Here is a 144179-nt window from a genome sequence, read left to right on the forward strand (position 1 = left end):
AGATCAGATAGACCCTCCCAGGTGGTAGATCAGATAGACCCTCCCAGGTGGTAGATCAATTAGACCCTCCCAGGTGGTAGATCAATTAGAACCTCTCAGGTGGTAGATCAATTAGAACCTCTCAGGTGGTAGATCAGATAGACCCTCCCAGGTGGTAGATCAATTAGACCCTCCCAGGTGGTAGATCAGATAGACCCTCCCAGGTGGTAGATCAATTAGACCCTCCCAGGTGGTAGATCAATTAGAACCTCTCAGGTGGTAGATCAGATAGACCCTCCCAGGTGGTAGATCAGATAGACCCTCCCAGGTGGTAGATCAATTAGACCCTCCCAGGTGGTAGATCAATTAGACCCTCCCAGGTGGTAGATCAGATGGACCCTCCCAGGTGGTAGATCAATTAGACCCTCCCAGGTGGTAGATCAATTTGAACCTCTCAGGTGGTAGATCAATTAGAACCTCTCAGGTGGTAGATCAATTAGAACCTCTCAGGTGGTAGATCAATTAGACCCTCCCAGGTGGTAGATCAATTAGAACCTCTCAGGTGGTAGATCAATTAGAACCTCTCAGGTGGTAGATCAGATAGACCCTCCCAGGTGGTAGATCAATTAGAACCTCCCAGGTGGTAGATCAATTAGACCCTCCCAGGTGGTAGATCAGATAGACCCTCCCAGGTGGTAGATCAGATAGACCCTCCCAGGTGGTAGATCAATTAGACCCTCCCAGGTGGTAGATCAGAGAGACCCTCCCAGGTGGTAGATCAATTAGACCCTCCCAGGTGGTAGATCAATTAGACCCTCCCAGGTGGTAGATCAATTAGACCCTCCCAGGTGGTAGATCAATTAGACCCTCCCAGGTGGTAGATCAATTAGACCCTCCCAGGTGGTAGATCAATTAGACCCTCCCAGGTGGTAGATCAATTAGACCCTCCCAGGTGGTAGATCAGATAGACCCTCCCAGGTGGTAGATCAATTAGACCCTCCCAGGTGGTAGATCAATTAGACCCTCCCAGGTGGTAGATCAATTAGACCCTCCCAGGTGGTAGATCCATTAGACCCTCCCAGGTGGTAGATCCATTAGACCCTCCCAGGTGGTAGATCAGATAGACCCTCCCAGGTGGTAGATCAATTAGACCCTCCCAGGTGGTAGATCAATTAGAACCTCTCAGGTGGTAGATCAATTAGACCCTCCCAGGTGGTAGATCAGATAGACCCTTCCAGGTGGTAGATCAATTAGAACCTCTCAGGTGGTAGATCAATTAGAACCTCTCAGGTGGTAGATCAATTAGACCCTCCCAGGTGGTAGACCAATTAGACCCTCCCAGGTGGTAGATCAGATAGACCCTCCCAGGTGGTAGATCAATTAGACCCTCCCAGGTGGTAGATCAATTAGACCCTCCCAGGTGGTAGATCAGAGAGACCCTCCCAGGTGGTAGATCAATTAGACCCTCCCAGGTGGTAGACCAATTAGACCCTCCCAGGTGGTAGACCAATTAGACCCTCCCAGGTGGTAGACCAATTAGACCCTCCCAGGTGGTAGACCAATTAGACCCTCCCAGGTGGTAGATCAGAGAGACCCTTCCAGGTGGTAGATCAATTAGACCCTCCCAGGTGGTAGACCAATTAGACCCTCCCAGGTGGTAGATCAGATAGACCCTTCCAGGTGGTAGATCAATTAGACCCTCCCAGGTGGTAGATCAGATAGACCCTTCCAGGTGGTAGATCAATTAGACACTTCCAGGTGGTAGATCAATTAGACCCTCTCAGGTGGTAGATCAATTAGAACCTCTCAGGTGGTAGATCAATTAGACCCTCCCAGGTGGTAGATCAATTAGACCCTCCCAGGTGGTAGATCAATTAGAACCTCTCAGGTGGTAGATCAATTAGAACCTCTCAGGTGGTAGATCAATTAGAACCTCTCAGGTGGTAGATCAATTAGAACCTCTCAGGTGGTAGATCAATTAGACCCTCCCAGGTGGTAGATCAGATAGACCCTCCCAGGTGGTAGATCAGATAGACCCTCCCAGGTGGTAGATCAGATAGACCCTCCCAGGTGGTAGATCAGACAGACCCTCCCAGGTGGTAGATCAGATAGACCCTCCCAGGTGGTAGATCAGATAGACCCTCCCAGGTGGTAGATCAGATAGACCCTCCCAGGTGGTAGTTCAGATAGACCCTCCCAGGTGGTAGATCAATTAGACCCTCCCAGGTGGTAGATCAGATAGACCCTCCCAGGTGGTAGATCAATTAGACCCTCCCAGGTGGTAGATCAGATAGACCCTCCCAGGTGGTAGATCAATTAGACCCTCCCAGGTGGTAGATCAATTAGACCCTCCCAGGTGGTAGATCAATTAGACCCTCCCAGGTGGTAGATCAATTAGACCCTCCCAGGTGGTAGATCAGATGGACCCTCCCAGGTGGTAGATCAATTAGACCCTCCCAGGTGGTAGATCAATTTGAACCTCTCAGGTGGTAGATCAATTAGAACCTCTCAGGTGGTAGATCAATTAGAACCTCTCAGGTGGTAGATCAATTAGACCCTCCCAGGTGGTAGATCAATTAGAACCTCTCAGGTGGTAGATCAATTAGACCCTCCCAGGTGGTAGATCAGATAGACCCTCCCAGGTGGTAGATCAATTAGAACCTCTCAGGTGGTAGATCAATTAGAACCTCTCAGGTGGTAGATCAGATAGACCCTCCCAGGTGGTAGATCAATTAGAACCTCCCAGGTGGTAGATCAATTAGACCCTCCCAGGTGGTAGATCAGATAGACCCTCCCAGGTGGTAGATCAATTAGACCCTCCCAGGTGGTAGATCAGAGAGACCCTCCCAGGTGGTAGATCAATTAGACCCTCCCAGGTGGTAGATCAATTAGACCCTCCCAGGTGGTAGATCAATTAGACCCTCCCAGGTGGTAGATCAATTAGACCCTCCCAGGTGGTAGATCAATTAGACCCTCCCAGGTGGTAGATCAGATAGACCCTCCCAGGTGGTAGATCAATTAGACCCTCCCAGGTGATAGATCAATTAGAACCTCTCAGGTGGTAGATCAATTAGACCCTCCCAGGTGGTAGATCAGATAGACCCTCCCAGGTGGTAGATCAATTAGAACCTCTCAGGTGGTAGATCAATTAGAACCTCTCAGGTGGTAGATCAATTAGAACCTCTCAGATGGTAGATCAATTAGACCCTCCCAGGTGGTAGATCAGATAGACCCTCCCAGATGGTAGATCAATTAGAACCTCCCAGGTGGTAGATCAATTAGACCCTCCCAGGTGGTAGATCAATTAGAAACTCTCAGGTGGTAGATCAATTAGAACCTCTCAGGTGGTAGATCAGAGAGACCCTCCCAGGTGGTAGATCAGATAGACCCTTCCAGGTGGTAGATCAATTAGACACTTCCAGGTGGTAGATCAATTAGACCCTCCCAGGTGGTAGATCAATTAGACCCTCCCAGGTGGTAGATCAGAGAGACCCTCCCAGGTGGTAGATCAATTAGACCCTCTCAGGTGGTAGATCAATTAGAACCTCTCAGGTGGTAGATCAATTAGACCCTCCCAGGTGGTAGATCAATTAGACCCTCCCAGGTGGTAGATCAATTAGAACCTCTCAGGTGGTAGATCAATTAGAACCTCTCAGGTGGTAGATCAATTAGAACCTCTCAGGTGGTAGATCAATTAGAACCTCTCAGGTGGTAGATCAATTAGACCCTCCCAGGTGGTAGATCAGATAGACCCTCCCAGGTGGTAGATCAGATAGACCCTCCCAGGTGGTAGATCAGATAGACCCTCCCAGGTGGTAGATCAGATAGACCCTCCCAGGTGGTAGATCAGATAGACCCTCCCAGGTGGTAGATCAGATAGACCCTCCCAGGTGGTAGTTCAGATAGACCCTCCCAGGTGGTAGATCAATTAGACCCTCCCAGGTGGTAGATCAGATAGACCCTCCCAGGTGGTAGATCAATTAGACCCTCCCAGGTGGTAGATCAGATAGACCCTCCCAGGTGGTAGATCAATTAGACCCTCCCAGGTGGTAGATCAATTAGAACCTCTCAGGTGGTAGATCAATTAGAACCTCTCAGGTGGTAGATCAGATAGACCCTCCCAGGTGGTAGATCAATTAGACCCTCCCAGGTGGTAGATCAGATAGACCCTCCCAGGTGGTAGATCAATTAGACCCTCCCAGGTGGTAGATCAATTAGAACCTCTCAGGTGGTAGATCAGATAGACCCTCCCAGGTGGTAGATCAGATAGACCCTCCCAGGTGGTAGATCAATTAGACCCTCCCAGGTGGTAGATCAATTAGACCCTCCCAGGTGGTAGATCAGATGGACCCTCCCAGGTGGTAGATCAATTAGACCCTCCCAGGTGGTAGATCAATTTGAACCTCTCAGGTGGTAGATCAATTAGAACCACTCAGGTGGTAGATCAATTAGAACCTCTCAGGTGGTAGATCAATTAGACCCTCCCAGGTGGTAGATCAATTAGAACCTCTCAGGTGGTAGATCAATTAGACCCTCCCAGGTGGTAGATCAGATAGACCCTCCCAGGTGGTAGATCAATTAGAACCTCTCAGGTGGTAGATCAATTAGAACCTCTCAGGTGGTAGATCAGATAGACCCTCCCAGGTGGTAGATCAATTAGAACCTCCCAGGTGGTAGATCAATTAGACCCTCCCAGGTGGTAGATCAGATAGACCCTCCCAGGTGGTAGATCAATTAGACCCTCCCAGGTGGTAGATCAGAGAGACCCTCCCAGGTGGTAGATCAATTAGACCCTCCCAGGTGGTAGATCAATTAGACCCTCCCAGGTGGTAGATCAATTAGACCCTCCCAGGTGGTAGATCAATTAGACCCTCCCAGGTGGTAGATCAATTAGACCCTCCCAGGTGGTAGATCAATTAGACCCTCCCAGGTGGTAGATCAGATAGACCCTCCCAGGTGGTAGATCAATTAGACCCTCCCAGGTGGTAGATCAATTAGAACCTCTCAGGTGGTAGATCAATTAGACCCTCCCAGGTGGTAGATCAGATAGACCCTCCCAGGTGGTAGATCAATTAGAACCTCTCAGGTGGTAGATCAATTAGAACCTCTCAGGTGGTAGATCAATTAGAACCTCTCAGGTGGTAGATCAATTAGACCCTCCCAGGTGGTAGATCAGATAGACCCTCCCAGATGGTAGATCAATTAGAACCTCCCAGGTGGTAGATCAATTAGACCCTCCCAGGTGGTAGATCAATTAGAACCTCTCAGGTGGTAGATCAATTAGAACCTCTCAGGTGGTAGATCAGAGAGACCCTCCCAGGTGGTAGATCAATTAGACCCTCCCAGGTGGTAGATCAATTAGACCCTCCCAGGTGGTAGATCAGATAGACCCTCCCAGGTGGTAGATCAGATAGACCCTCCCAGGTGGTAGATCAGAGAGACCCTCCCAGGTGGTAGATTAATTAGACCCTCCCAGGTGGTAGATCAACTAGAACCTCTCAGGTGGTAGATCAATTAGACCCTCCCAGGTGGTAGATCAATTAGAACCTCTCAGGTGGTAGATCAATTAGACCCTCCCAGGTGGTAGATCAGATGGACCCTCCCAGGTGGTAGATCAGATAGACCCTCCCAGGTGGTAGATCAATTAGACCCTCCCAGGTGGTAGATCAGATAGACCCTCCCAGGTGGTAGATCAGATAGACCCTCCCAGGTGGTAGATCAGATAGACCCTCCCAGGTGGTAGATCAATTAGACCCTCCCAGGTGGTAGATCAATTAGACCCTCCCAGGTGGTAGATCAATTAGACCCTCCCAGGTGGTAGATCAATTAGACCCTCCCAGGTGGTAGATCAGATAGACCCTCCCAGGTGGTAGATCAATTAGACCCTCCCAGGTGGTAGATCAATTAGACCCTCCCAGGTGGTAGATCAATTAGACCCTCCCAGGTGGTAGATCAATTAGACCCTCCCAGGTGGTAGATCAATTAGACCCTCCCAGGTGGTAGATCAATTAGACCCTCCCAGGTGGTAGATCAATTAGACCCTCCCAGGTGGTAGATCAATTAGACCCTCCCAGGTGGTAGATCAATTAGACCCTCCCGGGTGGTAGATCAATTAGACCCTCCCGGGTGGTAGATCAGTTAGACCCTCCCGGGTGGTAGATCAGAGAGACCCTCCCAGGTGGTAGATCAGAGAGACCCTCCCAGGTGGGAGATCAGATAGACCCTCCCAGGTGGTAGATCAGATGGACCCTCCCAGGTGGTAGATCAGATGGACCCTCCCAGGTGGTAGATCAGATGGACCCTCCCAGGTGGTAGATCAGATGGACCCTCCCAGGTGGTAGATCAGATGGACCCTCCCAGGTGGTAGATCAATTAGACCCTCCCAGGTGGTAGATCAGATGGACCCTCCCAGGTGGTAGATCAGATGGACCCTCCCAGGTGGTAGATCAGATAGACCCTCCCAGGTGGTAGATCAGAGAGACCCTCCCAGGTGGTAGATCAGAGAGACCCTCCCAGGTGGTAGATCAGAGAGACCCTCCCAGGTGGTAGATCAGAGAGACCCTCCCAGGTGGTAGATCAGAGAGACCCTCCCAGGTGGTAGATCAGAGAGACCCTCCCAGGTGGTAGATCAGAGAGACCCTCCCAGGTGGTAGATCAGAGAGACCCTCCCAGGTGGTAGATCAGAGAGACCCTCCCAGGTGGTAGATCAGAGAGATCCTCCCAGGTGGTAGATCAGAGAGACCCTCCCAGGTGGTAGATCAGATGGACCCTCCCAGGTGGTAGATCAATTAGACCCTCCCAGGTGGTAGATCAGATGGACCCTCCCAGGTGGTAGATCAATTAGACCCTCCCAGGTGGTAGATCAATTAGACCCTCCCAGGTGGTAGATCAATTAGACCCTCCCAGGTGGTAGATCAATTAGACCCTCCCAGGTGGTAGATCAATTAGACCCTCCCAGGTGGTAGATCAATTAGAACCTCTCAGGTGGTAGATCAATTAGAACCTCTCAGGTGGTAGATCAATTAGACCCTCCCAGGTGGTAGATCAATTAGACCCTCCCAGGTGGTAGATCAATTAGACCCTCCCAGGTGGTAGATCAATTAGAACCTCTCAGGTGGTAGATCAATTAGAACCTCTCAGGTGGTAGATCAATTAGAACCTCTCGGGTGGTAGATCAATTAGACCCTCCCGGGTGGTAGATCAATTAGAACCTCTCCCGGGTGGTAGATCAATTAGAACCTCTCAGGTGGTAGATCAATTAGACCCTCCCGGGTGGTAGATCAATTAGACTCTCCCGGGTGGTAGATCAATTAGAACCTCCCGGGTGGTAGATCAATTAGAACCTCCCGGGTGGTAGATCAATTAGACCCTCCCGGGTGGTAGATCAATTAGACTCTCCCGGGTGGTAGATCAATTAGACCCTCCCGGGTGGTAGATCAGATGGACCCTCCCAGGTGGTAGATCAATTAGACCCTCCCAGGTGGTAGATCAGATGGACCCTCCCAGGTGGTAGATCAGATGGACCCTCCCAGGTGGTAGATCAATTAGACCCTCCCAGGTGGTAGATCAATTAGACCCTCCCAGGTGGTAGATCAATTAGAACCTCTCAGGTGGTAGATCAATTAGAACCTCTCAGGTGGTAGATCAATTAGAACCTCTCGGGTGGTAGATCAAGTAGACCCTCCCGGGTGGTAGATCAATTAGAACCTCTCCCGGGTGGTAGATCAATTAGAACCTCTCAGGTGGTAGATCAATTAGACCCTCCCGGGTGGTAGATCAATTAGACTCTCCCGGGTGGTAGATCAATTAGAACCTCCCGGGTGGTAGATCAATTAGAACCTCCCGGGTGGTAGATCAATTAGACCCTCCCAGGTGGTAGATCAATTAGACTCTCCCGGGTGGTAGATCAATTAGACCCTCCCGGGTGGTAGATCAGATGGACCCTCCCAGGTGGTAGATCAATTAGACCCTCCCAGGTGGTAGATCAGATGGACCCTCCCAGGTGGTAGATCAGATGGACCCTCCCAGGTGGTAGATCAATTAGACCCTCCCAGGTGGTAGATCAGATGGACCCTCCCAGGTGGTAGATCAGATGGACCCTCCCAGGTGGTAGATCAGAGAGACCCTCCCAGGTGGTAGATCAGAGAGACCCTCCCAGGTGGTAGATCAGAGAGACCCTCCCAGGTGGTAGATCAGAGAGACCCTCCCAGGTGGTAGATCAGAGAGACCCTCCCAGGTGGTAGATCAGAGAGATCCTCCCAGGTGGTAGATCAGAGAGACCCTCCCAGGTGGTAGATCAGATGGACCCTCCCAGGTGGTAGATCAATTAGACCCTCCCAGGTGGTAGATCAGATGGACCCTCCCAGGTGGTAGATCAGATGGACCCTCCCAGGTGGTAGATCAATTAGACCCTCCCAGGTGGTAGATCAATTAGACCCTCCCAGGTGGTAGATCAATTAGACCCTCCCAGGTGGTAGATCAATTAGACCCTCCCAGGTGGTAGATCAATTAGAACCTCTCAGGTGGTAGATCAATTAGACCCTCCCAGGTGGTAGATCAATTAGACCCTCCCAGGTGGTAGATCAATTAGAACCTCTCAGGTGGTAGATCAATTAGAACCTCTCAGGTGGTAGATCAATTAGACCCTCCCAGGTGGTAGATCAATTAGACCCTCCCAGGTGGTAGATCAATTAGACCCTCCCAGGTGGTAGATCAATTAGAACCTCTCAGGTGGTAGATCAATTAGAACCTCTCAGGTGGTAGATCAATTAGAACCTCTCGGGTGGTAGATCAATTAGACCCTCCCGGGTGGTAGATCAATTAGAACCTCTCCCGGGTGGTAGATCAATTAGAACCTCTCAGGTGGTAGATCAATTAGACCCTCCCGGGTGGTAGATCAATTAGACTCTCCCGGGTGGTAGATCAATTAGAACCTCCCGGGTGGTAGATCAATTAGAACCTCCCGGGTGGTAGATCAATTAGACCCTCCCGGGTGGTAGATCAATTAGACTCTCCCGGGTGGTAGATCAATTAGACCCTCCCGGGTGGTAGATCAGATGGACCCTCCCAGGTGGTAGATCAATTAGACCCTCCCAGGTGGTAGATCAGATGGACCCTCCCAGGTGGTAGATCAGATGGACCCTCCCAGGTGGTAGATCAATTAGACCCTCCCAGGTGGTAGATCAATTAGACCCTCCCAGGTGGTAGATCAATTAGAACCTCTCAGGTGGTAGATCAATTAGAACCTCTCAGGTGGTAGATCAATTAGAACCTCTCGGGTGGTAGATCAAGTAGACCCTCCCGGGTGGTAGATCAATTAGAACCTCTCCCGGGTGGTAGATCAATTAGAACCTCTCAGGTGGTAGATCAATTAGACCCTCCCGGGTGGTAGATCAATTAGACTCTCCCGGGTGGTAGATCAATTAGAACCTCCCGGGTGGTAGATCAATTAGAACCTCCCGGGTGGTAGATCAATTAGACCCTCCCAGGTGGTAGATCAATTAGACTCTCCCGGGTGGTAGATCAATTAGACCCTCCCGGGTGGTAGATCAGATGGACCCTCCCAGGTGGTAGATCAATTAGACCCTCCCAGGTGGTAGATCAGATGGACCCTCCCAGGTGGTAGATCAGATGGACCCTCCCAGGTGGTAGATCAATTAGACCCTCCCAGGTGGTAGATCAGATGGACCCTCCCAGGTGGTAGATCAGATGGACCCTCCCAGGTGGTAGATCAGAGAGACCCTCCCAGGTGGTAGATCAGAGAGACCCTCCCAGGTGGTAGATCAGAGAGACCCTCCCAGGTGGTAGATCAGAGAGACCCTCCCAGGTGGTAGATCAGAGAGACCCTCCCAGGTGGTAGATCAGAGAGATCCTCCCAGGTGGTAGATCAGAGAGACCCTCCCAGGTGGTAGATCAGATGGACCCTCCCAGGTGGTAGATCAATTAGACCCTCCCAGGTGGTAGATCAGATGGACCCTCCCAGGTGGTAGATCAGATGGACCCTCCCAGGTGGTAGATCAATTAGACCCTCCCAGGTGGTAGATCAATTAGACCCTCCCAGGTGGTAGATCAATTAGACCCTCCCAGGTGGTAGATCAATTAGACCCTCCCAGGTGGTAGATCAATTAGAACCTCTCAGGTGGTAGATCAATTAGAACCTCTCAGGTGGTAGATCAATTAGACCCTCCCAGGTGGTAGATCAATTAGAACCTCTCAGGTGGTAGATCAATTAGAACCTCTCAGGTGGTAGATCAATTAGACCCTCCCAGGTGGTAGATCAATTAGACCCTCCCAGGTGGTAGATCAATTAGACCCTCCCAGGTGGTAGATCAATTAGAACCTCTCAGGTGGTAGATCAATTAGAACCTCTCAGGTGGTAGATCAATTAGAACCTCTCAGGTGGTAGATCAATTAGAACCTCTCGGGTGGTAGATCAATTAGACCCTCCCGGGTGGTAGATCAATTAGACTCTCCCGGGTGGTAGATCAATTAGAACCTCTCCCGGGTGGTAGATCAATTAGAACCTCTCAGGTGGTAGATCAATTAGACCCTCCCAGGTGGTAGATCAATTAGACTCTCCCGGGTGGTAGATCAATTAGAACCTCCCGGGTGGTAGATCAATTAGAACCTCCCAGGTGGTAGATCAATTAGACCCTCCCAGGTGGTAGATCAATTAGAACCTCTCAGGTGGTAGATCAATTAGACTCTCCCGGGTGGTAGATCAATTAGACCCTCCCAGGTGGTAGATCAGATGGACCCTCCCAGGTGGTAGATCAATTAGACCCTCCCAGGTGGTAGATCAGATGGACCCTCCCAGGTGGTAGATCAGATGGACCCTCCCAGGTGGTAGATCAATTAGACCCTCCCAGGTGGTAGATCAGATGGACCCTCCCAGGTGGTAGATCAGATGGACCCTCCCAGGTGGTAGATCAGATGGACCCTCCCAGGTGGTAGATCAATTAGACCCTCCCAGGTGGTAGATCAATTAGACCCTCCCAGGTGGTAGATCAATTAGACCCTCCCAGGTGGTAGATCAATTAGACCCTCTCAGGTGGTAGATCAATTAGACCCTCCCAGGTGGTAGATCAATTAGACCCTCCCAGGTGGTAGATCAATTAGACCCTCCCGGGTGGTAGATCAATTAGACCCTCCCAGGTGGTAGATCAGATGGACCCTCCCAGGTGGTAGATCAGATGGACCCTCCCAGGTGGTAGATCAATTAGACCCTCCCAGGTGGTAGATCAATTAGACCCTCCCAGGTGGTAGATCAATTAGACCCTCCCAGGTGGTAGATCAATTAGACCCTCTCAGGTGGTAGATCAATTAGACCCTCCCAGGTGGTAGATCAGATGGACCCTCCCAGGTGGTAGATCAATTAGACCCTCCCAGGTGGTAGATCAATTAGACCCTCTCAGGTGGTAGATCAATTAGACCCTCTCAGGTGGTAGATCAATTAGACCCTCTCAGGTGGTAGATCAGATGGACCCTCCCAGGTGGTAGATCAATTAGACCCTCCCAGGTGGTAGATCAATTAGACCCTCCCAGGTGGTAGATCAATTAGACCCTCCCAGGTGGTAGATCAATTAGACCCTCTCAGGTGGTAGATCAATTAGACCCTCCCAGGTGGTAGATCAATTAGACCCTCCCAGGTGGTAGATCAATTAGACCCTCCCAGGTGGTAGATCAATTAGACCCTCTCAGGTGGTAGATCAATTAGAACCTCTCAGGTGGTAGATCAGATAGACCCTCTCAGGTGGTAGATCAATTAGAACCTCTCAGGTGGTAGATCAGATAGACCCTCCCAGGTGGTAGATCAATTAGACCCTCCCAGGTGGTAGATCAGATAGACCCTCCCAGGTGGTAGATCAATTAGACCCTCCCAGGTGGTAGATCAATTAGAACCTCTCAGGTGGTAGATCAGATAGACCCTCCCAGGTGGTAGATCAGATAGACCCTCCCAGGTGGTAGATCAATTAGACCCTCCCAGGTGGTAGATCAATTAGACCCTCCCAGGTGGTAGATCAGATGGACCCTCCCAGGTGGTAGATCAATTAGACCCTCCCAGGTGGTAGATCAATTTGAACCTCTCAGGTGGTAGATCAATTAGAACCTCTCAGGTGGTAGATCAATTAGAACCTCTCAGGTGGTAGATCAATTAGACCCTCCCAGGTGGTAGATCAATTAGAACCTCTCAGGTGGTAGATCAATTAGACCCTCCCAGGTGGTAGATCAGATAGACCCTCCCAGGTGGTAGATCAATTAGAACCTCTCAGGTGGTAGATCAATTAGAACCTCTCAGGTGGTAGATCAGATAGACCCTCCCAGGTGGTAGATCAATTAGAACCTCCCAGGTGGTAGATCAATTAGACCCTCCCAGGTGGTAGATCAGATAGACCCTCCCAGGTGGTAGATCAATTAGACCCTCCCAGGTGGTAGATCAGAGAGACCCTCCCAGGTGGTAGATCAATTAGACCCTCCCAGGTGGTAGATCAATTAGACCCTCCCAGGTGGTAGATCAATTAGACCCTCCCAGGTGGTAGATCAATTAGACCCTCCCAGGTGGTAGATCAATTAGACCCTCCCAGGTGGTAGATCAATTAGACCCTCCCAGGTGGTAGATCAGATAGACCCTCCCAGGTGGTAGATCAATTAGACCCTCCCAGGTGGTAGATCAATTAGAACCTCTCAGGTGGTAGATCAATTAGACCCTCCCAGGTGGTAGATCAGATAGACCCTCCCAGGTGGTAGATCAATTAGAACCTCTCAGGTGGTAGATCAATTAGAACCTCTCAGGTGGTAGATCAATTAGAACCTCTCAGGTGGTAGATCAATTAGACCCTCCCAGGTGGTAGATCAGATAGACCCTCCCAGATGGTAGATCAATTAGAACCTCCCAGGTGGTAGATCAATTAGACCCTCCCAGGTGGTAGATCAATTAGAACCTCTCAGGTGGTAGATCAATTAGAACCTCTCAGGTGGTAGATCAGAGAGACCCTCCCAGGTGGTAGATCAGATAGACCCTTCCAGGTGGTAGATCAATTAGACACTTCCAGGTGGTAGATCAATTAGACCCTCCCAGGTGGTAGATCAATTAGACCCTCCCAGGTGGTAGATCAGAGAGACCCTCCCAGGTGGTAGATCAGAGAGACCCTCCCAGGTGGTAGATCAATTAGAACCTCTCAGGTGGTAGATCAATTAGACCCTCCCAGGTGGTAGATCAATTAGACCCTCCCAGGTGGTAGATCAATTAGAACCTCTCAGGTGGTAGATCAATTAGAACCTCTCAGGTGGTAGATCAATTAGAACCTCTCAGGTGGTAGATCAATTAGAACCTCTCAGGTGGTAGATCAATTAGACCCTCCCAGGTGGTAGATCAGATAGACCCTCCCAGGTGGTAGATCAGATAGACCCTCCCAGGTGGTAGATCAGATAGACCCTCCCAGGTGGTAGTTCAGATAGACCCTCCCAGGTGGTAGATCAATTAGACCCTCCCAGGTGGTAGATCAATTAGAACCTCTCAGGTGGTAGATCAATTAGAACCTCTCAGGTGGTAGATCAGAGAGACCCTCCCAGGTGGTAGATCAGATAGACCCTTCCAGGTGGTAGATCAATTAGACACTTCCAGGTGGTAGATCAATTAGACCCTCCCAGGTGGTAGATCAATTAGACCCTCCCAGGTGGTAGATCAGAGAGACCCTCCCAGGTGGTAGATCAATTAGACCCTCTCAGGTGGTAGATCAATTAGAACCTCTCAGGTGGTAGATCAATTAGACCCTCCCAGGTGGTAGATCAATTAGACCCTCCCAGGTGGTAGATCAATTAGAACCTCTCAGGTGGTAGATCAATTAGAACCTCTCAGGTGGTAGATCAATTAGAACCTCTCAGGTGGTAGATCAATTAGAACCTCTCAGGTGGTAGATCAATTAGACCCTCCCAGGTGGTAGATCAGATAGACCCTCCCAGGTGGTAGATCAGATAGACCCTCCCAGGTGGTAGATCAGATAGACCCTCCCAGGTGGTAGTTCAGATAGACCCTCCCAGGTGGTAGATCAATTAGACCCTCCTAGGTGGTAGATCAGATAGACCCTCCCAGGTGGTAGATCAATTAGACCCTCCCAGGTGGTAGATCAGATAGACCCTCCCAGGTGGTAGATCAATTAGACCCTCCCAGGTGGTAGATCAATTAGAACCTCTCAGGTGGTAGATCAATTAGAACCTCTCAGGTGGTAGATCAGATAGACCCTCCCAGGTGGTAGATCAATTAGACCCTCCCAGGTGGTAGATCAGATAGACCCTCCCAGGTGGTAGATCAATTAGACCCTCCCAGGTGGTAGATCAGATAGACCCTCCCAGGTGGTAGATCAATTAGACCCTCCCAGGTGGTAGATCAATTAGACCCTCCCAGGTGGTAGATCAGATGGACCCTCCCAGGTGGTAGATCAATTAGACCCTCCCAGGTGGTAGATCAATTTGAACCTCTCAGGTGGTAGATCAATTAGAACCTCTCAGGTGGTAGATCAATTAGAACCTCTCAGGTGGTAGATCAATTAGACCCTCCCAGGTGGTAGATCAATTAGAACCTCTCAGGTGGTAGATCAATTAGACCCTCCCAGGTGGTAGATCAGATAGACCCTCCCAGGTGGTAGATCAATTAGAACCTCTCAGGTGGTAGATCAATTAGAACCTCTCAGGTGGTAGATCAGATAGACCCTCCCAGGTGGTAGATCAATTAGAACCTCCCAGGTGGTAGATCAATTAGACCCTCCCAGGTGGTAGATCAGATAGACCCTCCCAGGTGGTAGATCAATTAGACCCTCCCAGGTGGTAGATCAGAGAGACCCTCCCAGGTGGTAGATCAATTAGACCCTCCCAGGTGGTAGATCAATTAGACCCTCCCAGGTGGTAGATCAATTAGACCCTCCCAGGTGGTAGATCAATTAGACCCTCCCAGGTGGTAGATCAATTAGACCCTCCCAGGTGGTAGATCAGATAGACCCTCCCAGGTGGTAGATCAATTAGACCCTCCCAGGTGGTAGATCAATTAGAACCTCTCAGGTGGTAGATCAATTAGACCCTCCCAGGTGGTAGATCAGATAGACCCTCCCAGGTGGTAGATCAATTAGAACCTCTCAGGTGGTAGATCAATTAGAACCTCTCAGGTGGTAGATCAATTAGAACCTCTCAGGTGGTAGATCAATTAGACCCTCCCAGGTGGTAGATCAGATAGACCCTCCCAGATGGTAGATCAATTAGAACCTCCCAGGTGGTAGATCAATTAGACCCTCCCAGGTGGTAGATCAATTAGAACCTCTCAGGTGGTAGATCAATTAGAACCTCTCAGGTGGTAGATCAGAGAGACCCTCCCAGGTGGTAGATCAATTAGACCCTCCCAGGTGGTAGATCAATTAGACCCTCCCAGGTGGTAGATCAGATAGACCCTCCCAGGTGGTAGATCAGAGAGACCCTCCCAGGTGGTAGATTAATTAGACCCTCCCAGGTGGTAGATCAATTAGAACCTCTCAGGTGGTAGATCAACTAGAACCTCTCAGGTGGTAGATCAATTAGACCCTCCCAGGTGGTAGATCAATTAGAACCTCTCAGGTGGTAGATCAATTAGAACCTCTCAGGTGGTAGATCAATTAGACCCTCCCAGGTGGTAGATCAGATAGACCCTCCCAGGTGGTAGATCAATTAGACCCTCCCAGGTGGTAGATCAGATAGACCCTCCCAGGTGGTAGATCAGATAGACCCTCCCAGGTGGTAGATCAGATAGACCCTCCCAGGTGGTAGATCAGATAGACCCTCCCAGGTGGTAGATCAATTAGACCCTCCCAGGTGGTAGATCAATTAGACCCTCCCAGGTGGTAGATCAATTAGACCCTCCCAGGTGGTAGATCAGATAGACCCTCCCAGGTGGTAGATCAATTAGACCCTCCCAGGTGGTAGATCAATTAGACCCTCCCAGGTGGTAGATCAATTAGACCCTCCCAGGTGGTAGATCAATTAGACCCTCCCAGGTGGTAGATCAATTAGACCCTCCCAGGTGGTAGATCAATTAGACCCTCCCAGGTGGTAGATCAATTAGACCCTCCCAGGTGGTAGATCAATTAGACCCTCCCAGGTGGTAGATCAATTAGACCCTCCCAGGTGGTAGATCAATTAGACCCTCCCGGGTGGTAGATCAATTAGACCCTCCCGGGTGGTAGATCAGTTAGACCCTCCCGGGTGGTAGATCAGAGAGACCCTCCCAGGTGGTAGATCAGAGAGACCCTCCCAGGTGGGAGATCAGATAGACCCTCCCAGGTGGTAGATCAGAGAAACCCTCCCAGGTGGTAGATCAGATGGACCCTCCCAGGTGGTAGATCAGATGGACCCTCCCAGGTGGTAGATCAGATGGACCCTCCCAGGTGGTAGATCAGATGGACCCTCCCAGGTGGTAGATCAGATGGACCCTCCCAGGTGGTAGATCAATTAGACCCTCCCAGGTGGTAGATCAGATGGACCCTCCCAGGTGGTAGATCAGATGGACCCTCCCAGGTGGTAGATCAGATAGACCCTCCCAGGTGGTAGATCAGAGAGACCCTCCCAGGTGGTAGATCAGAGAGACCCTCCCAGGTGGTAGATCAGAGAGACCCTCCCAGGTGGTAGATCAGAGAGACCCTCCCAGGTGGTAGATCAGAGAGACCCTCCCAGGTGGTAGATCAGAGAGACCCTCCCAGGTGGTAGATCAGAGAGACCCTCCCAGGTGGTAGATCAGAGAGACCCTCCCAGGTGGTAGATCAGAGAGACCCTCCCAGGTGGTAGATCAGAGAGACCCTCCCAGGTGGTAGATCAGAGAGACCCTCCCAGGTGGTAGATCAGAGAGACCCTCCCAGGTGGTAGATCAGAGAGACCCTCCCAGGTGGTAGATCAGAGAGATCCTCCCAGGTGGTAGATCAGAGAGACCCTCCCAGGTGGTAGATCAGATGGACCCTCCCAGGTGGTAGATCAATTAGACCCTCCCAGGTGGTAGATCAGATGGACCCTCCCAGGTGGTAGATCAATTAGACCCTCCCAGGTGGTAGATCAATTAGACCCTCCCAGGTGGTAGATCAATTAGACCCTCCCAGGTGGTAGATCAATTAGACCCTCCCAGGTGGTAGATCAATTAGACCCTCCCAGGTGGTAGATCAATTAGAACCTCTCAGGTGGTAGATCAATTAGAACCTCTCAGGTGGTAGATCAATTAGACCCTCCCAGGTGGTAGATCAATTAGAACCTCTCAGGTGGTAGATCAATTAGAACCTCTCAGGTGGTAGATCAATTAGACCCTCCCAGGTGGTAGATCAATTAGACCCTCCCAGGTGGTAGATCAATTAGACCCTCCCAGGTGGTAGATCAATTAGAACCTCTCAGGTGGTAGATCAATTAGAACCTCTCAGGTGGTAGATCAATTAGAACCTCTCGGGTGGTAGATCAATTAGACCCTCCCGGGTGGTAGATCAATTAGAACCTCTCCCGGGTGGTAGATCAATTAGAACCTCTCAGGTGGTAGATCAATTAGACCCTCCCGGGTGGTAGATCAATTAGACTCTCCCGGGTGGTAGATCAATTAGAACCTCCCGGGTGGTAGATCAATTAGAACCTCCCGGGTGGTAGATCAATTAGACCCTCCCAGGTGGTAGATCAATTAGACTCTCCCGGGTGGTAGATCAATTAGACCCTCCCGGGTGGTAGATCAGATGGACCCTCCCAGGTGGTAGATCAATTAGACCCTCCCAGGTGGTAGATCAGATGGACCCTCCCAGGTGGTAGATCAGATGGACCCTCCCAGGTGGTAGATCAATTAGACCCTCCCAGGTGGTAGATCAGATGGACCCTCCCAGGTGGTAGATCAGATGGACCCTCCCAGGTGGTAGATCAGAGAGACCCTCCCAGGTGGTAGATCAGAGAGACCCTCCCAGGTGGTAGATCAGAGAGACCCTCCCAGGTGGTAGATCAGAGAGACCCTCCCAGGTGGTAGATCAGAGAGACCCTCCCAGGTGGTAGATCAGAGAGATCCTCCCAGGTGGTAGATCAGAGAGACCCTCCCAGGTGGTAGATCAGATGGACCCTCCCAGGTGGTAGATCAATTAGACCCTCCCAGGTGGTAGATCAGATGGACCCTCCCAGGTGGTAGATCAGATGGACCCTCCCAGGTGGTAGATCAATTAGACCCTCCCAGGTGGTAGATCAATTAGACCCTCCCAGGTGGTAGATCAATTAGACCCTCCCAGGTGGTAGATCAATTAGACCCTCCCAGGTGGTAGATCAATTAGAACCTCTCAGGTGGTAGATCAATTAGAACCTCTCAGGTGGTAGATCAATTAGACCCTCCCAGGTGGTAGATCAATTAGAACCTCTCAGGTGGTAGATCAATTAGAACCTCTCAGGTGGTAGATCAATTAGACCCTCCCAGGTGGTAGATCAATTAGACCCTCCCAGGTGGTAGATCAATTAGACCCTCCCAGGTGGTAGATCAATTAGAACCTCTCAGGTGGTAGATCAATTAGAACCTCTCAGGTGGTAGATCAATTAGAACCTCTCGGGTGGTAGATCAATTAGAACCTCTCGGGTGGTAGATCAATTAGACCCTCCCGGGTGGTAGATCAATTAGACTCTCCCGGGTGGTAGATCAATTAGAACCTCTCCCGGGTGGTAGATCAATTAGAACCTCTCAGGTGGTAGATCAATTAGACCCTCCCAGGTGGTAGATCAATTAGACTCTCCCGGGTGGTAGATCAATTAGAACCTCCCGGGTGGTAGATCAATTAGAACCTCCCAGGTGGTAGATCAATTAGACCCTCCCAGGTGGTAGATCAATTAGAACCTCTCAGGTGGTAGATCAATTAGACTCTCCCGGGTGGTAGATCAATTAGACCCTCCCAGGTGGTAGATCAGATGGACCCTCCCAGGTGGTAGATCAATTAGACCCTCCCAGGTGGTAGATCAGATGGACCCTCCCAGGTGGTAGATCAGATGGACCCTCCCAGGTGGTAGATCAATTAGACCCTCCCAGGTGGTAGATCAGATGGACCCTCCCAGGTGGTAGATCAGATGGACCCTCCCAGGTGGTAGATCAGATGGACCCTCCCAGGTGGTAGATCAATTAGACCCTCCCAGGTGGTAGATCAATTAGACCCTCCCAGGTGGTAGATCAATTAGACCCTCCCGGGTGGTAGATCAATTAGAACCTCTCGGGTGGTAGATCAATTAGACCCTCCCGGGTGGTAGATCAATTAGAACCTCTCCCGGGTGGTAGATCAATTAGAACCTCCCAGGTGGTAGATCAGATAGACCCTCCCAGGTGGTAGATCAGATAGACCCTCCCAGGTGGTAGATCAGATAGACCCTCCCAGGTGGTAGTTCAGATAGACCCTCCCAGGTGGTAGATCAATTAGACCCTCCCAGGTGGTAGATCAATTAGAACCTCTCAGGTGGTAGATCAATTAGAACCTCTCAGGTGGTAGATCAGAGAGACCCTCCCAGGTGGTAGATCAGATAGACCCTTCCAGGTGGTAGATCAATTAGACACTTCCAGGTGGTAGATCAATTAGACCCTCCCAGGTGGTAGATCAATTAGACCCTCCCAGGTGGTAGATCAGAGAGACCCTCCCAGGTGGTAGATCAATTAGACCCTCTCAGGTGGTAGATCAATTAGAACCTCTCAGGTGGTAGATCAATTAGACCCTCCCAGGTGGTAGATCAATTAGACCCTCCCAGGTGGTAGATCAATTAGAACCTCTCAGGTGGTAGATCAATTAGAACCTCTCAGGTGGTAGATCAATTAGAACCTCTCAGGTGGTAGATCAATTAGAACCTCTCAGGTGGTAGATCAATTAGACCCTCCCAGGTGGTAGATCAGATAGACCCTCCCAGGTGGTAGATCAGATAGACCCTCCCAGGTGGTAGATCAGATAGACCCTCCCAGGTGGTAGTTCAGATAGACCCTCCCAGGTGGTAGATCAATTAGACCCTCCCAGGTGGTAGATCAGATAGACCCTCCCAGGTGGTAGATCAATTAGACCCTCCCAGGTGGTAGATCAGATAGACCCTCCCAGGTGGTAGATCAATTAGACCCTCCCAGGTGGTAGATCAATTAGAACCTCTCAGGTGGTAGATCAATTAGAACCTCTCAGGTGGTAGATCAGATAGACCCTCCCAGGTGGTAGATCAATTAGACCCTCCCAGGTGGTAGATCAGATAGACCCTCCCAGGTGGTAGATCAATTAGACCCTCCCAGGTGGTAGATCAGATAGACCCTCCCAGGTGGTAGATCAATTAGACCCTCCCAGGTGGTAGATCAATTAGACCCTCCCAGGTGGTAGATCAGATGGACCCTCCCAGGTGGTAGATCAATTAGACCCTCCCAGGTGGTAGATCAATTTGAACCTCTCAGGTGGTAGATCAATTAGAACCTCTCAGGTGGTAGATCAATTAGAACCTCTCAGGTGGTAGATCAATTAGACCCTCCCAGGTGGTAGATCAATTAGAACCTCTCAGGTGGTAGATCAATTAGACCCTCCCAGGTGGTAGATCAGATAGACCCTCCCAGGTGGTAGATCAATTAGAACCTCTCAGGTGGTAGATCAATTAGAACCTCTCAGGTGGTAGATCAGATAGACCCTCCCAGGTGGTAGATCAATTAGAACCTCCCAGGTGGTAGATCAATTAGACCCTCCCAGGTGGTAGATCAGATAGACCCTCCCAGGTGGTAGATCAATTAGACCCTCCCAGGTGGTAGATCAGAGAGACCCTCCCAGGTGGTAGATCAATTAGACCCTCCCAGGTGGTAGATCAATTAGACCCTCCCAGGTGGTAGATCAATTAGACCCTCCCAGGTGGTAGATCAATTAGACCCTCCCAGGTGGTAGATCAATTAGACCCTCCCAGGTGGTAGATCAGATAGACCCTCCCAGGTGGTAGATCAATTAGACCCTCCCAGGTGGTAGATCAATTAGAACCTCTCAGGTGGTAGATCAATTAGACCCTCCCAGGTGGTAGATCAGATAGACCCTCCCAGGTGGTAGATCAATTAGAACCTCTCAGGTGGTAGATCAATTAGAACCTCTCAGGTGGTAGATCAATTAGAACCTCTCAGGTGGTAGATCAATTAGACCCTCCCAGGTGGTAGATCAGATAGACCCTCCCAGATGGTAGATCAATTAGAACCTCCCAGGTGGTAGATCAATTAGACCCTCCCAGGTGGTAGATCAATTAGAACCTCTCAGGTGGTAGATCAATTAGAACCTCTCAGGTGGTAGATCAGAGAGACCCTCCCAGGTGGTAGATCAATTAGACCCTCCCAGGTGGTAGATCAATTAGACCCTCCCAGGTGGTAGATCAGATAGACCCTCCCAGGTGGTAGATCAGAGAGACCCTCCCAGGTGGTAGATTAATTAGACCCTCCCAGGTGGTAGATCAATTAGAACCTCTCAGGTGGTAGATCAACTAGAACCTCTCAGGTGGTAGATCAATTAGACCCTCCCAGGTGGTAGATCAATTAGAACCTCTCAGGTGGTAGATCAATTAGAACCTCTCAGGTGGTAGATCAATTAGACCCTCCCAGGTGGTAGATCAGATAGACCCTCCCAGGTGGTAGATCAATTAGACCCTCCCAGGTGGTAGATCAGATAGACCCTCCCAGGTGGTAGATCAGATAGACCCTCCCAGGTGGTAGATCAGATAGACCCTCCCAGGTGGTAGATCAGATAGACCCTCCCAGGTGGTAGATCAATTAGACCCTCCCAGGTGGTAGATCAATTAGACCCTCCCAGGTGGTAGATCAATTAGACCCTCCCAGGTGGTAGATCAGATAGACCCTCCCAGGTGGTAGATCAATTAGACCCTCCCAGGTGGTAGATCAATTAGACCCTCCCAGGTGGTAGATCAATTAGACCCTCCCAGGTGGTAGATCAATTAGACCCTCCCAGGTGGTAGATCAATTAGACCCTCCCAGGTGGTAGATCAATTAGACCCTCCCAGGTGGTAGATCAATTAGACCCTCCCAGGTGGTAGATCAATTAGACCCTCCCAGGTGGTAGATCAATTAGACCCTCCCAGGTGGTAGATCAATTAGACCCTCCCGGGTGGTAGATCAATTAGACCCTCCCGGGTGGTAGATCAGTTAGACCTTCCCGGGTGGTAGATCAGAGAGACCCTCCCAGGTGGTAGATCAGAGAGACCCTCCCAGGTGGGAGATCAGATAGACCCTCCCAGGTGGTAGATCAGAGAAACCCTCCCAGGTGGTAGATCAGATGGACCCTCCCAGGTGGTAGATCAGATGGACCCTCCCAGGTGGTAGATCAGATGGACCCTCCCAGGTGGTAGATCAGATGGACCCTCCCAGGTGGTAGATCAGATGGACCCTCCCAGGTGGTAGATCAATTAGACCCTCCCAGGTGGTAGATCAGATGGACCCTCCCAGGTGGTAGATCAGATGGACCCTCCCAGGTGGTAGATCAGATAGACCCTCCCAGGTGGTAGATCAGAGAGACCCTCCCAGGTGGTAGATCAGAGAGACCCTCCCAGGTGGTAGATCAGAGAGACCCTCCCAGGTGGTAGATCAGAGAGACCCTCCCAGGTGGTAGATCAGAGAGACCCTCCCAGGTGGTAGATCAGAGAGACCCTCCCAGGTGGTAGATCAGAGAGACCCTCCCAGGTGGTAGATCAGAGAGACCCTCCCAGGTGGTAGATCAGAGAGACCCTCCCAGGTGGTAGATCAGAGAGACCCTCCCAGGTGGTAGATCAGAGAGACCCTCCCAGGTGGTAGATCAGAGAGACCCTCCCAGGTGGTAGATCAGAGAGACCCTCCCAGGTGGTAGATCAGAGAGATCCTCCCAGGTGGTAGATCAGAGAGACCCTCCCAGGTGGTAGATCAGATGGACCCTCCCAGGTGGTAGATCAATTAGACCCTCCCAGGTGGTAGATCAGATGGACCCTCCCAGGTGGTAGATCAATTAGACCCTCCCAGGTGGTAGATCAATTAGACCCTCCCAGGTGGTAGATCAATTAGACCCTCCCAGGTGGTAGATCAATTAGACCCTCCCAGGTGGTAGATCAATTAGACCCTCCCAGGTGGTAGATCAATTAGAACCTCTCAGGTGGTAGATCAATTAGAACCTCTCAGGTGGTAGATCAATTAGACCCTCCCAGGTGGTAGATCAATTAGAACCTCTCAGGTGGTAGATCAATTAGAACCTCTCAGGTGGTAGATCAATTAGACCCTCCCAGGTGGTAGATCAATTAGACCCTCCCAGGTGGTAGATCAATTAGACCCTCCCAGGTGGTAGATCAATTAGAACCTCTCAGGTGGTAGATCAATTAGAACCTCTCAGGTGGTAGATCAATTAGAACCTCTCGGGTGGTAGATCAATTAGACCCTCCCGGGTGGTAGATCAATTAGAACCTCTCCCGGGTGGTAGATCAATTAGAACCTCTCAGGTGGTAGATCAATTAGACCCTCCCGGGTGGTAGATCAATTAGACTCTCCCGGGTGGTAGATCAATTAGAACCTCCCGGGTGGTAGATCAATTAGAACCTCCCGGGTGGTAGATCAATTAGACCCTCCCAGGTGGTAGATCAATTAGACTCTCCCGGGTGGTAGATCAATTAGACCCTCCCGGGTGGTAGATCAGATGGACCCTCCCAGGTGGTAGATCAATTAGACCCTCCCAGGTGGTAGATCAGATGGACCCTCCCAGGTGGTAGATCAGATGGACCCTCCCAGGTGGTAGATCAATTAGACCCTCCCAGGTGGTAGATCAGATGGACCCTCCCAGGTGGTAGATCAGATGGACCCTCCCAGGTGGTAGATCAGAGAGACCCTCCCAGGTGGTAGATCAGAGAGACCCTCCCAGGTGGTAGATCAGAGAGACCCTCCCAGGTGGTAGATCAGAGAGACCCTCCCAGGTGGTAGATCAGAGAGACCCTCCCAGGTGGTAGATCAGAGAGATCCTCCCAGGTGGTAGATCAGAGAGACCCTCCCAGGTGGTAGATCAGATGGACCCTCCCAGGTGGTAGATCAATTAGACCCTCCCAGGTGGTAGATCAGATGGACCCTCCCAGGTGGTAGATCAGATGGACCCTCCCAGGTGGTAGATCAATTAGACCCTCCCAGGTGGTAGATCAATTAGACCCTCCCAGGTGGTAGATCAATTAGACCCTCCCAGGTGGTAGATCAATTAGACCCTCCCAGGTGGTAGATCAATTAGAACCTCTCAGGTGGTAGATCAATTAGAACCTCTCAGGTGGTAGATCAATTAGACCCTCCCAGGTGGTAGATCAATTAGAACCTCTCAGGTGGTAGATCAATTAGAACCTCTCAGGTGGTAGATCAATTAGACCCTCCCAGGTGGTAGATCAATTAGACCCTCCCAGGTGGTAGATCAATTAGACCCTCCCAGGTGGTAGATCAATTAGAACCTCTCAGGTGGTAGATCAATTAGAACCTCTCAGGTGGTAGATCAATTAGAACCTCTCAGGTGGTAGATCAATTAGAACCTCTCGGGTGGTAGATCAATTAGACCCTCCCGGGTGGTAGATCAATTAGACTCTCCCGGGTGGTAGATCAATTAGAACCTCTCCCGGGTGGTAGATCAATTAGAACCTCTCAGGTGGTAGATCAATTAGACCCTCCCAGGTGGTAGATCAATTAGACTCTCCCGGGTGGTAGATCAATTAGAACCTCCCGGGTGGTAGATCAATTAGAACCTCCCAGGTGGTAGATCAATTAGACCCTCCCAGGTGGTAGATCAATTAGAACCTCTCAGGTGGTAGATCAATTAGACTCTCCCGGGTGGTAGATCAATTAGACCCTCCCAGGTGGTAGATCAGATGGACCCTCCCAGGTGGTAGATCAATTAGACCCTCCCAGGTGGTAGATCAGATGGACCCTCCCAGGTGGTAGATCAGATGGACCCTCCCAGGTGGTAGATCAATTAGACCCTCCCAGGTGGTAGATCAGATGGACCCTCCCAGGTGGTAGATCAGATGGACCCTCCCAGGTGGTAGATCAGATGGACCCTCCCAGGTGGTAGATCAATTAGACCCTCCCAGGTGGTAGATCAATTAGACCCTCCCAGGTGGTAGATCAATTAGACCCTCCCAGGTGGTAGATCAATTAGAACCTCTCGGGTGGTAGATCAATTAGACCCTCCCGGGTGGTAGATCAATTAGAACCTCTCCCGGGTGGTAGATCAATTAGAACCTCTCAGGTGGTAGATCAATTAGACCCTCCCGGGTGGTAGATCAATTAGACTCTCCCGGGTGGTAGATCAATTAGAACCTCCCGGGTGGTAGATCAATTAGAACCTCCCGGGTGGTAGATCAATTAGACCCTCCCAGGTGGTAGATCAATTAGACTCTCCCGGGTGGTAGATCAATTAGACCCTCCCGGGTGGTAGATCAGATGGACCCTCCCAGGTGGTAGATCAATTAGACCCTCCCAGGTGGTAGATCAGATGGACCCTCCCAGGTGGTAGATCAGATGGACCCTCCCAGGTGGTAGATCAGAGAGACCCTCCCAGGTGGTAGATCAGAGAGACCCTCCCAGGTGGTAGATCAGAGAGACCCTCCCAGGTGGTAGATCAGAGAGACCCTCCCAGGTGGTAGATCAGAGAGACCCTCCCAGGTGGTAGATCAGAGAGATCCTCCCAGGTGGTAGATCAGAGAGACCCTCCCAGGTGGTAGATCAGATGGACCCTCCCAGGTGGTAGATCAATTAGACCCTCCCAGGTGGTAGATCAGATGGACCCTCCCAGGTGGTAGATCAGATGGACCCTCCCAGGTGGTAGATCAATTAGACCCTCCCAGGTGGTAGATCAATTAGACCCTCCCAGGTGGTAGATCAATTAGACCCTCCCAGGTGGTAGATCAATTAGACCCTCCCAGGTGGTAGATCAATTAGAACCTCTCAGGTGGTAGATCAATTAGAACCTCTCAGGTGGTAGATCAATTAGACCCTCCCAGGTGGTAGATCAATTAGAACCTCTCAGGTGGTAGATCAATTAGAACCTCTCAGGTGGTAGATCAATTAGACCCTCCCAGGTGGTAGATCAATTAGACCCTCCCAGGTGGTAGATCAATTAGACTCTCCCAGGTGGTAGATCAATTAGAACCTCTCAGGTGGTAGATCAATTAGAACCTCTCAGGTGGTAGATCAATTAGAACCTCTCAGGTGGTAGATCAATTAGAACCTCTCGGGTGGTAGATCAATTAGACCCTCCCGGGTGGTAGATCAATTAGACTCTCCCGGGTGGTAGATCAATTAGAACCTCTCAGGTGGTAGATCAATTAGACCCTCCCAGGTGGTAGATCAATTAGACTCTCCCGGGTGGTAGATCAATTAGAACCTCCCGGGTGGTAGATCAATTAGAACCTCCCAGGTGGTAGATCAATTAGACCCTCCCAGGTGGTAGATCAATTAGAACCTCTCAGGTGGTAGATCAATTAGACTCTCCCGGGTGGTAGATCAATTAGACCCTCCCAGGTGGTAGATCAGATGGACCCTCCCAGGTGGTAGATCAATTAGACCCTCCCAGGTGGTAGATCAGATGGACCCTCCCAGGTGGTAGATCAATTAGACCCTCCCAGGTGGTAGATCAATTAGACCCTCCCAGGTGGTAGATCAATTAGACCCTCCCAGGTGGTAGATCAATTAGACCCTCTCAGGTGGTAGATCAATTAGACCCTCCCAGGTGGTAGATCAATTAGACCCTCCCAGGTGGTAGATCAATTAGACCCTCCCGGGTGGTAGATCAATTAGACCCTCCCAGGTGGTAGATCAGATGGACCCTCCCAGGTGGTAGATCAGATGGACCCTCCCAGGTGGTAGATCAATTAGACCCTCCCAGGTGGTAGATCAATTAGACCCTCCCAGGTGGTAGATCAATTAGACCCTCCCAGGTGGTAGATCAATTAGACCCTCTCAGGTGGTAGATCAATTAGACCCTCCCAGGTGGTAGATCAGATGGACCCTCCCAGGTGGTAGATCAATTAGACCCTCCCAGGTGGTAGATCAATTAGACCCTCTCAGGTGGTAGATCAATTAGACCCTCTCAGGTGGTAGATCAATTAGACCCTCTCAGGTGGTAGATCAGATGGACCCTCCCAGGTGGTAGATCAATTAGACCCTCCCAGGTGGTAGATCAATTAGACCCTCCCAGGTGGTAGATCAATTAGACCCTCCCAGGTGGTAGATCAATTAGACCCTCTCAGGTGGTAGATCAATTAGACCCTCCCAGGTGGTAGATCAATTAGACCCTCCCAGGTGGTAGATCAATTAGACCCTCCCAGGTGGTAGATCAATTAGACCCTCTCAGGTGGTAGATCAATTAGACCCTCTCAGGTGGTAGATCAGATGGACCCTCCCAGGTGGTAGATCAATTAGACCCTCCCAGGTGGTAGATCAATTAGACCCTCCCAGGTGGTAGATCAATTAGATTCTCTAGTGATTGAAATTCTACATAACTGTGATGTCATGAAATAGATCAGAAAAACAGTCTTGCAGCAAAGAAACATCTAAGCACTTTATAAACGATATTAAAATAATAATCTGATAAATTAATCCATGATTGGATTTTTAAAAAGATGTATATAATCTATTGTCAAATATGATCCTGTATAATATATGAATGGTTATGATTTTAATTGAACAGCTCTTTCAAATTGATTGCCAATACAATTAATTCCTGGGTTAGTTTAATCTCATATTCCATAATATACGCTGCATGACCAAATGTATGTGGACACCTGCTCGTCCAACATCTCATTCCAAAATCATGGGCATTATTATGGAGTTGGTCCTCCTCATTGCTGCTATAACAGCCTACACTCTTACCGGAAGACTTTCCACTAGATGTTGGAACATTGCTGCAGGGACTTGCTTCCTTTCAGCTAAAATAGCATTAGTGAGGTCAGACACTGATGTCGGGCGATTAGGCCTGGCTCACAGTCTGTGTTCTAATTCATCTCAAAGGTGTTCGATGGGGTTCAGGTCAGTTCTCTGTGCGGGCCAGTCAAGTTCTTCCACACCGATCTCGACAAACCATTTCTGTATGGACCTCGCTTTGTGCACGGGGGTATTGTCATGCTGAAACAGGAAAGGGCCTTCCCCAAACTGTTGCCACTAAGTTGAAAGCACAGAATCATCTAGAATGTCATTGTATGCTGTAGCGTTAAGAGTTCCCTTCACTGGAACTAAGGGGCCCAGACCATTATTCCCGATGTTGATTCCAGAGGCAGTTTGTAACCGATGACAGATCATTTAAACGCGCTACGCGCTTCAGCACTCGCCGTTCTGTGAGCTTGTGTGGCCTACCACTTCGCGGCTGAGCCGTTGTTGCTCCTAGAAGTTTCCACTTCACAGGAACACCACTTAGTGTTGACCAGGAGAGCTCTAGCAGGGCAGGAAATTTGACGAACTGACTCGTTGGAAAGGTGGCATCCTATGATGGTGCCACGTTGAAAGTCACTGAGCTCTTCAGTACGGGCCATTCTACTGAAAATGTTTGTCTGTGGAGATTGCATGGCTGTGCGCTCGATTTTATACACTTGTCAGTAACGGGTGTGGCTGAAATAGTCTAATCCACTATTTTGAAGGAGTGTCCATATACTGTTGTATATATAGTGTGTATACAGTCAGATGTCTTCTCAGAATATCATAATGTATCTGAAGGCTCCTCCATTCCGTCCTCTTAAATTGAATGCTATAATCTGTCAAATTATGTGTTATACTTCTACGGAGTCAGTAGATGCCCTTCATTTGGTTACGGAAGTTATTCACTAACTTTGGGATCTTTGGGATTGAATGGTTGTCAGTAAAAGGTGGTAATTGGGGGGCATTAATGAACTTCTCCCATGATCCATCATGGTAAATCAAACTGTATAGGTTAAACTCACCAAACCGTATTGCAGTCGTCCATCAATATGAGGTTCAGACAGTGTATATATATATACATATACACTAAATATAAAGGGGCAGTGCGTTAGGAATGGACACAGTGAACAAAACATTAGGAACACCTTCCTAATATTGAGTTGCTCCCTCTTTTGCCCTCAGAACAGCCTCAATTCGTCAGTGCATGGACTCTACAAGGTGTCGAAAGCGTTCCACAGGGATGCTGGTCCATGTTGACTCCAATGCTTCCCACAGTTGTGTCAAGTTGGCTGGATGTTCTTTGGGTGGTGGACCATTCTTGATGCACATAGGAAACTGTTGAGCATGAAAAACCCAGCAGCGTTGCAGTTCTTGACACAAACCGGTGCGCCTGGCACCTGCTACCATACCCCGTTCAAAGGCACTTAAATATTTTGTCTTGCCCTTTCACCCTCTGAATGGAACACACTCAATTCATGTCTCAAGGCTTAAAAATCGCTCTTTAACCCGTCCCCTCCCCTTCATCTACACTGAATGAAGTGGATTTAACCAGTGATATGACTCTAGACCTGGTCCGTCTATAGCGTTGAAAGAGCAAGTGTTCCTAATGTTTTGTTGACTCCGTGCAGAACACAACCATAACCAGTAACAAATAATCATTTTTTTTATTTTAAAGTAAAAGACAAAGACTTCATAAAAAAAAAAGGGGGGAATTTTTCTTTAAATACAAACATTTCAACAAACTGTAAACTGCCTTACCCGCTTCCCTCTAGAAAACTTCTCCGTTAAAACCGAAAGATAAAACATCCTGGATTCATAGCATCATCCAACCCTTCCTTTCCAAATGCTCCGGAGTGAAGTGCTCCCTGTGTACAGATCTAAGATCAGCTTCCCCACTCCAAATATAAACCATTAGTAGAAAAAAAAATGCTAAACTGACCCAAGCATCTTAGGGGCCCTACACTCCACCCCCCCTCTGACCCCACCGCAATAACCTCTGATGTCATAGATTGGCCACGTTCCAGGCAGCCTACATTGCAGATGTTGCATCCACCAATGATTGGGCAACGGATTGCTATATCATAAGATGTGCTTAGCAGACATGTTAAAACACCTATCCAGGTTGTTGTGAGATCAGGCGTCTGCAGTGTAGTCGTTCTGGAACTAAGGGCTGTAAGTCTCATTTCCCAGCCTGTTGGGCCTGGCGTCGTAGCAGCACGTAAATCTTCTCCTTGATCCAGTCCTTGTTGTACGGCTGGTACGTCTGGGAGTCCGCACGGTACCTAGGAGGAGACAGACGGAAAGATATTAAAACATGGGCTGGTACGTCTGTGTGTCCGCACGGTACCTAGGAGGAGACAGACGGAAAGATATATTAAAACATGGGCTGGTACGTCTGTGTGTCCGCACGGTACCTAGGAGGAGACAGACGGAAAGATATATTAAAACATGGGCTGGTACGTCTGTGTGTCCGCACGGTACCTAGGAGGAGACAGACGGAAAGATATATTAAAACATGGGCTGGTACGTCTGTGTGTCCGCACGGTACCTAGGAGGAGACAGACGGAAAGATATATTAAAACATGGGCTGGTACGTCTGGGAGTCCGCACGGTACCTAGGAGGAGACAGACGGAAAGATATATTAAAACATGGGCTGGTACGTCTGTGTGTCCGCACGGTACCTAGGAGGAGACAGACGGAAAGATATATTAAAACATGGGCTGGTACGTCTGTGTGTCCGCACGGTACCTAGAGGAGACAGACGGAAAGATATTAAAACATGGGCTGGTACGTCTGTGAGTCCGCACGGTACCTAGGAGGAGACAGACGGAAAGATATATTAAAACATGGGCTGGTACGTCTGTGTGTCCGCACGGTACCTAGGAGGAGACAGACGGAAAGATATATTAAAACATGGGCTGGTACGTCTGTGAGTCCGCACGGTACCTAGAGGAGACAGACGGAAAGATATATTAAAACATGGGCTGGTACGTCTGGGAGTCCGCACGGTACCTAGAGGAGACAGACGGAAAGATATATTAAAACATGGGCTGGTACGTCTGTGAGTCCGCACGGTACCTAGGAGGAGACAGACGGAAAGATATTAAAACATGGGCTGGTACGTCTGTGTGTCCGCACGGTACCTAGGAGGAGACAGACGGAAAGATATATTAAAACATGGGCTGGTACGTCTGTGTGTCCGCACGGTACCTAGGAGGAGACAGACGGAAAGATATATTAAAACATGGGCTGGTACGTCTGTGTGTCCGCACGGTACCTAGGAGGAGACAGACGGAAAGATATATTAAAACATGGGCTGGTACGTCTGTGTGTCCGCACGGTACCTAGGAGGAGACAGACGGAAAGATATATTAAAACATGGGCTGGTACGTCTGGGAGTCCGCACGGTACCTAGGAGGAGACAGACGGAAAGATATATTAAAACATGGGCTGGTACGTCTGTGTGTCCGCACGGTACCTAGGAGGAGACAGACGGAAAGATATATTAAAACATGGGCTGGTACGTCTGTGTGTCCGCACGGTACCTAGAGGAGACAGACGGAAAGATATTAAAACATGGGCTGGTACGTCTGTGAGTCCGCACGGTACCTAGGAGGAGACAGACGGAAAGATATATTAAAATATGGGCTGGTACGTCTGTGTGTCCGCACGGTACCTAGGAGGAGACAGACGGAAAGATATATTAAAACATGGGCTGGTACGTCTGTGAGTCCGCACGGTACCTAGAGGAGACAGACGGAAAGATATATTAAAACATGGGCTGGTACGTCTGGGAGTCCGCACGGTACCTAGAGGAGACAGACGGAAAGATATATTAAAACATGGGCTGGTACGTCTGTGAGTCCGCACGGTACCTAGGAGGAGACAGACGGAAAGATATTAACACATGGGCTGGTACGTCTGTGAGTCCGCACGGTACCTAGAGGAGACAGACGGAAAGATATATTAAAACATGGGCTGGTACGTCCGTGTGTCCGCACGGTACCTAGAGGAGACAGACGGAAAGATATTAAAACATGGGCTGGTACGTCTGTGAGTCCGCACGGTACCTAGGAGGAGACAGACGGAAAGATATATTAAAACATGGGCTGGTACGTCTGTGTGTCCGCACGGTACCTAGGAGGAGACAGACGGAAAGATATATTAAAACATGGGCTGGTACGTCTGTGAGTCCGCACGGTACCTAGAGGAGACAGACGGAAAGATATATTAAAACATGGGCTGGTACGTCTGGGAGTCCGCACGGTACCTAGAGGAGACAGACGGAAAGATATATTAAAACATGGGCTGGTACGTCTGTGAGTCCGCACGGTACCTAGGAGGAGACAGACGGAAAGATATTAAAACATGGGCTGGTACGTCTGTGTGTCCGCACGGTACCTAGGAGGAGACAGACGGAAAGATATATTAAAACATGGGCTGGTACGTCTGTGTGTCCGCACGGTACCTAGGAGGAGACAGACGGAAAGATATATTAAAACATGGGCTGGTACGTCTGTGTGTCCGCACGGTACCTAGGAGGAGACAGACGGAAAGATATATTAAAACATGGGCTGGTACGTCTGTGTGTCCGCACGGTACCTAGGAGGAGACAGACGGAAAGATATATTAAAACATGGGCTGGTACGTCTGGGTGTCCGCACGGTACCTAGGAGGAGACAGACGGAAAGATATATTAAAACATGGGCTGGTACGTCTGTGTGTCCGCACGGTACCTAGGAGGAGACAGACGGAAAGATATATTAAAACATGGGCTGGTACGTCTGTGTGTCCGCACGGTACCTAGAGGAGACAGACGGAAAGATATTAAAACATGGGCTGGTACGTCTGTGAGTCCGCACGGTACCTAGGAGGAGACAGACGGAAAGATATATTAAAACATGGGCTGGTACGTCTGTGTGTCCGCACGGTACCTAGGAGGAGACAGACGGAAAGATATATTAAAACATGGGCTGGTACGTCTGGGAGTCCGCACGGTACCTAGAGGAGACAGACGGAAAGATATATTAAAACATGGGCTGGTACGTCTGGGAGTCCGCACGGTACCTAGAGGAGACAGACGGAAAGATATATTAAAACATGGGCTGGTACGTCTGTGAGTCCGCACGGTACCTAGGAGGAGACAGACGGAAAGATATTAAAACATGGGCTGGTACGTCTGTGAGTCCGCACGGTACCTAGAGGAGACAGACGGAAAGATATATTAAAACATGGGCTGGTACGTCCGTGAGTCCGCACGGTACCAGCCGAGAAAGCACTAGCCTATGTCAATCACCCATAGTACAAAAGTTGATCTATTCTGTGCGAGAAATAAATATTCCAAACATAGTCTGGGACAGTTGTGGGATGTGATAGATCCCCAAAATAATACGACCACTAGCATCAACCACCAGCATCAACCACCAGCATCAACCACCAGCATCAAAACCCCTGCTTTAACCAATGAGCCTAACGCAACAGATGAGAACGTTTAGCTTAAATAGTAGCATTATAGTTATAGTAGTGGTAGTGACTGGTTATAGTAGTGGTAGTGACTGGTTATAGTAGTGGTAGTGACTGGTTATAGTAGTGGTAGTGACTGGTTATAGTAGTGGTAGTGACTGGTTATAGTAGTGGTAGTGACTGGTTATAGTAGTGGTAGTGACTGGTTATAGTAGTGGCAGTGACTGGTTATAATAGTGGTAGTGACTGGTTATAGTAGTGGTAGTGGTAGTGACTGGTTATAGTAGTGGTAGTGACTGGTTATAGTAGTGGTAGTGACTGGTTATAGTAGTGGTAGTGACTGGTTATAGTAGTGGTAGTGACTGGTTATAGTAGTGGTAGTGACTGGTTATAGTAGTGGTAGTGACTGGTTATAGTAGTGGTAGTGACTGGTTATAGTAGTGGTAGTGACTGGTTATAGTGGTGGTAGTGACTGGTTATAGTAGTGGTAGTGACTGGTTATAGTTATAGTAGTGGTAGTGACTGGTTATAGTTATAGTAGTGGTAGTGACTGGTTATAGTAGTGGTAGTGACTGGTTATAGTAGTGGTAGTGACTGGTTATAGTAGTGGTAGTGACTGGTTATAGTTATAGTAGTGGTAGTGACTGGTTATAGTTATAGTAGTGGTAGTGACTGGTTATAGTAGTGGTAGTGACTGGTTATAGTAGTGGTAGTGACTGGTTATAGTAGTGGTAGTGACTGGTTATAGTAGTGGTAGTGACTGGTTATAGTAGTGGTAGTGACTGGTTATAGTAGTGGTAGTGACTGGTTATAGTAGTGGTAGTGACTGGTTATAGTAGTGGTAGTGACTGGTTATAGTAGTGGTAGTGACTGGTTATAGTAGTGGTAGTGACTGGTTATAGTAGTGGTAGTGACTGGTTATAGTAGTGGTAGTGACTGGTTATAGTAGTGGTAGTGACTGGTTATAGTAGTGGTAGTGACTGGTTATAGTAGTGGTAGTGACTGGTTATAGTAGTGGTAGTGACTGGTTATAGTAGTGGTAGAGACTGGTTATAGTAGTGGTAGTGACTGGTTATAGTAGTGGTAGTGACTGGTTATAGTAGTGGTAGTGACTGGTTATAGTAGTGGTAGTGACTGGTTATAGTAGTGGTAGTGACTGGTTATAGTAGTGGCAGTGACTGGTTATAGTAGTGGTAGTGACTGGTTATAGTAGTGGTAGTGACTGGTTATAGTAGTGGCAGTGACTGGTTATAGTAGTGGCAGTGACTGGTTATAGTAGTGGTAGTGACTGGTTATAGTAGTGGTAGTGTCTGGTTATAGTAGTGGCGGTAGTGACTGGTTATAGTAGTGGCGGTAGTGACTGGTTATAGTAGTGGCGGTAGTGACTGGTTATGGTAGTGGTAGTGACTGGTTATGGTAGTGGTAGTGACTGGTTATGGTAGTGGTAGTGACTGGTTATAGTAGTGGTAGTGACTGGTTATAGTAGTGGCAGTGACTGGTTATAGTAGTGGCAGTGACAGGTTATAGTAGTGGTAGTGACTGGTTATAGTAGTGGTAGTGACTGGTTATAGTAGTGGTAGTGACTGGTTATAGTAGTGGTAGTGACTGGTTATAGTAGTGGTAGTGACTGGTTATAGTAGTGGTAGTGACTGGTTATAGTAGTGGTAGTGACTGGTTATAGTAGTGGTAGTGACTGGTTATAGTAGTGGTAGTGACTGGTTATAGTAGTGGTAGTGACTGGTTATAGTAGTGGTAGTGACTGGTTATAGTAGTGGTAGTGACTGGTTATAGTAGTGGTAGTGACTGGTTATAGTAGTGGTAGTGACTGGTTATAGTAGTGGTAGTGACTGGTTATAGTAGTGGTAGTGACTGGTTATAGTAGTGGTAGTGACTGGTTATAGTAGTGGTAGTGACTGGTTATAGTAGTGGTAGTGTCTGGTTATAGTAGTGGTAGTGTCTGGTTATAGTTATAGTGGTGGTAGTGACTGGTTATAGTAGTGGTAGTGACTAGTTATAGTAGTGGTAGTGTCTGGTTATAGTAGTGGTAGTGTCTGGTTATAGTAGTGGTAGTGACTGGTTATAGTAGTGGTAGTGACTGGTTATAGTTATAGTGGTGGTAGTGACTGGTTATAGTAGTGGTAGTGACTAGTTATAGTAGTGGTAGTGACTGGTTATAGTAGTGGTAGTGACTGGTTATAGTAGTGGTAGTGACTGGTTATAGTAGTGGTAGTGACTGGTTATAGTAGTGGTAGTGACTGGTTATAGTGGTGGTAGTGACTGGTTATAGTGGTGGTAGTGACTGGTTATAGTGGTGGTAGTGACTGGTTATAGTGGTGGTAGTGACTGGTTATAGTTATAGTGGTGGTAGTGACTGGTTATAGTAGTGGTAGTGACTGGTTATAGTAGTGGTAGTGACTGGTTATAGTAGTGGTAGTGACTTGTTATAGTAGTGGTAGTGACTTGTTATAGTAGTGGTAGTGACTGGTTATAGTAGTGGTAGTGACTGGTTATAGTAGTGGTAGTGACTGGTTATAGTAGTGGTAGTGACTAGTTATAGTAGTGGTAGTGACTAGTTATAGTAGTGGTAGTGACTGGTTATAGTAGTGGTAGTGACTGGTTATAGTTATAGTAGTGGTAGTGACTGGTTATAGTAGTGGTAGTGACTGGTTATAGTAGTGGTAGTGACTGGTTATAGTTATAGTAGTGGTAGTGACTGGTTATAGTTATAGTAGTGGTAGTGACTGGTTATAGTTATAGTAGTGGTAGTGACTGGTTATAGTAGTGGTAGTGACTGGTTATAGTAGTGGTAGTGACTGGTTATAGTAGTGGTAGTGACTGGTTATAGTAGTGGCAGTGACTGGTTATAGTAGTGGCAGTGACTGGTTATAGTAGTGGTAGGGACTGGTTATAGTAGTGGTAGTGACTGGTTATAGTAGTAGTGGTAGTGACTGGTTATAGTAGTGGTAGGGACTGGTTATAGTAGTGGTAGGGACTGGTTATAGTAGTGGTAGTGACTGGTTATAGTAGTAGTAGTGACTGGTTATAGTAGTGGTAGTGACTGGTTATAGTAGTGGTAGTGACTGGTTATAGTAGTGGTAGTGACTGGTTATAGTAGTGGTAGTGACTGGTTATAGTAGTGGTAGTGACTGGTTATAGTAGTGGTAGTGACTGGTTATAGTAGTGGTAGTGACTGGTTATAGTAGTGGTAGTGACTGGTTATAGTAGTGGTAGTGACTGGTTATAGTAGTGGTAGTGACTGGTTATAGTAGTGGTAGTGACTGGTTATAGTAGTGGTAGTGACTGGTTATAGTAGTGGTAGTGACTGGTTATAGTAGTGGTAGTGACTGGTTATAGTAGTGGTAGTGACTGGTTATAGTAGTGGTAGTGACTGGTTATAGTAGTGGTAGGGACTGGTTATAGTAGTGGTAGTGACTGGTTATAGTAGTGGTAGTGACTGGTTATAGTTATAGTAGTGGCAGTGACTGGTTATAGTAGTGGTAGTGACTGGTTATAGTAGTGGTAGTGACTGGTTATAGTTATAGTGGTGGTAGTGACTGGTTATAGTAGTGGTAGTGACTGGTTATAGTAGTGGTAGGGACTGGTTATAGTAGTGGTAGTGACTGGTTATAGTAGTAGTAGTGACTGGTTATAGTAGTGGTAGTGACTGGTTATAGTAGTGGTAGTGACTGGTTATAGTAGTGGTAGTGACTGGTTATAGTAGTGGTAGTGACTAGTTATAGTAGTGGTAGTGACTAGTTATAGTAGTGGTAGTGACTGGTTATAGTAGTGGTAGTGACTGGTTATAGTTATAGTAGTGGTAGTGACTGGTTATAGTAGTGGTAGTGACTGGTTATAGTAGTAGTAGTGACTGGTTATAGTAGTGGTAGTGACTGGTTATAGTTATAGTAGTGGTAGTGACTGGTTATAGTTATAGTAGTGGTAGTGACTGGTTATAGTAGTGGTAGCGACTGGTTATAGTAGTGGTAGCGACTGGTTATAGTAGTGGTAGCGACTGGTTATAGTAGTGGTAGTGACTGGTTATATAGTAGTGGTAGTGACTAGTTATAGTAGTGGTAGTGGTAGTGACTGGTTATAGTAGTGGTAGTGACTGGTTATAGTAGTGGTAGTGACTGGTTATAGTAGTGGTAGTGACTGGTTATGGTAGTGGTAGTGACTGGTTATAGTAGTGGTAGTGACTGGTTATATAGTAGTGGTAGTGACTGGTTATAGTAGTGGTAGTGACTGGTTATGGTAGTGGTAGTGACTGGTTATAGTAGTGGTAGTGACTGGTTATAGTAGTGGTAGTGACTGGTTATAGTAGTGGTAGTGACTGGTTAAAGTAGTGGTAGTGACTGGTTATAGTAGTGGTAGTGACTGGTTATAGTAGTGGTAGTGACTGGTTATAGTAGTGGTAGTGACTGGTTATAGTAGTGGTAGTGACTGGTTATAGTAGTGGTAGTGACTGGTTATAGTAGTGGTAGTGACTGGTTATAGTAGTGGTAGTGACTGGTTATAGTAGTGGTAGTGACTGGTTATAGTAGTGGTAGTGACTGGTTATAGTAGTGGTAGTGACTGGTTATAGTAGTGGTAGTGACTGGTTATAGTAGTGGTAGTGACTGGTTATAGTAGTGGTAGTGACTGGTTATAGTAGTGGTAGTGACTGGTTATAGTAGTGGTAGTGACTGGTTATAGTAGTGGTAGGGACTGGTTATAGTAGTGGTAGTGACTGGTTATAGTAGTGGTAGTGACTGGTTATAGTTATAGTAGTGGCAGTGACTGGTTATAGTAGTGGTAGTGACTGGTTATAGTAGTGGTAGTGACTGGTTATAGTTATAGTGGTGGTAGTGACTGGTTATAGTAGTGGTAGTGACTGGTTATAGTAGTGGTAGGGACTGGTTATAGTAGTGGTAGTGACTGGTTATAGTAGTAGTAGTGACTGGTTATAGTAGTGGTAGTGACTGGTTATAGTAGTGGTAGTGACTGGTTATAGTAGTGGTAGTGACTGGTTATAGTAGTGGTAGTGACTAGTTATAGTAGTGGTAGTGACTAGTTATAGTAGTGGTAGTGACTGGTTATAGTAGTGGTAGTGACTGGTTATAGTTATAGTAGTGGTAGTGACTGGTTATAGTAGTGGTAGTGGTAGTGACTGGTTATAGTAGTGGTAGTGACTGGTTATAGTAGTGGTAGTGACTGGTTATAGTAGTAGTAGTGACTGGTTATAGTAGTGGTAGTGACTGGTTATAGTTATAGTAGTGGTAGTGACTGGTTATAGTTATAGTAGTGGTAGTGACTGGTTATAGTAGTGGTAGCGACTGGTTATAGTAGTGGTAGCGACTGGTTATAGTAGTGGTAGCGACTGGTTATAGTAGTGGTAGCGACTGGTTATATAGTAGTGGTAGTGACTAGTTATAGTAGTGGTAGTGGTAGTGACTGGTTATAGTAGTGGTAGTGACTGGTTATAGTAGTGGTAGTGACTGGTTATAGTAGTGGTAGTGACTGGTTATGGTAGTGGTAGTGACTGGTTATAGTAGTGGTAGTGACTGGTTATATAGTAGTGGTAGTGACTGGTTATAGTAGTGGTAGTGACTGGTTATGGTAGTGGTAGTGACTGGTTATAGTAGTGGTAGTGACTGGTTATATAGTAGTGGTAGTGACTGGTTATAGTAGTGGTAGTGACTGGTTAAAGTAGTGGTAGTGACTGGTTATAGTAGTGGTAGTGACTGGTTATAGTAGTGGTAGTGACTGGTTATAGTAGTGGTAGTGACTGGTTATAGTAGTGGTAGTGACTGGTTAAAGTAGTGGTAGTGACTGGTTATAGTAGTGGTAGTGACTGGTTATAGTAGTGGTAGTGACTGGTTATAGTAGTGGTAGTGACTGGTTATAGTAGTGGTAGTGACTGGTTATAGTAGTGGTAGTGACTGGTTATAGTAGTGGTAGTGACTGGTTATAGTAGTGGTAGTGACTGGTTATAGTAGTGGTAGTGACTGGTTATAGTAGTGGTAGTGACTGGTTATAGTAGTGGTAGTGACTGGTTATAGTAGTGGTAGTGACTGGTTATAGTAGTGGTAGTGACTGGTTATAGTAGTGGTAGTGACTGGTTATAGTAGTGGTAGGGACTGGTTATAGTAGTGGTAGTGACTGGTTATAGTAGTGGTAGTGACTGGTTATAGTTATAGTAGTGGCAGTGACTGGTTATAGTAGTGGTAGTGACTGGTTATAGTAGTGGTAGTGACTGGTTATAGTTATAGTGGTGGTAGTGACTGGTTATAGTAGTGGTAGGGACTGGTTATAGTAGTGGTAGGGACTGGTTATAGTAGTGGTAGTGACTGGTTATAGTAGTAGTAGTGACTGGTTATAGTAGTGGTAGTGACTGGTTATAGTAGTGGTAGTGACTGGTTATAGTAGTGGTAGTGACTGGTTATAGTAGTGGTAGTGACTAGTTATAGTAGTGGTAGTGACTAGTTATAGTAGTGGTAGTGACTAGTTATAGTAGTGGTAGTGACTGGTTATAGTAGTGGTAGTGACTGGTTATAGTTATAGTAGTGGTAGTGACTGGTTATAGTAGTGGTAGTGGTAGTGACTGGTTATAGTAGTGGTAGTGACTGGTTATAGTAGTGGTAGTGACTGGTTATAGTAGTAGTAGTGACTGGTTATAGTAGTGGTAGTGACTGGTTATAGTTATAGTAGTGGTAGTGACTGGTTATAGTTATAGTAGTGGTAGTGACTGGTTATAGTAGTGGTAGCGACTGGTTATAGTAGTGGTAGCGACTGGTTATAGTAGTGGTAGCGACTGGTTATAGTAGTGGTAGTGACTGGTTATATAGTAGTGGTAGTGACTAGTTATAGTAGTGGTAGTGGTAGTGACTGGTTATAGTAGTGGTAGTGACTGGTTATAGTAGTGGTAGTGACTGGTTATAGTAGTGGTAGTGACTGGTTATGGTAGTGGTAGTGACTGGTTATAGTAGTGGTAGTGACTGGTTATATAGTAGTGGTAGTGACTGGTTATAGTAGTGGTAGTGACTGGTTATGGTAGTGGTAGTGACTGGTTATAGTAGTGGTAGTGACTGGTTATATAGTAGTGGTAGTGACTGGTTATAGTAGTGGTAGTGACTGGTTAAAGTAGTGGTAGTGACTGGTTATAGTAGTGGTAGTGACTGGTTATAGTAGTGGTAGTGACTGGTTATAGTAGTGGTAGTGACTGGTTATAGTAGTGGTAGTGACTGGTTATAGTAGTGGTAGTGACTGGTTATAGTAGTGGTAGTGACTGGTTATAGTAGTGGTAGTGACTGGTTATAGTAGTGGTAGTGACTGGTTATAGTAGTGGTAGTGACTGGTTATAGTAGTGGTAGTGACTGGTTATAGTAGTGGTAGTGACTGGTTATAGTAGTGGTAGTGACTGGTTATAGTAGTGGTAGTGACTGGTTATAGTAGTGGTAGTGACTGGTTATAGTAGTGGTAGTGACTGGTTATAGTAGTGGTAGTGACTGGTTATAGTAGTGGTAGTGACTGGTTATAGTAGTGGTAGTGACTGGTTATAGTAGTGGTAGTGACTGGTTATAGTAGTGGTAGTGACTGGTTATAGTAGTGGTAGTGACTGGTTATAGTAGTGGTAGTGACTGGTTATAGTAGTGGTAGTGACTGGTTATAGTAGTGGTAGTGACTGGTTATAGTAGTGGTAGTGACTGGTTATAGTAGTGGTAGTGACTGGTTATAGTAGTGGTAGTGACTGGTTATAGTAGTGGTAGTGACTGGTTATAGTAGTGGTAGTGACTGGTTATAGTAGTGGTAGTGACTGGTTATAGTAGTGGTAGTGACTGGTTATAGTAGTGGTAGTGACTGGTTATAGTAGTGGTAGTGACTGGTTATAGTAGTGGTAGTGACTGGTTATAGTAGTGGTAGTGACTGGTTATAGTAGTGGTAGTGACTGGTTATAGTAGTGGTAGTGACTGGTTATAGTAGTGGTAGTGACTGGTTATAGTAGTGGTAGTGACTGGTTATAGTAGTGGTAGTGACTGGTTATAGTAGTGGTAGTGACTGGTTATAGTAGTGGTAGTGACTGGTTATAGTAGTGGTAGTGACTGGTTATAGTTATAGTAGTGGTAGTGACTGGTTATAGTAGTGGTAGTGACTGGTTATAGTTATAGTAGTGGTAGTGACTGGTTATAGTAGTGGTAGTGACTGGTTATAGTAGTGGTAGTGGTAGTGACTGGTTATAGTTATAGTAGTGGTAGTGACTGGTTATAGTAGTGGTAGTGACTGGTTATAGTAGTGGTAGTGACTGGTTATAGTAGTGGTAGTGACTGGTTATAGTAGTGGTAGTGACTGGTTATAGTAGTGGTAGTGACTGGTTATAGTAGTGGTAGTGACTGGTTATAGTAGTGGTAGTGACTGGTTATAGTAGTGGTAGTGACTGGTTATAGTAGTGGTAGTGACTGGTTATAGTAGTGGTAGTGACTGGTTATAGTAGTGGTAGTGACTGGTTATAGTAGTGGTAGTGACTGGTTATAGTAGTGGTAGTGACTGGTTATGGTAGTGGTAGTGACTGGTTATGGTAGTGGTAGTGACTGGTTATAGTAGTGGTAGTGACTGGTTATAGTAGTGGTAGTGACTGGTTATAGTAGTGGTAGTGACTGGTTATAGTAGTGGTAGTGACTGGTTATAGTAGTGGCAGTGACTGGTTATAGTAGTGGTAGTGACTGGTTATAGTAGTGGCAGTGACTGGTTATAGTAGTGGTAGTGGTAGTGACTGGTTATAGTTATAGTAGTGGTAGTGACTGGTTATAGTGGTGGTAGTGTCTGGTTATAGTAGTGGTAGTGACTGGTTATAGTTATAGTAGTGGTAGTGACTGGTTATAGTAGTGGTAGTGACTGGTTATAGTTATAGTGGTGGTAGTGACTGGTTATAGTAGTGGTAGTGACTGGTTATAGTAGTGGTAGTGACTGGTTATAGTTATAGTAGTGGTAGTGACTGGTTATAGTAGTGGTAGTGACTGGTTATAGTAGTGGTAGTGACTGGTTATAGTTATAGTAGTGGTAGTGACTGGTTATAGTTATAGTAGTGGTAGTGACTGGTTATAGTAGTGGTAGTGACTGGTTATAGTTATAGTGGTGGTAGTGACTGGTTATAGTAGTGGTAGTGACTGGTTATAGTAGTGGTAGTGACTGGTTATAGTTATAGTAGTGGTAGTGACTGGTTATAGTAGTGGTAGTGACTGGTTATAGTAGTGGTAGTGACTGGTTATAGTAGTGGTAGTGACAGGTTATAGTAGTGGTAGTGACTGGTTATAGTGGTGGTAGTGACTGGTTATAGTAGTGGTAGTGACTGGTTATAGTAGTGGTAGTGACTGGTTATAGTAGTGGTAGTGACTGGTTATAGTAGTGGTAGTTTGAACACACAAGTCACATTTTCACTTGAATACATCCAGTTGTGTAACTGACTAGGTAATCCCCCTTTCTCTTTACAATAAAAATGAAATGATTTACCTTCCCTTTCTATTGGGCATAAAAATCATCTGAAACCACCAAAACAAACTGCAAATGCATCCAACAAGTTTGTAGAGTCACCAGCTTGATGTCACTGTGCACCAATTTACGCTTTAAAATCTTTGACAGGGATTGTCTCCTTCAGGAAAAAGGTTGTTAAATTCAGACACAGAGAAATCCGTGTGAAAAACTGTACTGCGGTTCGACTTACACCAAGCAGCTGAGGTCAGCCAGGTCATGGATGAAGTCAAACAGTTGACTGATGTCATAGGTGATGGACGGTGTGTTTGGGTTCATTCTCTTCAGGTGTTCCTCGTACATCTTACACACACCTGGAAGGAGAGTCATACATTAAGGTCACTCGCTGCAATCTGTCACAGGCATCAAAACAGGCCCTAGGCATAATTGAGAAAATGATCAGGTCCTTTTATGAATTGCGCAGAGCCATTAAAAAGAGGATTGGTAGCCTTTTGGTTACCCCACGGTGCACAATAAGGAAGTCTATTACAGCTGAAATAGTAAACCGCTCCTTTAAGATGAAACCTCCCCCTAAGCATTCAATTGGGACAAGGACTGGGTATTTAGCCTATGGGGCGGAGCTCTCAACCCTGTTCCCGGAGAGCTCCCGCCCTATAGGTTCACTCCAACCCTGTTCCCAGAGAGCTACCGCCCTATAGGTTCACTCCAACCCTGTTCCCAGAGAGCTACCCTCCTATAGGTTCACTCCAACCCTGTTCCCAGAGAGCTCTCGTCCTATAGGTTCACTCCAACCCTGTTCCCAGAGAGCTACCGCCCTATAGGTTCACTCCAACCCTGTTCCCAGAGAGCTACCCTCCTATAGGTTCACTCCAACCCTGTTCCCAGAGAGCTACCGCCCTATAGGTTCACTCCAACCCTGTTCCCAGAGAGCTACCCTCCTATAGGTTCACTCCAACCCTGTTCCCAGAGAGCTACCCTCCTATAGGTTCACTCCAACCCTGTTCCCAGAGCTACCCTCCTATAGGTTCACTCCAACCCTGTTCCCAGAGAGCTACCGCCCTATAGGTTCACTCCAACCCTGTTCCCAGAGAGCTACCCTCCTATAGGTTCACTCCAACCCTGTTCCCAGAGAGCTACCGCCCTATAGGTTCACTCCAACCCTGTTCCCAGAGAGCTACCGCCCTATAGGTTCACTCCAACCCTGTTCCCAGAGAGCTACCGCCCAATAGGTTCACTCCAACCCTGTTCCCAGAGAGCTACCCTCCTATAGGTTCACTCCAACCCTGTTCCCAGAGAGCTACCGCCCTATAGGTTCACTCCAACCCTGTTCCCAGAGAGCTACCACCCTATAGGTTCACTCCAACCCTGTTCCCAGAGAGCTACCGCCCAATAGGTTCACTCCAACCCTGTTCCCAGAGAGCTACCCTCCTATAGGTTCACTCCAACCCTGTTCCCAGAGAGCTACCGCCCTATAGGTTCACTCCAACCCTGTTCCCAGAGAGCTACCGCCCTATAGGTTCACTCCAACCCTGTTCCCAGAGAGCTACCGCCCAATAGGTTCACTCCAACCCTGTTCCCAGAGAGCTACCGCCCTATAGGTTCACTCCAACCCTGTTCCCAGAGAGCTACCGCCCAATAGGTTCACTCCAACCCTGTTCCCAGAGAGCTACCGCCCTATAGGTTCACTCCAACCCTGTTCCCAGAGAGCTACCGCCCTATAGGTTCACTCCAACCCTGTTCCCAGAGAGCTACCGCCCTATAGGTTCACTCCAACCCTGTTCCCAGAGAGCTACCGCCCTATAGGTTCACTCCAACCCTGTTCCCAGAGAGCTACCGCCCAATAGGTTCACTCCAACCCTGTTCCCAGAGAGCTACCGCCCAATAGGTTCACTCCAACCCTGTTCCCAGAGAGCTACCGCCCAATAGGTTCACTCCAACCCTGTTCCCAGAGAGCTACCGCCCAATAGGTTCACTCCAACCCTGTTCCCAGAGAGCTACCGCCCTATAGGTTCACTCCAACCCTGTTCCCAGAGAGCTACCGCCCTATAGGTTCACTCCAACCCTGTTCCCAGAGAGCTACCGCCCTATAGGTTCACTCCAACCCTGTTCCCAGAGAGCTACCGCCCTATAGGTTCACTCCAACCCTGTTCCCAGAGAGCTACCCTCCTATAGGTTCACTCCAACCCTGTTCCCAGAGAGCTACCCTCCTATAGGTTCACTCCAACCCTGTTCCCAGAGAGCTACCCTCCTATAGGTTCACTCCAACCCTGTTCCCAGAGAGCTACCGCCCTATAGGTTCACTCCAACCCTGTTCCCAGAGAGCTACCCTCCTATAGGTTCACTCCAACCCTGTTCCCAGAGAGCTACCCTCCTATAGGTTCACTCCAACCCTGTTCCCAGAGAGCTACCGCCCTATAGGTTCACTCCAACCCTGTTCCCAGAGAGCTACCCTCCTATAGGTTCACTCCAACCCTGTTCCCAGAGAGCTACCCTCCTATAGGTTCACTCCAACCCTGTTCCCAGAGAGCTACCGCCCTATAGGTTCACTCCAACCCTGTTCCCAGAGAGCTACCGCCCTATAGGTTCACTCCAACCCTGTTCCCAGAGAGCTACCCTCCTATAGGTTCACTCCAACCCTGTTCCCAGAGAGCTCTCGTCCTATAGGTTCACTCCAACCCTGTTCCCAGAGAGCTACCCTCCTATAGGTTCACTCCAACCCTGTTCCCAGAAAGCTACCGCCCTATAGGTTCACTCCAACCCTGTTCCCAGAGAGCTACCCTCCTATAGGTTCACTCCAACCCTGTTCCCAGAGAGCTACCCTCCTATAGGTTCACTCCAACCCTGTTCCCAGAGAGCTACCGCCCTATAGGTTCACTCCAACCCTGTTCCCGGAGAGCTCTCGCCCTATAGGTTCACTCCAACCCTGTTCCCGGAGAGCTCTCGCCCTATAGGTTCACTCCAACCCTGTTCCCGGAGAGCTCTCGCCCTATAGGTTCACTCCAACCCTGTTCCCGGAGAGCTACCACCCAATAGGTTCACTCCAACCCTGTTCCCAGAGAGCTACCCTCCTATAGGTTCACTCCAACCCTGTTCCCAGAGAGCTACCCTCCTATAGGTTCACTCCAACCCTGTTCCCAGAGAGCTACCGCCCTATAGGTTCACTCCAACCCTGTTCCCAGAGAGCTACCCTCCTATAGGTTCACTCCAACCCTGTTCCCAGAGAGCTACCGCCCTATAGGTTCACTCCAACCCTGTTCCCAGAGAGCTACCGCCCTATAGGTTCACTCCAACCCTGTTCCCAGAGAGCTACCGCCCAATAGGTTCACTCCAACCCTGTTCCCAGAGAGCTACCCTCCTATAGGTTCACTCCAACCCTGTTCCCAGAGAGCTACCGCCCTATAGGTTCACTCCAACCCTGTTCCCAGAGAGCTACCACCCTATAGGTTCACTCCAACCCTGTTCCCAGAGAGCTACCGCCCAATAGGTTCACTCCAACCCTGTTCCCAGAGAGCTACCCTCCTATAGGTTCACTCCAACCCTGTTCCCAGAGAGCTACCGCCCTATAGGTTCACTCCAACCCTGTTCCCAGAGAGCTACCGCCCTATAGGTTCACTCCAACCCTGTTCCCAGAGAGCTACCGCCCAATAGGTTCACTCCAACCCTGTTCCCAGAGAGCTACCGCCCTATAGGTTCACTCCAACCCTGTTCCCAGAGAGCTACCGCCCAATAGGTTCACTCCAACCCTGTTCCCAGAGAGCTACCGCCCTATAGGTTCACTCCAACCCTGTTCCCAGAGAGCTACCACCCTATAGGTTCACTCCAACCCTGTTCCCAGAGAGCTACCGCCCTATAGGTTCACTCCAACCCTGTTCCCAGAGAGCTACCACCCTATAGGTTCACTCCAACCCTGTTCCCAGAGAGCTACCGCCCAATAGGTTCACTCCAACCCTGTTCCCAGAGAGCTACCGCCCAATAGGTTCACTCCAACCCTGTTCCCAGAGAGCTACCGCCCAATAGGTTCACTCCAACCCTGTTCCCAGAGAGCTACCGCCCAATAGGTTCACTCCAACCCTGTTCCCAGAGAGCTACCGCCCTATAGGTTCACTCCAACCCTGTTCCCAGAGAGCTACCGCCCTATAGGTTCACTCCAACCCTGTTCCCAGAGAGCTACCGCCCTATAGGTTCACTCCAACCCTGTTCCCAGAGAGCTACCGCCCTATAGGTTCACTCCAACCCTGTTCCCAGAGAGCTACCCTCCTATAGGTTCACTCCAACCCTGTTCCCAGAGAGCTACCCTCCTATAGGTTCACTCCAACCCTGTTCCCAGAGAGCTACCCTCCTATAGGTTCACTCCAACCCTGTTCCCAGAGAGCTACCGCCCTATAGGTTCACTCCAACCCTGTTCCCAGAGAGCTACCCTCCTATAGGTTCACTCCAACCCTGTTCCCAGAGAGCTACCCTCCTATAGGTTCACTCCAACCCTGTTCCCAGAGAGCTACCGCCCTATAGGTTCACTCCAACCCTGTTCCCAGAGAGCTACCACCCTATAGGTTCACTCCAACCCTGTTCCCAGAGAGCTACCCTCCTATAGGTTCACTCCAACCCTGTTCCCAGAGAGCTACCGCCCTATAGGTTCACTCCAACCCTGTTCCCAGAGAGCTACCCTCCTATAGGTTCACTCCAACCCTGTTCCCAGAGAGCTACCCTCCTATAGGTTCACTCCAACCCTGTTCCCAGAGAGCTACCGCCCTATAGGTTCACTCCAACCCTGTTCCCAGAGAGCTACCGCCCAATAGGTTGTTACAACAGGGGTTGGAATGAACAAGGGGGGGGGGGGGGGGGGGGCTGTCAATTTACCTTCCATGCACTCGTTGACTGATTCATAGTCAGCATATGTCCGTCCCTCTGGCCTCTTGGTGGGCTGGACCAACAGGATCGTATGAGACTGCAACAATAACAGAACAAAGTAGACATGTCAGTTCTCAAATCAACTTCTCACTTTCAATAAGATTAAATCAACTACCAGGTTAGTGGTATTTTACAGCATCACCGTCAAGCAGTACAACACACAGCCCCGTCAAGCAGTACAACACACAGCCCCGTCAAGCAGTACAACACACCGCCCCGTCAAGCAGTACAACACAGCCCCGTCAAGCAGTACAACACACAGCCCCGTCAAGCAGTACAACACACAGCCCCGTCAAGCAGTACAACACAGCCCCGTCAAGCAGTACAACACACAGCCCCGTCAAGCAGTACAACACACAGCCCCGTCAAGCAGTACAACACACCGCCCCGTCAAGCAGTACAACACACAGCCCCGTCAAGCAGTACAACACACCGCCCCGTCAAGCAGTACAACACACAGCCCCGTCAAGCAGTACAACACAGCCCCGTCAAGCAGTACAACACACAGCCCCGTCAAGCAGTACAACACACAGCCCCGTCAAGCAGTACAACACACCGCCCCGTCAAGCAGTACAACACACCGCCCCGTCAAGCAGTACAACACACCGCCCCGTCAAGCAGTACAACACACAGCCCCGTCAAGCAGTATAACACACAGCCCCGTCAAGCAGTATAACACACAGCCCCGTCAAGCAGTATAACACACAGCCACCTTGCGAGAGCATGGATGTCAATCTTTGCAGGTACACGCTACATTCTACTTCCCATCTGCAGCAGCATGTTGCCTAGTTGCAAGACTGATTAGCTAGACAAACAGGTGACAAACAGGTGCACAATAAGCGAGACAACTTTGAATCCATGTTTGGTTTTGATTTAGAGGGGGTGGTAGCATCAAACAATTGGATTTTGTACTTTTGGGGCATTGCTCAGAGATGCAAACAACTAAGTTTGCATCAGAACCGTCTACCGATTACAGACACCGTCCAACGTGGGACAAGTGCTGCTAAAACAGGTACCGCATTATCATGCCAGCAGAGGTGAAGCCAACGCAGGGCCAGCCAATCACACTGGCTAAAAATATATTGAAAAATAAAAACAAAATAAATCAACTTGATTTCATTGGCTGTATTGTCAGACTAATCAGAAGGGGTTGAAAATGCAGTAGGAGGTTCCTGGAATCTAATTGGATAATATTGTAGTCATATGGTAAAATCAGAAGCACATACCATTTGTGCATATGGTAAATATTAAATAGCTGATTGTCAAGTTGAAGCTATCAGTGAGAAGTATGAAAAATAGCCCTAGGCGTAATGCAATATGTCAAAGTTAAATCGCGGAATAAACACATAAGTCTGAATGATTTAAAACGTATTGTATTCCCATTAGTAGGCTATACCAGGACCCATCTCATTTCCTCCTCGTCCAGTCTAGACGGTAGGCTACACCAGGACCCATCTCATTTCCTCCTCGTCCAGTCTAGTCGGTAGGCTACACCAGGACCCATCTCATTTCCTCCTCGTCCAGTCTAGACGGTAGGCTATACCAGGACCCATCTCATTTCCTCCTCGTCCAGTCTAGACGGTAGGCTATACCAGGACCCATCTCATTTCCTCCTCGTCTAGTCGGTAGGTTACACCAGGACCCATCTCATTTGCTCCTCGTCTAGACGGTAGGCTACACCAGGACTCATCTCATTTCCTCCTCGTCCAGTCTAGACGGTAGGCTATACCAGGACCCATCTCATTTCCTCCTCGTCCAGTCTAGACGGTAGGCTACACCAGGACCCATCTCATTTCCTCCTCGTCCAGTCTAGACGGTAGGCTATACCAGGACCCATCTCATCTCCTCCTCGTCCAGTCTAGACGGTAGGCTATACCAGGACCCATCTCATCTCCTCCTCGTCCAGTCTAGACGGTAGGCTATACCAGGACCCATCTCATCTCCTCCTCGTCCAGTCTAGACGGTAGGTTACACCAGGACCCATCTCATTTCCTCCTCGTCTAGTCGGTAGGTTACATCAGGACCCATCTCATTTGCTCCTCGTCTAGTCGGTAGGTTACACCAGGACCCATCTCATTTGCTCCTCGTCTAGTCGGTAGGTTACACCAGGACCCATCTCATTTCCTCCTCGTCCAGTCTAGACGGTAGGCTACACCAGGACCCATCTCATTTCCTCCTCGTCCAGTCTAGACAGTAGGCTACACCAGGACCCATCTCATTTCCTCCTCGTCCGGTCTAGACGGTAGGCTATACCAGGACCCATCTCATTTCCTCCTCGTCCAGTCTAGACGGTAGGCTATACCAGGACCCATCTCATTTCCTCCTCGTCCAGTCTAGTCGGTAGGCTATACCAGGACCCATCTCATCTCCTCCTCGTCCAGTCTAGACGGTTGGCTACACCAGGACCCATCTCATCTCCTCCTCGTCCAGTCTAGACGGTTGGCTACACCAGGACCCATCTCATTTCCTCCTCGTCCAGTCTAGACGGTAGGCTATACCAGGACCCATCTCATTTCCTCCTCGTCTAGTCGGTAGGTTACACCAGGACCCATCTCATTTGCTCCTCGTCTAGACGGTAGGCTACACCAGGACCCATCTCATTTGCTCCTCGTCTAGACGGTAGACTATACCAGGACCCATCTCATTTACTCCTCGTCCAGTCTAGACGGTAGGCTACACCAGGACCCATCTAATTTCCTCCTCGTCCAGTCTAGACGGTAGGCTACACCAGGACCCATCATTTCCTCCTCGTCCAGTCTAGACGGTAGGCTACACCAGGACCCATCTCATTTCCTTCTCGTCCAGTCTAGACGGTAGACTACACCAGGACCCATCTCATTTGCTCCTCGTCTAGACGGTAGGCTACACCAGGACCCATCTCATTTCCTCCTCGTCCAGTCTAGACGGTAGGCTATACCAGGACCCATCTCATTTCCTCCTCGTCCAGTCTAGACGGTAGGCTACACCAGGACCCATCTCATTTCCTCCTCGTCCAGTCTAGACGGTAGGCTATACCAGGACCCATCTCATTTCCTCCTCGTCCAGTCTAGACGGTAGGCTACACCAGGACCCATCTCATTTCCTCCTCGTCCAGTCTAGACGGTAGGCTACACCAGGACCCATCTCATTTCCTCCTCGTCCAGTCTAGACGGTAGGCTACACCAGGACCCATCTCATTTCCTCCTCGTCCAGTCTAGACGGTAGGCTATACCAGGACCCATCTCATCTCCTCCTCGTCCAGTCTAGACGGTAGGCTATACCAGGACCCATCTCATTTCCTCCTCGTCCAGTCTAGACGGTAGACTATACCAGGACCCATCTCATTTCCTCCTCGTCCAGTCTAGACGGTAGGCTATACCAGGACCCATCTCATTTCCTCCTCGTCCAGTCTAGACGGTAGGCTATACCAGGACCCATCTCATTTCCTCCTCGTCCAGTCTAGACGGTAGGTCACACCTGGACCCATCTCATTTCCTCCTCGTCCAGTTTAGACCGTAGACACGGTGTTTGAAGGTTCCCGAAACGTCAATAATCATCGTTTGCGATTTGGCTGTGGAAACCTTTGACCTTTTATCTTTCACCAGCAATCCTTCAAATACAACATATACTGTAGCAGTTTCACACAGATCCACAAGCTGCCTCCAGTTGAGGAACCACAATTTCTCCCGAATTACGCGTGTTCAGCGCATGCTACATTACACAGGTGGCCGCCTCTGTCTTCCATAAACATGCGCTGTAACATGGATATATGGCCGTGTGGGAACACTAACCAAGGTGAGTATCTATTTAACCTTTTCATTATTTCTCGCTGATATGATAGAGAAGGTCCTTATGCCTCTAAACCCGTACCGCAAGCGACGCGTTTTAATGTTCAGATTGAGTTTCGGGACTTTTAACTAAACTCACCCCCTACATGAGACGCCTTTGTCCAATGACTAATGTAATGTGGATCAGAGTGATGACAACAGGGCTACAGCTAGCGTAACTCGGAAAACAACACAGGATGACAATTGCTGGTCAATTGACACGCAGACTGAAATATATAGCTGAACATTATTATAACACGTTGTAATATAAGAAGCTGGTATACGACAGTCATATGTTTAAAAACTATTCACTTCATTAGCAAACTAGCTAGCTAACGTTCATCGACATGCGTGCACAATTTCAAAACAAGGCTAGTTAGCAATCTACTCAATATTTTCCCAGGTAAACTACTCGAATGCAAATCTATAGATGTTTTTTTTTTTTTAACTAACCATATTTCCTTAATCGTGATCTTGAAGTAAGTAAGATTTCTTGCGCTACACGATTTGATGGCACAACGAGAGAGGAAATGACTTTTGATACCGGAAGAATTACTTTAGGAACGCGAGAAGGGTTAGTGCTATTCTCGATCCTTGGGACGTTCCTAACCTGGTGTTGCCATGTTTCCGGTTTTCTAGCTAAATTGGTTGCTTTGAAAACGATGTCGCGGGTGAAAATGTATTTGGGCTATTTCTAACTTGCACCGCGGCCGCAATGGGATTTCTCTTAAAATATATATATTTCACTGTGACCTGCTGCTGACTGTCAGGCAGAGGCACGCTGTTCCTCAGTAACCTATTCCAGCAGGACATTGGGAAAACACAAGCACTTCTTACCTCGAAATCGCCTCGCTATTCATGTTGAATAAATTAGTCTGTTACATTTTAACTAAGAAATCTGCTATATCGTTCAGTTTACATCTTGCCTACATCTTGTCAAGTCTACTGTAGACTATCTAAAATTAGATGTAGACCTATCCGGGGCAATAGGCTACCTTGCTTTTATCTAAGCAAACCATGGCAAAATTGAATGACAATCATAAACTCAGATTTTTGTTTGTAGCGTATGCCTATTAAAATTACAAGTCTATCTCGCAAATGGGCCATTTATAACGGCTGTTAGTCCATCTGGCACATAATAACAGCACAATTGCCAAGTGTTCGTCCAAGTGTTTCTTGCTCAGAGATTGAGATCCACTGACCTACTTTCATCACTCAAACTCTTCTGTCAGATTTGTAGTTATGCACATATGCAAAGGAGATTTATTTACAATTATAAACCTGGTTCGAGCCTTGAATGCTGAATGGCTGAAAGCAGTGGTATATTTTAAGAATTAAGGCCCATGGGGGGGGGGGTGTGATATATGGCCAATATACCACAGCTAAGGTCTGTTCTTAAACTCGACGCAACGCGGAGTGCCTGGATACAGCCCTTAGCCGTGGTATATTGGCCATATATCCCCTCTAATGTAATTAGAGCAGTAAAAATAGATGTTTTGTCCCACCCGTGTTATACGGTCTGATATACTACGGCTGTCAGCCAATCAGCATTCAGGGTTCGAACCACCCAGTTTATAACAGACCATATATCACGGGTATGACAAAACATACCTTATTTACTGTTCTAATTACGTTGGTAACGAGTTTATAATAGCAATAAGGCACACTAGGGGTTTGTGGAAAACGTCCCTATCTTTCCAACAGTTTGCTAAGAGCTGGCAGCAAGCGTATAGGTCTGCTGTTAGAACCAGTAAAGTCCGCTTTACCACTCTTGGATAGTGGAATGACTTTGGCTTCCCTCCAGGCCTGAGGACAAATACTTTCCTCTAGACTCAGATTAAAGATATGACAGATAGGAGTGGCTATAGAGTCAGCTACCATCCTCAGTAGCTTTCCATCTAAGTTGTCAATGCCAGGAGGTTTGCCATTATTGATCGTTAACAATTTCTCCACCTCTCCCACACAAACTTCACGAAATTCTAACTTTTTTCATTATTAATTTGTCTGAGTACGATGGCTCATTGTTCGTTGTTGGCATTTCCTGCCTAAGTTTGCCCACTTTGCCAATGAAGTAATCATTACAATAATTGCCAACATCAAATAGTTTTGTGATGAATAAGCCATCTGATTCGATAAAAGATGGAGTTGGATTTGAGCCCCACCTGTTTTGAGACCCACATTTTTAGCAACAAAAAAATAAAATTATATATATATATATTCATATTTTTTGGCGGGGCTTGCCTGTTTTGCATGTTATTTTGGCATTAATACATGTCACATATCAGTTTGCAAACAATGTAAATAAAATAAATAATAATACCATTGAGTTAATAAAGCCGCAAACAAACATGGTCTCTTTTGTTTTCTTGAGTAAAGCAGCTCCAACATGCAGGTGTTTCAGCTCAGTGCTTCCTGTGGTGGTGGGTTGAGCCAGCAGAAAATATGGAGCGTTGCGCCGTGATTGGCTCAGTGTTCTGTCACTCGGCGGCAGCGTAGCCTAGTGGTTAGAGCGAAAGGTTGCAAGTTCAAATCCATCGAGCTGACAAGGTACACATCTGTCGTTCTGCCCCTGAACAAGGCAGTTGATCCACTGTTCCTAGGCCGTCATTCTAAATAAGAATTTGTTCTTAACTGACTTGCCTAGTTAAATAAAGGTAAATAAAAAAACTCATGGGGACAGTATGTCATTGCCAAGTTGAAATGCTTAGTAAGGGTAGACATCCAAAATGTCAGCACTTTGAGTCCTGAAATAGAGTTACATTACAAGTGCCCTTCCAAGAAGGCTCAAGATCACAGATAAAATCACATCAAATCACGTTATATGTACAGTAGCTTTGATCGGACTAATCATGTCAACATCTTATTTAACGTGTCAAATAGTGTTACATGACGTGTATATTTTCTGACACGCAAAGACCCAAACGGCGTTCAATGTGCCTCACCCTAATAATTTGGTCTATTTTCACCTCTTATTGTAGCCTACTGTTCTAACTTGGTGGTGCATATACAGCCTATAACCTGTTTTGCAGAAATGTCATCATCGAATATTGTAAGAGCTTTCATTGTCTGTTTATATGCCCCCTTTATTTATCCTACGGTTCTGACTTGTTGTACAGGGAGTACACTGTAAGAAAGGCCCATGTTCTGAATTCTGTTGCTGTACATTTCAAAAGTGCTGAACCAATAGTTATATTGACTACGTCCGTTGATGCTCGCTCATTAATGTCTTAATCAAAATGACAGATTGCCTCTTATTCGCTTGTCGTCCCCTTATGCCATAGTTTATACATCTCAATTGTAAGTAGAAACGACATTTGTTTAAGCAAGTCAGCCATATCAGCTATGTTTTTTTTTTAAAGGCAGTAAATGAGGCTGAATGAACTGTTTCACTGCCAGACAAGGCCCTGCTGATAGCCAGGTGTAGCAGTGGTAAGGTTTTGGGGCTCTGCTGTTGGGACAGCTTTATGTAGGCCCTAACAGTTTGTCGGCCTCGTTTGTCACCGTTACAGTGCAATTCATGTATTGTTTAGTGTTGTGTTGTGTAGTGGCTTTGCTGGCATGCTTTCTACTTTTTCTTTCCCCCCACCAAGATTTACATGCTAAAATCGCCACTGCATTTAAAGTACACCAACATTTTTCCCATGATTCTTTATGTCATTGATCTTGGCTTCATAATACAGTTTCTTCTTTTTGTTGAGTTTAGACACACAATTTCTCAATTTGCAGTAAGTCATCCTGTCAGATGTGCAGCCAGACTTATTAGCCACTCCTTTATCCCCATCTCTTTCAACCATACAGTTTTTCAATTCTTCATCAATCCATGGAGCCTAAACAGTTCTAACAGTCAGTTTCTTAACAGGTGCATGTTCATCAATAATTGGAAGAAGCAATTTCATAAATGAATCAAGTGCAGCGTCTGGATGCTCCTCATTAATCACATCAGACCAACAAATATTTTTAACATCATCCAGATAAGTCACAAGCTAAATCTTTTGTATGATCTCTTATACACTATTTTAGGCCCAGCTGTTGTAACTTTGGCTTTCCTGGATATCGCCCCTATATTGTGATCACTGCATCCAGTGGGTACAGATACAGCTAGAGAACAATGTTCTACAGTATTAGTAAAGATGTGATCAATACATGTGGATGATCTTGGTCCTGTAGGGTTTGTAAACACCCTGTATCAAAAGTATGCTTAAAATATGCTTAAGTATTAAAGGTAAACGTATAAATCGTTTCAAATTCCTTAAATTAAGCAAACCAGACGGAACAATTTTGTTTTTATTTGTATTGACAGATAGCCAGGGGCACACTCCAACACTCAGACATCATTTACAAACGAAGCATGTGTTTAGTGAGTCCTCCAGATCAGAGGCAGTAGGGATGACCAGGGATGTTCTCTGTTTAGTGAGTCCTCCAGATCAGAGGCAGTAGGGATGACCAGGGATGTTCTCTGTTTAGTGAGTCCTCCAGATCAGAGGCTGTAGGGACGACCAGGGATGTTCTCTGTTTAGTGAGTCCTCCAGATCAGAGGCAGTAGGGACGACCAGGGATGTTCTCTGTTTAGTGAGTCCTCCAGATCAGAGGCAGTAGGGACGACCAGGGATGTTCTCTGTTTAGTGAGTCCTCCAGATCAGAGGCAGTAGGGACGACCAGGGATGTTCTCTGTTTAGTGAGTCCTCCAGATCAGAGGCAGTAGGGATGACCAGGGATGTTCTCTGTTTAGTGAGTCCTCCAGATCAGAGGCAGTAGGGACGACCAGGGATGTTCTCTGTTTAGTGAGTCCTCCAGATCAGAGGCAGTAGGGACGACCAGGGATGTTCTCTGTTTAGTGAGTCCTCCAGATCAGAGGCAGTAGGGACGACCAGGGATGTTCTCTGTTTAGTGAGTCCTCCAGATCAGAGGCAGTAGGGACGACCAGGGATGTTCTCTGTTTAGTGAGTCCTCCAGATCAGAGGCAGTAGGGACGACCAGGGATGTTCTCTGTTTAGTGAGTCCTCCAGATCAGAGGCAGTAGGGACGACCAGGGATGTTCTCTGTTTAGTGAGTCCTCCAGATCAGAGGCAGTAGGGACGACCAGGGATGTTCTCTGTTTAGTGAGTCCTCCAGATCAGAGGCAGTAGGGATGACCAGGGATGTTCTCTGTTTAGTGAGTCCTCCAGATCAGAGGCAGTAGGGACGACCAGGGATGTTCTCTGTTTAGTGAGTCCTCCAGATCAGAGGCAGTAGGGACGACCAGGGATGTTCTCTGTTTAGTGAGTCCTCCAGATCAGAGGCAGTAGGGATGACCAGGGATGTTCTCTGTTTAGTGAGTCCACCAGATCAGAGGCAGTAGAGATGACCAGGGATGTTCTCTGTTTAGTGAGTCCTCCAGATCAGAGGCAGTAGGGACGACCAGGGATGTTCTCTGTTTAGTGAGTCCTCCAGATCAGAGGCTGTAGGGATGACCAGGGATGTTCTCTGTTTAGTGAGTCCTCCAGATCAGAGGCAGTAGGGATGACCAGGGATGTTCTCTTGATAAGTGTGTGAATTGGACCATTTTCTTGTCAAAATGTAAAAAGTACTTTTGGGTGTCAAGGAAAATGTATGGAGTAAAAAATACATACTTTTATTTAGGTAATGTAGTGAACTAAAAGCAAAAGTTGGCAAAAACATAAATAGTAAAGTAAATAACAGATACCCTCAAAAAACAACTTAAGTAGTACTTTAAAGTATTTTTACTTAAGTACTTTACACCACTGATATTCAGGTCCTCAATAAGTAAGACCTCTCTGTTTCTAGCACATACTATAAGGGAGACCCAGACATGGGAGGCAGATGGTTTGAGTCTTGATATTTATTAAACAATCCAAAAGGGATGGTTGTGGACAGGCAAAAGGTCAAAACCAGTTCAGAGTCCAGGAGGTACAGAGTGGCAGGCAGGCAGAATGATCATGCAGGCACGGAGTCCAGACAACAGGCAAGGGTAAAAACCAGAAGGACTAGTAAAAGAGAATTGAAGCAGGAGTACGGGGGAAAACCCTGGTTGACTTGAAAAACATACAAGACAAACTGGCACAGAGAGTCAGGAAACACAGGGATAAATACACTGGCACAGAGAGTCAGGAAACACAGGGATAAATACACTGGCACAGAGAGACAGGAAACACAGGGATTAATACACTGGTACAGAGAGACAGGAAACACAGGGATAAATACACTGGTACAGAGAGTCAGGAAACACAGGGATAAATACACTGGAACAGAGAGACAGGAAACACAGGGATAAATACACTGGCACAGAGAGTCAGGAAACACAGGGATATATACACTGGCACAGAGAGTCAGGAAACACAGGGATAAATACACTGGCACAGAGAGTCAGGAAACACAGGGATAAATACACTGGCACAGAGAGTCAGGAAACACAGGGATATATACACTGGCACAGAGAGTCAGGAAACACAGGGATAAATACACTGGCACAGAGAGTCAGGAAACACAGGGATATATACACCAGGGATAATAAGCGACACCTGGAGGGGGTGGAGACAATCACAAGGACAGGTGAAACTGATCAGGGTGTTATACTTACACTTTCAAGCATTTCACCCATATTATTTAGATACTGACTGTTAGCACTTGGTGGCCTATAGCAACACCCCAAAAGAAAAGGCTTTAGATGAGGCAGGTGAACCTGCAACCACAACACTTCAATAACACTTGACATGAGATCTTCTCTAAGCATTACAGGGATATGGCTCTGAATATATACAGTAACACCTCCCCCATAAGCATTACAGGGATATGGCTCTGAATATATACAGCACAGGTGTCAAACTCATTCCACGGAGGGCCGAGTGTCTGCGGGTTTTCGCTCCTCCCTTGTACTTGATTGATGAATTAACATCACTAATTAGTTAGGAACTCCCCACACCTGGTTGTCTAGGGCTTTATTGAAAGGAAAAACCAAAAACCTGCAGACACTAGGCCCTCCGTGGAATGAGTTTGACACCCCTGATATACAGTAACACCTCCCCCATAAGCATTACAGGGATATGGCTCTGAATATATACAGCAACACCTCCCCCATAAGCATTACAGGGATATGGCTCTGAATATATACAGCAACACCTCCCCCATAAGCATTACAGGGATATGGCTCTGAATATATACAGCAACACCTCCCCCATAAGCATTACAGGGATATGCCTCTGAATATATACAGCAACACCTCCCCCATAAGCATTACAGGGATATGGCTCTGAATATATACAGCAACACCTCCCCTATAAGCATTACAGGGATATGGCTCTGAATATATACAGTAACACCTCCCCCATAAGCATTACAGGGATATGACTCTGAATATATACAGTAACACCTCCCCCATAAGCATTACAGAGATATGGCTCTGAATATATACAGCAACACCTCCCCCATAAGCATTCCTGTCTCCTCTATAGATGTTATATCCTTGTTTTGCTACTGCTGTATCATCATGTTAATGATCTAAGTGATTCTCAGAAATGGCTAATATATGAATGTTATCTGGTGTCAGCAAGTTATTGATTTCATGAACCTTATTTCTAAGGCTCCATATATTAATATGGGATGTTTTCAGCCCTTTCCTGGGTAGCTGATCAGAGACATAATATGGAGAAGAGCAAACAAAGCAAGAGAACAAATATATACATTCAGCAGTCCATTAATCAGTTGGTGTGTGTGTGTGTGAATTGGTGTGTGTGTGTGTGTGTGTGTGTGTGTGTGTGTGTGTGTGTGTGTGTACTGTGTGTGTGTGTGTGTACTGTGTGTGTGTGTGTGTACTGTGTGTGTGTGTACTGTGTGTGTGTGTACTGTGTGTGTGTGTGTGTGTACTGTGTGTGTGTGTGTGTGTGTGTGTGTGTTGTGCTGTGGGGTTGAAGCTACGAACCCACAGGCTTGTCTCTCTCATCCCATCCAGGCTTCTGGGAGGGAGGGTGGTCAATGAGCCTGTCATAGCGGATGTAAGCAATGTCCCCACGCGCTCCGGCAGCTTTCATGCCTGGGATAAGTTATTTCCTCTAGTTAGAAACTTCCTTAAAACTACACACAGAGACATAACAAATGTATCTACGAGTTTGACTCTGGGGAAGTGGACAAAAAAAGCTTAATTGCCAAAATCCCGATTCCCGAAGTATTCCTTTATTAAGGGTTCGGGTTTTGTATATGAACTTCTCAAACATCCCAGATAGCACTGACCATAGGGGAAAGTACAGGAGCCTAATGGTGTCTTGAACATAGAAAGGAACGACAAGGAAGACAATTGCCGGGTTTCAACGCAGAATTTCAACCTTTTTCTTTGAAATTAAATCATTGAAGCAAGGAAGTACCGCCTTGTGATAGTAGGTAAGAAACAGCAGCAAATTGTGCTTGTCAGCAAACTCGACCTTCTCTCAACAAAGCAGATCGGATGTTAGTCAAGCTAAGCTAAAATAGCGACGAAAAGGAAAAGTGATTTATCTAGCTAACAGTAACGTTAGCTACTGACCACGCGTTTGTTATGGAAAGGAAATTCTTGAATTCAATGCTGATTTTAGTATTAACTGTCCCCTATCTAGCTTTGGGGCTAATATAGCTAGTGTACGTTGTACCATGCATTATGCTAGTTACTAGCTAATTCGCTAACGCCTAGTACTAGCTGGCTAGCTAGACAGGAGGAGGGACGACTTGTGAATTTCCGACTAGACGCTTTTTTGGGGGTATTGCTGCCTTTCTCAGTTCGGAATGTGCATTTCACCTTGTGACAAAACAACAAAATAAAGGGGGGTGGCAGTACCATTTAACCCTGCACTTATACACTATCCCCCCCAAAACCCATCACCCCATCCCAGTGGCGGTTCTAGCTTGTATGCCTCCCTGGGCGAACCCCGCCTTCGGTTCTGCACTAACTGTCATTTCTATTCAGACATTTGGAACAACACAAATAAATAATCATAACATTTACAACTATATAAATATATACAAAAACAAGACTCATAATAATATCAAAAGAAGTAACAAATATAATCAAATTTGTGTTGATTTGGCACTCGAGCATCAATACATTACCCATCCCCCAACACTGTCAACCAAGAGTCGAGACTAAACCAGTTCACCTTGGTGGTGTGCAGACTGGTTTTATATTATTCTTAACCATATCACACAAACCAGAAAAAAATCCAACAATAGTCTGTGAAACTATATATTCACAGTATTATGAATGAATTGTGGTTTATTTTGTAGCATTTCGTAGTGTGATTGATTTTACTAATTGCATTAGTACTGTACAAAGTTAGAGGTGCGCTATTTGATAGATCCCCCGCTCCCCCTACCTCGGGCTTCCAGTGGGGAGACCTGAGGTCAACCTACCCCTGCCCACCTCCCCATCTCGTACTTCTGAGTGGGAGACCTTCCCAGGCAGTAGCCTGCCTAGCTCACAAACTAGAATCAGGGCGCCCACTCCGACAAGGTTAATTGACCCACAGTCCCACACGGTGACATGATATCATTGACGTGACGTGCAAATGAGCGATAGAAATCCGATCGCGCAAAATGTCACCGCTCTGATTATTTTAAACCTTTTGTGCGGGTGCCCTGTTTCGTTCCTGGCAAGATGCCGCCCTGGCCGGCTGTCAGATGGTACAGATGCTCTAGTCTATACTCCAAAATGAAACAAATTCAGTTGGCCTACAATTTATGTGTAGGGTGCCGTCTTTCGGATGGGACGTTAAACGGGTGTCCTGACTCTCTGAGGTCATTAAAGATCCCATGGCACTTATCGTAAGAGTAGGGGTGTTAACCCCGGTGTCCTGGCTAAATTCCCAATCTGGCCCTCAAACCATCATGGTCACCTAATAATCCCCAGTTTACAATTGGCTCATTCATCCCCCTCCTCTCCCCTGTAACTATTCCCCAGGTCGTTGCTGCAAATGAGAACGTGTTCTCAGTCAACTTACCTGGTAAAATAACGGTAAAATAAAAAATAAAAAAATTAGTGAATTGGTATTGGATTTTGAGTAGCCTGGTAATAGTTATGAAAATATGAAACATTCCCCAATAGGCTTACAACGTAACCTCTAGCTACAGAATATCTCGCCACCATGCGTTTCCATCTCGTCACCTCTCTTCTTCATTCCTTTCTCAAGCACGCAGGCTGTCAACAGTTTAATGAAATATAGGTTTTGTTGTGAACATGTTACTATTGATGTTTCCTGAAACAGATTTAACTTAGATTCCCAAATTTAAGCAGTGGGTAGCTGCATGAAACAGGGTTGGAGTAGAGCCCGTGGCATACAGAGTTTGTGTGGAAAATCAGCCGTCACGCAGCAGCAAGAGGCTACATGCTTCCCAAACAGTAGTTGTGGTGTGGAGTGAAATAACCGGAGGAGTTTACCCACATGAGTGAAAAATGAAATTCCAGTGCATAAGGATTACGTATCCCCCCCCCCTCCCCCATGCCCCAGTTCCTGCCCATTTTTATAATGGACCATTTCTAAATTGAAACGAATTTGATATATTAGTAAAGACAAGATAACATTCAGAATAGTCTGATGGGTGAAAATATGATCACTTGATGAGAGTGTTTGCTGCCTGAGGCAAGGAACAAGCTGTTTTTCAACTTTCTCAAATCACAAATAGCCTATAGTCACATCATGAAGCCCATACATGTTTTCATTTCTAAGGTTTTTGTCATTGACAACTAAAGTTGCCATATAACTCTAAATCTAGCATATAGGACCTGTTTCAAAGAATCACTTTTATGCTCGATAATAAGCCATTTCGCTCCGGAAAGGGAAAAATATAATTTCTATTTTATTCAACGACGCTCGATTTTATATATACACTGCTCAAAAAAATAAAGCGAACACTTAAACAACACAATGTAACTCCAAGTCAATCACACTTCTGTGAAATCAAACTGTCCACTTAGGAAGCAACACTGATTGACAATACATTTCACATGCTGTTGTGCAAATGGATTAGACAAAAGGTGGAAATTATAGGCAATTAGCAAGACACCCCCCAAAACAGGAGTGATTCTGCAGATGGTGACCACAGACCACTTCTCAGTTCCTATGCTTCCTGGCTGATGTTTTGGTCACTTTTGAATGCTGGCGGTGCTTTCACTCTAGTGGTAGCATGAGACGGAGTCTACAACCCACACAAGTGGCTCAGGTAGTGCAGTTCATCCAGGATGGCACATCAATGCGAGCTGTGGCAAAAAGGTTTGCTGTGTCTGTCAGCGTAGTGTCCAGAACATGCAGGCGCTACCAGGAGACAGGCCAGTACTTCAGGAGACGTGGAGGAGGCCGTAGGATGGCAACAACCCAGCAGCAGGACCGCTACCTCCGCCTTTGTGCAAGGAGGTGCACTGCCAGAGCCCTGCAAAATGACCTCCAGCAGGCCACAAATGTGCATGTGTCTGCTCAAACGGTCAGAAACAGACTCCATGAGGGTGGTATGAGGGCCCGACGTCCACAGGTGGGGGTTGTGCTTACAGCCCAACACCGTGCAGGACGTTTCGCATTTGCCAGAGAACACCAAGATTGGCAAATTCGCCACTGGCGCCCTGTGCTCTTCACAGATGAAAGCAGGTTCACACTGAGCACATGTGACAGATGTGACAGAGTCTGGAGGCGCCGTGGAGAACGTTCTGCTGCCTGCAACATCCTCCAGCATGACCGGTTTGGCGATGGGTCAGTCATGGTGTGGGGTGGCATTTCTTTGTGGGGCCGCACAGCCCTCCATGTGCTCGCCAGAGGTAGCCTGACTGCCATTAGGTACCGAGATGAGATCCTCAGACCCCTTGTGAGACCATATGCTGACACATGCACATTTGTGGCCTGCTGGAGGTCATTTTGCAGGGCTCTGGCAGTGCACCTCCTTGCACTAAGGCGGAGGTACCGGTCCTGCTGCTGGGTTGTTGCCCTCCTACGGCCTCCTCCACGTCTCCTGATGTACTGGCCTGTCTCCTGGTAGCGCCTGCATGCTCTGGACACTACGCTGACAGACACAGCAAACCTTTTTGCCACAGCTCGCATTGATGTGCCATCCTGGATGAACTGCACTACCTGAGCCACTTGTGTGGGTTGTAGACTCCGTCTCATGCTACCACTAGAGTGAAAGCACCGCCAGCATTCAAAAGTGACCAAAACATCAGCCAGGAAGCATAGGAACTGAGAAGTGGTCTGTGGTCACCACCTGCAGAATCACTCCTGTTTTGGGGGGTGTCTTGCTAATTGCCTATAATTTCCACCTTTTGTCTATTCCATTTGCACAACAGCATGTGAAATGTATTGTCAATCAGTGTTGCTTCCTAAGTGGACAGTTTGATTTCACAGAAGTGTGATTGACTTGGAGTTACATTGTGTTGTTTAAGTGTTCCCTTTATTTTTTTGAGCAGTGTATATATTTTTTTTACTATAAAATCATATAATATAAAATAATGGCACGGGACTTATAAGCATATCTTGTCTGCTAAATGAACAAGCCTATAGCATGAAGCATAGCCAGATAACATAGCATGCTAACTTTTACTCTGTTCTTCTGAAGTACATTTAGTTAATTTCATGCTTCTTTAGATCTGTCGAAAATAAATCATGGATTTATTGTGATGGTGTATATTCAATAGATTGATTCTACTTTTTTTTTTAAATGAAGATGCTGTGGGTACCTGGAGATGCTAAATGTGTTAATTAATGGTCAATTACAGTGAGACCGGCTGTCTTTTGCATGACAATAACTGGCTAACGAATTTTCATGACCGCCACAGCCCTACCTCTAACCCCTTTAAACTTAGAGCTACAGATTTCTGGGTTGTGCCATTGGGTCCCCGTAGACGCCAGCCATTAACTCGGCTAGGCGAACCTAATGAGTGTGCGCACATACTGCCATGAAAATACCTTCGCTTGAAAAACAGGAGAAAGCGGCAATGGCTCTGTTTGTCCATCTTGAGACGCTGTAGCCAGTATACACTTCCTCAAAATAGTCAGAATTAATCTAAAATTACTCAAGTAATCTGTCATTAATTTTTGTTTTTTTTGCCAAGCAGAGCTTAGTCACACAATGCTACATCTAATTAAGTTTGGTGCAGTATTTCTCAAATATATGGGGGGGGGTGCACAAAAACGAGTCGTCTATTGTTGAATGACAACAAACACTAAATTGAAAAATCCCTACTGTTGATCAATGACGGGGCGTTGACTTCGGCTCCAAAATGTCGTCTGCACGAACAGTCGGAAGAACCCCCGCCGACGACCAAAACGAACCAAAGTGTCGTCCATGATATTTGCATCAACTATTCCAAACTGTGTCGGATGGGAATCGCGTGGACACCTTCAGCACAGTTTCTAAACCCAGAGGCGCATAATTACGAGACTTCTGGGAACAACTTGCAAAACGGACCAAATTGACTAGACCGGAGTTTGGCGTTTTTTTGAGAAGAGAAATTCTTCCTTACATGCTGACACCACCGCTCGCGCCGCAAAAATAAATACACGTCAACGAGCGTCTGCGTAGCCCGGTGCTAAAATACAACTTGGTTCTATTTAGGGATGCACCGACATGACATTTTGGGCTGATACCGATATCCGATATTTTCTTCCCCTCCGGTCGGCGCCGTTCTTCCTCTCCGGTCGGCGCCGTTCTTCCTCTCCGGTCGGCGCCGAAGCTATCCGGTATGTTTGGGAGATCCCTACCCTAAACATTAAAGGGATACTTCAGGATTTTGGCAATTAAGCCCTTTATCTACAATGAAAGAGGTTGTACGCAGTGTCCCACCGCCATGCGACAGTGTCCCACCGCCAGCTCGGGGATTCGATCCAGCAACCTTTCGGTTACTAGTCCAACGCTCTAAGCACTACCTGCCGCCCCAAAACCACCATTATATGATTCTGTTATTATATGATTCTGTTATTGTATGGTTCTGTTATTATATGCTGTGGTTCTGTTATTATATGTTGGGGTTCTGTTATTGTATGGTTCTGTTATTATATGCTGTGGTTCTGTTATTATATGGTTCTATTATTATATGGTTCTGTTATTATATGCTGTGGTTATGTTATTATATGCTGTGGTTCTGTTATTGTATGGTTCTGTTATTATATGGTTCTGTTATTGTATGGTTCTGTTATTATATGGTTCTGTTATTATATGGTTCTGTTATTATATGGTTCTGTTATTATATGGTTCTGTTATTATATGGTTCTGTTATTATATGGTTCTGTTACTATATGGTTCTGTTACTATATCCCGTGTATTAACCGTGATTCTGTTCTTATACCAGGCAAAACTGAACGACTTGGCTTGTATGTGAGGGCGAGGCTGTTCTGTCAACCATGGCCAACAATGTGGAGGATATCGAGGACAACGTGGTGAGTTACTTCTAAATCACAGCGGAACTAGGAGAAGGAAATAATGATTGTATGTGTTTTTTGTCACTTGCAGATTGTAACCTATAGTAAAGTCACATTCATGGTGGTGACATTTGCAGATTGTAACCTACAGTAAAGTCACATTCATGGTGGTGACATTTGCAGATTGTAACCTATAGTAAAGTCACATTCATGGTGGTGACATTTGCAGATTGTAACCTATAGTAAAGTCACATTCATGGTGGTGACATTTGCAATAAAAAGGTAAATCATTAGTCATATGTTATGGGAATTTATTTCACATACTCTTTCATGACGTCATTAGTTTTGCTCCTGAAGACTTTAAGGGTGTGGCTGGAGGCAAAGTTCCTTCTAGGCTGTATCTCTCCTGACCCTTAAACCACATGAAAACACTCACTCCAACATGTAATAACAGCAGTTGCTTGTCCTGCATTGTTGTCCTGCAATGTTGTCTGTCTGGTGTCAATGGGAGAGTGCTGCGTAGGGCCGGTCACTCCTCAGGCTGGTGTCAATGGGAGAGTGCTGCGTAGGGCCTGTCACTCCTCAGGCTGGTGTCAATGGGAGAGTGCTGCGTAGGGCCGGTCACTCCTCAGGCTGGTGTCAATGGGAGAGTGCTGCATAGGGCCAGTCACTCCTCAGGCTGGTGTCAATGGGAGAGTGCTGCGTAAAGCCAGTCACTCCTCAGGCTGGTGTCAATGGGAGAGTGCTGCGTAAAGCCAGTCACTCCTCAGGCTGGTGTCAATGGGAGAGGGCTGCGTAAAGCTGGTTTCCCGGACACAGATTAGGCCTAGTCCTGGACTTCAAAGCACTTTCCATGGAGAATCGGAGAACGCTTTGCAGTCCAGACCCATAGAGATACAATATAACTAACTCTGTGGTGGTCTATTTAGTTATATGGTGGTCTATTTAGTTATGTGGTGGTCTATTTAGTTATGTGGTGGTCTATTTAGTTATGTGGTGGTTTATTTAGTTATGTGGTGGTTTATTTAGTTATGTGGTGGTTTATTTAGTTATGTGGTGGTCTATTTAGTTATGTGGTGGTTTATTTAGTTATGTGGTGGTTTATTTAGTTATGTGGTGGTCTATTTAGTTATGTGGTGGTCTATTTAGTTATGTGGTGGTCTATTTAGTTATGTGGTGGTCTATTTAGTTATGTGGTGGTTTATTTAGTTATGTGGTGGTCTATTTAGTTATGTGGTGGTCTATTTAGTTATGTGGTGGTCTATTTAGTTATGTTTAGTTACGCGGTGGTCTATTTAGTTACGTGGTGGTTTATTTAGTTATGTGGTGGTCTATTTAGTTATGTGGTGGTCTATTTAGTTATGTGGTGGTCTATTTAGTTATGTGGTGGTTTATTTAGTTATGTTTAGTTATGTGGTGGTTTATTTAGTTATGTGGTGGTCTATTTAGTTATGTGGTGGTCTATTTAGTTATGTGGTGGTCTATTTAGTTATGTGGTGGTCTATTTAGTTATGTGGTGGTCTATTTAGTTATGTGGTGGTCTGTTTAGTTATGTGGTGGTCTATTTAGTTATGTGGTGGTTTATTTAGTTCTATTTAGTTATGTGGTGGTCTATTTAGTTATGTGGTGGTCTATTTAGTTATGTTTAGTTATGTGGTGGTCTATTTAGTTACGTGGTGGTCTATTTAGTTATGTTTAGTTATGTGGTGGTCTTTTTAGTTATGTGGTGGTCTATTTAGTTATGTGGTGGTTTATTTAGTTCTATTTAGTTATGTGGTGGTCTATTTAGTTCTATTTAGTTATGTTTAGTTATGTGGTGGTCTTTTTAGTTATGTGGTGGTCTATTTAGTTATGTGGTGGTCTATTTAGTTCTATTTAGTTATGTGGTGGTCTATTTAGTTATGTTTAGTTATGTGGTGGTCTATTTAGTTACGTGGTGGTCTATTTAGTTATGTTTAGTTATGTGGTGGTCTTTTTAGTTATGTGGTGGTCTATTTAGTTATGTGGTGGTTTATTTAGTTCTATTTAGTTATGTGGTGGTCTATTTAGTTCTATTTAGTTATGTGGTGGTCTTTTTAGTTATGTGGTGGTCTATTTAGTTATGTGGTGGTTTATTTAGTTCTATTTAGTTATGTGGTGGTCTATTTAGTTACGTGGTGGTCTATTTAGTTATGTTTAGTTATGTGGTGGTCTTTTTAGTTATGTGGTGGTCTATTTAGTTATGTGGTGGTTTATTTAGTTCTATTTAGTTATGTGGTGGTCTATTTAGTTCTATTTAGTTATGTGGTGGTTTATTTAGTTATGTTTAGTTATGTGGTGGTCTTTTTAGTTATGTGGTGGTCTATTTAGTTATGTTTAGTTATGTGGTGGTCTTTTTAGTTATGTGGTGGTCTATTTAGTTATGTGGTGGTTTATTTAGTTCTATTTAGTTATGTGGTGGTCTATTTAGTTCTATTTAGTTATGTGGTGGTCTATTTAGTTATGTGGTGGTTTATTTAGTTATGTGGTGGTCTATTTAGTTATGTGGTGGTTTATTTAGTTATGTGGTGGTCTATTTAGTTATGTGGTGGTCTATTTAGTTATGTGGTGGTCTATTTAGTTATGTGGTGGTTTATTTAGTTATGTGGTGGTCTATTTAGTTATGTGGTGGTTTATTTAGTTATGTGGTGGTCTGTTTAGTTCTATTTAGTTATGTGATGGTCTATTTAGTTACGTGGTGGTCTATTTAGTTATGTGGTGGTCTATTTAGTTACGTGGTGGTCTATTTAGTTCTATTTAGTTATGTGGTGGTCTATTTAGTTACGTGGTGGTCTATTTAGTTATGTGGTGGTCTATTTAGTTATGTGGTGGTCTATTTAGTTATGTGGTGGTCTATTTAGTTCTATTTAGTTATGTGGTGGTCTATTTAGTTACGTGGTGGTCTATTTAGTTATGTGGTGGTCTATTTAGTTATGTGGTGGTCTATTTAGTTATGTGGTGGTCTATTTAGTTATGTGGTGGTTTATTTAGTTATGTGGTGGTCTATTTAGTTATGTGGTGGTCTATTTAGTTATGTGGTGGTTTATTTAGTTACGTGGTGGTCTATTTAGTTATGTGGTGGTCTATTTAGTTATGTGGTGGTCTATTTAGTTATGTGGTGGTCTATTTAGTTCTATTTAGTTATGTGGTGGTTTATTTAGTTCTATTTAGTTATGTGGTGGTCTATTTAGTTATGTGGTGGTCTATTTAGTTCTGTTTAGTTATGTGGTGGTCTATTTAGTTATGTGGTGGTCTATTTAGTTCTATTTAGTTATGTGGTGGTTTATTTAGTTCTATTTAGTTATGTGGTGGTTTATTTAGTTCTATTTAGTTATGTGGTGGTCTATTTAGTTATGTGGTGGTCTATTTAGTTCTGTTTAGTTATGTGGTGGTCTATTTAGTTATGTGGTGGTTTATTTAGTTACGTGGTGGTCTATTTAGTTATGTGGTGGTCTATTTAGTTATGTGGTGGTTTATTTAGTTATGTGGTGGTCTATTTAGTTATGTGGTGGTCTATTTAGTTATGTGGTGGTTTATTTAGTTATGTGGTGGTCTATTTAGTTATGTGGTGGTCTATTTAGTTATGTGGTGGTTTATTTAGTTCTGTTTAGTTATGTGGTGGTTTATTTAGTTACGTGGTGGTCTATTTAGTTATGTGGTGGTCTATTTAGTTATGTGGTGGTTTATTTAGTTATGTGGTGGTCTATTTAGTTATGTGGTGGTCTATTTAGTTATGTGGTGGTTTATTTAGTTATGTGGTGGTCTATTTAGTTATGTGGTGGTTTATTTAGTTATGTGGTGGTCTATTTAGTTATGTGGTGGTCTATTTAGTTATGTGGTGGTTTATTTAGTTCTGTTTAGTTACGCGGTGGTCTATTTAGTTATGTGGTGGTTTATTTAGTTATGTGGTGGTCTATTTAGTTATGTGGTGGTCTATTTAGTTATGTGGTGGTCTATTTAGTTATGTGGTGGTCTATTTAGTTATGTGGTGGTCTATTTAGTTATGTGGTGGTCTATTTAGTTATGTGGTGGTCTATTTAGTTATGTGGTGGTTTATTTAGTTCTATTTAGTTATGTGGTGGTTTATTTAGTTATGTGGTGGTTTATTTAGTTATGTGGTGGTTTATTTAGTTATGTGGTGGTCTGTTTAGTTATGTGGTGGTTTATTTAGTTATGTGGTGGTTTATTTAGTTATGTGGTGGTTTATTTAGTTATGTGGTGGTTTATTTAGTTATGTGGTGGTCTGTTTAGTTATGTGGTGGTTTATTTAGTTATGTGGTGGTCTATTTAGTTATGTGGTGGTTTATTTAGTTATGTGGTGGTTTATTTAGTTACGTGGTGGTTTATTTAGTTATGTGGTGGTTTATTTAGTTATGTGGTGGTCTATTTAGTTATGTGGTGGTTTATTTAGTTATGTGGTGGTCTATTTAGTTATGTGGTGGTTTATTTAGTTACGTGGTGGTTTATTTAGTTATGTGGTGGTCTGTTTAGTTATGTGGTGGTTTATTTAGTTATGTGGTGGTTTATTTAGTTATGTGGGGGTCTGTTTAGTTATGTGGTGGTCTATTTAGTTATGTGGTGGTCTATTTAGTTATGTGGTGGTTTATTTAGTTATGTGGTGGTCTATTTAGTTATGTGGTGGTCTATTTAGTTATGTGGTGGTTTATTTAGTTATGTGGTGGTTTATTTAGTTATGTGGTGGTTTATTTAGTTATGTGGTGGTTTATTTAGTTATGTGGTGGTTTATTTAGTTATGTGGTGGTTTATTTAGTTATGTGGTGGTTTATTTAGTTATGTGGTGGTTTATTTAGTTATGTGGTGGTCTATTTAGTTATGTGGTGGTTTATTTAGTTATGTGGTGGTTTATTTAGTTATGTGGTGGTTTATTTAGTTACGTGGTGGTTTATTTAGTTACGTGGTGGTTTATTTAGTTATGTGGTGGTCTATTTAGTTATGTGGTGGTCTATTTAGTTATGTGGTGGTCTATTTAGTTATGTGGTGGTCTGTTTAGTTATGTGGTGGTCTATTTAGTTATGTGGTGGTTTATTTAGTTATGTTTAGTTATGTGGTGGTTTATTTAGTTATGTGGTGGTCTATTTAGTTATGTGGTGGTCTATTTAGTTATGTGGTGGTTTATTTAGTTATGTGGTGGTCTATTTAGTTATGTGGTGGTTTATTTAGTTATGTGGTGGTCTATTTAGTTATGTGGTGGTCTATTTAGTTATGTGGTGGTCTATTTACTTATGTGGTGGTCTATTTAGTTATGTGGTGGTTTATTTAGTTATGTGGTGGTCTATTTAGTTATGTGGTGGTCTATTTAGTTATGTGGTGGTTTATTTAGTTATGTGGTGGTCTATTTAGTTATGTGGTGGTCTATTTAGTTATGTGGTGGTCTATTTAGTTACGCGGTGGTCTATTTAGTTATGTGGTGGTCTATTTAGTTATGTGGTGGTCTATTTAGTTCTGTTTAGTTATGTGGTGGTCTATTTAGTTATGTGGTGGTTTATTTAGTTACGTGGTGGTCTATTTAGTTATGTGGTGGTTTATTTAGTTATGTGGTGGTTTATTTAGTTATGTGGTGGTTTATTTAGTTACGTGGTGGTCTATTTAGTTCTGTTTAGTTATGTGGTGGTCTATTTAACTCTGTGGTGTTCCAAATGGCCCTGCGTACACTAACGTGGCTGGCCTGACAAGTGTGACACAGTAATGCTGTTATTGTTACTGGAGTAACTGTCACCATGGGTGACTAGCTACCCCAAGCCCTCCCCTTTCCTTGTTGACTCCGTGAAGGAGATTTATCCCGGTTCCAGATCTGTTATTGCCGTCTCACCAACTCTTACTGCTATAGACCTACCTTGTTCTAATGTAACGTCCGATACAGAGCAGACTGTCCCCACAGGAGTGTGTGCAGATGAAACATTACAGTTGTATTGATCAGTGTGTGTTTACCCTGCTGTTTTTTTTCAAGCTCTTATTTTAGTTTAAGCTTTACACTCTGGCGGCAGGTAGCCTAGCTGTTCCGTTGGGCCAGTAACCCGAAAAGTTGCTGGTTCAAATCGCCTGGCTGAGTAGATGAAAAATCAGTCCGTGCCCTTGAGCAAGGCACTTAACCCTACTTGCTCCTATGTATGTGGCTCTGGATCAGAGAGTCTGCTAAATGACTCACTACTGTAGTGGCTCTGGATCAGAGAGTCTGCTAAATGACTCACTACTGTAGTGACTCTGGATCAGAGAGTCTGCTAAATGACTCACTACTGTAGTGACTCTGGATCAGAGAGTGTGCTAAATGACTCACTCTCTGGATCAGAGAGTCTGCTAAATGACTCACTACTGTAGTGGCTCTGGATCAGAGAGTCTGCTAAATGACTCACTACTGTAGTGGCTCTGGATCAGAGAGTCTGATAAATGACTCACTACTGTAGTGGCTCAGGATAAGAGAGTCTGCTAAATGACTCACTACTGTAGTGACTCTGGATCAGAGAGTCTGCTAAATGACTCACTACTGTAGTGGCGCTGGATCAGAGAGTCTGCTAAATGACTCACTGCTGTAGTGGCTCTGGATCAGAGAGTCTGCTAAATGACTCACTACTGTAGTGGCTCTGGATCAGAGAGTCTGCTAAATGACTCACTACTGTAGTGGCTCTGGATCAGAGCGTCTGCTAAATGACTCCCTACTGTAGTGGCTCTGGATCAGAGCGTCTGCTAAATGACTCCCTACTGTAGTGGCTCAGGATAAGAGAGTCTGCTAAATGACTCACTACTGTAGTGGCTCTGGATCAGAGAGTCTGCTAAATGACTCCCTACTGTAGTGGCTCTGGATCAGAGAGTCTGTTAAATGACTCACTCTCTGGATCAGAGCGTCTGCTAAATGACTCCCTACTGTAGTGGCTCTAGATAAGAGAGTCTGCTAAATGACTAGAATGTAAATGTTTCCTTGTACTGCAGGCTGACCCTAGAGGTGTGTATTTATGTCCTCCTCTGTTCCTCCTCCAGGCGACTGAGGCCCCAGTACCAACCCAGAACCAGCACCCTGAGCCTGGGGTGACGGGGGTACGGTCCAGGGGTGGAGGGGGTGGTCCAGGGGCGGAACAGAACGGACAGGCACCCCCACAACGCCCCCACCAGGTGGTTGAGAGTGAGGAAGACGAAGATGAGGAGCTGACGCTGAAGTACGGGGCCAAACACGTCATCATGCTGTTCGTCCCCGTCACGCTCTGCATGGTGGTCGTCGTGGCAACCATCAAGTCCGTCAGCTTCTACACCCAGAACGATGGACAGAGGCTGTAAGTACCGACGACGTTCTGGCGGCCTAACCCTGAGACAAGGCTTCAGGTTGTCTCCGGGTTAGGGTTGTTGGGACCCTGAGACAAGGCTTCAGGTTGTCTCCAGGTTAGGGTTGTTGGGACCCTGAGACAAGGCTTCAGGTTGTCTCCGGGTTAGGGTTGTTGGGACCCTGAGACAAGGCTTCAGGTTGTCTCCGGGTTAGGGTTGTTGGGACCCTGAGACAAGGCTTCAGGTTGTCCCCGGGTTAGGGTTGTTGGGACCCTGAGACAAGGCTTCAGGTTGTCCCCGGGTTAGGGTTGTTGGGACCCTGAGACAAGGCTTCAGGTTGTCCCCGGGTTAGGGTTGTTGATGCAGTTGACCAGCAGAGCCACTAGATGGCGATAATGCGACACACAACACCTTGATGATGAAATATCAGCATACATCTACAGTATTTACTAACAGACGTACAGGAAATGTGGTTGGCCTGCTAACGAAAAAGATACATTGTTATATTTGTTTGCCTATGGGCTGTTCATCATAAAGCAGCTGGAAACAGACAAGATAATCAAGCAGCTAGAAACACAGACAAGATAATCAAGCAGCTAGAAACACAGACAAGATAATCAAGCAGCTGGAAACAGACAAGATATTCAAGCAGCTGGAAACACAGACAAGATAATCAAGCAGCTAGAAACACAGGCAAGATAATCAAGCAGCTAGAAACAGACAAGATAATCAAGCAGCTAGAAACAGACAAGATAATCAAGCAGCTAGAAACAGACAAGATAATCAAGCAGCTAGAAACACAGGCAAGATAATCAAGCAGCTAGAAACACAGGCAAGATAATCAAGCAGCTGGAAACAGACAAGGTAATCAAGCAGCTGGAAACAGACAAGATAATCAAGCAGCTGGAAACAGACAAGATAATCAAGCAGCTGGAAAAACAGTCAATATTATTATAATAATAACAATAACAGCAAAGTGAGGATTCACAAAGGATGGTGTTTGAGTATTTCTGATGGTTGTCTGACACTGTTAAACATTTTCTGAAATGATCTAAAGTCAAATGTGATGAGTCTAATCTTCTGTTATGAAGTTGTCCAGGATGTTGATACCTGTCTGATATGTTTTCCAGGATATACACCCCGTTCCCCGAGGACACAGACACAATAGGGCAGCGAGCCCTCAACTCAGTCCTCAACGCCACCATCATGATCAGTGTCATCATAGTCATGACCATGGTGCTGGTGCTACTATACAAGTACCGCTGCTACAGGGTAAGAGATGCTGCTACAGGGTAAGATGCTGCTACAGGGTAAGAGATGCTGCTATACAAGTACCGCTGCTACAGGGTAAGAGATGCTGCTATACAAGTACCACTGCTACAGGGTAAGAGATGCTACTATACAAGTACCACTGCTACAGGGTAAGAGATGCTGCTACAGGGTAAGAGATGCTGCTACAGGGTAAGAGATGCTGCTACAGGGTAAGAGATGCTGCTACAGGGTAAGAGATGCTGCTACAGGGTAAGAGATGCTGCTACAGGGTAAGAGATGCTGCTACAGGGTAAGAGATGCTACTATACAAGTACCGCTGCTACAGGGTAAGAGATGCTGCTACAGGGTAAGAGATGCTGCTACAGGGTAAGAGATGCTGCTACAGGGTAAGAGATGCTGCTATACAAGTACCACTGCTACAGGGTAAGAGATGTACAGCTGCTACAGGGTAAGAGATGCTACTATACAAGTACCGCTGCTACAGGGTAAGAGATGCTGCTACAGGGTAAGAGATGCTGCTACAGGGTAAGAGATGCTGCTACAGGGTAAGAGATGCTGCTACAGGGTAAGAGATGCTACTATACAAGTACCACTGCTACAGGGTAAGAGATGCTACTATACAAGTACCACTGCTACAGGGTAAGAGATGCTACTATACAAGTACCACTGCTACAGGGTAAGAGATGCTACTATACAAGTACCGCTGCTACAGGGTAAGAGATGCTACTATACAAGTACCACTGCTACAGGGTAAGAGATGCTGCTATACAAGTACCACTGCTACAGGGTAAGAGATGCTACTATACAAGTACCACTGCTACAGGGTAAGAGATGCTACTATACAAGTACCGCTGCTACAGGGTAAGAGATGCTGCTACAGGGTAAGAGATGCTGCTATACAAGTACCACTGCTACAGGGTAAGAGATGCTACTATACAAGTACCACTGCTACAGGGTAAGAGATGCTACTATACAAGTACCACTGCTACAGGGTAAGAGATGCTACTATACAAGTACCACTGCTACAGGGTAAGAGATGCTACTATACAAGTACCACTGCTACAGGGTAAGAGATGCTGCTACAGGGTAAGAGATGCTGCTACAGGGTAAGAGATGCTGCTACAGGGTAAGAGATGCTGCTACAGGGTAAGAGATGCTGCTACAGGGTAAGAGATGCTGCTACAGGGTAAGAGATGCTGCTACAGGGTAAGAGATGCTACTATACAAGTACCACTGCTACAGGGTAAGAGATGCTACTATACAAGTACCGCTGCTACAGGGTAAGAGATGCTACTATACAAGTACCACTGCTACAGGGTAAGAGATGCTACTATACAAGTGCCGCTGCTACAGGGTAAGAGATGCTGCTACAGGGTAAGAGATGCTGCTACAGGGTAAGAGATGCTGCTACAGGGTAAGAGATGCTGCTACAGGGTAAGAGATGCTGCTACAGGGTAAGAGATGCTGCTACAGGGTAAGAGATGCTACTATACAAGTACCGCTGCTACAGGGTAAGAGATGCTGCTACAGGGTAAGAGATGCTGCTACAGGGTAAGAGATGCTGCTACAGGGTAAGAGATGCTGCTATACAAGTACCACTGCTACAGGGTAAGAGATGTACAGCTGCTACAGGGTAAGAGATGCTACTATACAAGTACCGCTGCTACAGGGTAAGAGATGCTGCTACAGGGTAAGAGATGCTGCTACAGGGTAAGAGATGCTGCTACAGGGTAAGAGATGCTGCTACAGGGTAAGAGATGCTACTATACAAGTACCACTGCTACAGGGTAAGAGATGCTACTATACAAGTACCACTGCTACAGGGTAAGAGATGCTACTATACAAGTACCGCTGCTACAGGGTAAGAGATGCTACTATACAAGTACCACTGCTACAGGGTAAGAGATGCTGCTATACAAGTACCACTGCTACAGGGTAAGAGATGCTACTATACAAGTACCACTGCTACAGGGTAAGAGATGCTACTATACAAGTACCGCTGCTACAGGGTAAGAGATGCTGCTACAGGGTAAGAGATGCTGCTATACAAGTACCACTGCTACAGGGTAAGAGATGCTACTATACAAGTACCACTGCTACAGGGTAAGAGATGCTACTATACAAGTACCACTGCTACAGGGTAAGAGATGCTACTATACAAGTACCACTGCTACAGGGTAAGAGATGCTACTATACAAGTACCACTGCTACAGGGTAAGAGATGCTGCTACAGGGTAAGAGATGCTGCTACAGGGTAAGAGATGCTGCTACAGGGTAAGAGATGCTGCTACAGGGTAAGAGATGCTGCTACAGGGTAAGAGATGCTGCTACAGGGTAAGAGATGCTACTATACAAGTACCACTGCTACAGGGTAAGAGATGCTACTATACAAGTACTGCTGCTACAGGGTAAGAGATGCTACTATACAAGTACCACTGCTACAGGGTAAGAGATGCTACTATACAAGTGCCGCTGCTACAGGGTAAGAGATGCTGCTACAGGGTAAGAGATGCTGCTACAGGGTAAGAGATGCTACTATACAAGTACCACTGCTACAGGGTAAGAGATGCTACTATACAAGTACCACTGCTACAGGGTAAGAGATGTTGCTACAGGGTAAGCGATGCTACTATACAAGTACCACTGCTACAGGGTAAGAGATACTGCTATACAAGTACCACTGCTACAGGGTAAGAGATGCTGCTACAGGGTAAGAGATGCTGCTACAGGGTAAGAGATGCTGCTACAGGGTAAGAGATGCTACTATACAAGTACCGCTGCTACAGGGTAAGAGATGCTGCTACAGGGTAAGAGATGCTGCTACAGGGTAAGAGATGCTGCTATACAAGTACCACTGCTACAGGGTAAGAGATGTACAGCTGCTACAGGGTAAGAGATGCTACTATACAAGTACCACTGCTACAGGGTAAGAGATGCTGCTACAGGGTAAGAGATGCTGCTACAGGGTAAGAGATGCTGCTACAGGGTAAGAGATGCTGCTACAGGGTAAGAGATGTACCACTGCTACAGGGTAAGAGATGCTGCTCTGACAATGCAATTAGCGTCGTATTCATTAGGGCACACAAAGTAAATCATTTTGCAACATTTTGCAACCAACGTATCGTAACGTTTAACTTCCTGGACTTTTTCAGTCCGTTTTCTTTCCGCTTGTTGCCTGATGAACACAACCCTGGTATCGCAGTATGTTTCAGTCCTCTCTATGTGTGTCCTCTATGTCCTCTATGTGTGTCCTCTATGTCCTCTATGTGTGTCCTCTATGTCCTCTATGTGTGTCCTCTATGTCCTCTATGTGTGTCTAGATACAGTGACATGTTGAACATGTCATACAGCCAGTTCGCTGTTATTGATCTCCGCGTGTCCCTACAGGTGATCCAAGGCTGGCTGTTCCTCTCCTCTCTCCTCCTTCTGTTCTTCTTCTCCTTCATATACCTCAAGTGAGTCCCTTCATTCTTCGATGTCTTATTCTCTCTCTCTCTCTCTTTTCAATCACATATATTCAAGTCATCGGTAAATCTGCCTTTTTTTAAAGAGTGTGACTGTGCAGATTCTTCTGTACTCTCGTATCATGCTCTCACTGTGTCCTCTCAGAGAAGTGTTCAAGACGTACAACGTGGCGATGGACTGGATCACCCTGGCTGTGATCGTCTGGAACTTCGGGGTGGTTGGCATGATCTGTATCCATTGGAAGGGTCCTCTCCGTCTGCAGCAGGCCTACCTCATCATGATCTCTGCTCTCATGGCTCTGGTCTTCATCAAGTACCTTCCCGAGTGGACCGCCTGGCTCATCCTGGCTGTTATATCTGTGTATGGTGAGTACCTGCCTGAGTGCACTGCCTGGCTCATCCTGGCTGTTATATCTGTGTATGGTGAGTACCTGCCTGAGTGCACCGCCTGGCTCATCCTGGCTGTTATATCTGTGTATGGTGAGTACCTGCCTGAGTGCACCGCCTGGCTCATCCTGGCTGTTATATCTGTCTATGGTGAGACTTCCGGCTTGAGTCTTTGGCTTTTATACAGGTATCTCTTTGGCTTGTATACTGGTCTAAGAAATATGGTGGAAACTCACCTCTAGCCCATGCCTCTACCAATACAATAGTTTTAGACTTGTGGAATGTAGTGAATGAGTGTACACTTCAGGACAAAGGAGATAGTTTTGGGACACAGCCTTCCATGTTTCTCTTTGTGAAGAAGACCTATTGCTCTCTATCGATCTCAAGTCCTCTTCAGACAAGACTCATGGCAGCACCTAGATTTCCTGACCGTTGTTGTTGAAAGGAAGGATCTGACTGGTCGACAAACAGGAAACACCCGTCTGAGACGGGAAGTAGGGGGGTAGAGAGAGTCATGACAGCTGAGGTTAAGACATTCTTACTTTAGATGACCTTAGATAGATAGGACCAGATTTCCTCTTAAAGCTGCCCCTTCCTGAAGCATTGCAGTGGCTTTGGTGGGGGTAACGGTGGTCCGTTTGGTGGGGGTAAGGGTGGTCCGTATTGGCTTGGTGGGGGTAACGGTGGTCCGTTTAGGTTAGGTGGGGGTAAAGGTGGTCCGTTTGTTTGTATTGGGGGTAACGGTGGTCCGTTTGGTGGTGGTAGCGGTGGTCCGTATTGGTTTGGTGGGGGTAACGGGGGTCCGTATTGGTTTGGTGGGGGTAACGGTGGTCCGTATTGGCTTGGTGGGGGTAACGGTGGTCCGTATTGGTTTGGTGGTGGTAGCGGTGGTCCGTATTGGTTTGGTGGGGGTAAAGGTGGTCCGTATTGGTTTGGTGGGGGTAAAGGTGGTCCGTTTGTTTGTATTGGGGGTAACGGTGGTCCGTTTGGTGGGGGTAGCGGTGGTCCGTATTGGTTTGGTGGGGGTAACGGTGGTCCGTATTGGTTTGGTGGGGGTAAAGGTGGTCCGTATTGGTTTGGTGGGGGTAACGGTGGTCCGTATTGGCTTGGTGGGGGTAACGGTGGTCCGTATTGGTTTGGTGGGGGTAAAGGTGGTCCGTATTGGTTTGGTGGGGGTAACGGTGGTCCGTATTGGCTTGGTGGGGGTAGCGGTGGTCCGTATTGGTTTGGTGGGGGTAACGGTGGTCCGTATTGGTTTGGTGGGGGTAAAGGTGGTCCGTATTGGTTTGGTGGGGGTAACGGTGGTCCGTATTGGCTTGGTGGGGGTAGCGGTGGTCCGTATTGGTTTGGTGGGGGTAACGGTGGTCCGTATTGGCTTGGTGGGGGTAGCGGTGGTCCGTATTGGTTTGGTGGGGGTAACGGTGGTCCGTATTGGCTTGGTGGGGGTAACGGTGGTCCGTTTAGGTTAGGTGGGGGTAAAGGTGGTCCGTTTGTTTGTATTGGGGGTAACGGTGGTCCGTTTGGTGGGGGTAGCGGTGGTCCGTATTGGTTTGGTGGGGGTAACGGTGGTCCGTATTGGTTTGGTGGGGGTAACGGTGGTCCGTATTGGTTTGGTGGGGGTAAAGGTGGTCCGTTTGTTTGTATTGGGGGTAACGGTGGTCCGTTTGGTGGTGGTAGCGGTGGTCCGTATTGGTTTGGTGGGGGTAACGGGGGTCCGTATTGGCTTGGTGGGGGTAACGGTGGTCCGTATTGGTTAGGTGGGGGTAAAGGTGGTCCGTTTGTTTGTATTGGGGGTAGCGGTGGTCCGTATTGGTTTGGTGGTGGTAGCGGTGGTCCGTATTGGTTTGGTGGGGGTAAGGGTGGTCCGTATTGGCTTGGTGGGGGTAACGGTGGTCCGTATTGGTTTGGTGGGGGTAGCGGTGGTCCGTATTGGTTTGGTGGTGGTAGCGGTGGTCCGTATTGGTTTGGTGGGGGTAGCGGTGGTCCGTATTGGTTTGGTGGGGGTAAGGGTGGTCCGTATTGGCTTGGTGGGGGTAACGGTGGTCCGTATTGGCTTGGTGGGGGTAACGGTGGTCCGTATTGGCTTGGTGGGGGTAACGGTGGTCCGTATTGGTTTGGTGGGGGTAACGGTGGTCCGTATTGGTTTGGTGGGGGTAACGGTGGTCCGTATTGGTTTGGTGGGGGTAGCGGTGGTCCGTATTGGTTTGGTGGGGGTAACATGGTCAGTATTGGTTTGGTGGGGGTAGCGGTGGTCCGTATTGGTTTGGTGGGGGTAGCGGTGGTCCGTATTGGTTTGGTGGGGGTAGCGGTGGTCCGTATTGGTTTTGGTGGGGGTAGCGGTGGTCCGTATTGGTTTGGTGGGGGTAGCGGTGGTCCGTATTGGTTTGGTGGGGGTAGCGGTGGTCCGTATTGGTTTGGTGGGGGTAGCGGTGGTCCGTATTGGTTTGGTGGGGGTAGCGGTGGTCCGTATTGGTTTGGTGGGGGTAAGGGTGGTCCGTATTGGCTTGGTGGGGGTAACGGTGGTCCGTATTGGTTTGGTGGGGGTAGCGGTGGTCCGTATTGGTTTGGTGGGGGTAGCGGTGGTCCGTATTGGTTTGGTGGTGGTAGCGGTGGTCCGTATTGGTTTGGTGGGGGTAGCGGTGGTCCGTATTGGTTTGGTGGGGGTAAGGGTGGTCCGTATTGGCTTGGTGGGGGTAACGGTGGTCCGTATTGGCTTGGTGGGGGTAACGGTGGTCCGTATTGGCTTGGTGGGGGTAACGGTGGTCCGTATTGGTCTGGTGGGGGTAACGGTGGTCCGTATTGGTTTGGTGGGGGTAACGGTGGTCCGTATTGGTTTGGTGGGGGTAGCGGTGGTCCGTATTGGTTTGGTGGGGGTAACATGGTCAGTATTGGTTTGGTGGGGGTAGCGGTGGTCCGTATTGGTTTGGTGGGGGTAGCGGTGGTCCGTATTGGTTTGGTGGGGGTAGCGGTGGTCCGTATTGGTTTGGTGGGGGTAACGGTGGTCCGTATTGGTTTGGTGGGGGTAACGGTGGTCCGTATTGGTTTGGTGGGGGTAACGGTGGTCCGTATTGGTTTGGTGGGGGTAACGGTGGTCCGTATTGGTTTGTTAGGGGTAACGGTGGTCCGTATTGGTTTGGTGGGGGTAGCGGTGGTCCGTATTGGTTTGGTGGGGGTAGCGGTGGTCCGTATTGGTTTGGTGGGGGTAGCGGTGGTCCGTATTGGTTTGGTGGGGGTAGCGGTGGTCCGTATTGGTTTGGTAGGGGTAACGGTGGTTCGTTTAGGTTTGGTTTATTGGGGGTAATGGTGGTCCGTTTAGATTTGGTTTATTGGGGGTAATGGTGGTCCATTTATGTTTGGTGGGGGTATCTGTGGTCCGTTTAGGTTTGGTGGGGGTAAGGGTGGGTCGTATTGGTTTGGTGGGGGTAGCGGTGGTCCGTATTGGTTTGGTGGGGGTAGCGGTGGTCCGTTTTTAGGTTTGGTTTGGTGGGGGTAACGGTGGTCCGTTTTTAGGTTTGGTTTGGTGGGGGTAACAGCGCTGGTGGTCAGAGTTTTCACCCACCCAGCCTCAGAAATGTCTTTTAAATCAGATGAAATATTTTGACTTGGTCTCGGTCCCAAAGAGCCTTGTGTTTTGGGTCCAACACTATTTGTCTTGATTCCATCTGTGTTCTCCCTATAGTTGGTGCTGGTAAAGAGTTTACACCCAGTCAGTCTCTAAACATTCTTTAACTCAGATGAAATATTTCTACTTGGTCTCTCTCTCTGTCTCTCTCTCTCTCAAAGCGCCCTCTGTTCTGTCTCCCAACACTATTCTATCCTGACTCAAAGCTCTGCGTCATATTCATTAGGCACCAAATGGAAGAAAGCTTGTCCTTGTTTCACTGTGTTATCTGAACTGTACAATAACAAATGCCTGTTTTACATTTTCTGTTACAAAACATTTTGCCACGAGGTGCCCTAATGAATACGACCAATGTTTCTCCCTCCATAGATCTGCTAGCGGTGCTGTGATGAATACGACCAATGTTTCTCCCTCCATAGATCTGCTTAGCGGTGCCCTAATGAATACGACCCATGTTTCTCCCTCCATAGATCTGCTATCGGTGCTGTGATGAATACGACCCATGTTTCTCCCTCCATAGATCTCTTGGCGGTGCCCTAATGAATACGACCCATGTTTCTCCTTCCATAGATCTGCTAGTGGTGCCCTAATGAATACGACCCATGTTTCTCCCTCCATAGATCTGCTAGCGGGGCTCTGATGAGTACGACCCATGTTTCTCCCTCCATAGATCTGCTTAGCGGTGCCTTAATGAATACGACCCATGTTTCTCCCTCCATAGATCTCTTGGCGGTGCTGTGCCCCAAAGGTCCTCTACGTATCCTAGTGGAGACGGCTCAGGAGAGGAACGAACCCATCTTCCCAGCTCTCATCTACTCCTGTAAGAAGCACGTCACACCTCGTACATCAACACCTGTAACCTGTATTATATATATATATATATATACACAGAGTGGACAAAACATTAGGAACACCTGGTGTTTCCATGGCATAGACTGACCAGGTGAATCCAGGTGAAAGCTATGATTGTGTCAGGTTGGCTGGATGTCCTCTGGGTGGTGGACCATTCTTGATACATAGGTAACTGTTGAGTGTGGAAAAACCCAGCAGCGTTGCAGTTCTTGACTCAAACCGATGTTCCTGGCACCTACTACGATACCCCGTTCAAAGGCACTTACATATTTTTTCTTGCCCATTCACCCTCTGAATTGCACACATACACGATCCATGAGTTAATGTTCGTGCCCCCAAAGAAATGTTATTAGCATCATAAAGAAATCCCCATCAGTTTAAGTGATGTCGCCTTTCCACATCTGCAGTGAAATGTGATTTTCGAAGTTTCTCACAAACGGTTTGGCCTACAAAACTCTCTTGGGAAAGATCAGACTCTCACAAACACGATGACGTTCTACGACCCCCGCAAGGGTCACAAGACTCGTCTGAAGTTTGTACGGCCTCTTCTGCCAACTTCCTGTCTGTAGCATCTGAACAGGTTTGGGCTCCACACTGATATGACCCATCTGTGGAAAGGTGAGACTCTCACTAAAACGTACATGTCAGTTAGGACGCCCGCAAGTCGTCTGAAGATCCCCACCCGGTTCCAGTTTAAAAGCATTTATGGAAGTACACTATATATACAAAAGTATGTGGACACCCCTTCAAATGAGTGAATTCTGCGTGGCACCGTCATAGGATGTCACCTTTCCAACAAGTCAGTATATCCAATTTCTGCCCTGCTAAAGCTGCCCCGGTCAACTGTAAGTGCTATTATTATGAAGTATAAACATTTAGGAGCAACAATGGCTAAGCTGTGAAGTGGTAGGCCACACAAGCTCACAGAACGGGACCGCCGAGTGCTGAAGCGTGTAGCGTGTAAAAATCGTCTGTCTTCGGTTGCAACACTCATTACCGAGTTCCAAACTGCCTCTGGAAGCAACGTCAGCACAATAACTGTTCGTCGGGAGCTTCATGAAATGGGTTTCCATGGCCGAGCAGCCGCACACAAGCCTAAGATCACCATGCGCAATGCCAAACGTCAGCTGGAGTGGTGTAAAGCTCGCCGCCATTGGACTCTGGAGCAGTGGAAACTTGTTCTCTGGAATGATTAATCACGCTTTCACCATGTGGCAGTCCAACAGACGAGTCTGGGTTTGGCGGATTCCAGGGGAACGCTACCGGCACAACTGCATTGTGCCAACTGTAAAGTTTGGTGGAGGAGGAATACTGGTCTGGGGCTGTTTTTCATGGTTTGTTGTTTTGGAAAGGTTTTTTTTTGTTTTAAAAGTGTGTTGGATTGTTTCTTAGTAGCTAGCTAATATTTTAGGTTGGATCACGTGACGCCGTTGGCATCAGTTGCCGGGGACTGTTACTCTCTGTCCAGTGATCCTGCCGACCCAAGGCCGGGTCTGAAGAGCTTTTTGGCGTAGCCTTGAACGCAGCCTGGGACGTAGTGGCTGGGACCGTGGATTGTCCCGGGTTTGTGGCTGTCCAGATCCCTGCTGATTGGAAAAACAACAATCTTCCCTATGACCTGCCCTGTCTGGAACTGCGAGGAGTAACAGCATAACCTACGCTGCTAGCTACCATGACAAAGACTAAAGCCGGTGGGAGTACCGAGGACAAGGGTGTCTCTCTATCACAGGAGAACTATATATATTTTTTTTTAAACAAAAAAAGTATTTCTCCAAGCAGTTGTTTCAACAATAAGAAAATAGAGTTTTGTCCAAAGAAATGGTGGATTCAACTAATTAATGAATGGACGACCTGACCAGAGCGGTCCAGGACCTGAAGAACAGTTTGCAGTTCTCCCAGGGTCAGCTCGATGAGTTGAAACAGGAGAACGGCAAGATGACAGCAATCTGTAAGTCATTGAGAGAGGACATCAGTTCTGTGTGTGAATCCATGATCACAATGAGATTTATCCATCAAGGCGGAACAACACGATTGTGGACGGAACTGCAGAATCTCCACATGAGACCTGGAAGGAGTCTGAGGAAAAAGTGAGGGAATTGAACTCTGAGAAATTGAAGATGGACCTATGAGCACGCCCACAGGACTGGAAAACCCCCCACGGGCCCAGCTGACAGGCCCAGGTGACAGGCCCAGGTCGATAGTGGTCAAGTTCCTGAGGTTCAAGGACAAGGTAGCTGTTCTGGAAAAAGCCAAGAACTTCAGAGGAACGTATATCTTCCCCCAACGAGGACTATCCTAAAGCTGTGTGCCAGAAGAGGAAATAACTTATCCCAGGCATGAAAGCTGCCAGAGAACATGGGGACATTGCTTTCATCCGCTATGACAGGCTCATTGACCACCCTCCCTCCCAGAAGCCTGGATGGGATGAGAGAGACAAGCCTGTGGGTTCGTAGCTTCAAACCCCACAGTACACACACACACACACACACACACACACACACACACACACACACACACACACACACACACACACACACACACACACACACACACACAGTACACACACACACACACAGTACACACACACACACACACACACACACACACACACACACACACACACACACACACACACACACACACACACACACAACACACACACACAGTACACACACACACACACAACACACACACACACACACACACACACACACACACACACACACACACACACACACACACACACACACACACACACACACACACACACACACACACACACACACACACACACACACACACACACACACCAGCTGATCAATGGACTGCTGAATGTATATATTTGTTCTCTTGCTTTGTTTGCTCTTCTCCATATTATGTCTCTGATCAACTCCCCAGGAAAGGGCTGAAAACATCCCATATTAATATATGGAGCCTTATGACACGTTGATGGATATGGTATTATGACATGTCGATGGATATGGTATTATGACATGTTGATGGATATGGTATTATGACATGTCGATGGATATGGTATTATGACATGTTGATGGATATGATATTATGACACGTTGATGGATATGATATTATGATATGGTATTATGACACGTCGAGGGATATGATATTATGACACGTCGATGGATATGGTATTATGACACGTTGATGGATATGATATTAAGACACGTCGATTGATATGGTATTATGACACGTCGATGGATATGGTATGACACGTCGATGGATATGGTATTATGATATGGTATTATGACATGTTGATGGATATGATATTATGATATGGTATTATGACACGTCGATGGATACGGTATTATGACACGTCGATGGATATGGTATTATGACATGTTGATGGATATGGTATGACACGTCGATGGATATGGTATTATGACACGTTGATGGATATGGTATTATGACATGTCGATGGATATGGTATTATGACACGTTGATGGATATGGTATTATGACACGTTGATGGATATGGTATTATGACACGTTGATGGATATGGTATTATGACACGTCGATGGATATGGTATTATGACATGTTGATGGATATGGTATGACACGTCGATGGATATGGTATTATGACACGTTGATGGATATGATATTAAGACACGTTGATGGATATGATATTAAGACACGTCGATTGATATGGTATGACACGTTGAAAGATATGGTATTAAGACACGTCGATTGATATGGTATGACACGTTGATGGAAATGATATTATGACACGTTGATGGATATGATATTATGGCATGGTATTATGACACGTTGATGGATATGATATTAAGACACGTTGATGGATATGATATTAAGACACGTCGATTGATATGGTATGACATGTTGATGGATATGGTATTATGACACGTCGATGGATATGGTATTATGGCACGTTGATGGATATGGTATTATGATATGGTATGACACGTCGATGGATATGGTATTATGACACGTTGATGGATATGGTATTATGGCACGTCGATGGATATGGTATTATGACACGTTGATGGATATGGTATTATGGCACGTCGATGGATATGATATTATGATATGGTATTATGACACGTTGATGGATATGGTATTATGATATGGTATTATGACACGTCGATGGATATGGTATTATGACACGTTGATGGATATGGTATTATGATATGGTATTATGACACGTCGATGGATATGGTATTATGACACGTTGATGGATATGGTATTATGGCACGTCGATGGATATGATATTATGATATGGTATGACATGTTGATGGATATGATATTATGATATGGTATTATGACACGTTGATGGATATGGTATTATGACACGTTGATGGATATGGTATTATGACACGTTGATGGATATGGTATGACACGTCGATGGATATGGTATTATGACACGTCGATGGATATGATATTATGACACGTCGATGGATATGATATTATGACACGTTGATGGATATGATATTATGACACGTCGATGGATATGGTATGACACGTCGATGGATATGATATTATGACACGTTGATGGATATGATATTATGACACGTCGATGGATATGATATTATGACACGTTGATGGATATGATATTATGACACGTCGATGGATATGGTATGACACGTCGATGGATATGGTATTATGACACGTCGATGGATATGGTATTATGACACGTCGATGGATATGATATTATGACACGTTGATGGATATGATATTATGATATGGTATTATGACACGTTGATGGATATGATATTATGACACGTCGATGGATATGGTATTATGACACGTTGATGGATATGGTATTATGACACGTCGATGGATATGGTATTATGACATGTCGATGGATATGGTATTATGACATGTTGATGGATATGGTATTATGACATGTCGATGGATATGGTATTATGACATGTTGATGGATATGATATTATGATATGGTATTATGACATGTCGATGGATATGGTATTATGACATGTTGATGGATATGATATGACACGTCGATGGATATGATATTATGACACGTTGATGGATATGATATTATGATATGGTATTATGACATGTCGATGGATATGGTATTATGACATGTTGATGGATATGGTATTATGACATGTTGATGGATATGGTATTATGACATGTCGATGGATATGGTATTATGACATGTTGATGGATATGGTATTATGACATGTTGATGGATATGATATTATGACACGTTGATGGATATGGTATTATGACACGTTGATGGATATGATATTATGACACGTCGATGGATATGATATTATGACACGTTGATGGATATGGTATTATGACACGTTGATGGATATGATATTATGACACGTTGATGGATATGGTATTATGACACGTTGATGGATATGATATTATGACACGTTGATGGATATGGTATTATGACACGTTGATGGATATGGTATTATGCACGTTGATGGATATGATATTATGATATGGTATTATGACACGTCGATGGATATGGTATTATGACACGTCGATGGATATGGTATTATGACACGTTGATGGATATGGTATTATGATATGGTATTATGACACGTTGATGGATATGATATTATGATATGGTATTATGACACGTTGATGGATATGGTATTATGACACGTTGATGGATATGGTATTATGACACGTTGATGGATATGGTATTATGATATGGTATTATGACACGTCGATGGATATGATATTATGACACGTCGATGGATATGGTATTATGACACGTTGATGGATATGGTATTATGACACGTCGATGGATATGGTATTATGATATGGTATTATGACACGTCGATGGATATGATATTATGACACGTTGATGGATATGGTATTATGATATGGTATTATGACACGTCGATGGATATGATATTATGACACGTCGATGGATATGGTATTATGACACGTTGATGGATATGGTATTATGGCACGTCGATGGATATGGTATTATGATATGGTATTATGACACGTCGATGGATATGATATTATGACACGTTGATGGTTATGGTATTATGATATGGTATTATGACACGTTGATGGATATGGTATTATGATATGGTATTATGACACGTCGATAGATATGATATTATGACACGTCGATGGATATGGTATTATGACACGTTGATGGATATGATATTATGATATGGTATTATGACACGTTGATGGATATGATATTATGATATGGTATTATGACACGTTGATGGATATGGTATTATGATATGGTATTATGACACGTTGATGGATATGGTATTATGATATGGTATTATGACACGTTGATGGATATGATATTATGACACGTCGATGGATATGATATTATGGCACGTCGATGGATATGGTATTATGGCATGGTATTATGACACGTCGATGGATATGGTATTATGACACGTTGATGGATATGATATTATGGCATGGTATTATGACACGTCGATGGATATGGTATTATGACACGTCGATGGATATGGTATTATGACACGTTGATGGATATGGTATTATGACACGTTGATGGATATGATATTATGACACGTTGATGGATATGATATTATGGCATGGTATTATGACACGTCGATGGATATGGTATTATGACACGTTGATGGATATGATATTATGGCATGGTATTATGACACGTTGATGGATATGATATTATGACACGTCGATGGATATGGTATTATGACACGTCGATGGATACGGTATTATGACACGTTGATGGATATGGTATTATGACACGTTGATGGATATGGTATTATGACACGTTGATGGATATGATATTATGACACGTCGATGGATATGGTATTATGACACGTTGATGGATATGATATTATGACACGTCATTGATGGAAACTCATGTGTTGCCTGTTAGTATTATCTATGCTATATGTTTTCACTAGCTAGCACTTGCTTTCAGACAGGCAGTGAACCTGGTATACAGTTAAAGATATTGTGGATATCTGTTGTTGTTTGTCTTTAAAAATGAATGCCCATAGCTGCCGAGTAATGTCTACTGTACCGTTCTGTCCCTCCGTCCCCAGCGACCATGGTGTGGCTTGTCAACATGGCAGACACTGGCCTCGGACACAGACCAATGACCAGGAAGAACTCAACAGAGGCCCCCATCACTCAAGTTGAGAGTCAATGTGAGTCTGTAGTGTCTGGTGTTTAAATTCCTCTCTACCTTCTCCTTTAGCCCTCTGGCCCTGGCCTTACTTGCACCCCAAGTGTTTTTGTAATATCATAACTATTTTCTACCCTCCCATCAGCAGCCCCTCCATCTCTGGCCACAATTGAACCCTAAAACATGCCTATTTTTATGGCATCTCCAGCTTTTAAAAAAAAATATCTGAATTCTTCTCTCCCTCCCCCTGCAGCAGCCCTATCTAGCCCTGGGCTCATCGCCCCCCTCGTGTATAATATTTGACTTCTCCATCCCCCCTTCCCCTCCAGCCCTGGCTCTGGGCCCGGCCCCTCTCAGCCCCCCGGAGGATGACGGAGGGTTCACCCCTAACTGGATGGGGCATCAGGAGCATCAGCTGGGACCCCTTCAGTCTACGGACGAGACCCGACGGGAGATCCAACAACTCCCCTCTGCCAGACCCGTAATGGACGACGATGATGAGGAGAGTGAGTACAGAACAGTAACAATAATTACAATTGTGTTTCGTAAAACAATTCCCATGTCACGTTTTGTAAAACAATTCCCATGTCACGTTTTGTAAAACAATTCCCATGTCACGTTTCGTAAAACAATTCCCATGTCACGTTTCGTAAAACAATTCCCATGTCACGTTTCGTAAAACAATTCCCGTGTCACGTTTCGTAAAACAATTCCCGTGTCACGTTTCGTAAAACAATCCCCGTGTCACGTTTCGTAAAACAATCCCCGTGTCACTTTTCGTAAAACAATCCCCGTGTCACGTTTCGTAAAACAATCCCCGTGTCACGTTTCGTAAAACGATCCCCGTGTCACGTTTCGTAAAACGATCCCCGTGTCACGTTTCGTAAAACGATCCCCGTGTCACGTTTCGTAAAACGATCCCCGTGCCGTTTCTTAATCAAGGCGCACGGCCGTTACCAACGCTCGTTTAATGTGAGCGGGCCAGAAACGTAATCTGAGGACAACCCGATCCCATCTTTGAGCAGTCCGATGTCCTGATATTTATTTTTTTCACATTTTTATTGGTACTAAATCTGCGGACGCTGTTGTAGTGTGAGATGTGCAAGGACAAGTTTTGAGAACGGTGATCAGCAATAGCCAATGAGAGCTGGCCAATGAGAGCTGGCCAATGAGAGCTGGCCAATGAGAGCTGGCCAATGAGAGCTGGCCAATGAGAAGAAGACCAGTGCCATGATAACGTTGTGTCACATCACCCAGAACTTTCCAGAACTCTCCAGCAGGAGCCATGACTACTACTAGTATCTGTTTCTACTTGCCTTTTGATCAAATCCAAAGTGTCAAATCTTTACAGCTCTGATGTTCACCAGCCCTTTAATAACTCAACCAACATGTTGGTGAAAAAAAACGTCAACTGTATGGCAAGCGTGAGGGAACATTTTAGGAGATAGCTTTGAGTTACGGTCTGTCCTAGCTAATTACACCATATCTGAATATTGTAGTAGCGTGTGCCATATCGTATAGAGTCAAACGCCTGTCGTTTTAAATGTGAGGCTCAGCGGAGTTAGGATTTTTATTTCTGTGTAGTGTACACCCCGGCATAACAACAAAATGATTACTTACGCCCTTCCCAAAATGGCAGAGATTTTTATTTTATTTTCTATAACATGAGGAATGAATACACCAATGAGTAATGATAACTTGGCTAGATACAGGGGGTACCAGTACTGAGTCGATGTGCAGGGGTATGAGGTAATAACTTGGCTATATACAGGGGGTACCAGTACTGAGTCGATGTACAGGGGTATGAGGTAATAACTTGGCTATATACAGGGGGTACCAGTACTGAGTCGATGTGCAGGGGTATGAGGTAATAACTTGGCTATATACAGGGGGTACCAGTACTGAGTCGATGTGCAGGGGTACGAGGTCATAACTTGGCTATATACAGGGGGTACCAGTACTGAGTCGATGTGCAGGGGTACGAGGTCATAACTTGGCTAGATACAGGGGGTACCAGTATTGAGTCGATGAGAAGGGGTACGAGGTAGATATATATAGTAACTAGGCAACAGGATAGATGGTAAGCAGTAGCAGCAGCGTATGTGACGAGTCAAAAGAGTAAATGCAGATAGTCCAGGTAGCTATTGGTTAACTCTTTATCAGTCTTATGGCTTGGTGGTGGAAGTTGTCAGGGTCCTGCTGGTTCCAGACTTGGTGCATCGAAACTATGACTTTGGTGTCTGTAGTCTTTTTAGGGCCTTCCTCTGACACCACCAGGTATAGAGGTCCTGGATGGCAGGGAGCTCAACCCCAGTGATGTACTGGGCAATACGCACTACCCCCTGGAGCGCCTCGCAGTTGGATGCCAAGAAGTTGCCGCCATACCAGTCGGTGATGCAGCCAGTCAAGATGCTCTCAATGGTGCAGCTGTAGAACGTTTTGAGGATCTGAGGGCCCGTGACAAATCTTTTCAGCCTCCTGAGAGGGAAGAGGCGCTGTCGTGCCTTCTTCACAACTGTGTTGGTGTGTGTGTAGACCATGTTAATTCATTAGTGATGTGGACACCGAGGAACTTGAAGCTCTAGACCCGCTCCACTACATCCCCGTCGATGTGGATCGGGGGGGCGTCGTACCTCCATTTCCTGTAGTCCACGAACAGCAACTTTGCCCATTTATTCTTTAAAGAATTCTTCAAAAATAGTTGTTGAACGTTGCTTGACAACCATTGTTGAACGTTGCTTGACAACCATTGTTGATCGTTGCTTGACAACCATTGTTGATTGTTGCTAGACAACCATTGTTGATCATTGCTAGACAACCATTTTCAGGTCTTGCCATAGATTTTCAAGTCAAATTAAGTCAAAACTGTAACTAGGCCACTCAGGAACATTCAATGTCGTCTTGGTCAGCAACTCCAGTGTATATTTGGCCTTGTGTTTTAGGTTATTATCCTGCTGAAAGGTGGAAAGCAGATTGAACCAGGTTTTTCTCCTGATAAACTCCTGAGTCGTTGATGATTACAACATGATGCAGCCACCACTATGCTTGAAAATATGGAGAGTGGTACTCAGTAACGTGTTGCATTTGGTTTTGCCCCAAACATAACACTTTGTATTCAGGACTAAAAGTTAATTGCTTTGCCACATTATTTGCAGTGTTACTTTGGTGCCTTGTTGCAAAAAGGATACATGTTTTGGAATATTTTTATTCTGTAAGTTTCCTTCTTTTCACTCTGTCATTGAGGTTAGTATTGTGGAGTAACTACAATGTTGTTGATCCATCCTCAGTTGTCTCCTATCACAGCCATTAAACCCTGTAACTGTTTTAAAGTCACCATTGGCCTCATGGTGAAATCCCTGAGCGGTTTCCTTCCTCTCCGGCAACTGAGTTAGGAAGGACACCTGTGTCTTTGTAGTGACTGGGTGTATTGATACACCATCCAAAGTGTAATTAATAACTTCACCATGCTCAAAGAGATATTCAATGTCTGCTTTTTACATTTTTTACCCGTCTACCAATCGGTGCCCTTCTTTGCGAGGCATTGGAAAACCTCCCTGGTCTTTGTGGTTGAATCTGTGTTTGAAATTCACTGCTTGACTGAGGGACCTTACAGATAATTGTATGTGTGGGGTACAGAGATGAGGTAGTCATTTAAAAATCATGTTAAACACTATTATTGCGCACAGAGTGAGTCCATGTAACTTATTATGTGACTTGCAAAATGTTTCTCCTGAATTTATTTAGGCCATAACACAGGGGTTGAAAAATGATTGATTCAAGACATTTCAGCTTTTTATTTTTAATTAATTTGTACAAATTTCTAAAAACACAATTCCACTTTGCCATTATGAGGTAATTGTGTGTAGATCGGTGACAAAACAATCTCAATTGAATCCAATTTTTAATTCACACGGGAACAACAACAAAATGTGGATAAGTTCAAGGAGTGTGACTACTTTCTGACGGTTCTGCGTGTCTGAGCTGCGTTGAGAGGGTCAGGATATTGTGGCGTCCTGTGGTCCCCGTCCTGTGGTCCCCGTCCTGTGGTCCCCGTCCTGTGTTCTCCGTCCTGTGGTCCCCGTCCTGTGGTCCCCGTCCTGTGGTCCCCGTCCTGTGTTCCCCGTCCTGTGGTCCCCGTCCTGTGGTCCCCGTCCTGTGGTCCCCGTCCTGTGTTCCCCGTCCTGTGTTCCCCGTCCTGTGTTCCCCGTCCTGTGGTCCCCGTCCTGTGGTCCCCGTCCTGTGGTCCCCGTCCTGTGGTCCCCGTCCTGTGGTCCCCGTCCCCGTCCTGTGGTCCCAGTCCTGTGGTCCCCGGGTGAAACAGACATGTTTACACAGAGGTTCTGCCAGACAAACATGGAACAAACATCTGTCATCCAGGTTTCAGGATGGGTTTTTTCCTGTGTTTCCCAGGGCGTGTGAAGCGGGGTCTAGGAGTCTTCATCTTCTACAGAGTATGTTGTTGAGGATAGAGTTTGGGTTACAGGGTAGGATCAGTGTGGTATAACATGGCTGTCTTTCAGCAGCCAGACAGAGACAGACTGGCATATGAGGTCTATTTGGTTACCGGGTTACCGGGTTACCGGGGTAGGGTTTTGAATTAGGGTTAACGGGTTATAGGATTTGAATTAGGGTTAACGGGTTATAGGATTTGAATTAGGGTTAACGGGTTATAGGATAACGGGGTGTGGGGTTAGGGTTACCGGGTTACCGGGTTAGGGTTACCGGGTTACCGGGGTAGGGTTTTGAATTAGGGTTAACGGGTTATAGGATAACGGGGTGTGGGGTTAGGGTTACCGGGTTAGGGTTACCGGGTTACCGGGTCCGGTGAACGTGTTCTAACAGTGTTCTGTGTGTGTTTCCCAGGGGGGGTGAAGCTGGGTCTAGGAGACTTCATCTTCTACAGCATGCTGGTGGGGAAGGCCTCCGCTGCAGCTAGTGGAGACTGGAACACTACTCTGGCCAGCTTCGTAGCCATACTCATCGTGAGTACACAACTACTCATTATATTCCCTTCATTATGGTCTGTTACACTTCATCTCTCTGCTTCTGTCTGGCTGCTCTCTCTGTCTCTGTCTGGCTGCTGTTTCTCTGTCTGGCTGCTCTCTCTCTGTCTGGCTGCTCTCTCTCTGTCTCTGTCTGGCTGCTCTCTCTCTGTCTGGCTGCTCTCTCTCTGTCTGGCTGCTCTCTCTCTGTCTGGCTGCTCTCTCTCTGTCTGGCTGCTCTCTCTCTGTCTCTGTCTGGCTGCTGTCTCTCTCTGTCTAGCTGCTCTGTCTGGCTGATCTCTCTGCCTGGCTGCTCTGCTCTGTCTCTGTCTGGCTGCTGTCTCTCTCTGTCTGGCTCCTCTGTCTGGCTGCTCTCTCTGTCTGGCTGCTTTCTCTCTCTGTCTGGCTGCTTTCTCTCTCTGTCTGGCTGCTCTCTCTCTGTCTGGCTGCTCTCTGTCTGGCTGCTCTCTCTGTCTGGCTGCTCTCTCTGTCTGGCTGCTCTCTCTGTCTGGCTGCTCTCTCTGTCTGGCTGCTCTCTCTCTGTCTGGCTGCTCTGTGGCTGCTCTCTCTGTCTGGCTGCTCTCTCTGTCTGGCTGCTCTCTCTGTCTGGCTTCTCTCTCTGTCTGGCTTCTCTGTCTGGCTGCTCTCTGTCTGGCTGCTCTCTCTCTTTCTCTGTCTGGTTGCTCTCTCTTTTTCTCTTTTTCTGTCTCGCTGCTCTCTCTCTCCCTCGCTGTCTGGCTGCTCTCGCTCTCTGTCTGGCTGCTCTCTCTCTCTGTCTGGCTGCTCTCTTTCTCTGTCTGGCTGCTCTCTTTCTCTGTCTGGCTGCTCTCTCTCTCTGTCTGGCTGCTCTCTCTCTCTGTCTGGCTGCTCTCTCTCTCTGTCTGGCTGCTCTCTCTCTCTGTCTGGCTGCTCTCTCTCTCTGTCTGGCTGCTCTCTCTCTGTCTGGCTGCTCTCTCTCTCTGTCTGGCTGCTCTCTCTCTCTGTGGCTGCTCTCTCTCTCTGTCTGGCTGCTCTCTCTCTGTCTGGCTGCTCTCTCTCTCTTTCTCTGGCTGCTCTCTCTTTCTCTGTCTGGCTGCTCTCTCTCTTTCTCTGTCTGGCTGCTCTCTCTCTTTCTCTGTCTGGCTGCTCTCTCTCTCTTTCTCTGTCTGGCTGCTCTCTCTCTCTTTCTCTGTCTGTCTGGCTGCTCTCTCTCTCTTTCTCTGTCTGTCTGGCTGCTCTCTCTCTCTTTCTCTGTCTGTCTGGCTGCTCTCTCTCTCTGTCTCTCTCTGTCAATTCAAGTCAAGGTCTTTATTGGCATGGGAAACATATGTTAACATTACCAAAGCAAGTGAAGTAGATAACATACAAAAGTGAAATGAACAATAAAAAGTGAACAGTAAATATTACACACCAGACATTTCAAACGTCATTATGTTTAACGATGTACAAAAAGGAAAATAATAAACATAAATATGGGTTTTATTTACATCTCCCCCCTCTCTCTATCCCTCCCTCCCCCTCTCCCTCCCTCTCTCCTTTCTTCCTCTATCCCTCCTCTCTCCTCCCTCCCTCCTCTATCCCCCTCTCTCTCCCTCCTTCCTCTATCCCTTCCTCCCCCTCTCCTTCCCTCTCTCCCTCCTTCCTCTATCCCTCCTCTCTCCTCCCTCCCTCCTCTATCCCTTCCTCCCCCTCTCCCTCCCTCTCTCCCTCCTTCCTCTATCCCTCCTCTCTCCTCCCTCCTTCCTCTATCCATCCTCTCTCCTCCCTCCCTCCTCTATCCCTCCCTCCCCCTCTCCCTCCCTCTCTCCTTTCTTCCTCTATCCCTCCTCTCTCCTCCCTCCCTCCTCTATCCCTCCCTCCCCCTCTCCTTCCCTCTCTCCCTCCTTCCTCTATCCCTCCTCTCTCCTCCCTCCCTCCTCTATCCCTCCCTCCCCCTCTCCCTCCCTCTCTCCCTCCTTCCTCTATCCCTCCTCTCTCCTCCCTTCCTCCTCTATCCCCCTCTCTCTCCCTCCTTCCTCTATCCCTTCCTCCCCCTCTCCTTCCCTCCCTCCCTCCCTCCCCCTCTCCTTCCCTCTCTCCCTCCTTCCTCTATCCCTCCTCTCTCCTCCCTCCCTCCTCTATCCCTCCTCTCTCCTCCCTCCCTCCTCTATCCCTCCCTCCCCCTCTCTTTCCCTCTCTCCCTCCTTCCTCTATCCCTCCTCTCTCCTCCCTCCCTCCTCTATCCCTCCCTCCCCCTCTCCCTCCCTCTCTCCTTTCTTCCTCTATCTCTCCTCCCTACCTCCTCTATCCCTCCCTCCCCCTCTCCTTCCCTCTCTCCCTCCTTCCTCTATCCCTCCTCTCTCCTCCCTCCCTCTATCCTTCCTCTATCCCTCCTCTCTCCTCCCTCCCTCCTCTATCCCTCCCTCCCCCTCTCCTTCCCTCTCTCCCTCCTTCCTCTATCCCTCCTCTCTCCTCCCTCCCTCCTCTATCCCTCCTCTCTCCTCCCTCCCTCCTCTATCCCTCCTCTCTCCTCCCTCCCTCCCTCTATCCTTCCTCTATCCCTTCCTCTCTCCACAGGGCCTGTGTTTAACTCTTCTTCTCCTGGCCATCTTCAAGAAGGCCCTCCCGGCCCTCCCCATCTCCATCTTCTTTGGCTTGGTGTTCTACTTTGCTACAGACAACCTGGTCAGACCCTTTATGGACCAGCTGGCTCTGCACCAGTTCTACATTTAGCAGGATGTTCCCCTTGCTCTCGCCACCCCCACGGGAGCTGCCATCATCAACACCAGGGGTGTATTCATTAGTGCACAACATAGCGAAACGTTTTTGCAATGAAAACATGTTTATTTTTTCCCCCCCGACCAAATCAGGTAGGTTCCCTCCTCCTCCGTTTTCGTCCTGTTTTGTTGTGCCACAGTTCAACCTCTAACAAGGGGACCAGAGGCGTCTCCGGTCCGGTCCCCTGAATGAAGTTGATGGTAGTTTTTGATCTGCCTTTTTGTTTCTGGGCGGGGCGGTGAGGCGGGGGGGGGGGGGGGTTCCTAACCATGATGTCTTTTGATTTGTTCATACTTTCCTCGTTTTCAAAAAAAAAAAAAAAGGTGATTGATCCGCAGTCTAAAAGTTACGGTGAGTTGAAGGTGTACCGCGGTGGGTACTACTACCAACAGAGCTAGAATGAGTTGATGATTCTGTTGTTGGTTTTTTTTGGTGTGGGGGGGGGGGGGGGGGGGGGGTCACACACAAACCCCAGAAAGGAGAAGAAGAAGAAGAAGAAGCCTGGTTGGTTGGTCTCCTTAGAAAAAAGTGCTTCAGAGGGGTTTTTAATAAACCCACCTGGTGGTTTAAGGACTTTCACACTCTCACTAACGGACTGTCACGTGACCTGATGATGTAACGGATGATACTTGGTCAAATGGTTTTTTGTTTCTTGTTGAATAATTCTACTTTGATTGTGCTTCTTGAATTGAACTCGTCAAGAGCTTTTTCTGTGTCCATTCATCACCGCTCCAGGGCTGTGTTCCAAACGCCTCCCTAGTCCCTGGATATAGTGCACTAGAGTCAATAGGGCTCTGGTCAAAAGTAGTGCACTATATTAGGGGAAAAGGGTGCTATTCATCCTGCATTCCAGGATTCATTTCCATGTTTTTTTTTGTTTTTGTTTTTCCCCCACTCAGTCAGATTTTCAGACCGTGAAAACAAAGGCCTGTGAGTTTTACACCGTGTCGCTGGCCCACAATGCTTATGGTTTGAAACAACTCCTGTAGCGTTTATAATATAACAGCTTTGAGTTGTGTCCCCCAACACACGGCATCATAAATAAAAACACCACGGTTTGGTCAGAGCAATGTCGAGATCTAGACGTGTCGTTGATTCTAGCCTGATTCCCGTGTTTGTCATGACGATGGCGGCAAAGTTCGCGGGGGGGGGGGGTCAATTGCGTTTTCAATTCCAGTCAGTTCAGGAAGTATACCGAAATTCCAATTATCTACAATGCTTTTCAATGAGGAAAATGTGGAATTTTTGTTTAACTCTCTGATTTGATTGGGTTTGGAATGGAATTGACCCCAACCGTGACGACGAGTGACAGGAAGTTGACACGATAACACAAACAGATCCGGGACCAGATTATGTTGCTTGATCCACACTAGAATCATCCTGTTGTCGTCTGGTTCTGTCTTAACAGTCGGTTTCTCCTCATGGAAACAAACTAAAATGTTTTTGACGTAACGTCATGACAATACATTTGACAAGGAGTTTGATATGATAGCACAAAACAGATCTGTGACCATTGTAAGATTTAATTTGACCAGGCTGTCCTGTTCTGCTTTCAAGACGAGCAACACGTTGATCATGGCTGGCATAGAACTCTGTTAGGCCAAACTAGTTCTTTCATTTTTTTTGTTGTTTTTTCATGGACACACATTAGGCTTAGTCCTAGAACTGAAAACACCCATTTTAAAATCATTATTTTAGTCCAGGGCTTTGCTTAATCTGTGTCTAGGAGACAGAAACCAAGAGCTGCTCTCCGATTTAAAACTCTTTGCTGCAGAGTAACCTGCACATGAGGTCATTGTGCTGAGATTGGTGTTTTTCTTACTTTTGTAAAGATGGCCGTGTGCATTATGCAAGGTTGTTCATTTAAAATGTTCCGTTTTAAAAATAAATGAATCAAGAATAAAATACAAGTGGCATATCAGTAATTTATTGAAAATGATTCAACAGATTCATAAATAAAAGTGGGAACCCTTTCCTTTAGTTACAACATTCCTTTAGTTACAACATTCCCTTAGTTACAACATTCCTTTAGTTACAACATTCCCTTAGTTACAACATTCCCTTAGTTACAACATTCCCTTAGTTACAACATTCCCTTAGTTACAATTACAATTAAGTTTAGCGTTGTCTTACTGTTAGAACAGAAACCGCAGCCTGTCAACAAGTCAACTGGAAGATTCAACATTATCATTAAATCATGTGGAATATGTTTGAACGTATTTGTGGTGTATGATGTTGATTGCTTGGTGCTCCAGTCAAGGCTTGTTCTGGTTACATGGCAGCAGGTCCTGAAGTGTGAAAGCTGTGCCACAGGGGGGGAAAAACCCCATCTAGTTTTAATTTTGAGTTGTCAACTAACGTGAACGCAAAGTGAAATCATCCGAAAGGAAGGTGGATCATTTTTTTGAATTCTATTGAACAATAAACAGATTTGGCTAATCTGTATGGTCCAAATAATGATGATCCACACGAATAAAAAAATATATATATAGATAGATAGATACATCTTCAGGACCCTGTCTTTCAAAGATAATTAGTAAAAATCCAAATAACTTCACAGATCTTCATTGTAAAGGGTTTAAATACTGTTTCCCATGCTTGTTCAATGAACCATAAACAATTAATGAACATGCACCTGTGGAACGGTCGTTAAGACACTAACAGCTTACAGACGGTAGGGAATTAAGGTCACAGTTATGAAAACTTAGGACACTAAAGAGGCCTTTCTACTGACTCTGAAAAACACCAAAAGAAAGATGCCCAGGGTACCTGCTCATCTGCGTGAACGTGCCTTAGGCATGCTGCAAGGAGGCATGAGGACTGCAGGTGTGGCCAGGGCAATAAATTGCAATGTCCGTACTGTGAGACACCTAAGACAGCGCTACAGGGAGACAGGACGGACAGCTGATCGTCCTCGCAGTGGCAGACCACGTGTAACAACACCTGCACAGGATCGGTACATCTGAACATCACACCTGCGGGACAGGTACAGGATGGCAACAACAACTGCCCGAGTTACACCAGGAACGCACAATCCCTCCATCAGTGCTCAGACTGTCTGCAATTGGCTGAGAGAGGCTAGACTGAGGGCTTGTAGGCCTGTTGTAAGGTAGGTCCTCACCAGACATCACCGGCAACAACGTTGCCTATGGGCACAAACCCACCATCGCTGGACCAGACAGGACTGGCAAAAATGCTCTTCACTGACGAGTCGCGGTTTTGTCTCACCAGGGGTGATGGTCGGATTTGCGTTTATCGTCAAAGGAATGAGCGTTACACCGAGGCCTGTACTCTGGAGCGGGATCGATTTGGAGGTGGAGGGTCCGTCATGGTCTGGGGCGGTGTGTCACAGCATCATAGGACTGAGCTTGTTGTCATTGCAGGCAATCTCAACGCTGTGCGTTACAGGGAAGACATCCTCCTCCCTCATGTGGTACCCTTCTTGCAGGCTCATCCTGACATGACCCTTCAGCATGACAATGTCACCAGCCATACTGCTCGCTCTGTGCGTGATTTCCTGCAAGACAGGAATGTCAGTGTTCTGCCTCGGCCAACGAAGAGCCCGGATCTCAATCCCATTGAGCATGTCTGGGACCTGTTGGATCGGAGGGTGAGGGCTAGGGCCATTCCCCCCAGAAATGTCTGGGTACTTTCAGGTGCCTTGGTGGAAGAGTGGGGTAACATCTCACAGCAAGAACTGGCAAATCTGGTGCAGTCCATGAGGAGGAGATGCACTGCAGTACTTAATGCAGCTGGTGGCCACCAGATACTGACTGTTACTTTTGATTTTGGTCCCCCCCTTTGTTCAGGGACACATTATTCCATTTCTGTTAGTCACATGTCTGTGGAACTTGTTCAGTTTATGTCTCAGTTGTTGAATCTTGTCATGTTCATACAAATATTTACACACGTTAAGTTTGCTGAAAATAAACACAGTTGACAGTGAGAGGACGTTTTCTTTTTTTGCTGAGTTTATAAGACAAGTACTGGACACTATGAAACATCAGGGAAACCAGGCCTGGTATTCATAGCTCACGTTGAAAACCCTCATCAATCTACACACAATACCCCAGAATGGCAAAGCAAAAGCACGTTTTTATCAATTTGAAAAATAAATAACTATTATTTACATAAGTATTCAGACCCTTTACTCAGTAGTTTGTTGAAGCAGCTTTGGCAGCGATTACAGCCTCAGGTCTTCTTGGGTATGACGCTACAAGCTTGGCACACCTGTATTTGGGGAGTTTCTTCCATTTCTTTGCCGATCCTCAAGCTCTGTCAGGTTGACTGGGGAGCGTCGCTGTACAGCTATTTTCAGGTCTCTCCAGAGATGTTAGATCGGGTTCAAGTCCGGGCTCTGGCTGGACCACTCAAGGACATTCAGAGACTTGTCCCGAAGCCACACCTGCGTTGTCTTGGCTGTGTGCTTAGGGTTGTTGTCCTGTTGGAAGGTGAACCTTCACCCCAGTCTGAGGTCCTGAGCACTCTGGAGCAGGTTTTCATCAAGGATCACTCTGTGCTTTGCTCCGTTCATATATTCCTCGATCCTGACTAGTCTACCAGTCCCTGCTGCTGAAAAACATCCCCACAGCATAATGCTGCCACCACCATGCTTCATCATAGCGATAGTGCCAGGTTTCTTCCAGACGTGACGCTTGTCATTCAGGCCAAAGAGTTTAATCTTGGTTTCATCAGACCAGAAAACCTTGTTTCTCATGGTCAGAGTCCTTTTAGCTGCCTTTTGGAAAACTCCAAGTGGGCTGTCATGTGCCTTTTGCTGAGGAGTGGCTTCTGTGACCAAGTCACCTCCCTGACCAAGGCCCTTCTCCCCCGATTGCTTAGTTTGGCCGGGCGACCAGCTCTAGGAAGAGTCTTGGTGGTTCCAAACTTCTTCCATTTCAGAATGATGGAGGCCACTGTGTTCTTGGGGACCTTCAACGCTGCAGAAATGTTTTGGTACCTTTTCCCCAGATCTGTGGCTCGGCACAATCCTGTATTGGAGCTCTACGGACAATTTCTTTGACCTCTTAGCTTGGTTTTTGCTCGGACATGCACTGTCAACTGTGGGACCTTATATAGACAGGTGTGTGCCTTTCCAAATCATGTCCGATCAATTGAATTTACCACAGATGGACTCCATTCAAGTTGTAGAAACATCTCAAGGATGATCAATGGAAACAGGATGCACCTGAGCTCTATTTCGAGTCTCATAGCAAAGGGTCTGAATACTGATGTAAATAAGTTTTTAAAATTTTATAGAATGACTAGAATGTTATATTTATTTATATATATATGGTGGATACAACCAACGCAGCTCTGCAGATTTTGCTACAAAGTGACAGAATCATTACATTACTCTTTTTGGAATTGCCCTTATGTAGCTTATTTCTGGTCACAGGTTCAGGAATGGCTGAAACATCGAATTTATTTAAAATGAACATCGCAAATAGCACTTTTGGGAGATTTGGAAAGCCATAGTCCAACAATATAATCAAGGGCGCAACTTTCACGGGGACGACATGTTCGCCCCCCCAAACCCCCAATTTCTGTGGTACAAAACGAGGCAACTATGTGCTTTAGGACCATGCGGACTTCTCCGAGCAGTCGGGTAGGCTGGGGTGAAGGTGATAGGTGGGATGGACATAGTAGCTGAGGGGTGGGGTTAAGGGGATAGGGGGGATGGACATAGTAGCTGAGGGGTGGGGTTAAGGGGATAGGGGGGATGGACATAGTAGCTGAGGGGTGGGGTTAAGGTGATAGGTGGGATGGACATAGTAGCTGAGGGGTGGGGTTAAGCTCATGTTCTATAATAGTTATGACTGAACACGATGTATAATATATCATGTATCAGTACTATCTATCCAGATGTAATGTATAAACAACATAAAACAATCTCAGATTTTGCTGAGTTACAGTTCCTATAAGGAAATCAGTCAAGTTAAATAAATTCATTAGGCCCTGATCTATGGATTTCACATGACTGGGCAGGTCCGCCGCCACGGGTGGGCACAGGCCGAGAATTCATTTTTCCCCACAAAAGGGCTTTTTACAGACAGAAATACACCTCAGCCGGATGTGGAGGTCCTGGGCTGGCTTGGTTACATGTGGTCTGCGGTTGTGAGGCCGGTTGGATGTACTGCCAAAATTCTCCAAAACGTCGGAGGCGGCTTATGGTAGAGAAAATAAACACTCTGGCGGATATTCCTGCAGTCATGCCAATTGCATGCTCCCTCAACTTGAGACAACTGCACATTTTAGAGTGGCCTTTTATTGTCCCCAAGCACAAGGTGCACCTGTGTAATGACCATGCTGTTTTAATCATCCTCTTGATAATCCATCCACCTGACAGGTATGGCATATCTTGACAAAGGATAAAAGGCTCACTCACAGGGATGTAAACAAATGTGTGCATAACATTTGAGAGAAATAATCTATTTTGCATATGGAACATTTCTGGGGTATTTTATTTCATCTCATAAAACATGGGAACTGTACATTTTATATTTTTGTTGTGTATATCACATTACTTTTTTATTGCTATTACTGTAAAAAAAAAAAAAAAAATACAAAATTCCAGGCATGTCAAATTCCAGGCATGTCAAATTCCAGGCATGTCAAATTCCAGGCATGTCAAATTCCAGGCATGTCAAATTCCAGGCATGTCAAATTCCAGGCATGTCAAATTCCAGGCATGTCAAATGTGTGTAGAATGTACATGTTGCAACAAAAGTAAAAGCTGTAAAACAGCATTTTTTCTTTTTGTCCTCAGATGTGCCAAAAATATATAAATGTTTCAATAAAAAACCTGGAAAATACCAAGTAAGAGTTACCAAAGTGAGGAATGGGTAGGCTGCATCTACATTGTATACAAAAGTATATGGACACCCCTTCAAATGAGTGGATTCAGCTATTTCAGCCACACCTGTTGCTGACCGGTGTATAAAATCGAGCACACAGCCATGCAATCTCCATAGACAAACATTTTCAGTAGAATGGCCCGTACTGAAGAGCTCAGTGACTTTCAACGTGGCACCATCATAGGATGCCACCTTTCCAACGAGTCAGTTCGTCAAATGTCTGCTCTGCTTGAGCTCACCAGCCTCCCCTGCTTCACCAGCCACCCCTGCTTTACCAGCCTCCCCTGCTTCACCAGCCACCCCTGCTTTACCAGTCTCACCAGCCACCCCTGCTTTACCAGCCTCACCAGCCACCCCTGCTTTACCAGTCTCACCAGCCACCCCTGCTTTACCAGCCTCCCCTGCTTTACCAGCCACCCCTGCTTTACCAGCCTCACCAGCCACCCCTGCTTTACCAGCCTCCCCTGCTTTACCAGCCACCCCTGCTTTACCAGCCTCACCAGCCACCCCTGCTTTACCAGCCTCCCCTGCTTCACCAGCCACCCCTGCTTTACCAGTCTCACCAGCCACCCCTGCTTTACCAGTCTCACCAGCCACCCCTGCTTTACCAGTCTCACCAGCCACCCCTGCTTTACCAGCCTCCCCTGCTTCACCAGCCACCCCTGCTTTACCAGTCTCACCAGCCACCCCTGCTTTACCAGCCTCCCCTGCTTTACCAGCCACCCCTGCTTTACCAGCCTCACCAGCCACCCCTGCTTTACCAGCCTCCCCTGCTTTACCAGCCACCCCTGCTTTACCAGCCTCACCAGCCACCCCTGCCTCACCAGCTACACATTCCTACCCTGGTTTGATGCAACAGACCTCTCTGAACGGTGGGAACATGGTGGGAATTCCATGGACTATTTGGTACGCTGGCATTCTGTGTGGATCCCCCCCCCCCTGCCAATTGGCTGCCAGCCTGACTGGCACCGTGCCTGGATCTGTGGAGGCCTTAGCTGTAACCGTGGGAACGGCTTGGCTTGGTCTATAGTGAGCAAGGACAGGACAGGACAGTGGCACAGTTCTCCATGACGTGACAGTGTTTAGCTTCAGACTGTGCTTTAACCAACAGGACCAAGAAGATCCCAGGACTAACTGGCCTCTGGATCTGGGCCTGTGGATCTGGGCCTGTGGATCTGGGCCTGTGGATCCGGGCCTCTGGAGTTGGGCCTGTGGATCTGGGCCTGTGGATCTGGGCCTGTGGATCTGGGCCTGTGGATCCGGGCCTCTGGATCCGGGCCTCTGGATCCGGGCCTCTGGAGCTGGGCCTCTGGATCCGGGCCTGTGGAGCTGGGCCTGTGGAGCTGGGCCTGTGGAGCTGGGCCTCTGGATCTGGGCCTGTGGATCTGGGCCTGTGGATCCGGGCCTGTGGATCCGGGCCTGTGGATCCGGGCCTGTGGATCCGGGCCTGTGGAGCTGGGCCTGTGGATCTGGGCCTGTGGATCCGGGCCTCTGGAGCTGGGCCTGTGGAGTTGGGCCTGTGGAGCTGGGCCTGTGGATCTGGGCCTGTGGATTTAGTAATGGCCCTCGGCCCCACCCCTTACTATGATCTGGCTTAGGAGGACACTAGAAGGAGAATCAAGCTGTCAATTCTCTCTCATCCTCTGTAGACAGAAGAGGGGATGTGACGTGGGAGGGGGTGTGACGTCGGAGGGGGTGTGACGTCGGAGGGGGTGTGACGTGGGAGGGGGTGTGACGTGGAAGGGGGTGTGACGTGGGAGGGTGTGTGACGTGGGAGGGGGTGTGACGTGGGAGGGGGTGTGACGTGGGAGGGGGTGTGACGTGGGAGGGGGTGTGACGTGGGAGGGGGTGTGACGTGGGAGGGGGTGTGACGTGGGAGGGTGTGTGACGTGGGAGGGGGTGTGATGGGGAGTGGGTGTGACGTGGGAGGGGGTGTGACGTGGGAGGGGGTGTGACGTGGAAGGGGGTGTAATGGGGAGTGTGCCACTCATCCTCAGTAGATTGAAAGTGGTTTGTGGGTAAAGGCCGGAGGGGGGGGGGGTGACTGTCACTGTGATGTCCGTCTACGTGTAACCCTACGTGGGCCGTGGCCCAGGATAGCTCTCCACTAACGGGATTAGAGACGGAGGGATGGAGGAGGGAGCGGCCCATGTGAGACACGCAGGTACTAAGGGTATTAGGTTTTAAAATAGTCACACGGAACAGGACAACTAACAGGTAACTAAGCAACGCAGACGTTTGCTGACCAGAAAAAGGGGGGGAAACGAGACACGTGACATAACACACCATCTGGGAGACATGTTTCTCTCTCAGACAATCCAAACCAAGCCACACAGGAAGGAAGACAGGAAGGTGAGGAAGAAAACCACTAGATCTCAATCTACACACTTGAGTACAAGAAGAAGAAGAAGAAGCTCAACTCGACTAAAGAACAAGATGTCGTCGAAGGACAATCTGGAGGGTCTGGTGAAGCGTATGGAGTTGACCCTGACGGAGATGGAGGCTCTGAAGCTCCACAGTGGGAAGCAGAGTGAGGATCTCAGCCAGCTGGTGGTGGACCTGCACCGAGAGAACCAGGAGCTGCTGGAGAAATACAACCAGCTGGGTGCGGATATGAAGGAAGCCAAGGAGATCATAGAACAACTACAGGATACCAAGTACGCTTTCGACGCCAAGGAGAGACAGGCCCGTAAACTCAGCAAGCAGCTGTGAGAGGAATCCAGTGAGAGTCGGTAACATGGGACTCTGAGGATCTGGGAGAGGAAGAACCTACAGGATACAAACTGGTTGAATCAACGTTTCCAACTCATTTCAACAATTTGATTTTGATTTGCAAAATGTAATCATCATATAGGAAATTCTGGGATTTTGGCCTTTTCTTTTTTCAGCCAACTTTGTTACTTGTAACATTTTTACAAGCATTTAATAATCCACCCTAACCACCACCCACCCCTCCACGTCCCCTTCCACCCACCCCTAATAATTTGTGGAAGGGGACGGGTGGAGGGGTGGGTGGAAGGGGACGTGGAGGGGTGGGTGGTGGTTAGGGTGGATTATTAAATGTTTGGGTAAACGTGGGTAATGAATTGGAGGTACATTTATGTAGGGTTAGTATTTGTATTAATTTATTTAACCTTTATTTAACTAGGTAAGTCAGTTAAGAACAAATTCTTATTTGCAATGATGGCCTACCGGGGAACAGTGGGTTAACTGCCTGGGGCAGAACGACAGCTATACACGACTGGCCCCCGCGACGAGATCGGTTTGAGGTGTAGAAAGGGAACAGGGTCTGAGGTGTTGAAAGGGAACAGGGCAGGGTTTGAGGTGTAGAAAGGGAACAGGGTCTGAGGTGTAGAAAGGGAACAGGGCAGGGTTTGAGGTGTAGAAAGGGAACAGGGTCTGAGGTGTAGAAAGGGAACAGGGCAGGGTCTGAGGTGTAGAAAGGGTACAGGGCAGGGTTTGAGGTGCTGAAAGGGTACAGGGCAGGGTTTGAGGTGTAGAAAGGGAACAGGGCAGGGTCTGAGGTGTAGAAAGGGAACAGGGCAGGGTCTTGAGGTGTAGAAAGGGAACAGGGCAGGGTCTGAGGTGTAGAAAGGGAACAGGGCCGGGTCTGAGGTGTAGAAAGGAAACAGGGCCGGGTCTGAGGTGTAGAAAGGGAACAGGGCCGGGTCTGAGGTGTAGAAAGGGAACAGGGCAGGGTCTGAGGTGTAGAAAGGGAACAGGGCAGGGTCTGAGGTGTAGAAAGGGAACAGGGCAGGGTTTGAGTTGTTTTGGTGGTGTTTGTTTTTTATAAATGTATAGACTGCATTTATGTGTGTGTGTGTGTGTGTGTGTGTGTGTGTGTGTGTGTGTGTGTGTGTGTGTGTGTGTGTGTGTGTGTGTGTGTGTGTGTGTACACATCTTAACCAGCAATGAGGATGGGATGAATGTAAAGTGAAGTAATTCCAATGTGAACTTAAATGCTGTGGCTTAGTGTGTACTATAAAGCTGTATTTAGATGTAATGAGCAAGACAGCAGATTGGGGAGGATGTCGGGACTGTGGATCCTAGCAAGTAGCAGATTAGGGGACGTCATCGTGGCTAGTATGGGTTATATGGGATGGACTGTAATGGAGACTTTTAAAAGGGAATTGTTTACATCCCAAATGGAACCCTATTCCCTATATAGTGCACTACTTTTGACCAGAGCCCTATGGCACACTATTCCCTATATAGTGCACTACTTTAGACCAGGCCCGTAGGAATAGGGTGCCATTTGGGACGTAGTCATTGTGTTCACATGGTGTTCTACAGAAAAATCAAGAAGTTAGTATTTAGGGTTGCCAGGTTGGAAAATCTTCAAACGGAGCTTGCACATCTACCCAATGACTTTATTCCGTTGGTTGGTCTGTGTCATGAATGTCCTGTGAGGATCCAAATAGGTCAGATCAGCTTGGCAATGGATGATTTCAACCAGACCATCTCTCACCCGCAGAGGGGCGGGGAGGAGGGAGTCGGTGTGGTGGGTTGACACCTGTTGTTAATTAAAGGAGAGGAGATCCAGGATCTCTCTGTCCAAATTCACAAAGGAATGTGCTTTGTCTCTGGAGGGTTTTCCCGCCAAAACTGTAACACGTTCTAAAGCGAACACAAGAACAATATTTCTAACAGAGCGTGGGGAAAGGTCAGAGACGATCTATAGAAAACTAATGTCATAATGTGTGTTATTTTGTGATGCCATTAAAAATGTTATAGAGGAAATACTGTAACTTGAAGTATGTACACGACATGTACGAAGTCTCCATCCTTTACGTTGTGTATGAACAATGATGAAAGTAGTTTTGTTAAAATAGGGATGTGATTTTAGGAGCCATGAGATATAATTTGTCTCCTATAAAATTTTGCACAGTAAATAGCCACGCCCCAGAATGAGGTCAGAGAGCATGTCAACGTGACGGAACCGTCCCTTTGGACCAGAGTGAGTTCAGAGAGCGTGTCAACCTGACGGAACCGTCCCTTTGGACCAGAGTGAGGTCAGAGAGCGTGTCAACGTGACGGAACCGTCCCTTTGGACCAGAGTGAGGTCAGAGAGCGTGTCAACCTGACGGAACCGTCCCTTTGGACCAGAGTGAGGTCAGAGAGCGTGTCAACCTGACGGAACCGTCCCTTTGGACCAGAGTGAGGTCAGAGAGCGTGTCAACCTGACGGAACCGTCCCTTTGGACCAGAGTGAGGTCAGAGAGCGTGTCAACGTGACGGAACCGTCCCTTTGGACCAGAGTGAGGTCAGAGAGCGTGTCAACCTGACGGAACCGTCCCTTTTGGACCAGCGTGAGGTCAGAGAGCGTGTCAACCTGACGGAACCGTCCCTTTGGACCAGAGTGAGGTCAAACAGCATATCAACCTGACGGAACCGTCCCTTTTGGACCAGCGTGTATAAAAGGATTGGTAAAGAACTCAACATTTAGACCAGAGGGGAGTGTAGCTGCAGCTCACGTCCAAAGTGGTTTGAATTCTGAAATCTCAACACGAGGTAGAGAAGATAAACTCACCTCCCAGACAACCACTGGGACGGCTGATTAGCTGTCCTAAGTAAAGTATCTAGAAAGTTGAACTTAAGAGGGATCATTCAACTACTCTTCTCAAATCAATGTAGTACGCTACTCTCATCACCCAATGAAAACCGTTGACACGGCTGGCTAGCGTGTCTTCAAAGAGGCATCTTCAGGAGCGAATGGAAGGGAAATCAACTCTGGACTACAAGATGAATCAAGATATTTACACGTAAATACATAAATGATTTCTTACTCCAAACAGGCGGCGGTTCGTGTGCAAAGTGTATCATTTACTGTGAGATTAGTTTCTAAATGTACCAAAGTATTATGTCTCTGTACCTTTCTCTCTCTCGCCCCCTCCATCTGTTTTATAAAAAGCCGCCATATGTTGTCAGTCCGATAGTGACCTGTTTCTAATGTGTCTATGTTTACCCTGTGTTACCGTTTAGTTAGCTAGTAAATAAATAATTAAACCAATTTGTGTAGTCCTGAATCATAAGTAAGGTTGGGGTTTCTGCAGATGCAAGGAGGTTACGACTGTTCAGAATGATATGATACGAGGTTCTGATTAATAAGTTGTCTGTTTATAGATGTGATAGGTAAAGACCTTATAGAGATTCATTCGGGAGATGGTAACTCTTTAAAGAACCGCTCTCGTGGTGCCCCAAATCCTAATGAGTTAATTGTTACATGATTAATTTAATCGGGTAACAATTAAACATAGTTAGTTGATTTAGATAATTACCAGTCATCAGATGAATGAAAGTAAAGTCACGACAGCTGGTTGGTCAGCGTCATAGTGTTGATTGAATAAAAACAGCATCTGATACTGGATTGGATGATCATATGTTTGTCGCCTGACTTTGGTCAAACCCTAAAGAGTGGACTCGTGAGGACCTAGCAGAGAGATGGACTAGAGGGAGTGAGGACCTGTACCATAGAGATGGACTAGAGGGAGTGAGGAACATAGAGATGGACTAGAGGGAGTGAGGACCTGTACCATAGAGATGGACTAGAGGGAGTGAGGACCATAGAGATGGACTAGAGGGAGTGAGGACCTGTACCATAGAGATGGACTAGAGGGAGTGAGGAACATAGAGATGGACTAGAGGGAGTGAGGACCTGTAGCATAGAGATGGACTAGAGGGAGTGAGGATCTGTACCATAGAGATGGACTAGAGGGAGTGAGGACCTGTACCATAGAGATGGACTAGAGCGAGTGAGGACCATAGAGAAGGACTAGAGGGAGTGAGGAGCTGTAGCATAGAGATGGACTAGAGGGAGTGAGGACCTGTAGTATAGAGATGGACTAGAGGGAGTGAGGAACATAGAGATGGACTAGAGGGAGTGAGGAACATAGAGATGGACTAGAGGGAGTGAGGAACATAGAGATGGACTAGAGGGAGTGAGGACCTGTACCATAGAGATGGACTAGAGGGAGTGAGGACCTGTACCATAGAGATGGACTAGAGGGAGTGCGGACCTGTACCATAGAGATGGACTAGAGGGAGTGAGGACCTGTACCATAGAGATGGACTAGAGGGAGTGAGGACCATAGAGATGACTAGAGGGAGTGAGGACCTGTACCATAGAGATGGACTAGAGGGAGTGAGGACCTGTACCATAGAGATGGACTAGAGGAAGTGAGGACCTGTACCATAGAGATGGACTAGAGGGAGTGAGGACCTGTACCATAGAGATGGACTAGAGGGAGTGAGGACCTGTACCATAGAGATGGACTAGAGGGAGTGAGGACCTGTACCATAGAGATGGACTAGAGGGAGTGAGGACCTGTACCATAGAGATGGACTAGAGGGAGTGAGGACCTGTACCATAGAGATGGACTAGAGGGAGTGAGGACCTGTACCATAGAGATGGACTAGAGGGAGTGAGGACCTGTACCATAGAGATGGACTAGAGGGAGTGAGGACCTGTACCATAGTGATGGACTAGAGGGAGTGAGGACCATAGAGATGGACTAGAGGGAGTGAGGACCTGTACCATAGAGATGGACTAGAGGGAGTGAGGAACATAGAGATGGACTAGAGGGATTGAGGACCATAGAGATGACTAGAGGGAGTGAGGAAGGGGGTGGACGACATCATCGTCCAACTGTATACCCTGTAAACACAGCCTGCACTGTGAGGAGATCAGGAAAGGCCCCGACAAACAGAGAATCACATAACCGATGGGCATTGGGCCTGGCCGTGGAGCTACCTGCGGTAGACATCAGATGGGAGGCACCTGGCATGTGACACACCATTCCAATTCTGGAGTGTTTGATGCATTCTGGGAAATGCATTTTTTTATGATAATGAATTATTATAGACAACCTACACAAAGATCTTGAGAATATTTTCAGACTACTGTAATTATGTAAAATTTGTTTAAAGTGAATAAGTATTTTGAGAGTATATACCTCACCATCATCTGGGAGGCCCCTCCAACCCCCACCCTCTGTCATGATGGGTTCTGGGAGGCCCCTCCAACCCCTCTGTCTGTCATGATGGGTTCTGGGAGGCCCCTCCAACCCCTCTGTCATGATGGGTTCTGGGAGGCCCCTCCAACCCCCACCCTCTGTCATGATGGGTTCTGGGAGGCCCCTCCAACCCCTCTGTCATGATGGGTTCTGGGAGGCCCCTCCAACCCCCACCCTCTATCATGATGGGTTCTGGGAGGCCCCTCCAACCCCTCTGTCTGTCATGATGGGTTCTGGGAGACCCCTCTAACCCCTCTGTCTGTCATGATGGGTTCTGGGAGGTCCCTCCAACCCCCACCCTCTATCATGATGGGTTCTGGGAGGCCCCTCCAACCCCTCTGTCATGATGGGTTCTGGGAGGCCCCTCCAACCCCCACCCTCTGTCATGATGGGTTCTGGGAGGCCCCTCCAACCCCCACCCTCTGTCATGATGGGTTCTGGGAGGCCCCTCCAACCCCTCTGTCTGTCATGATGGGTTCTGGGAGGCCCCTCCAACCCCCACCCTCTGTCATGATGGGTTCTGGGAGGCCCCTCCAACCCCTCTGTCTGTCATGATGGGTTCTGGGAGGTCCCTCCAACCCCCACCCTCTATCATGATGGGTTCTGGGAGGCCCCTCCAACCCCCACCCTCTATCATGATGGGTTTTGGGAGGCCCCTCCAACCCCTCTGTCATGATGGGTTCTGGGAGGCCCCTCCAACCCCCACCCTCTGTCATGATGGGTTCTGGGAGGCCCCTCCAACCCCTCTGTCTGTCATGATGGGTTCTGGGAGGCCCCTCCAACCCCCACCCTCTGTCATGATGGGTTCTGGGAGGCCCCTCCAACCCCTCTGTCTGTCATGATGGGTTCTGGGAGGCCCCTCCAACCCCTCTGTCATGATGGGTTCTGGGAGGCCCCTCCAACCCCCACCCTCTGTCATGATGGGTTCTGGGAGGCCCCTCCAACCCCTCTGTCATGATGGGTTCTGGGAGGCCCCTCCAACCCCCACCCTCTATCATGATGGGTTCTGGGAGGCCCCTCCAACCCCTCTGTCATGATGGGTTCTGGGAGGCCCCTCCAACCCCCACCCTCTGTCATGATGGGTTCTGGGAGGCCCCTCCAACCCCCACCCTCTGTCATGATGGGTTCTGGGAGGCCCCTCCAACCCCTCTGTCTGTCATGATGGGTTCTGGGAGGTCCCTCCAACCCCCACCCTCTGTCATGATGGGTTCTGGGAGGCCCCTCCAACCCCCACCCTCTGTCATGATGTGTTCTGGGAGGCCCCTCCAACCCCCACCCTCTGTCATGATGGGTTCTGGGAGGCCCCTCCAACCCCTCTGTCATGATGGGTTCTGGGAGGCCCCTCCAACCCCCACCCTCTGTCATGATGGGTTCTGGGAGGCCCCTCCAACCCCTCTGTCTGTCATGATTGGTTCTGGGAGGCCCCTCCAACCCCCACCCTCTGTCATGATGGGTTCTGGGAGGCCCCTCCAACCCCCACCCTCTGTCATGATGGGTTCTGGGAGCCCCCTCCAACCCTCACCCTCTGTCATGATGGGTTCTGGGAGGCCCCTCCAACCCCTCTGTCTGTCATGATGGGTTCTGGGAGGCCCCTCCAACCCCCACCCTCTGTCATGATGGGTTCTGGGAAGCCCCTCCAACCCCTCTGTCTGTCATGATGGGTTCTGGGAGGCCCCTCCAACCCTTCTGTCATGATGGGTTCTGGGAGGCCCCTCCAACCCCTCTGTCATGATTGGTTCTGGGAGGCCCCTCCAACCCCTCTATTGTGATGAGTTCTGGGAGGCCCCTCCAACCCTTCTGTCATGATGGGTTCTGGGAGGCCCCTCCAACCCCTCTGTCATGATTGGTTCTGGGAGGCCCCTCCAACCCCTCTGTCATGATGGGTTCTGGGAGGCCCCTCCAACCCCTCTGTCATGATGGGTTCTGGGAGGCCCCTCCAACCCCTCTGTCTGTCATGATGGGTTCTGGGAGGCCCCTCCAACCCCCACCCTCTGTCATGATGGGTTCTGGGAGGCCCCTCCAACCCCTCTGTCTGTCATGATGGGTTTTGGGAGGCCCCTCCAACCCCTCTGTCTGTCATGATGGGTTTTGGGAGGCCCCTCCAACCCCTCTGTCTGTCATGATGGGTTCTGGGAGGCCCCTCCAACCCCTCTGTCTGTCATGATGGGTTCTGGGAGGCCCCTCCAACCCCCACCCTCTGTCATGATGGGTTCTGGGAGGCCCCTCCAACCCCTCTGTCTGTCATGATTGGTTCTGGGAGGCCCCTCCAACCCTTCTGTCTGTCATGATGGGTTTTGGGAGGCCCCTCCAACCCCCACCCTCTGTCATGATGGGTTTTGGGAGGCCCCTCCAACCCCCACCCTCTGTCATGATGGGTTCTGGGAGGCCCCTCCAACCCCTCTGTCATGATGAGTTCTGGGAGGCCCCTCCAACCCTCACCCTCTATCATGATGGGGTCTGGGAGCCCCCTCCAACCCTTCTGTCATGATGGGTTCTGGGAGGCCCCTCCAACCCTTCTGTCATGATGGGTTCTGGGAGGCTCCTCCAACCCCTCTGTCATGATTGGTTCTGGGAGGCCCCTCCAACCCCTCTATCATGATGAGTTCTGGGAGGCCCCTCCAACCCTTCTGTCATGATGGGTTCTGGGAGGCCCCTCCAACCCCTCTGTCATGATTGGTTCTGGGAGGCCCCTCCAACCCCTCTGTCATGATGGGTTCTGGGAGGCCCCTCCAACCCCTCTGTCATGATGGGTTCTGGGAGGCCCCTCCAACCCCTCTGTCTGTCATGATGGGTTTTGGGAGGCCCCTCCAACCCCCACCCTCTGTCATGATGGGTTCTGGGAGGCCCCTCCAACCCCTCTGTCATGATGGGTTCTGGGAGGCCCCTCCAACCCTCACCCTCTATCATGATGGGTTCTGGGAGGCCCCTCCGACCCCTCTGTCTGTCATGATGGGTTCTGGGAGGCCCCTCCAACCCCTCTGTCATGATGGGTTCTGGGAGGCCCCTCCAACCCTCACCCTCTATCATGATGGGGTCTGGGAGCCCCCTCCAACCCCCAACCTCTGTCATGATGGGTTCTGGGAGGCCCCTCCAACCCCTCTGTCATGATGGGTTCTGGGAGGCCCCTCCAACCCCTCTGTCATGATGGGTTCTGGGAGGCCCCTCCAACCCCTCTGTCATGATGGGTTCTGGGAGGCCCCTCCAACCCCCACCCTCTGTCATGATGGGTTCTGGGAGCCCCCTCCAACCCTCACCCTCTGTCATGATGGGTTCTGGGAGGCCCCTCCAACCCCTCTGTCTGTCATGATGGGTTCTGGGAGGCCCCTCCAACCCCCACCCTCTGTCATGATGGGTTCTGGGAGCCCCCTCCAACCCCCACCCTCTGTCATGATGGGTTCTGGGAGCCCCCTCCAACCCTCACCCTCTGTCATGATGGGTTCTGGGAGGCCCCTCCAACCCCTCTGTCTGTCATGATGGGTTCTGGGAGGCCCCTCCAACCCCCACCCTCTATCATGATGGGTTCTGGGAGGCCCCTCCAACCCTTCTGTCATGATGGGTTCTGGGAGGCCCCTCCAACCCCTCTGTCTGTCATGATGGGTTCTGGGAGGCCCCTCCATCCCCTCTATCATGATGGGTTCTGGGAGGCCCCTCCAACCCCTCTGTCATGATTGGTTCTGGGAGGCCCCTCCAACCCCTCTGTCATGATGGGTTCTGGGAGGCCCCTCCAACCCCTCTGTCATGATGGGTTCTGGGAGGCCCCTCCAACCCCTCTGTCTGTCATGATGGGTTTTGGGAGGCCCCTCCAACCCCCACCCTCTGTCATGATGGGTTCTGGGAGGCCCCTCCAACCCCTCTGTCATGATGGGTTCTGGGAGGCCCCTCCAACCCCCATCCTCTATCATGATTGGTTCTGGGAGGCCCCTCCAACCCCTCTGTCTGTCATGATGGGTTCTGGGAGGCCCCTCCAACCCCTCTGTCATGATGGGTTCTGGGAGGCCCCTCCAACCCTCACCCTCTATCATGATGGGGTCTGGGAGCCCCCTCCAACCCCCACCCTCTGTCATGATGGGTTCTGGGAGGCCCCTCCAACCCCTCTGTCATGATGGGTTCTGGGAGGCCCCTCCAACCCCTCTGTCATGATGGGTTCTGGGAGGCCCCTCCAACCCCTCTGTCATGATGGGTTCTGGGAGGCCCCTCCAACTCCCACCCTCTGTCATGATGGGTTCTGGGAGCCCCCTCCAACCCTCACCCTCTGTCATGATGGGTTCTGGGAGGCCCCTCCAACCCCTCTGTCATGATGGGTTCTGGGAGGCCCCTCCAACCCCTCTGTCTGTCATGATGGGTTTTGGGAGGCCCCTCCAACCCCCACCCTCTGTCATGATGGGTTCTGGGAGGCCCCTCCAACCCCTCTGTCATGATGGGTTCTGGGAGGCCCCTCCAACCCCCAACCTCTATCATGATGGGTTCTGGGAGGCCCCTCCAACCCCTCTGTCTGTCATGATGGGTTCTGGGAGGCCCCTCCAACCCCTCTGTCATGATGGGTTCTGGGAGGCCCCTCCAACCCTCACCCTCTATCATGATGGGGTCTGGGAGCCCCCTCCAACCCCCACCCTCTGTCATGATGGGTTCTGGGAGGCCCCTCCAACCCCTCTGTCATGATGGGTTCTGGGAGGCCCCTCCAACCCCTCTGTCATGATGGGTTCTGGGAGGCCCCTCCAACCCCTCTGTCATGATGGGTTCTGGGAGGCCCCTCCAACCCCTCTGTCATGATGGGTTCTGGGAGGCCCCTCCAACCCGTCTGTCATGATGGGTTCTGGGAGGCCCCTCCAACCCCCACCCTCTGTCATGATGGGTTCTGGGAGCCCCCTCCAACCCTCACCCTCTGTCATGATGGGTTCTGGGAGGCCCCTCCAACCCCTCTGTCATGATGGGTTCTGGGAGGCCCCTCCAACCCCCACCCTCTGTCATGATGGGTTCTGGGAGGCCCCTCCAACCCCTCTGTCTGTCATGATGGGTTCTGGGAGGCCCCTCCAACCCCTCTGTCATGATGGGTTCTGGGAGGCCCCTCCAACCCCTCTGTCTGTCATGATGGGTTCTGGGAGGCCCCTCCAACCCCCACCCTCTATCATGATGGGTTCTGGGAGGCCCCTCCAACCCTTCTATCATGATGGGTTCTGGGAGGCCCCTCCAACCCCTCTGTCTGTCATGATGGGTTCTGGGAGGCCCCTCCATCCCCTCTATCATGATGGGTTCTGGGAGGCCCCTCCAACCCCTCTGTCATGATTGGTTCTGGGAGGCCCCTCCAACCCCTCTGTCATGATGGGTTCTGGGAGGCCCCTCCAACCCCTCTGTCATGATGGGTTCTGGGAGGCCCCTCCAACCCCTCTGTCTGTCATGATGGGTTTTGGGAGGCCCCTCCAACCCCCACCCTCTGTCATGATGGGTTCTGGGAGGCCCCTCCAACCCCTCTGTCATGATGGGTTCTGGGAGGCCCCTCCAACCCCCATCCTCTATCATGATGGGTTCTGGGAGGCCCCTCCAACCCCTCTGTCTGTCATGATGGGTTCTGGGAGGCCCCTCCAACCCCTCTGTCATGATGGGTTCTGGGAGGCCCCTCCAACCCTCACCCTCTATCATGATGGGGTCTGGGAGCCCCCTCCAACCCCCACCCTCTGTCATGATGGGTTCTGGGAGGCCCCTCCAACCCCTCTGTCATGATGGGTTCTGGGAGGCCCCTCCAACCCCTCTGTCATGATGGGTTCTGGGAGGCCCCTCCAACCCCTCTGTCATGATGGGTTCTGGGAGGCCCCTCCAACTCCCACCCTCTGTCATGATGGGTTCTGGGAGCCCCCTCCAACCCTCACCCTCTGTCATGATGGGTTCTGGGAGGCCCCTCCAACCCCTCTGTCATGATGGGTTCTGGGAGGCCCCTCCAACCCCTCTGTCTGTCATGATGGGTTTTGGGAGGCCCCTCCAACCCCCACCCTCTGTCATGATGGGTTCTGGGAGGCCCCTCCAACCCCTCTGTCATGATGGGTTCTGGGAGGCCCCTCCAACCCCCACCCTCTATCATGATGGGTTCTGGGAGGCCCCTCCAACCCCTCTGTCTGTCATGATGGGTTCTGGGAGGCCCCTCCAACCCCTCTGTCATGATGGGTTCTGGGAGGCCCCTCCAACCCTCACCCTCTATCATGATGGGGTCTGGGAGCCCCCTCCAACCCCCACCCTCTGTCATGATGGGTTCTGGGAGGCCCCTCCAACCCCTCTGTCATGATGGGTTCTGGGAGGCCCCTCCAACCCCTCTGTCATGATGGGTTCTGGGAGGCCCCTCCAACCCGTCTGTCATGATGGGTTCTGGGAGGCCCCTCCAACCCCCACCCTCTGTCATGATGGGTTCTGGGAGCCCCCTCCAACCCTCACCCTCTGTCATGATGGGTTCTGGGAGGCCCCTCCAACCCCTCTGTCTGTCATGATGGGTTCTGGGAGGCCCCTCCAACCCCCACCCTCTGTCATGATGGGTTCTGGGAGGCCCCTCCAACCCCTCTGTCTGTCATGATGGGTTCTGGGAGGCCCCTCCAACCCTTCTGTCATGATGGGTTCTGGGAGGCCCCTCCAACCCCTCTGTCATGATTGGTTCTGGGAGGCCCCTCCAACCCCTCTATCATGATGAGTTCTGGGAGGCCCCTCCAACCCTTCTGTCATGATGGGTTCTGGGAGGCCCCTCCAACCCCTCTGTCATGATTGGTTCTGGGAGGCCCCTCCAACCCCTCTGTCATGATGGGTTCTGGGAGGCCCCTCCAACCCCTCTGTCATGATGGGTTCTGGGAGGCCCCTCCAACCCCTCTGTCTGTCATGATGGGTTTTGGGAGGCCCCTCCAACCCCTCTGTCATGATGGGTTCTGGGAGGCCCCTCCAACCCTCACCCTCTGTCATGATGGGTTCTGGGAGGCCCCTCCAACCCCTCTGTCATGATGGGTTCTGGGAGGCCCCTCCAACCCCTCTGTCTGTCATGATGGGTTCTGGGAGGCCCCTCCAACCCCTCTGTCATGATGGGTTCTGGGAGGCCCCTCCAACCCTCACCCTCTATCATGATGGGGTCTGGGAGCCCCCTCCAACCCCCACCCTCTGTCATGATGGGTTCTGGGAGGCCCCTCCAACCCCTCTGTCATGATGGGTTCTGGGAGGCCCCTCCAACCCCTCTGTCATGATGGGTTCTGGGAGGCCCCTCCAACCCCTCTGTCATGATGGGTTCTGGGAGGCCCCTCCAACCCCCACCCTCTGTCATGATGGGTTCTGGGAGCCCCCTCCAACCCTCACCCTCTGTCATGATGGGTTCTGGGAGGCCCCTCCAACCCCTCTGTCTGTCATGATGGGTTCTGGGAGGCCCCTCCAACCCCCACCCTCTGTCATGATGGGTTCTGGGAGCCCCCTCCAACCCTCACCCTCTGTCATGATGGGTTCTGGGAGGCCCCTCCAACCCCTCTGTCTGTCATGATGGGTTCTGGGAGGCCCCTCCAACCCCCACCCTCTATCATGATGGGTTCTGGGAGGCCCCTCCAACCCCTCTATCATGATGGGTTCTGGGAGGCCCCTCCAACCCCTCTGTCTGTCATGATGGGTTCTGGGAGGCCCCTCCATCCCCTCTATCATGATGGGTTCTGGGAGGCCCCTCCAACCCCCACCCTCTGTCATGATGGGTTCTGGGAGCCCCCTCCAACCCTCACCCTCTGTCATGATTGGTTCTGGGAGGCCCCTCCAACCCCTCTGTCATGATGGGTTCTGGGAGGCCCCTCCAACCCCTCTGTCATGATGGGTTCTGGGAGGCCCCTCCAACCCCTCTGTCTGTCATGATGGGTTTTGGGAGGCCCCTCCAACCCCCACCCTCTGTCATGATGGGTTCTGGGAGGCCCCTCCAACCCCTCTGTCATGATGGGTTCTGGGAGGCCCCTCCAACCCCCACCCTCTATCATGATGGGTTCTGGGAGGCCCCTCCAACCCCTCTGTCTGTCATGATGGGTTCTGGGAGGCCCCTCCAACCCCTCTGTCATGATGGGTTCTGGGAGGCCCCTCCAACCCCCACCCTCTGTCATGATGGGTTCTGGGAGCCCCCTCCAACCCTCACCCTCTGTCATGATGGGTTCTGGGAGGCCCCTCCAACCCCTCTGTCATGATGGGTTCTGGGAGGCCCCTCCAACCCCCACCCTCTGTCATGATGGGTTCTGGGAGGCCCCTCCAACCCCCACCCTCTGTCATGATGGGTTCTGGGAGGCCCCTCCAACCCCTCTGTCATGATGGGTTCTGGGAGGCCCCTCCAACCCCCACCCTCTATCATGATGGGTTCTGGGAGGCCCCTCCAACCCCTCTGTCTGTCATGATGGGTTCTGGGAGGCCCCTCCAACCCCCACCCTCTGTCATGATGGGTTCTGGGAGCCCCCTCCAACCCTCACCCTCTGTCATGATGGGTTCTGGGAGGCCCCTCCAACCCCTCTGTCTGTCATGATGGGTTCTGGGAGGCCCCTCCAACCCCCACCCTCTGTCATGATGGGTTCTGGGAGGCCCCTCCAACCCCTCTGTCTGTCATGATGGGTTCTGGGAGGCCCCTCCAACCCTTCTGTCATGATGGGTTCTGGGAGGCCCCTCCAACCCCTCTGTCATGATTGGTTCTGGGAGGCCCCTCCAACCCCTCTATCATGATGAGTTCTGGGAGGCCCCTCCAACCCTTCTGTCATGATGGGTTCTGGGAGGCCCCTCCAACCCCTCTGTCATGATTGGTTCTGGGAGGCCCCTCCAACCCTCACCCTCTGTCATGATGGGTTCTGGGAGGCCCCTCCAACCCCTCTGTCATGATGGGTTCTGGGAGGCCCCTCCAACCCCTCTGTCTGTCATGATGGGTTCTGGGAGGCCCCTCCAACCCCTCTGTCATGATGGGTTCTGGGAGGCCCCTCCAACCCTCACCCTCTATCATGATGGGTTCTGGGAGGCCCCTCCAACCCCCACCCTCTGTCATGATGGGTTCTGGGAGGCCCCTCCAACCCCTCTGTCATGATGGGTTCTGGGAGGCCCCTCCAACCCCTCTGTCATGATGGGTTCTGGGAGGCCCCTCCAACCCCTCTGTCATGATGGGTTCTGGGAGGCCCCTCCAACCCCCACCCTCTGTCATGATGGGTTCTGGGAGCCCCCTCCAACCCTCACCCTCTGTCATGATGGGTTCTGGGAGGCCCCTCCAACCCCTCTGTCTGTCATGATGGGTTCTGGGAGGCCCCTCCAACCCCCACCCTCTGTCATGATGGGTTCTGGGAGCCCCCTCCAACCCTCACCCTCTGTCATGATGGGTTCTGGGAGGCCCCTCCAACCCCTCTGTCATGATGGGTTCTGGGAGGCCCCTCCAACCCCTCTGTCATGATGGGTTCTGGGAGGCCCCTCCAACCCCTCTGTCTGTCATGATGGGTTTTGGGAGGCCCCTCCAACCCCCACCCTCTGTCATGATGGGTTCTGGGAGGCCCCTCCAACCCCTCTGTCATGATGGGTTCTGGGAGGCCCCTCCAACCCCCACCCTCTATCATGATGGGTTCTGGGAGGCCCCTCCAACCCCTCTGTCTGTCATGATGGGTTCTGGGAGGCCCCTCCAACCCCTCTGTCATGATGGGTTCTGGGAGGCCCCTCCAACCCTCACCCTCTATCATGATGGGGTCTGGGAGCCCCCTCCAACCCCCACCCTCTGTCATGATGGGTTCTGGGAGGCCCCTCCAACCCCTCTGTCATGATGGGTTCTGGGAGGCCCCTCCAACCCCTCTGTCATGATGGGTTCTGGGAGGCCCCTCCAACCCCTCTGTCATGATGGGTTCTGGGAGGCCCCTCCAACCCCCACCCTCTGTCATGATGGGTTCTGGGAGCCCCCTCCAACCCTCACCCTCTGTCATGATGGGTTTTGGGAGGCCCCTCCAACCCCCACCCTCTGTCATGATGGGTTCTGGGAGGCCCCTCCAACCCCTCTGTCATGATGGGTTCTGGGAGGCCCCTCCAACCCTAACCCTCTATCATGATGGGTTCTGGGAGGCCCCTCCAACCCCTCTGTCTGTCATGATGGGTTCTGGGAGGCCCCTCCAACCCCTCTGTCATGATGGGTTCTGGGAGTTCCCTCCAACCCTCTCCCTCTATCATGATGGGGTCTGGGAGCCCCCTCCAACCCCCACCCTCTGTCATGATGGGTTCTGGGAGGCCCCTCCAACCCCTCTGTCTGTCATGATGGGTTTTGGGAGGCCCCTCCAACCCCCACCCTCTGTCATGATGGGTTCTGGGAGGCCCCTCCAACCCCTCTGTCATGATGGGTTCTGGGAGGCCCCTCCAACCCCCACCCTCTATCATGATGGGTTCTGGGAGGCCCCTCCAACCCCTCTGTCTGTCATGATGGGTTCTGGGAGGCCCCTCCAACCCCTCTGTCATGATGGGTTCTGGGAGGCCCCTCCAACCCCACCCTCTGTCATGATGGGTTCTGGGAGGCCCCTCCAACCCCCACCCTCTGTCATGATGGGTTCTGGGAGGCCCCTCCAACCCCTCTGTCATGATGGGTTCTGGGAGGCCCCTCCAACCCCTCTGTCATGATGGGTTCTGGGAGGCCCCTCCAACCCCTCTGTCATGATGGGTTCTGGGAGGCCCCTCCAACCCCCACCCTCTGTCATGATGGGTTCTGGGAGGCCCCTCCAACCCCACCCTCTGTCATGATGGGTTCTGGGAGGCCCCTCCAACCCCTCTGTCATGATGGGTTCTGGGAGGCCCCTCCAACCCCTCTGTCATGATGGGTTCTGGGAGGCCCCTCCAACCCCTCTGTCATGATGGGTTCTGGGAGGCCCCTCCAACCCCTCTGTCATGATGGGTTCTGGGAGGCCCCTCCAACCCCCACCCTCTGTCATGATGGGTTCTGGGAGCCCCCTCCAACCCTCACCCTCTGTCATGATGGGTTCTGGGAGGCCCCTCCAACCCCTCTGTCATGATGGGTTCTGGGAGGCCCCTCCAACCCCCACCCTCTGTCATGATGGGTTCTGGGAGCCCCCTCCAACCCTCACCCTCTGTCATGATGGGTTCTGGGAGGCCCCTCCAACCCCCCTGTCTGTCATGATGGGTTCTGGGAGGCCCCTCCAACCCCCACCCTCTGTCATGATGGGTTCTGGGAGGCCCCTCCAACCCCCACCCTCTGTCATGATGGGTTCTGGGAGGCCCCTCCAACCCCCACCCTCTGTCATGATGGGTTCTGGGAGGCCCCTCCAACCCCTCTGTCTGTCATGATGGGTTCTGGGAGGCCCCTCCAACCCTTCTGTCATGATGGGTTCTGGGAGGCCCCTCCAACCCCTCTGTCATGATTGGTTCTGGGAGGCCCCTCCAACCCCTCTATCATGATGAGTTCTGGGAGGCCCCTCCAACCCTTCTGTCATGATGGGTTCTGGGAGGCCCCTCCAACCCCTCTGTCATGATTGGTTCTGGGAGGCCCCTCCAACCCCTCTGTCATGATGGGTTCTGGGAGGCCCCTCCAACCCCTCTGTCATGATGGGTTCTGGGAGGCCCCTCCAACCCTCACCCTCTGTCATGATGGGTTCTGGGAGGCCCCTCCAACCCCCACCCTCTGTCATGATGGGTTCTGGGAGGCCCCTCCAACCCCTCTGTCATGATGGGTTCTGGGAGGCCCCTCCAACCCCTCTGTCATGATGGGTTCTGGGAGGCCCCTCCAACCCCCACCCTCTGTCATGATGGGTTCTGGGAGCCCCCTCCAACCCTCACCCTCTGTCATGATGGGTTCTGGGAGGCCCCTCCAACCCCTCTGTCATGATGGGTTCTGGGAGGCCCCTCCAACCCCCACCCTCTGTCATGATGGGTTCTGGGAGCCCCCTCCAACCCTCACCCTCTGTCATGATGGGTTCTGGGAGGCCCCTCCAACCCCTCTGTCTGTCATGATGGGTTCTGGGAGGCCCCTCCAACCCCCACCCTCTATCATGATGGGTTCTGGGAGGCCCCTCCAACCCCTCTGTCATGATGGGTTCTGGGAGGCCCCTCCAACCCCTCTGTCTGTCATGATGGGTTTTGGGAGGCCCCTCCAACCCCCACCCTCTGTCATGATGGGTTCTGGGAGGCCCCTCCAACCCCTCTGTCATGATGGGTTCTGGGAGGCCCCTCCAACCCCTCTGTCATGATGGGTTCTGGGAGGCCCCTCCAACCCCTCTGTCATGATGGGTTCTGGGAGGCCCCTCCAACCCTCACCCTCTATCATGATGGGTTCTGGGAGGCCCCTCCAACCCCCACCCTCTGTCATGATGGGTTCTGGGAGGCCCCTCCAACCCCTCTGTCATGATGGGTTCTGGGAGGCCCCTCCAACCCCTCTGTCATGATGGGTTCTGGGAGGCCCCTCCAACCCCTCTGTCATGATGGGTTCTGGGAGGCCCCTCCAACCCCCACCCTCTGTCATGATGGGTTCTGGGAGCCCCCTCCAACCCTCACCCTCTGTCATGATGGGTTCTGGGAGGCCCCTCCAACCCCTCTGTCATGATGGGTTCTGGGAGGCCCCTCCAACCCCACCCTCTGTCATGATGGGTTCTGGGAGCCCCCTCCAACCCTCACCCTCTGTCATGATGGGTTCTGGGAGGCCCCTCCAACCCCCACCCTCTGTCATGATGGGTTCTGGGAGGCCCCTCCAACCCCTCTGTCTGTCATGATGGGTTCTGGGAGGCCCCTCCAACCCTCACCCTCTGTCATGATGGGTTCTGGGAGGCCCCTCCAACCCCTCTGTCATGATGGGTTCTGGGAGGCCCCTCCAACCCCTCTGTCATGATGGGTTCTGGGAGGCCCCTCCAACCCCTCTGTCTGTCATGATGGGTTTTGGGAGGCCCCTCCAACCCCCACCCTCTGTCATGATGGGTTCTGGGAGGCCCCTCCAACCCCTCTGTCATGATGGGTTCTGGGAGGCCCCTCCAACCCCCACCCTCTATCATGATGGGTTCTGGGAGGCCCCTCCAACCCCTCTGTCTGTCATGATGGGTTCTGGGAGGCCCCTCCAACCCCTCTGTCATGATGGGTTCTGGGAGGCCCCTCCAACCCTCACCCTCTATCATGATGGGGTCTGGGAGCCCCCTCCAACCCCCACCCTCTGTCATGATGGGTTCTGGGAGGCCCCTCCAACCCCTCTGTCATGATGGGTTCTGGGAGGCCCCTCCAACCCCTCTGTCATGATGGGTTCTGGGAGGCCCCTCCAACCCCTCTGTCATGATGGGTTCTGGGAGGCCCCTCCAACCCCCACCCTCTGTCATGATGGGTTCTGGGAGCCCCCTCCAACCCTCACCCTCTGTCATGATGGGTTCTGGGAGGCCCCTCCAACCCCTCTGTCATGATGGGTTCTGGGAGGCCCCTCCAACCCCTCTGTCTGTCATGATGGGTTCTGGGAGGCCCCTCCAACCCCCACCCTCTGTCATGATGGGTTCTGGGAGGCCCCTCCAACCCTCACCCTCTGTCATGATGGGTTCTGGGAGGCCCCTCCAACCCCTCTGTCATGATGGGTTCTGGGAGGCCCCTCCAACCCCTCTGTCTGTCATGATGGGTTCTGGGAGGCCCCTCCAACCCCTCTGTCATGATGGGTTCTGGGAGGCCCCTCCAACCCCTCTGTCTGTCATGATGGGTTCTGGGAGGCCCCTCCAACCCCTCTGTCATGATGGGTTCTGGGAGGCCCCTCCAACCCCTCTGTCATGATGGGTTCTGGGAGGCCCCTCCAACCCCCACCCTCTGTCATGATGGGTTCTGGGAGGCCCCTCCAACCCCTCTGTCTGTCATGATGGGTTCTGGGAGGCCCCTCCAACCCCCACCCTCTGTCATGATGGGTTCTGGGAGCCCCCTCCAACCCTCACCCTCTGTCATGATGGGTTCTGGGAGGCCCCTCCAACCCCTCTGTCTGTCATGATGGGTTCTGGGAGGCCCCTCCAACCCCCACCCTCTGTCATGATGGGTTCTGGGAGGCCCCTCCAACCCCTCTGTCTGTCATGATGGGTTCTGGGAGGCCCCTCCAACCCTTCTGTCATGATGGGTTCTGGGAGGCCCCTCCAACCCCTCTGTCATGATTGGTTCTGGGAGGCCCCTCCAACCCCTCTATCATGATGAGTTCTGGGAGGCCCCTCCAACCCTTCTGTCATGATGGGTTCTGGGAGGCCCCTCCAACCCCTCTGTCATGATTGGTTCTGGGAGGCCCCTCCAACCCCTCTGTCATGATGGGTTCTGGGAGGCCCCTCCAACCCCTCTGTCATGATGGGTTCTGGGAGGCCCCTCCAACCCCTCTGTCTGTCATGATGGGTTTTGGGAGGCCCCTCCAACCCCCACCCTCTGTCATGATGGGTTCTGGGAGGCCCCTCCAACCCCTCTGTCATGATGGGTTCTGGGAGGCCCCTCCAACCCTCACCCTCTATCATGATGGGTTCTGGGAGCCCCCTCCAACCCCTCTGTCTGTCATGATGGGTTCTGGGAGGCCCCTCCAACCCCTCTGTCATGATGGGTTCTGGGAGGCCCCTCCAACCCTCACCCTCTATCATGATGGGGTCTGGGAGCCCCCTCCAACCCCCACCCTCTGTCATGATGGGTTCTGGGAGGCCCCTCCAACCCCTCTGTCATGATGGGTTCTGGGAGGCCCCTCCAACCCCTCTGTCATGATGGGTTCTGGGAGGCCCCTCCAACCCCCACCCTCTGTCATGATGGGTTCTGGGAGGCCCCTCCAACCCCTCTGTCTGTCATGATGGGTTCTGGGAGGCCCCTCCAACCCCCACCCTCTGTCATGATGGGTTCTGGGAGCCCCCTCCAACCCTCACCCTCTGTCATGATGGGTTCTGGGAGGCCCCTCCAACCCCTCTGTCTGTCATGATGGGTTCTGGGAGGCCCCTCCAACCCCCACCCTCTATCATGATGGGTTCTGGGAGGCCCCTCCAACCCCTCTATCATGATGGGTTCTGGGAGGCCCCTCCAACCCCTCTGTCTGTCATGATGGGTTCTGGGAGGCCCCTCCATCCCCTCTATCATGATGGGTTCTGGGAGGCCCCTCCAACCCCTCTGTCATGATGGGTTCTGGGAGGCCCCTCCAACCCCTCTGTCATGATGGGTTCTGGGAGGCCCCTCCAACCCCCACCCTCTGTCATGATGGGTTCTGGGAGCCCCCTCCAACCCTCACCCTCTGTCATGATGGGTTCTGGGAGGCCCCTCCAACCCCTCTGTCATGATGGGTTCTGGGAGGCCCCTCCAACCCCTCTGTCTGTCATGATGGGTTTTGGGAGGCCCCTCCAACCCCCACCCTCTGTCATGATGGGTTCTGGGAGGCCCCTCCAACCCTCTCTGTCATGATGGGTTCTGGGAGGCCCCTCCCACCCCCTCTGTCATGATGGGTTCTGGGAGGCCCCTCCAACCCCTCTGTCTGTCATGATGGGTTCTGGGAGGCCCCTCCAACCCCTCTGTCATGATGGGTTCTGGGAGGCCCCTCCAACCCCCCCTCTGTCATGATGGGTTCTGGGAGGCCCCTCCAACCCCTCTGTCATGATGGGTTCTGGGAGGCCCCTCCAACCCCTCTGTCATGATGGGTTCTGGGAGGCCCCTCCAACCCCCACCCTCTGTCATGATGGGTTCTGGGAGGCCCCTCCAACCCCTCTGTCTGTCATGATGGGTTCTGGGAGGCCCCTCCAACCCCCACCCTCTGTCATGATGGGTTCTGGGAGCCCCCTCCAACCCTCACCCTCTGTCATGATGGGTTCTGGGAGGCCCCTCCAACCCCTCTGTCTGTCATGATGGGTTCTGGGAGGCCCCTCCAACCCCCACCCTCTGTCATGATGGGTTCTGGGAGGCCCCTCCAACCCCTCTGTCTGTCATGATGGGTTCTGGGAGGCCCCTCCAACCCTTCTGTCATGATGGGTTCTGGGAGGCCCCTCCAACCCCTCTGTCATGATTGGTTCTGGGAGGCCCCTCCAACCCCTCTATCATGATGAGTTCTGGGAGGCCCCTCCAACCCTTCTGTCATGATGGGTTCTGGGAGGCCCCTCCAACCCCTCTGTCATGATTGGTTCTGGGAGGCCCCTCCAACCCCTCTGTCATGATGGGTTCTGGGAGGCCCCTCCAACCCCTCTGTCATGATGGGTTCTGGGAGGCCCCTCCAACCCCTCTGTCTGTCATGATGGGTTTTGGGAGGCCCCTCCAACCCCCACCCTCTGTCATGATGGGTTCTGGGAGGCCCCTCCAACCCCTCTGTCATGATGGGTTCTGGGAGGCCCCTCCAACCCTCACCCTCTATCATGATGGGTTCTGGGAGCCCCCTCCAACCCCTCTGTCTGTCATGATGGGTTCTGGGAGGCCCCTCCAACCCCTCTGTCATGATGGGTTCTGGGAGGCCCCTCCAACCCTCACCCTCTATCATGATGGGGTCTGGGAGCCCCCTCCAACCCCCACCCTCTGTCATGATGGGTTCTGGGAGGCCCCTCCAACCCCTCTGTCATGATGGGTTCTGGGAGGCCCCTCCAACCCCTCTGTCATGATGGGTTCTGGGAGGCCCCTCCAACCCCCACCCTCTGTCATGATGGGTTCTGGGAGGCCCCTCCAACCCCTCTGTCTGTCATGATGGGTTCTGGGAGGCCCCTCCAACCCCCACCCTCTGTCATGATGGGTTCTGGGAGCCCCCTCCAACCCTCACCCTCTGTCATGATGGGTTCTGGGAGGCCCCTCCAACCCCTCTGTCTGTCATGATGGGTTCTGGGAGGCCCCTCCAACCCCCACCCTCTATCATGATGGGTTCTGGGAGGCCCCTCCAACCCCTCTATCATGATGGGTTCTGGGAGGCCCCTCCAACCCCTCTGTCTGTCATGATGGGTTCTGGGAGGCCCCTCCATCCCCTCTATCATGATGGGTTCTGGGAGGCCCCTCCAACCCCTCTGTCATGATGGGTTCTGGGAGGCCCCTCCAACCCCTCTGTCATGATGGGTTCTGGGAGGCCCCTCCAACCCCCACCCTCTGTCATGATGGGTTCTGGGAGCCCCCTCCAACCCTCACCCTCTGTCATGATGGGTTCTGGGAGGCCCCTCCAACCCCTCTGTCATGATGGGTTCTGGGAGGCCCCTCCAACCCCTCTGTCTGTCATGATGGGTTTTGGGAGGCCCCTCCAACCCCCACCATCTGTCATGATGGGTTCTGGGAGGCCCCTCCAACCCCTCTGTCATGATGGGTTCTGGGAGGCCCCTCCAACCCCCACCCTCTATCATGATGGGTTCTGGGAGGCCCCTCCAACCCCTCTGTCTATCATGATGGGTTCTGGGAGGCCCCTCCAACCCCTCTGTCATGATGGGTTCTGGGAGGCCCCTCCAACCCTCACCCTCTATCATGATGGGGTCTGGGAGCCCCCTCCAACCCCCACCCTCTGTCATGATGGGTTCTGGGAGGCCCCTCCAACCCCTCTGTCATGATGGGTTCTGGGAGGCCCCTCCAACCCCTCTGTCATGATGGGTTCTGGGAGGCCCCTCCAACCCCTCTGTCATGATGGGTTCTGGGAGGCCCCTCCAACCCCCACCCTCTGTCATGATGGGTTCTGGGAGCCCCCTCCAACCCTCACCCTCTGTCATGATGGGTTCTGGGAGGCCCCTCCAACCCCTCTGTCATGATGGGTTCTGGGAGGCCCCTCCAACCCCCACCCTCTGTCATGATGGGTTCTGGGAGCCCCCTCCAACCCTCACCCTCTGTCATGATGGGTTCTGGGAGGCCCCTCCAACCCCCCTGTCTGTCATGATGGGTTCTGGGAGGCCCCTCCAACCCCCACCCTCTGTCATGATGGGTTCTGGGAGGCCCCTCCAACCCCCACCCTCTGTCATGATGGGTTCTGGGAGGCCCCTCCAACCCCCACCCTCTGTCATGATGGGTTCTGGGAGGCCCCTCCAACCCCTCTGTCTGTCATGATGGGTTCTGGGAGGCCCCTCCAACCCTTCTGTCATGATGGGTTCTGGGAGGCCCCTCCAACCCCTCTGTCATGATTGGTTCTGGGAGGCCCCTCCAACCCCTCTATCATGATGAGTTCTGGGAGGCCCCTCCAACCCTTCTGTCATGATGGGTTCTGGGAGGCCCCTCCAACCCCTCTGTCATGATTGGTTCTGGGAGGCCCCTCCAACCCCTCTGTCATGATGGGTTCTGGGAGGCCCCTCCAACCCCTCTGTCATGATGGGTTCTGGGAGGCCCCTCCAACCCCTCTGTCTGTCATGATGGGTTTTGGGAGGCCCCTCCAACCCCCACCCTCTGTCATGATGGGTTCTGGGAGGCCCCTCCAACCCCTCTGTCATGATGGGTTCTGGGAGGCCCCTCCAACCCCCACCCTCTATCATGATGGGTTCTGGGAGGCCCCTCCAACCCCTCTGTCTGTCATGATGGGTTCTGGGAGGCCCCTCCAACCCCTCTGTCATGATGGGTTCTGGGAGGCCCCTCCAACCCCTCTGTCATGATGGGTTCTGGGAGGCCCCTCCAACCCCTCTGTCATGATGGGTTCTGGGAGGCCCCTCCAACCCCTCTGTCATGATGGGTTCTGGGAGGCCCCTCCAACCCCTCTGTCATGATGGGTTCTGGGAGGCCCCTCCAACCCCCACCCTCTGTCATGATGGGTTCTGGGAGCCCCCTCCAACCCTCACCCTCTGTCATGATGGGTTCTGGGAGGCCCCTCCAACCCCCACCCTCTGTCATGATGGGTTCTGGGAGGCCCCTCCAACCCCTCTGTCTGTCATGATGGGTTCTGGGAGGCCCCTCCAACCCCTCTGTCTGTCATGATGGGTTCTGGGAGGCCCCTCCAACCCCTCTGTCATGATGGGTTCTGGGAGGCCCCTCCAACCCCTCTGTCATGATGGGTTCTGGGAGGCCCCTCCAACCCCTCTGTCATGATGGGTTCTGGGAGGCCCCTCCAACCCCACCCTCTGTCATGATGGGTTCTGGGAGCCCCCTCCAACCCTCACCCTCTGTCATGATGGGTTCTGGGAGGCCCCTCCAACCCCCACCCTCTGTCATGATGGGTTCTGGGAGGCCCCTCCAACCCCTCTGTCTGTCATGATGGGTTCTGGGAGGCCCCTCCAACCCCTCTGTCTGTCATGATGGGTTCTGGGAGGCCCCTCCAACCCTTCTGTCATGATGGGTTCTGGGAGGCCCCTCCAACCCCTCTGTCATGATTGGTTCTGGGAGGCCCCTCCAACCCCTCTATCATGATGAGTTCTGGGAGGCCCCTCCAACCCTTCTGTCATGATGGGTTCTGGGAGGCCCCTCCAACCTCTCTGTCATGATGGGTTCTGGGAGGCCCCTCCAACCCCTCTGTCATGATTGGTTCTGGGAGGCCCCTCCAACCCCTCTGTCATGATGGGTTCTGGGAGCCCCCTCCAACCCTCACCCTCTGTCATGATGGGTTCTGGGAGGCCCCTCCAACCCCCCTGTCTGTCATGATGGGTTCTGGGAGGCCCCTCCAACCCCCACCCTCTGTCATGATGGGTTCTGGGAGGCCCCTCCAACCCCCACCCTCTGTCATGATGGGTTCTGGGAGGCCCCTCCAACCCCCACCCTCTGTCATGATGGGTTCTGGGAGGCCCCTCCAACCCTTCTGTCATGATGGGTTCTGGGAGGCCCCTCCAACCCCTCTGTCATGATTGGTTCTGGGAGGCCCCTCCAACCCCTCTATCATGATGAGTTCTGGGAGGCCCCTCCAACCCTTCTGTCATGATGGGTTCTGGGAGGCCCCTCCAACCCCTCTGTCATGATTGGTTCTGGGAGGCCCCTCCAACCCCTCTGTCATGATGGGTTCTGGGAGGCCCCTCCAACCCCTCTGTCATGATGGGTTCTGGGAGGCCCCTCCAACCCCTCTGTCTGTCATGATGGGTTTTGGGAGGCCCCTCCAACCCCCACCCTCTGTCATGATGGGTTCTGGGAGGCCCCTCCAACCCCTCTGTCATGATGGGTTCTGGGAGGCCCCTCCAACCCCCACCCTCTATCATGATGGGTTCTGGGAGGCCCCTCCAACCCCTCTGTCTGTCATGATGGGTTCTGGGAGGCCCCTCCAACCCCTCTGTCATGATGGGTTCTGGGAGGCCCCTCCAACCCTCACCCTCTATCATGATGGGTTCTGGGAGGCCCCTCCAACCCCTCTGTCATGATGGGTTCTGGGAGGCCCCTCCAACCCCTCTGTCATGATGGGTTCTGGGAGGCCCCTCCAACCCCCACCCTCTGTCATGATGGGTTCTGGGAGCCCCCTCCAACCCTCACCCTCTGTCATGATGGGTTCTGGGAGGCCCCTCCAACCCCCACCCTCTGTCATGATGGGTTCTGGGAGGCCCCTCCAACCCCTCTGTCTGTCATGATGGGTTCTGGGAGGCCCCTCCAACCCTTCTGTCATGATGGGTTCTGGGAGGCCCCTCCAACCCCTCTGTCATGATTGGTTCTGGGAGGCCCCTCCAAACCCCTCTATCATGATGAGTTCTGGGAGGCCCCTCCAACCCTTCTGTCATGATGGGTTCTGGGAGGCCCCTCCAACCTCTCTGTCATGATTGGTTCTGGGAGGCCCCTCCAACCCCTCTGTCATGATGGGTTCTGGGAGGCCCCTCCAACCCCTCTGTCATGATGGGTTCTGGGAGGCCCCTCCAACCCCTCTGTCTGTCATGATGGGTTTTGGGAGGCCCCTCCAACCCCCACCCTCTGTCATGATGGGTTCTGGGAGGCCCCTCCAACCCCTCTGTCATGATGGGTTCTGGGAGGCCCCTCCAACCCCTCTGTCTGTCATGATGGGTTCTGGGAGGCCCCTCCAACCCTTCTGTCATGATGGGTTCTGGGAGGCCCCTCCAACCCCTCTGTCATGATTGGTTCTGGGAGGCCCCTCCAACCCCTCTATCATGATGAGTTCTGGGAGGCCCCTCCAACCCTTCTGTCATGATGGGTTCTGGGAGGCCCCTCCAACCCCTCTGTCATGATTGGTTCTGGGAGGCCCCTCCAACCCCTCTGTCATGATGGGTTCTGGGAGGCCCCTCCAACCCCTCTGTCATGATGGGTTCTGGGAGGCCCCTCCAACCCCTCTGTCTGTCATGATGGGTTTTGGGAGGCCCCTCCAACCCCCACCCTCTGTCATGATGGGTTCTGGGAGGCCCCTCCAACCCCTCTGTCATGATGGGTTCTGGGAGGCCCCTCCAACCCCCACCCTCTATCATGATGGGTTCTGGGAGGCCCCTCCAACCCCTCTGTCTGTCATGATGGGTTCTGGGAGGCCCCTCCAACCCCTCTGTCATGATGGGTTCTGGGAGGCCCCTCCAACCCTCACCCTCTATCATGATGGGTTCTGGGAGGCCCCTCCAACCCCTCTGTCATGATGGGTTCTGGGAGGCCCCTCCAACCCCTCTGTCATGATGGGTTCTGGGAGGCCCCTCCAACCCCCACCCTCTGTCATGATGGGTTCTGGGAGCCCCCTCCAACCCTCACCCTCTGTCATGATGGGTTCTGGGAGGCCCCTCCAACCCCCACCCTCTGTCATGATGGGTTCTGGGAGGCCCCTCCAACCCCTCTGTCTGTCATGATGGGTTCTGGGAGGCCCCTCCAACCCCTCTGTCTGTCATGATGGGTTCTGGGAGGCCCCTCCAACCCTTCTGTCATGATGGGTTCTGGGAGGCCCCTCCAACCCCTCTGTCATGATTGGTTCTGGGAGGCCCCTCCAACCCCTCTATCATGATGAGTTCTGGGAGGCCCCTCCAACCCTTCTGTCATGATGGGTTCTGGGAGGCCCCTCCAACCTCTCTGTCATGATGGGTTCTGGGAGGCCCCTCCAACCCCTCTGTCATGATTGGTTCTGGGAGGCCCCTCCAACCCCTCTGTCATGATGGGTTCTGGGAGCCCCCTCCAACCCTCACCCTCTGTCATGATGGGTTCTGGGAGGCCCCTCCAACCCCCCTGTCTGTCATGATGGGTTCTGGGAGGCCCCTCCAACCCCCACCCTCTGTCATGATGGGTTCTGGGAGGCCCCTCCAACCCCCACCCTCTGTCATGATGGGTTCTGGGAGGCCCCTCCAACCCCCACCCTCTGTCATGATGGGTTCTGGGAGGCCCCTCCAACCCTTCTGTCATGATGGGTTCTGGGAGGCCCCTCCAACCCCTCTGTCATGATTGGTTCTGGGAGGCCCCTCCAACCCCTCTATCATGATGAGTTCTGGGAGGCCCCTCCAACCCTTCTGTCATGATGGGTTCTGGGAGGCCCCTCCAACCCCTCTGTCATGATTGGTTCTGGGAGGCCCCTCCAACCCCTCTGTCATGATGGGTTCTGGGAGGCCCCTCCAACCCCTCTGTCATGATGGGTTCTGGGAGGCCCCTCCAACCCCTCTGTCTGTCATGATGGGTTTTGGGAGGCCCCTCCAACCCCCACCCTCTGTCATGATGGGTTCTGGGAGGCCCCTCCAACCCCTCTGTCATGATGGGTTCTGGGAGGCCCCTCCAACCCCCACCCTCTATCATGATGGGTTCTGGGAGGCCCCTCCAACCCCTCTGTCTGTCATGATGGGTTCTGGGAGGCCCCTCCAACCCCTCTGTCATGATGGGTTCTGGGAGGCCCCTCCAACCCTCACCCTCTATCATGATGGGTTCTGGGAGGCCCCTCCAACCCCTCTGTCATGATGGGTTCTGGGAGGCCCCTCCAACCCCTCTGTCATGATGGGTTCTGGGAGGCCCCTCCAACCCCCACCCTCTGTCATGATGGGTTCTGGGAGCCCCCTCCAACCCTCACCCTCTGTCATGATGGGTTCTGGGAGGCCCCTCCAACCCCCACCCTCTGTCATGATGGGTTCTGGGAGGCCCCTCCAACCCCTCTGTCTGTCATGATGGGTTCTGGGAGGCCCCTCCAACCCTTCTGTCATGATGGGTTCTGGGAGGCCCCTCCGACCCCTCTGTCATGATTGGTTCTGGGAGGCCCTTCCAAAACCCCTCTATCATGATGAGTTCTGGGAGGCCCCTCCAACCCTTCTGTCATGATGGGTTCTGGGAGGCCCCTCCAACCTCTCTGTCATGATTGGTTCTGGGAGGCCCCTCCAACCCCTCTGTCATGATGGGTTCTGGGAGGCCCCTCCAACCCCTCTGTCATGATGGGTTCTGGGAGGCCCCTCCAACCCCTCTGTCTGTCATGATGGGTTTTGGGAGGCCCCTCCAACCCCCACCCTCTGTCATGATGGGTTCTGGGAGGCCCCTCCAACCCCTCTGTCATGATGGGTTCTGGGAGGCCCCTCCAACCCTAACCCTCTATCATGATGGGTTCTGGGAGGCCCCTCCAACCCCTCTGTCTGTCATGATGGGTTCTGGGAGGCCCCTCCAACCCCTCTGTCATGATGGGTTCTGGGAGGCCCCTCCAACCCTCACCCTCTATCATGATGGGGTCTGGGAGCCCCCTCCAACCCCCACCCTCTGTCATGATGGGTTCTGGGAGGCCCCTCCAACCCCTCTGTCATGATGGGTTCTGGGAGGCCCCTCCAACCCCCACCCTCTGTCATGATGGGTTCTGGGAGGCCCCTCCAACCCCTCTGTCTGTCATGATGGGTTCTGGGAGGCCCCTCCAACCCCCACCCTCTGTCATGATGGGTTCTGGGAGCCCCCTCCAACCCTCACCCTCTGTCATGATGGGTTCTGGGAGGCCCCTCCAACCCCTCTGTCTGTCATGATGGGTTCTGGGAGGCCCCTCCAACCCCCACCCTCTATCATGATGGGTTCTGGGAGGCCCCTCCAACCCCTCTATCATGATGGGTTCTGGGAGGCCCCTCCAACCCCTCTGTCTGTCATGATGGGTTCTGGGAGGCCCCTCCATCCCCTCTATCATGATGGGTTCTGGGAGGCCCCTCCAACCCCTCTGTCATGATGGGTTCTGGGAGGCCCCTCCAACCCCTCTGTCATGATGGGTTCTGGGAGGCCCCTCCAACCCCCACCCTCTGTCATGATGGGTTCTGGGAGCCCCCTCCAACCCTCACCCTCTGTCATGATGGGTTCTGGGAGGCCCCTCCAACCCCTCTGTCATGATGGGTTCTGGGAGGCCCCTCCAACCCCTCTGTCTGTCATGATGGGTTTTGGGAGGCCCCTCCAACCCCCACCATCTGTCATGATGGGTTCTGGGAGGCCCCTCCAACCCCTCTGTCATGATGGGTTCTGGGAGGCCCCTCCAACCCCCACCCTCTATCATGATGGGTTCTGGGAGGCCCCTCCAACCCCTCTGTCTATCATGATGGGTTCTGGGAGGCCCCTCCAACCCCTCTGTCATGATGGGTTCTGGGAGGCCCCTCCAACCCTCACCCTCTATCATGATGGGTTCTGGGAGGCCCCTCCAACCCCTCTGTCATGATGGGTTCTGGGAGGCCCCTCCAACCCCTCTGTCATGATGGGTTCTGGGAGGCCCCTCCAACCCCTCTGTCATGATGGGTTCTGGGAGGCCCCTCCAACCCCCACCCTCTGTCATGATGGGTTCTGGGAGCCCCCTCCAACCCTCACCCTCTGTCATGATGGGTTCTGGGAGGCCCCTCCAACCCCTCTGTCATGATGGGTTCTGGGAGGCCCCTCCAACCCCCACCCTCTGTCATGATGGGTTCTGGGAGCCCCCTCCAACCCTCACCCTCTGTCATGATGGGTTCTGGGAGGCCCCTCCAACCCCCCTGTCTGTCATGATGGGTTCTGGGAGGCCCCTCCAACCCGAACCCTCTGTCATGATGGGTTCTGGGAGGCCCCTCCAACCCCCACCCTCTGTCATGATGGGTTCTGGGAGGCCCCTCCAACCCCCACCCTCTGTCATGATGGGTTCTGGGAGGCCCCTCCAACCCCTCTGTCTGTCATGATGGGTTCTGGGAGGCCCCTCCAACCCTTCTGTCATGATGGGTTCTGGGAGGCCCCTCCAACCCCTCTGTCATGATTGGTTCTGGGAGGCCCCTCCAACCCCTCTATCATGATGAGTTCTGGGAGGCCCCTCCAACCCTTCTGTCATGATGGGTTCTGGGAGGCCCCTCCAACCCCTCTGTCATGATTGGTTCTGGGAGGCCCCTCCAACCCCTCTGTCATGATGGGTTCTGGGAGGCCCCTCCAACCCCTCTGTCATGATGGGTTCTGGGAGGCCCCTCCAACCCTCACCCTCTATCATGATGGGGTCTGGGAGGCCCCTCCAACCCCCACCCTCTGTCATGATGGGTTCTGGGAGGCCCCTCCAACCCCTCTGTCATGATGGGTTCTGGGAGGCCCCTCCAACCCCTCTGTCATGATGGGTTCTGGGAGGCCCCTCCAACCCCCACCCTCTGTCATGATGGGTTCTGGGAGCCCCCTCCAACCCTCACCCTCTGTCATGATGGGTTCTGGGAGGCCCCTCCAACCCCTCTGTCATGATGGGTTCTGGGAGGCCCCTCCAACCCCCACCCTCTGTCATGATGGGTTCTGGGAGGCCCCCTCCAACCCTCACCCTCTGTCATGATGGGTTCTGGGAGGCCCCTCCAACCCCTCTGTCTGTCATGATGGGTTCTGGGAGGCCCCTCCAACCCCCACCCTCTATCATGATGGGTTCTGGGAGGCCCCTCCAACCCCTCTATCATGATGGGTTCTGGGAGGCCCCTCCAACCCCTCTGTCTGTCATGATGGGTTTTGGGAGGCCCCTCCAACCCCCACCCTCTGTCATGATGGGTTCTGGGAGGCCCCTCCAACCCCTCTGTCATGATGGGTTCTGGGAGGCCCCTCCAACCCCTCTGTCATGATGGGTTCTGGGAGGCCCCTCCAACCCCTCTGTCATGATGGGTTCTGGGAGGCCCCTCCAACCCTCACCCTCTATCATGATGGGGTCTGGGAGGCCCCTCCAACCCCCACCCTCTGTCATGATGGGTTCTGGGAGGCCCCTCCAACCCCTCTGTCATGATGGGTTCTGGGAGGCCCCTCCAACCCCTCTGTCATGATGGGTTCTGGGAGGCCCCTCCAACCCCTCTGTCATGATGGGTTCTGGGAGGCCCCTCCAACCCCCACCCTCTGTCATGATGGGTTCTGGGAGCCCCCTCCAACCCTCACCCTCTGTCATGATGGGTTCTGGGAGGCCCCTCCAACCCCCCTGTCTGTCATGATGGGTTCTGGGAGGCCCCTCCAACCCGAACCCTCTGTCATGATGGGTTCTGGGAGGCCCCTCCAACCCCCACCCTCTGTCATGATGGGTTCTGGGAGGCCCCTCCAACCCCCACCCTCTGTCATGATGGGTTCTGGGAGGCCCCTCCAACCCCTCTGTCTGTCATGATGGGTTCTGGGAGGCCCCTCCAACCCTTCTGTCATGATTGGTTCTGGGAGGCCCCTCCAACCCCTCTGTCATGATTGGTTCTGGGAGGCCCCTCCAACCCCTCTATCATGATGAGTTCTGGGAGGCCCCTCCAACCCTTCTGTCATGATGGGTTCTGGGAGGCCCCTCCAACCCCTCTGTCATGATTGGTTCTGGGAGGCCCCTCCAACCCCTCTGTCATGATGGGTTCTGGGAGGCCCCTCCAACCCCTCTGTCATGATGGGTTCTGGGAGGCCCCTCCAACCCTCACCCTCTATCATGATGGGGTCTGGGAGGCCCCTCCAACCCCCACCCTCTGTCATGATGGGTTCTGGGAGGCCCCTCCAACCCCTCTGTCATGATGGGTTCTGGGAGGCCCCTCCAACCCCTCTGTCATGATGGGTTCTGGGAGGCCCCTCCAACCCCCACCCTCTGTCATGATGGGTTCTGGGAGCCCCCTCCAACCCTCACCCTCTGTCATGATGGGTTCTGGGAGGCCCCTCCAACCCCTCTGTCATGATGGGTTCTGGGAGGCCCCTCCAACCCCCACCCTCTGTCATGATGGGTTCTGGGAGGCCCCCTCCAACCCTCACCCTCTGTCATGATGGGTTCTGGGAGGCCCCTCCAACCCCTCTGTCTGTCATGATGGGTTCTGGGAGGCCCCTCCAACCCCCACCCTCTATCATGATGGGTTCTGGGAGGCCCCTCCAACCCCTCTATCATGATGGGTTCTGGGAGGCCCCTCCAACCCCTCTGTCTGTCATGATGGGTTTTGGGAGGCCCCTCCAACCCCCACCCTCTGTCATGATGGGTTCTGGGAGGCCCCTCCAACCCCTCTGTCATGATGGGTTCTGGGAGGCCCCTCCAACCCCTCTGTCATGATGGGTTCTGGGAGGCCCCTCCAACCCCTCTGTCATGATGGGTTCTGGGAGGCCCCTCCAACCCTCACCCTCTATCATGATGGGGTCTGGGAGGCCCCTCCAACCCCCACCCTCTGTCATGATGGGTTCTGGGAGGCCCCTCCAACCCCTCTGTCATGATGGGTTCTGGGAGGCCCCTCCAACCCCTCTGTCATGATGGGTTCTGGGAGGCCCCTCCAACCCCTCTGTCATGATGGGTTCTGGGAGGCCCCTCCAACCCCCACCCTCTGTCATGATGGGTTCTGGGAGCCCCCTCCAACCCTCACCCTCTGTCATGATGGGTTCTGGGAGGCCCCTCCAACCCCTCTGTCATGATGGGTTCTGGGAGGCCCCTCCAACCTCCACCCTCTGTCATGATGGGTTCTGGGAGCCCCCTCCAACCCTCACCCTCTGTCATGATGGGTTCTGGGAGGCCCCTCCAACCCCCACCCTCTGTCATGATGGGTTCTGGGAGGCCCCTCCAACCCCTCTGTCTGTCATGATGGGTTCTGGGAGGCCCCTCCAACCCCCACCCTCTATCATGATGGGTTCTGGGAGGCCCCTCCAACCCCTCTATCATGATGGGTTCTGGGAGGCCCCTCCATCCCCTCTGTCATGATGGGTTTTGGGAGGCCCCTCCAACCCCCACCCTCTGTCATGATGGGTTCTGGGAGGCCCCTCCAACCCCTCTGTCATGATGGGTTCTGGGAGGCCCCTCCAACCCCCACCCTCTATCATGATGGGTTCTGGGAGGCCCCTCCAACCCCTCTGTCTGTCATGATGGGTTCTGGGAGGCCCCTCCAACCCCTCTGTCTGTCATGATGGGTTCTGGGAGGCCCCTCCAACCCCTCTGTCATGATGGGTTCTGGGAGGCCCCTCCAACCCCTCTGTCTGTCATGATGGGTTCTGGGAGGCCCCTCCAACCCTTCTGTCATGATGGGTTCTGGGAGGCCCCTCCACCCTCTGTCATGATGGGTTCTGGGAGGCCCCTCCAACCCCCACCCTCTGTCATGATGGGTTCTGGGAGGCCCCTCCAACCCCTCTGTCATGATGGGTTCTGGGAGGCCCCTCCAACCCCTCTGTCTGTCATGATGGGTTCTGGGAGGCCCCTCCAACCCCTCTGTCATGATGGGTTCTGGGAGGCCCCTCCAACCCTCACCCTCTATCATGATGGGGTCTGGGAGCCCCCTCCAACCCCCACCCTCTGTCATGATGGGTTCTGGGAGGCCCCTCCAACCCCTCTGTCATGATGGGTTCTGGGAGGCCCCTCCAACCCCCACCCTCTGTCATGATGGGTTCTGGGAGCCCCCTCCAACCCCCACCCTCTGTCATGATGGGTTCTGGGAGGCCCCTCCAACCCCTCTATCATGATGGGTTCTGGGAGGCCCCTCCAACCCCCACCCTCTATCATGATGGGTTCTGGGAGGCCCCTCCAACCCCTCTGTCTGTCATGATGGGTTCTGGGAGGCCCCTCCAACCCCTCTGTCTGTCATAATGGGTTCTGGGAGGCCCCTCCAACCCCTCTGTCATGATGGGTTCTGGGAGGCCCCTCCAACCCCTCTGTCTGTCATGATGGGTTCTGGGAGGCCCCTCCAACCCTTCTGTCATGATGGGTTCTGGGAGGCCCCTCCACCCTCTGTCATGATGGGTTCTGGGAGGCCCCTCCAACCCCCACCCTCTGTCATGATGGGTTCTGGGAGGCCCCTCCAACCCCTCTGTCATGATGGGTTCTGGGAGGCCCCTCCAACCCCTCTGTCTGTCATGATGGGTTCTGGGAGGCCCCTCCAACCCCTCTGTCATGATGGGTTCTGGGAGGCCCCTCCAACCCTCACCCTCTATCATGATGGGGTCTGGGAGCCCCCTCCAACCCCCACCCTCTGTCATGATGGGTTCTGGGAGGCCCCTCCAACCCCTCTGTCATGATGGGTTCTGGGAGGCCCCTCCAACCCCCACCCTCTGTCATGATGGGTTCTGGGAGCCCCCTCCAACCCCCACCCTCTGTCATGATGGGTTCTGGGAGGCCCCTCCAACCCCTCTATCATGATGGGTTCTGGGAGGCCCCTCCAACCCCCACCCTCTATCATGATGGGTTCTGGGAGGCCCCTCCAACCCCTCTGTCTGTCATGATGGGTTCTGGGAGGCCCCTCCAACCCCTCTGTCTGTCATGATGGGTTCTGGGAGGCCCCTCCAACCCCTCTGTCATGATGGGTTCTGGGAGGCCCCTCCAACCCCTCTGTCTGTCATGATGGGTTCTGGGAGGCCCCTCCAACCCCCTCCCTCTATCATGATTGGTTCTGGGAGGCCCCTCCAACCCCCACCCTCTGTCATGATGGGTTCTGGGAGGCCCTTCAACCCCCACCCTCTGTCATGATGGGTTCTGGGAGGCCCCTCCAACCCCTCTGTCATGATGGGTTCTGGGAGGCCCCTCCAACCCCCACCCTCTGTCATGATGGGTTCTGGGAGGCCCCTCCAACCCCCACCCTCTGTCATGATGGGTTCTGGGAGGCCAGAGATGAGGGATGTATCCTAAATGGCACCCTATTTCCACTATGGGTCTGGTCTAAAGTAGTGCACTATATAGGGAATAGGGCTCTGGTCTAAAGTAGTGCACTATATAGGGAATAGGGCTCTGGTCTAAAGTAGTGTACTATATAGGGAATAGTGTGCCATAGGGCTCTGGTCTAAAGTAGTGTACTATATAGGGAATAGGGCTCCATAGGGCTCCATTTGGGATGCAAACAATGTTGACTGAAGTGGATGATTATATGATCCCACCCAGATCCATATTTCCACAGACCATAATAACTGGCTGTGTGGGGAGATACAATCACAGTGTTCCTAAAACCACCTCGCCACCCGATAGACAGAAGAGGAGCCTCACCCCAGTAAAGACGAGGGGGAGGAGAGAGGGTGCTAGTTCAGGAAACACATGGCGGTAGTTTCCTAAACATAGTGTGCTCGTAGCAGCTGTGTGGCGGGTTTTCACCCAAAATAACCACTCTGTTTACTAACTGATCATCTCTGTAGTTCTCATGGGAAAGTTTAGCAAGATTTGGTAGAGATCAACGGCCATGGGGGGAAAAAAACATGAATAAAATGTCACATCTTTAAAATTCTCATTGATAAGGTCTTTATTTGTTTTATATTTCGTTAATTTTCAGTTTTTTTTATTTTTTATTTCTATCAATAATTTCCTTCAATTAAATTATCCGAAATGTAGAAAACACAACCAAGTGTTTCAGATTACGACTTCTGTCTTGAAGCCGTTGATGACACCCCCATACAGCAGGGTTGGGGTCTATTTGGAATGTCTGAATTTAATTCAAATTAAGCCATGAATTGACATCTGAATTTGAATTAGACACACCCCCACAGGAAGCAGAATTGAATTGGATTGAAAGGAAGTAGAATTTTAATTCAAAACAATTCAAATAAATTCAACTGAGACATGCAGCATGAAAGTCTCATTCATTTGAAAACCTTTTTACGAAAATCATCAGTCACTTGTTACCTGCAAAGAATACCGATACCATTTCAATATTAGCTTGATTACAAGTTAAAGATGTCATGTAGTATTTTTGTTTTGTATTTATCCATTTCCAATTCTTGAGTGTTTGATGCATTCTGGGAAATGTATTTTTTATGATTATGAATTAGTATAGACAACCTACACAAAGATCTTTAGAATATTTTCAGACTACTGTAATTATGTAAAATTTGTTTAAAGAGAATAAGTATTTCGAGAGCATATGTTTCGACCATATGTTTTACATAGTAACCGTATATCAAAATAAACATTTTTTATAGTGATGTGTAGAATAAATTTGCTATTTGAATTTAATTGAAATTAAATTCTACTTCCTGTGTGGTGTGGCCAATTCAAAATACTGAAATATTGCTCTGTTCATGTAAATGTGATATTTCAGTTTTATTTTTAAATAAATTTGCTAAAATGTCTAAAATCCTGTTTTTGCTTTGTCATTATGGGGTATTGTGATGTCATTGTGGGGTATTGTGATGTCATTATGGGGTAGTGTGTGTAGATTAATGAAGGGGAAAAACAATTTGATCAATTTTAGAATAAGGCTGTAACGTAACAAAATGTGGAAAAAGTCAAGGGGTCTGAATACTTTCCGAATGCATTGTATATCTTGCCATAAACGCAACGTGACTGCAAAAGAGACAAGTTGGAATCAAGGCCGGCATTATAGGCGAGCCTTAGGGGACCTGGCCCGCCCTACCGTACCTCCTTGCCTGTCCAAATAAAATATTTAAATATTGATCATTTATTTGACGGAGACGTGCGCCGACAGAATGACGCATCAATCTCAGATAAAGCATCCGTCGAGCGAAACAGCGCCCCTCTGTCTCCGTATGTGTAGACCATGTATCTGATGCTGTCTGGACAAAAAGAGTATGGCATGTCATACTATTTATGGCCAGACAGGATCAGATACATGGTCTATCCATAGAAAGACAGAGGGGCGCTGTTTTGCTCGGAATGCTTTCTCTGGTGATAGGTTTTACCGGAGAGGAAG

At 49.6% G+C, this 144179-nt stretch overlaps 2 protein-coding genes and 1 long non-coding RNA gene across 6 annotated transcripts; 2 read left to right on the plus strand and 1 right to left on the minus strand.

Annotated features, from left to right (window-relative positions):
* Positions 1 to 29519: 29519 nt before the first annotated feature.
* On the minus strand, positions 29520 to 52078 carry LOC129811264 (enhancer of rudimentary homolog). Of its 3 annotated transcripts, none has more exons than XM_055862434.1 (4): positions 51968 to 52078; positions 47658 to 47745; positions 43033 to 43153; positions 29520 to 30156 (listed from the first exon to the last, which is right to left on the minus strand). In XM_055862434.1, exons 1-4 carry the CDS (start codon positions 51968 to 51970, stop codon positions 30054 to 30056), a joined length of 315 nt encoding a protein of 104 aa, XP_055718409.1. In that variant the 5' UTR covers positions 51971 to 52078; the 3' UTR covers positions 29520 to 30053. The 3 variants fall into 3 exon arrangements, with proteins under 3 accessions (XP_055718409.1, XP_055718408.1, XP_055718410.1); XM_055862433.1 differs by having other exon boundaries at positions 47658 to 47748; positions 51968 to 52073; XM_055862435.1 differs by lacking the exon at positions 29520 to 30156 and adding an exon at positions 33019 to 33073 and having other exon boundaries at positions 47658 to 47748; positions 51968 to 52074.
* Positions 52079 to 59540: 7462 nt separating this feature from the next.
* Positions 59541 to 97837, plus strand: psen1 (presenilin 1). 2 transcript variants are annotated; one of them, XM_055862438.1, is made up of 11 exons: positions 59541 to 59880; positions 65802 to 65889; positions 72883 to 73172; positions 74292 to 74433; positions 77821 to 77888; positions 78043 to 78263; positions 82628 to 82726; positions 89784 to 89888; positions 90196 to 90372; positions 94730 to 94848; positions 97384 to 97837. In XM_055862438.1, exons 2-11 carry the CDS (start codon positions 65854 to 65856, stop codon positions 97537 to 97539), a joined length of 1413 nt encoding a protein of 470 aa, XP_055718413.1. In that variant the 5' UTR covers positions 59541 to 59880; positions 65802 to 65853; the 3' UTR covers positions 97540 to 97837. The 2 variants fall into 2 exon arrangements, with proteins under 2 accessions (XP_055718413.1, XP_055718412.1); XM_055862437.1 differs by having other exon boundaries at positions 59542 to 59884.
* Positions 97838 to 107481: 9644 nt separating this feature from the next.
* On the plus strand, positions 107482 to 110450 carry LOC129811266 (uncharacterized). The gene is made up of 2 exons (XR_008752863.1): positions 107482 to 109703; positions 109755 to 110450. It is a non-coding gene; the product is annotated as an uncharacterized LOC129811266 (long non-coding RNA).
* Positions 110451 to 144179: the final 33729 nt, after the last annotated feature.

The sequence above is a fragment of the Salvelinus fontinalis genome, chromosome 15, assembly GCF_029448725.1.
Source record: "Salvelinus fontinalis isolate EN_2023a chromosome 15, ASM2944872v1, whole genome shotgun sequence".
Taxonomy (NCBI): domain Eukaryota; kingdom Metazoa; phylum Chordata; class Actinopteri; order Salmoniformes; family Salmonidae; genus Salvelinus; species Salvelinus fontinalis.

What these genes read in the sequence shown, in the direction of transcription:
- psen1 (XM_055862438.1), top strand. Translation starts at nt 65,854, where the DNA reads ATGGCCAACAATGTGGAGGATATCGAGGACAACGTG. An exon ending in ACAAGTACCGCTGCTACAGG is followed by an intron (nt 74,434 to 77,820) that starts GTAAGAGATGCT and finishes GTGTCCCTACAG; the next exon opens with GTGATCCAAGGCTGGCTGTT. An exon ending in GCTTCGTAGCCATACTCATC is followed by an intron (nt 94,849 to 97,383) that starts GTGAGTACACAA and finishes CTCTCTCCACAG; the next exon opens with GGCCTGTGTTTAACTCTTCT.
- LOC129811264 (XM_055862433.1), bottom strand. An exon ending in AGTCAACGAGTGCATGGAAG is followed by an intron (nt 43,154 to 47,657) that starts GTAAATTGACAG and finishes CTCTCCTTCCAG; the next exon opens with GTGTGTGTAAGATGTACGAG. An exon ending in GCTGACCTCAGCTGCTTGGT is followed by an intron (nt 30,157 to 43,032) that starts GTAAGTCGAACC and finishes GTCTCCTCCTAG; the next exon opens with GTACCGTGCGGACTCCCAGA.